The sequence below is a fragment of the Lissotriton helveticus genome, chromosome 1_2 (genome assembly GCF_964261635.1).
Source record: "Lissotriton helveticus chromosome 1_2, aLisHel1.1, whole genome shotgun sequence".
Taxonomy (NCBI): Eukaryota; Metazoa; Chordata; class Amphibia; order Caudata; family Salamandridae; genus Lissotriton; species Lissotriton helveticus.
In genome coordinates this window covers 444,528,295-444,672,473 of record NC_136058.1, presented here as the reverse complement: position 1 = coordinate 444,672,473, position 144,179 = coordinate 444,528,295, and the positions used below count along the sequence as shown (strand labels likewise).

At 46.7% G+C, this 144,179-nt stretch overlaps 1 long non-coding RNA gene across 3 annotated transcripts; it reads left to right on the top strand.

The window, feature by feature from the left end:
- Positions 1–35,210: 35,210 nt before the first annotated feature.
- On the top strand, positions 35,211–112,170 carry LOC144807688 (uncharacterized). 3 transcript variants are annotated; one of them, XR_013606380.1, is made up of 5 exons: positions 35,211–35,316; positions 52,649–52,767; positions 62,793–62,862; positions 111,495–111,663; positions 111,759–112,169. It is a non-coding gene; the product is annotated as an uncharacterized LOC144807688 (long non-coding RNA). The 3 variants fall into 3 exon arrangements; XR_013606381.1 differs by lacking the exon at positions 35,211–35,316 and adding an exon at positions 50,776–50,825 and having other exon boundaries at positions 111,759–112,170; XR_013606382.1 differs by lacking the exons at positions 35,211–35,316; positions 62,793–62,862 and adding an exon at positions 50,776–50,825.
- Positions 112,171–144,179: the final 32,009 nt, after the last annotated feature.

Genomic DNA, 144,179 nt, shown 5'->3' with positions numbered 1-144,179 from the left:
ATCTCAAGAACACCCAGCTGCACCCCTGAAAAAGAAATTTGGGGGCATATGGCATACATACATGCCCTAAGGACATGTATTGGCGTCATATGGCACCTTTTGTTTTTTGTAAAAAAATGCTTTTTGAAAAGAATTCGCAAATTACCACAAACTAGAAGTTGGTGGTAGTTTCCAAATCCTTAATGTCATTTTTTACATATTTTTTGTTTGATACATTGCTTTTAAGGAATCGCAAAATTTGCAAATCCTTCAGTGCAATCGCAAAATAAGGAATATCAAATTTTGATTTAAGGACATTTTAAGTCATTTCCACATGTGCAGTGTTTTCAAATTATGATTTGAAAATCGTTTTTGGGGAAAAGGAATGGTTTGCAAATTTATGACAAGGACATAATGGTGTATGCTTCTCTATAAGGCATTTCACTGTCTCTGATGTCATTTTTCCCATATTACATTATAAGACCTTTCCCCATGGAGCACATTCCTTGTAAATATGCTCCCACCTGTGCATGGTGAATTTAGATTTTGACTGTTTGAGTCACATAGCCATGTTAAAAGTGACCCAAAAAAATTGCAAACGCTTTAAAAAAACACATTCATGTGTCTTAAGGACATTTTAAGTCATTTCCCCGTGGACAGTGTTTTGTAAGTGGCGCAAAAGAGGCATACACCTATCATAAATGTGTCCCTAGCATTTTAAATGATTAATTCAGGATGACGATAAGGTGTGGCCTATCCAGAGGTTTGTTTAAGGTGAGGCCTACTCAGGATTGCAGATTAAAGTTACGCTTGATGAAGAATACAGAGGAGATAATACATGTAAAGCTCTACCAATGAAGTAAGTAATGTCCACTTCATTGCGCCAGTCATCATAAATGTATCCCTAAGCTTCTTATCTTGTTAGACATCAACCGCCATATGTACCATCAAACTATTTTGCATTTCCTAAATAGCGAATTTTAAGGAATAAATAGCGATTCTTTACCATTCCAAATTTTCAATGAGCAAATTGCTAATTGCAAATTACCCATTCATTTCCATGGGCCAGGATGCCCATATGAATGAAGGTGCAATTTGCGATTAGCAATTAGCTCATCGCAAATTAGGAATTTTTCCAAAGGTGCAGGGTTGTCTCAAGAACACCCTGCTGCACCCCTGAAAAAGAAATTTGGGGGCATATGGCGCACATAAATTTTAACAACATTCCTTTACCTCAAAAACGATTTTCAATTCATAATTTGAAAACACTGCCCACAGGGAAATTACTTAAAATGTCCTTAAGACACATGAAAGTGTTTTTTGATTGCCTTTACAGCATGGTTGGGTCACTTTTAACATGGCTATGTAACACAAACATTTAAAATCTAAATTTGCCATGCACAGGTGGGAGCATATTTACAAGCAATTTGCGCCACAGAGAAAGGTCTTACATTAAAATGGGAAAAATAACATCAGGGACAGTCAATTGCCTTATAAAGAAGCATACACCATTATGTCCTTGTCATAAATTTAAAAACAATTCCTTTTCCCCAAAAACGATTTTCAAATCATAATTTCAAAACACTGCACATGGGAAAATTACTTAAAATGTCCTTAAGACACATAAAAGCGTTTTTTGATTGCCTTTGCAGCATGTTTGTATCACTTTTAACATGGCTATGTAACACAAACATTCAAAATCTAAATTTTCCATGCACAGGTGGGAGCATATTTACAAGCAATTTGCGCCACATAATTCATAATTTTCTCCTTAAAGCACACTATTCTCTATCTAAATTAAAGAAATATTTTCTCACCTTAGCAAATACTTTGAGTTTGAAAACAGTCTCAGAAACACACCAATTTGTCTTCAGCAGAGCAAAAGGTATGCACTCCAGAGTCTGCAGCTATCAAAAGCACAGAAATGCTGTAATTCTTCACACATATCTCTCATGTCACCCAATCAAAACTCTTCCCTCACTTTTTTTCAAATGAAAACCCTTCCCCCCTCTGCCATTTCATGCCTTTTCTGCATGGCAACCACCTCTTGGAAGACTTCTGGTGTTTGCAAGTTCACACAACAATGTTGCAATTGAACTCTGAACTCTCAGTGCACCTGCATATCCAGTGCATTCTTTCATTTAATGATTTTTTATTGACCATTCAAAATACATCTTTCAAATAACTCATCCATGCACCCTAACTTTCTGTTTTCAGCAATCAAAATCCACCAATCACTGTTACTGCTTCATGAACACAGAAACTCCACAGTTTTTTTCATTTTAAACTCTCATTTTTTCAACTGCCATTTCATTGCCACACTTCATCTGACTGCAGGAGAACCTTCTCTCACCATGTTTTCTGTCTGGATTGTTGGACATAGTTATATCCACTGGGCTCACAGGTATGCTGAGAACAGAAAATTACCTAACCTCAATTTACAAGATGTGGAAATTAAGTGGTTTGGCCACAGAGGATTAAAATGTCACCAATTGATACCATTGGTGAAAACCTTTATGCATTTGCCCAAACCTGACCTGTTAATTGTGCACTGTGGAGGTAATGATTTGGGCACTTTGACTGGGGTAGGTCTGGAAATGCTTTTAAAGGACACCTTTGAGCAATTAATGGCACTTTTTCCTCAGACTGCCTTGGTATATTCAAATATATGCCAAAGACAGAAATGGAGGTGGTCAAACCAATTTTGTCCACAAATTGAGAAGTCGAGGAAGCATGTAAACAAATCTGTTTCAGCTTACATGAGAGACCATGGAATGGGCTCCATGTACAACAATAACTTGCGTTACTACATGCAAGATATCTACAGAGGAGATGGAGTTCACTTCTCAGATGAGGGCAACAGAATTTTCACTCTGAATTTAAGACTGTGCATTGGTACCTACTTATAAGTACCTAAATGTACCATAAACCCAAAAGCTCTTCTCAGAGCTACCCTACATCTGATCACTCACAATTATTATTTTACTGTAACATTTTTCACTAATTTTCAACAAAGTACGCTCCCTGGGGCGCTACCCGGTACGCGAACCGGGAGCTAACCTCGCGAAATTTTTTAAAAAAATGTTTTTTTTTTGCACATATAAGCCTCCTCAGCCACCCTCACAAAACCTAGGGGGTCAAGATAAGTCTACCGTGCCCCCTTCTACCCATTCTGAACATTATTTGCCCTCCATTTTGTATCTTAATTCGACCGAAACACAAAATGGTGGACTCCCGTAACGCTTAAGGTTCGCGAACCGGGGCGCTCAACGGTTCGCGTACCGGGTCGCTCCCTGGGAAGCGCACCATCAAAAAAGGTGGGAAAGTAGTTTACAGAAAAGCCACTGGAGACAATTTCACCAAATATAGATTAGCTCATACTACATACCAATCCCTACCATTTTCACAAATTTGATTGGAATTCCATTTAGCCATTTAGCCTGTAGACCTCTCTAAATACCCTGAGGTAAATTACTTCTCAAAACACATCTGAAGTGTTGGAATTGACAACCAATTAAAATGTTACTTTCATTTTCTATTTTTTTTACCTGACATTTGATTGGTTATGTACCTGAATATATATAAAAGAAGAGAATGAAACACAGCCATTTTGACTACTACTTCCTGGTGTACATTTCAATTGGATTTTCACTAATCACTTCAACTTCTTTCTAAAGGTAAGTTGTTATTTTAAAAACTGAACTATATTGTGCACTATAAGTTAATATGGTAAACTTTTTCTGATAGTTATATACTATCCCTCTGTAGTAGTTATAGATTTAGATAGACTTCTCTGTTATAGTTATGGATGGAGTTAGGCTTCTCTTTTATAATTATGAATTTACTTACGTTAAATCACATACACTTTTTTATATTCCTACTTCCACTCTGATACTATACACTGCCCAAAGATAAATTCTCTGTTAAAAAATGCCTATCTAAAATTAATCCCAACAGTGCCCTATCTCTACTAATATATATTTTTTTTATCCAAATTTCAGGCAACATGGAAGGCGAACAGAAAGTTTCATTTCAAATTGTCCTGCAACAGAGCAGCCAAGAATTAATTGATCCAAATTATATAGAATTTATGGATGAAACTTGGGACCAAGAACTACTGCAATGTGTGCAAGCAGTGGATGACCTCCTTCAAAATGAGGACATTTTACACCCTCATAGATTACTAGCTATGTTCAATGAAAATGACGACATTTCAGACAGTGAAATGTTAGAAATGTTATTAAATTTTGAAACACAATCACAATAATAAATAATTGCTTAAAAAATAAAAAAAAATAAAAAATAATCAACAAAACCAACAATCAATTAACATACAGTATTTGAAAAGTCTATCATTCATTTTTCATTGCAGTACGCTGCCCAGAACGCTTCCCGGTTCGCGGACCGGGCGCTACCCACGCAAAAAAAACAAAAAAAAATTTTGTTTTTTTTGCCCCGCGGGGCCCTTTTAAAACCTCCACATTAAACCTAGGGGGTCAGGGAGGATCTAGTATGCCCCCTTATGGTTATTTCCCCCTTTGTTTTGGCCTCCTCTTGTCTCTCAATCCTACCGAGAGACAAGATGGCGGCCGCTCCGGACTGTTTAGAATGTTGACAGACACCGGAGAGCCAATCAGCTTCGCTACGCGAAGTTCCGGTACGCTTAAGGTCCGCGGACCGGAGCGCTGCCCAGAGCGCGCTTACAGATATATATCTTTTTTTAAACGTTAATTTCTCAAAATCCACTGGAGCACATATATTGAGACCTACAAAAGGCACATCGGGCTACCAGTCCCTACAATTTTGCCAAGTTTCATGCAAATCCATTCAGCCGTTCGGGCTAAAAGTGAGGCCAAGCGCCCTATGGAAAACTCAATGTTAAAAACACGTTTTGGGACCCCCCTTTTTTCTCGACCCCCCCTGGACGAACCCCCCCCCCCCCAAATTTCCAGGGGCTGCTCAGAAACAAAATGTTCCATTTTCCAGAAAATTTCAGCCAATTCCGTCCACAAACGCCAAAGTTATTAGACATAGAATTTTCAAAAATCCCATAGGGAAAAAATCCTAACTATATATACCTACTGGCGACCGCCAGTAGGTAATATATATATATATATAAACAATTTACAGAAATCACTGATCCCACTAACTAATGATGTTCCCAGAATTCAAGGCAAACCTCTCCCAGTGCTTTTATACACAGATGATGCGGTTTTAATTGGTCGCACACCAAATGCACTACGCACTTTAGTTCGAGGTTTCACAGATTTTATGTCCGGCCTAGATTTAGGCACACATTTTAAGAAATCTTTTATACTGCCTTGTTGGCCAAGGAAATGTCCTTTAAATGTTATCTCTGTGGGCGACCAAAAATTAACTTGCACTGCTACTTTCCCTTATCTGGGAATGGTCTTCGCTGCGAACGGCAGCTGGTGTGAACACTTGGCATATTGTAAAAGTAAGTTCTCGAGGGCTTTTAACTCAATCCTCAGTCTCCTCTGCCCTACAAAATCGGGAACAATTCCAGCCTTTTTAAAGATTTTTAAGATCCTGTGTGTACCAATAGCTACCTATGGGGCAGAGGTATGGAGTGTTGCCAAATGCTCTTGTGTCCAATCAGAGGAAAATAGATTTTGTAGAAAACTCTTGGGCGCTCCAATCTCCACCCCTTTGTACATATGTCATGGCGAACTGAAATTAGGACACATTGAAGACATCATAAGGGCCCACCCTGCACTATTTTGGCTATCCATAATGAAGAATCCCGAGGCTTCTCTCACAAGGGACATAATAGATGATAGTCTTCGCTGTGAGAAAGGGATGGATATTCCATGGCTTCCTGGGGTAGTCAAGAGTCTGGAAAGTGTTAACCTTGGTAGACTGTTTGCCAATTCAAACACAGCTGTAACAATGGACCAAAAAGTTTTAAAGACAGCATTGTACGCACTTCATAGCGCGGATAAACTAGAAAGGGAATTGAATAAACAAACTGTTGCAAAATGTATATCCATTGCGTACCCTGAGCATTGTCTACCAAGTTATATTACACTACCGATGTCCCAATGGGAGAGAGGCCTCCTATTCCGTCTAAGAGCTGGGACAGTAAGATATTTGCTTTGTTTTCCCTATGGGTTTAACGCAAAACTTGACTCCCTGCCATGTCCATGTGATGTTCACAGCGGTCAAACACTTTTACACTTTTTAGTCTTTAGTAAATACTATATGAAATATGTACAATGGATGTTGATTCTGGATTTTAAAAAAATTGTCACCTATTAATTTAACAGACGCTATTGACTGCAAATTTAAATTGGACAATGTTGCATTGATCTTGCGCATTGGCACCTTTTTGAGAGTAGCTACGGGTGCACGGAAATCTATGAGCGATCTATGAAGTCATTTTTATAGTAAATAAATAGAGAACAGAACAGGCAGTGGGGGGAAACAATTACAGCTGCACTTACTCTTCTATCACTGAATGTAGGCTCATTAAGTAATCTAGCTTGTGCTTTCCTTTGTAGGTCCACTATCCGAGGGCCTAAATTAAACTATATGCTACACTCGCTCAAAGAGGCACAAAGTAAAAAGCATATAATATGCACACAGGTCATACAGATTGATAAGGAGACTTGTCTTCATGAAAAATTCTTCTTTTATTCTTGATCCACACAGCCAACGTGTTTCACCCTAAAGGGCTTCATCAGGGCTGTTAAAAAAATACCTATCTCACATAAGATCATGAACCCTTCACCATAAGTGCACTAGTGGAAATGTTCTTGAGCCAGAAAAGAAACAGTGCCTATGATGGTGCACAACACATGACACCATCGGCCATGAGAACACCCACACAAGAAACCAAAACGAAAAACCAAGACTCTTGTGAGGAGATGAACAAAAACAGAGAGTATTAGGACCCAAATGACCCATTCCAACCAAAAAGCACATCTAATCAGTCTTTGTGAGGTTAGGACAAAACCCCATAGAACAACAACCATTAAATGAGTATCTTTACCCATTTAGTTGCACAACACATTAGGTGATCACAACTAACTATCTGGGTCACAGCCAGGGAGAAAAGCCAGTTCGGCACAAAAACCAACTCCACAAGTCATATATTGGACCTGTATTTTTGTTGAAACTCAACACCAGTGACTTGGTGAACTTTAAAACACATCAACCATAAATTCCAATGATTTTTTATTTACCTGAAGTGGAAACCTTTATTCCGCGTGCCTTGCAAGACGATGGATAGTCCACCAAAACACAATTCAAACACAGAAATCTTGGAGCAGAAAAGAAGCAGTCTCTGTTACGACCACAACCATCATCTTTTTACTCAATCATTAGTAGCAAGGCTTAGATATTCGCCATCCTATGTCCAGTATATATGACCCAAAACACCAAATAGCAAGTTGCTATACCTTGCCAGGTTAGACCTTTCTGCGCAGTATCAACAATTCGGATCCTTGCTTGCTAGTTGGCCGTTTCAGGCTCCAGACAAGTTTAGTGGAAGTCACTATGTCTTCAGTTCGTTCTGTGAAGCAAAATGAATGAGCCATCATTGAGAAAACATCTTCTAGTATTAACTATGCCGTTTGCATCTCACAGTGCACGAAAAAAGAGATTCTCCTTACATATTATGTCAGGAAAACTAATATTTTAAAAACAGCACCTGATTTTAACTGTCCCGTTCAGATAGCACTGTGCACGTGACGTGATTCTCCTCACATGCATGTTCAGAGAACCAATATCTGAGAAACTCATTTACGTATAGCGCTGGTATCCCTCACCCTCACACCCTCACACCCTCACACCCTCAGAACCCACACCCCCTCACCCTCACCCTCACACACCCCCTCACCCTCACCCCCCCTCACCCTCACTCTCCCTCACACCCTCACCCTCACACACCCTCATTCACCCTCACACCCTCACACCCCTCTCAGCCTCTCTCACCCTCACCCTCTCACCCTCACCCCCCCACTCCCTCACACCCTCACACACCCTCACTCACCCTCACACACCATCTCACCCTCACACACCCTCTCACCCCCTCACACTCACACCCCCTCACATCATGCCTCACACTGCTGCACGCCACACTGCTGCATGCCTCACACTGCTGCACGCCACACACTACTGCATTACTCCTACTGCTGCCCACCTCACACTGCTGCCCGCCTCACACTGCTGCACACTGCTGCATTACTCACCCTGTTGCATGCTGCACACTGCTGCACGCCACACACTGCTGCACGCCTCACACTGCTGCACGCCTCACACTGCTGCACGCCTCACACTTCTGCATGCTGCACACTGCTGCACGCCGCACACTGCTGCACGCCGCACACTGCTGCAGGCTGCACACTACCGCACAACTCACACTGTTGCACGCCTAACACTGCTGCACGCCTCACACTGCTACACGCTGCACACTGTTGCATTACTCATACTGCTGCATGCCACACACTGCTGCATGCCACACACTGCTGCACGCCACACACTGCTGCATGCTCACACTGCTGCACGCCTCACACTGCTGCACACCACACACTGCTGCACGCCACACACTGCTGCATGCCGCACACTGCTGCACGCCGCACACTGCTGCACGCCGCACACTGCTGCAGGCTGCACACTACCGCACAACTCACACTGTTGCACGCCTAACACTGCTGCACGCCTCACACTGCTACACGCTGCACACTGTTGCATTACTCATACTGCTGCATGCCACACACTGCTGCATGCCGCACACTGCTGCACGCCACACACTGCTGCACGCCACACACTGCTGCACGCCACACACTGCTGCATGCCACACACTGCTGCACGCCACACACTGCTGCATGCCACACACTGCTGCATGCCACATACTGCTGCATTACTCACACTGCTGCCCGCCTCACACTGCTGCACGCCTCACACTGCTGCACGCCACACACTGCTGCATGCCACACACTGCTGCACGCCACACACTGCTGCATGCCACACACTGCTGCATGCCACATACTGCTGCATTACTCACACTGCTGCCCGCCTCACACTGCTGCATGCCACACACTGCTGCACGCCGCACACTGCTGCATGCCACATACTGCTGCATTACTCACACTGCTGCACGCCACACACTGCTGCATTACTCACACTGCTGCCCGCCTCACACTGCTGCATGCCACACACTGCTGCACGCCGCACACTGCTGCATGCCACACACTGCTGCATGCCACATACTGCTGCACGCCACACACTGCTGCACGCCACACACTGCTGCACGCCACACACTGCTGCAGGCTGCACACTACCGCACAACTCACACTGCTGCATGCCACACACTGCTGCACGCCACACACTGTTGCACGCCACACACTGCTGCACGCTGCACACTGCTGCATGCCACACACTGCTGCATGCCACACACTGCTGCACGCCACACACTGCTGCACGCCACACACTGCTGCATGCCTCACACTGCTGCATGCCTCACACTGCTGCACGCCTCACACTGCTGCATACCACACACTGCTGCACGCCTCACACTGCTGCACGCCACACACTGCTGCACGCTGCACACTGCTGCATGCCACACACTGCTGCACGCTGCACACTGCTGCATGCCACACACTGCTGCACGCCACACACTGCTGCATGCCACACACTGCTGCACGCCGCACACTGCTGCACGCCGCACACTGCTGCAGGCTGCACACTACCGCACAACTCACACTGTTGCACGCCTAACACTGCTGCACGCCTCACACTGCTACACGCTGCACACTGTTGCATTACTCATACTGCTGCATGCCACACACTGCTGCACGCCACACACTGCTGCACGCCACACACTGCTGCACGCCACACACTGCTGCTGGCTGCACACTACCGCACAACTCACACTGCTGCATGCCACACACTGCTGCACGCCACACACTGTTGCACGCCACACACTGCTGCACGCTGCACACTGCTGCATGCCACACACTGCTGCATGCCACACACTGCTGCACGCCACACACTGCTGCACGCCACACACTGCTGCATGCCTCACACTGCTGCACGCCTCACACTGCTGCATGCCACACACTGCTGCACGCCACACACTGCTGCACGCCACACACTGCTGCACGCCACACACTGCTGCATGCCACACACTGCTGCATGCCACACACTGCTGCACGCCACACACTGCTGCACGCCACACACTGCTGCATGCCACACACTGCTGCACGCCACACACTGCTGCACGCCACACACTGCTGCATTACTCACACTGCTGCACGCCACACACTGCTGCATGCAACACACTGCTGCACGCCACACACTGCTGCATGCCACACACTGCTGCACGCCACACACTGCTGCATGCCACACACTGCTGCACGCCACACACTGCTGCATGCCACACACTGCTGCACGCCACACACTGCTGCATGCCACACACTGCTGCATGCCACATACTGCTGCATTACTCACACTGCTGCCCGCCTCACACTGCTGCACGCCTCACACTGCTGCACGCCACACACTGCTGCATGCCACACACTGCTGCACGCCACACACTGCTGCATGCCACACACTGCTGCATGCCACATACTGCTGCATTACTCACACTGCTGCCCGCCTCACACTGCTGCATGCCACACACTGCTGCACGCCGCACACTGCTGCATGCCACATACTGCTGCATTATTCACACTGCTGCACGCCACACACTGCTGCATTACTCACACTGCTGCCCGCCTCACACTGCTGCATGCCACACACTGCTGCACGCCGCACACTGCTGCATGCCACACACTGCTGCATGCCACATACTGCTGCACGCCACACACTGCTGCACGCCACACACTGCTGCACGCCACACACTGCTGCAGGCTGCACACTACCGCACAACTCACACTGCTGCATGCCACACACTGCTGCACGCCACACACTGTTGGGGTCCCTACTTCTAGCTTAGGGACATTTGAAACAAGCATTGGTGTAACCAATAGGTCTCGCCTTTGGGACCTTATAAGTGTTTAGCCATGCATAAGTTGATGCTGTTGCACCAAGGATATTGTGCTGCATAACTAAATACTTATAATGTTCCAAAAGCGAGACCTATTGGCTATGCAAATGCTTGTTTAGTGTTGCACTGGTGTTTCCTTTGGTACAGTGCTATACACTGTATTTTAAAATAGGGTTAATACATTTAATCAAATAAACGTTGCCTGTGCAAGATCGTTTTCTACTGTTTTTGTAGTGTTGCTCTGGTGTTTCCTTTCTAATTATTAAAAAATGTTTTTGTGTCAAGGATCAGAGCGGCAGTGGAAAAATACAGTGAATCATGCCCTCTAATAGTGGATGTAAAAATGGCATCAATGCTGTGCACTGGCATGCTGAAGGCACCATCTATGCATATTTGTAATTCTGAGGAGATATGATTTTATTCTATTCTGACTCGTGTTCCAGGCGAACCCTAGAACGAGTCTACACTAACTGTTTATTGCTCATTTTAAACTAATAAAGAGATTGAACTGGAGGACTCTGAGACTCTGAAAATGCATCTCTGCCACGGACGAGACCTCTCTGGTTGTTTACTCGGAAGCAGGAGCAAATCTTGCAACAATACCTAAACTCCCGACAGTCATCTTCAAAAGTCTGAGTACAAAAAAAGCTTGCAAAAACTAGTTTCTTTACAGGTGCTTGTTGTTGTCCTAGATATTCATGTATGCATGCGTATCTGCGGTGGCTGTCCTTAAGTGGCATTTTGTTAAGTATTCAAAAGTGTACTCAAAGCGAGCTCTGGCTGATGCTTGCGCATCCACGGAGCCATCGTTGAATGAACAGGTTTTGATTAAGTAAAGCACATTCAAATATTCTCCCTGTAGATGTGCGTGCATCAGTGGTAGGAGCGATCTTTGATGAGATTTGTTAAAGCAAGTGCCATTTGAAGATGCAAGTAGTGCATGCGTGCACTTGGGGCACGTTAGAATGTCAGCGTGCGTGTGCACGCAATCAGCTCTTTTTTGAATCACATACTCGTGCTTGTGGCGCGCCCCTGCTTGCTCCCGCAAGGCGGATGCCGCCAGAAGCACGAGTATGTGCTTCCAAAAAGAGCAGAGCAATGGCTAAAGGTCCTCTTATGCAGCGTATGCTCACTGCGTATGCGAGACCTAAAAATGGCATCCAGTATGGTACCCTTTACATGGGTGCTAGTGTTTATCAGTTGTTTCAGTTGCATGGCCTCCATGTCATGAATTAATCTAACTGCTGTGGTATTATCAGGTTCATCCAGATGGAAGTTTAAGTCCCCCAATAATGTAATGGAGCTCTTGCTGGCCACCATGTCTGCTATTAAGCTGGGAAATTCCTCTAGGAACGGAGTGGGGGGTCCTGGGGGTCTATAGAGCAGTGTGCCTGAAAACGAGTTATTAGCCGATGTTTTAGGCTGAATTGTACAGTTTCACTGTTGGTGGTGGCAACGGACGATATCATGCATTCTTAGTCGTTTTTGTAAATGATTGCTACCCCGCCTCCCCTTTTTCCCATCCTGCCTTGCCTTTGGATAAGGAAATCGGGGGTTAGTCCTTGGATTATGTCAGGGGCGGACCAGTCATTCAACCACGTTTCAGTAACGAAGAGAATGTCAAGTTCTTCATTCTCTATTAGCATTATGATTTCTGTGGTGTGTGCTGGCAAGGATCTACTGTTAATAAGTCCCATTTCCTATTGCTCATTCCTTGTGGGCCTATCTAGTTGTAGCGGCCCTTCAATCTTGCCTGAGTTAAACTTAGTCCGGCAGAGAGGGCATGACATCTTCTTCCCTATCAAGCTTGTTGGCGCTAGAGTCATCTCACATTGGACTCTACCGGAGTATCTCAATGAGAGTAATAATGCTCTATCATATGTGATGAGCTTACCGTTTTCTGGGTTGAATCCGGCATGGTTCCTTGCCCATGACCGTGTCCGGACGCAGGCGGGCTTGCCTTAGGCGCGCCAGAAGCGTGACGCTGCCCGTCCGTGCTGCGGGCACCATAAGTAGGCTTTTGCTTAACTCAGTGGTTCCCAAAGTGTGCGCCGCGGCACCCCGGTGCGCCGTGATTAGAAGCCAGGGTTGCCGCGGCGCAGGATGTGGGTCGTGGAAATTGCAGCCGCAATTCCTCCCCCTCCTTTGTGCTGCCAGGTCACGTGATCCTCTTGAAGTGTTCGCTTGACCAGCTGACTGTCCTCGCATATGACACGCAGGGCTTCCACCACTCGGTTCCTGAGGGAACAGCACTCGGCTGCAACTCAACCAAGCATGGGCTTTCCGGCTGACTGAGCTCCGATCACAATCCTGTGAAACGGAACTGCATCAGTAAGAAAGGTATGTCTATTGTCCCCCATCCCGAGGGATCTATGTCTAAGAGACCCGTTGAAGTCTATTTCGCAGTGGTGGGGGTTATTACTAATTCGTCCCCTCGTATTCATTTTTAGATCTCTGGAGCCTTTGATTTTTGCCAGTCCAAGTTTATGAAAATAGGACAATGGCTGATTTATTAAATGTGGGATTGCTTTCTCGTATCATATAGCGCAACCTCGACCCGAAGGTATTGGAGCGCTTTACATCAGCACCAATTTCAGTACACAAGGGCACATTATTTTGTGTGTGTTTTTACAAGTGTCCTGAGTTTTGACTCGTTGTACAGGGGCACTGGCACAGGTGGAGGAGCGGGTGGGGAGCCTACTAGTGACGGTGTTTCAGAGAGTTATTGCTTTGCATTCTGAATGCTGTTGACGCTGTGGACGGTAGAGGGCACCTGTGAGTTGTGAGTCTCCGCGAGGATGCCAGTAAACGCCGCCGCCATCGGACGCGGCCGTTGCTGCTCTTGCTGCTGCTGTTCGTTTTTTGCTTTTTCGCTGTTGCCTTTGCTGCCGCTCCCGCTGCTCCTGCTGCCCTCCCCCCCCCCCCGGCGATAGATAAGAGGGGAGAAAACCGGCCCGCCATTGGGTGCGGCCGCTGCCGCTGCTGCTGCCTCTTCTGCTTCTTCTGCTGCTGTGTCCCCCCCCCCCCCCCGGCGAGAGAGAAAGCAGAGCGGGGGAAGGGCGGGAGAAGAGCAACAAACTGATTAAAGAGAGGGCAAAAAAGCGGCAAGAAGTGGGCACTAACTGCTGCCCCTACTACTGCCTGCTCCCTTCGCTGTCCTTCACTGTTCGAGGCTGCAGGAACCAATATAGTACGGGCAATCATGGACTACTACGGTCGCAGCGTGTATGAGGAGCCATAATTAAGGGGAGTCATAACCGAGGAGACAGCCACTGCAGGCTGCACTAGCGCCGATGCCATTGCGCTCCCCCTTCATTCCATCACTACCGCTACCACTACCGCTGGAGACAACGATGGAAGCCCCGAGCCCAATATCAGAGGTTAGTCGCGCTGCCAGCGAAAGCAATGCAAGGGTGGGGTGATAGAGCACGCAAGCCAAGAGCCGAAGAACCCCGATAGATTGGCGTCCCGCACCTCTTTGCTCACCTAAAAACTTAAACTTAAACTTGTACTGGCGAATTGCATTCGTGACTTGCGACTTGCTACAGCGGCAGCCAGCGGCAGCCAGCCACATTGACAGCCACATTGACAGCTTCACGCCAGTAAAAAAGTCTTCCTGGGGGCGCTGGTGAGAGATAGTGAGCTCAGCTGCCGTTAGAGACAGCTGTAAAGTAAGAGCCCGGGGGTATGAAGGCCAGGCGGTTCCGACTAGGTCTGATCTCGCCGGTGGCCTCACCCTGTGTGATCCGCTCACTCCCCATCAGCTTCAGCTGTCAAGTTCTAGGCTGTCACCAGCTCTCGCATTTGAAACCACCCAGTTGGACTGACTGATGCCTATACATAATCCAACCACGCACCGACTAAAATGCGCACTAGGAGCTGCCTTCTACTGCAACCAACACACCGCCCTCACAAGTCTGCCAGGCGCCAGAAATCAAAACTGCTATATCCTCAGGCGACAGGTTGCAGTCGCCAATCCCCCTCTCGATTGTGCCCAAAGCAAGCGGAACAAATGGAAGAGGCTTCAGAATTTTTTCCTAGCACCCCAATGGGAATCCCTGAGGATAAAAAGGTCAAAAACAGTCTCAGCAGAGGCTTTGTGCAAACGGCGTTAACGGACCGCCTTCCGCACATATCAAAAGGGAAAATGAGCGGAATAACTGACATTCGAGAGCATTTTTACAAGATTGGCCAAGGAAATAGCGTAACACCTCAATTAGCATGCAATAAGACCTTGAAAATACAGCAGCAACTTATAAATTCGTCTGACCCCTCTAACCTACCGTCTCTGTACCCAGAAATAACTGTTCATCGTCAAGCCACTGCCTTGGTTCCCGGCACCAAACTAGGGAATGTACAGGACAGCTTTCCTCTCTCTCCCCGGTTATTACCCATTCCCCCCCTTATCCCAGACGAACATTGGATGCAGTCAAGTACAACTAAATTACCACTTGCGCTATCATCTGCGCTATCACCTACGCCATCGTCTGTTGTCTTTGTTACATCGCATGCTAATAGCCTCGCCATTGCAAATGACCCCGAGAAAGAAACCACAATGAGCATTGACAAAAAACTTGAACAATTAAATTCACTGATTGGAAGGGTCCAAAACAACGTGGGTGAAAATCATGCGTCCACAGCACACCTAAACCAGGAACTGCTAGCAAACATCACCCCACATTCAAACAATACGCATACCAATTGCATCTGTGAGACTCTGATAAAAAAACTCGAGACTCTGCCTGAAATAATGTCCGAGCTAATTGAAGATCTAAAGACAAGGCCACAAATACAATCGCAGAAAGTATGTACTTCAATTCAGCAGAAAACTAGTTTTGTCTCCAATCCCCAAATCCATGTAACACCAGTGAAATCTAGAACAACTTTCAACATCTTAGCTAGCCCCAGTAATGTTAATAACAGTTCAAAGAGAAGTGTGGCTCACTGGTTAGAGGAGGCAGACCCGGATGCTGAGATCAGACCCGGGACCAGGGTTCAATTCCCGACGCGGCAGGGTCTTGAGCAAAAAAATGTCCACGGACTCGGTAATTCTCGCTTCGGTGCCTACTCGAACCACAGGTTCACACTCTGCAACTCCGGGCAATAGCTTGCTTAATCTCCACTACGGCCCCCCGCGGCGGGATGCCTGGCTTTCACCTTGGGGACACCCAGTAGGGGCTATCTCACAGGGAAGAACCAGGACGGGTTCCCAATGCAAAGCGCTTTGAGACCTGGCGGTGATATTGCGCTATATAAAAACCTATCCATCCATCCATCCATCCATCCATCCAAACAGGTCCAGCAACAATTAAATATCGCAACAAGCCTTCCTCCTGATCAAGCCTTTGTCGCAACAAACTTTCCTATGCCTTTAAGCGAGCCCAAGCAAGTCCTGAAGGAAGGTACAACGCTGTCGAGAAAAAATAAGAAAAAACTGAAGAAACTAAATAAAGCTAATAAAAAGAATACTGCACTAATACAATGGCTCGGAACAAATGGGAGGAATATTTCGTCAAACAAGGTGGAGGAGCTAGACGAATCAATGGTCCCCTACAAAGGCATTGTTGAAAAATCAAAACCAACTCAATACCCTACACAGAAAACAATACACCTAAAGGAGGAAAAAGCACCTAAACATAACAGCAATATGAAAATGCCTTGTAGCAACCATCCGTCTCAAAGTGAAAAGTCCATTAAACCTGCCACTAAAAACTCTTCAACCACTACAAACAGAATAAACATGCCCACTGCTGAAGGCATGGGGCAAATAAAAAGAATCTCTAACACAGAAACACCAACATTAAGAGAAAACGAAAGCCAAACCAACAAAGGGGCCGCACAAGAGGAGGTCGGACCTAACAATAAAATATTTTCCCCTCAAGAATTTGCTATAAGCGCTCAGTTAATAAGTACCCACCCCTTGACTTTAAAGCAAACTGTCTTAGAACACCTAGAACATCATGTCAGGGAAAAGCCCCAAACAGATCCGCCTATTGGTGCCCCCAATCGGCCACATATGCATAAAGCTAATACTAATATACAGGAACCTAGCCTTCTACAGCGACAGAGCAAAAAAGTACTACTCTATCCAGAATATGAATCCCAGGGTAATGGGACATCCTCAATAGGGGAAACGTTCTAAAACTCTGCCAGAATTTGCCAGGCTTAGAAAACATCAACACAGCAGACATTGAAACAGTGGCTTTTATTGACCCAGCCTGGGGCCAAAAAAATGAGTCAACTCTGGTAATTTTTACCAATCCGGAGCCAGCGGCAATATTAGCTAAAAACTCAAAACAACTGAGTGAATGAGGTATTCGAGTAAGTTCCTATACGTCCCTCAACTATCCGTCCTTCTTAAAAAAAAAAAACTGAAACCCCGCTGCCCAACAATACGGGCTCTGACTTAAATGTGGAAGGGAGAAGACAGCAACAACAGCCGATGCTACGGGGCCCAAGACAGGAATTAAAAGCAGCACCCTGGATGGACACTCCACTTCAAGTAATCACCACAGCTGCAGGCGGTCCACGCAAGTGCATATTTAAATTAAATAAATCTCATGATTGGTCCTGGCTTTCTAAGGCCTTAGGGTAGTACACCGGCAAGTCAGTCAGAAGGTAAATCAAAATATGACAAAGCTCGATGCTTAAACATTTGCTCGTGGAACATTAGGGGCCTAACCAAAGAGAAAATGTGTCGCACAATTAAGGACCTCCAGGAGCTAAACGACATCCTTGCGATCCAAGAGACTTGGGCCTTGGAGAATACCATCTGGGAAGATTTCACTACATGCGAATCCTTTGCTATTCCCTCTGCAGTAGGCAGCCATGCATCCGGGGGCGTGTTGATTGCCGTAAAGAACTCACTGGACGCAAAATTAGTGACACTCTATAATGGGAAGGGCGATTATATTTTTCTCAGTATCGAATTCAAGAGCCACGATAAGGGGAAAATAAGGAAAAAAATCATCCTCGGTTGCATCTATCTCCACCCTGTAAAAACTCGCCGGGAGGCAACTTTAAACACTTTGATTCCCATAATAGAGGATCTGGAAGCTCTATTCCCAAATGATTTGTGGTTGCTAATGGGAGATTTCAACTGTAACCTAATGGACCCGGACCCAAGTCAATCCTTCCAAATAGCACTAGGAAATGAAGAGTGGGCAATTCCGGAGATGAAGTCTCAACACCAACGGAAGGAAGTTGGCGGAATGAGACTTGCAACAAAACTAAATCAATCTGGTCTGTGTGCTCTTAATGGAAGATTTCCCACCGATAATCCTGCAGCCTATACCCATATATCCCCTTTCCGCATGGCTACTTTAGATTACATCTGGATATCTCTTTTCGCCTTTCATCTGGTGCACCAGTTCTCGGTAACGCCATCTGCAGACAGCGATCATGCCATCTTAGTATGTAACATCGCCCTTCGGCCTCAACATCGCCCAATAATTCCCCTGATTGGACGGGAATTAAACCTTCAGAAGGTAAAAAACTGAGATGGTCCAAGGAGAACTGTGAAGTACTTGAAACAGAGATTGATAATCTTCTTTCCGAACATTGCCAAGATGGGGCTGAGTATTTGGCAGGTCCCTCCTGGGAAACAAGACTGAGTAAATTCAGAGACCAGTTGGCATTAAAAATAACAAGTAGCCCTCCACAGGTGCTCCCGGTTTCGACTATCTTGCTGGAGCAAAAACAAGCTGTAACTCTCTCAAAGAGTAAACTAAATAAGTTGCAACGAGCCCATACGTACAGCGAAAGCCAACATAAATCTCTGAAGAGCGACATATCAGCGGCTAGAAAAGTCTATAGGAAGGCCCGATTCGCCTTACAAAGACAGGAAGAAGAGCGTCATTGGGCAGCAGCCTTCGAGATAATTAAAACCAAGGATCAAAGGAAGTTTTGGAATTGGGTGAACGAGGCATCCAAAGCTGCCAAACCTCCGACTGTTACTAATATCTCCCCCGCTGATTGGGAGAAGTATGTCAAAGAGCTGTATACAACATCGGGCGTACCAACTGGCAGTAGGGGCGTTCAACTAACTCTAGACCAGCAAGTCAAAGAGGAAGACACGCCAAGTCCTATCAAGATAGCAACCGAAGAAATAGCTGCGGTAATAAGGAAAATGCGCTCTGGGGGCGCTCCAGGCCCCAATGGAATTCCAACACAGGTTTTTAAAGCTGCTGCACACAAATGGGCTCTGCTGTTGACTCCGCTATTCGAAGATGCTATACTGGGACGTACCATCCCGCGTAAGTGGCATGGATCACTTTTAGTACCTTTCCATAAAAAAGGTTCCCGCTCTGATCCCGATAACTATCGGATGATAGCTCTCCTCGATGTGGACGGGAAAGCCTATGCAAGCATATTGTTGAAAGAACTTACAAATTGGGTGGAATCGAATAATCTAATCCCCTTTAGTCAAACTGGCTTCCGAAAAGGCTGCCACATCGAAGACAACCTGATTTCGATAGTCCATTTGATGGAGACTACCATAGCTGCAAAAGGCAAATCCCTGTACATGGGATTTATTGATTTCCGCAAAGCATTCGACAGCGTTAGCCGTCCCAAATTATGGGGAAAACTGTCAAAATGGGGAATTCCGCGGGAACTATTAAATGCGCTAATAGCCCTTCACACGGACACATGGGTCAAGGTCAGAGTAACATCAAAATGGACCACCTCTAACAAAATTTTTACAAATAGAGGCCTTAAACAAGGGTGCACCCTTGCTCCACTACTTTTTAATCTGTACCTCGCTGACCTTCCGGAATGGTTAACTGGATCAAGATCCTTCCCCCCAGGAATTGGCCAAAGCAAAATTCAAATTCTGCAGTATGCGGACGACACGATTCTGCTAGACCAAACTCAGGTGGGCCTCCAAAGGCTGTTCAATTCTCTCGCCCAGTATTGTAAAAACAATATGCTCGAGATAAACGTAGGTAAAACCAAGGCGATGGCAGTATCACCTACGAACACAAAAAAGCTCCTGTGGTTCATAGAGGGGAAGCAATTGGAAACTGTCCCTACATACAAATACTTAGGTGTCTGGATTGACCACAAAGGTAGATGCTCGGTGCATATAACTGAGATGCTGACAGTGGCTCGCCGTCTAGAGGGAGTCTTTTTGAGAACAAAGAACGCCCTACATTCTCAGGATTTTGTCCCATTAATAAAACTGATTAACGCAAAATTTCTGCCCACAATTACTTTTGGAGCAATCATCTTTAAGGACAAACTGAATAATTGACTTGATAGAGCGCAGCCATCATGTTACCGCCGGGTCTTTCGATTGCCAAACTCGACTTCCCATGCCCAAATACGGAAAGAATTTTCTCTATCCTCCATGCGTTGAATTATGGCTGCAAGATTCGCTATATATTGCCTAAAAGCGAAACAAGCAAATTCCCATACGTTAAAGAGCTGTATATGGCTGGTCCTCAAAAACCCCGCTTCATCATGGAATAAATATCTAACGTTCTGCCTCAAATCGCTCGAAGCGGGGGATATATGGTCTTCTTCTCTGCCCAATGAAACGAAAGGAAATCTCTTAATTAAGCAAGCAAAAATCCTTTCAAACCAATCGGACACACAACTGGTGCTTAAGCTCTCCCATGGCACTTGGGCCGCCAAATTATATGCTCCAAAAATTCTTCCATCTTATCTTGCATCAGCAATGAAACCGTATATTACGCACCAGCTAATGAGATTCCGATTTGGCCTAATTCCGCTGAAAGCATACAAGTTTGGGCAAGGATATAAGATAGGAGCCTCTTCCCAATGCCGGTTTTGCAAATGGGGAGAGGGAAACTTAATTCACATTTTGTGCATTTGCCACCAATTGCGGCCACAAAGAATATTCTGGCTGAGACCAATTTGGCGCCTTCTTGGTATCAGGACATGTCAAGAAGCACTTGAGGAATGTATGAGGGGGGAATCGCCTCAAATGGCGACCCGCTTTGTTAAATTCATGACCGAAATTAATTCCATGACTTTTCCCTTTGTGTAATGCCTGAATTTAATTCTTTGCAAGTAATCGATCTTTGACTTTCCTTGTCCTTTTACTTTTCCTTCCCACCCACTTATTGTTTTAGTTTTAGTTTTTAACAGTCTCGAATGTTTCTATTACTGTCTTTCGTATTTTTGCATATTGCAATGATTTTAAATAATCGTGCAATAAAAACAAACTTTGAACTTTGAAACATTGACATGAGTTTTGGCATATTGTACCGAGACACTGTCACACTGATGAATGGGTGGAGCGCTACAAGTGGCACGTGTTGTGGCACATGGTACCGGACACTGCACGTGTGGGTGGGGAGCCTACTAATGGCCTGGGTTTTGGCATATTGTACACTACAGGGGCACTAGCACTTGTGAATGAATGGTTGGAGTGCCAAGGCGTGACCTGGACTTTGGCACATTGTATGTGAGCACTGCTCCTGTGCAGGGATAGGTGAAAGGCTTTCAAGTGGCCTGAGTTTTGGCACTATGTTCATTGGCACTGGCCCGTGTGGAGGATGTTTCATATGAACGACTGCATAAGTAAGTGCTCCTTGTTACTGGAGACCATTGTTGATTAGTTCGTATTAACTCTCCATATTACTAGTGCTGCTTTTTGCCTAATTGTCTTTTCAGCCACTAAACCACGTCCCTTTCTGAGTTTGGAGCCTGAGGGTCAGGAACCATGGTGGAGAGCGTTGGGTGGGTACAGGGTCAGAGGCCTGGTGGAGAGCATTGCGAAGGAGGGGGCCGGGTCAGGGTCCTGGTGGAGAGCGTTGGGTGTGTGGGTGGAGGATCAGGGGCCAGGTGGAGAGTGTTGGGTGGGTGCAGGGTCAGGGGTCTGGTGGAGAGCGCTGGGTGGGTACAGGGTCAGAGGCCTGGTGGAGAGAGTTGGGTGGGTGCAGGGTCAGGGGTCAGGTGGAGAGTGCTGGGTGGGTACAGGGTCAGAGGCCTGGTGGAGAGCGTTGGGTGGGTGCGGGGTCAGGGGCCTGGTGGAGAGCGTTGGGTGGGTGGGTGGAGGGTCAGGGGCCTGGAGGAGAGCATTGGGTGGGTTCAGTGTCAGGGGCCTGGTGGAGAGCCTTGGGTGGGTACAGGGTGAGAGGCCTGGTGGAGAGCGTTGGGTGGGTGCAGGGTCAGAGGCCTGGTGGAGAGTGTTGAGTGGGCACCTTATGCCCTGTAGTGATGGCTACTCTCTGAATCCTTCATCACGCCTAGGCTTGATTCTTCATGTAGACCGGTGGTTCCGGTGCGCGGGTAAAAAAATGGTGGGGAGCCACAGCCAACTGCCAATTAGGTCAAGGGAGCTACGGGTCAAAAAAGTTTGGGAACCACTGGCTTAACTACTAGAGCGCTGACCTGTTCCTCGCTCCCCACGAGGGCGAGTCCTCTCAGCTGTGCTCACTGGTCCTGCCCCGCCCAGCTCCCGTTCCACTGTTCGACATAAGTCAGGCTTCCCCACAGTGAGTTAGCATTCAATTCAATTTCAGTTTAAAAAAGCTTTAAATTTAAAATGCGATGGTCTTAGAAGCAGAGTAATTTTAAAAGCGATACATTCAATCATTCAAAATACTCTGGCTTGAAAAGACTGTGCAAACAAGCAAGTTCTCAGTTAGTACTCTCTGGTACCGTGTGTCTGACCTGTGTCAGTTTCTCTGATTCTTCCTGTTTCTCTTGTTAAGCCATGGCAGCTTCTTGAGCTGTGCAGGGTGTGAGCATCTTGAAGGGCAGCCCCAGCTCTATCCCTCCCACTCCCCCCAATGGATGCGCTATGGCTTAGCAAGAGAATCAGGAAGAATCTGATCTGATCCTCTTGTCACCATACATTGGGAATAAACAGACTCGCTGAAGAAATGTTGCAAAAATGTAACAGACTCACTCAGTAACCAAGAGTGACTCAGCGAGCCTGTCTGCTCCAACACTTCTGGAAAGTTAGGGAAGGATTAGCAGAATGAGCAGCTTTTACTCCCATGGGACCACCGAGAGCAAAGGAGATACAGCGGCCCCGGCTCAACCCGACCCCTTTCGAAGGACATTAAAATACACATGTAGCTGGGGCGGTCGCCGGGAGGATCTAGATCAGTGATACTCAAAGTACGGCCCGGGGGCCGCATAAGGCCCTCCAGGTCTTTACATGCGGACCCCCGGGCAGCAGCAGCACTGGACTGCCGTTTACTCGACTCAGCACTAACATGAAAAAAAACGTACGTATACAGCAAACACTTATTTAAAGGTTAATTGCAGTTAGGAAAAGGAGGTAACTAGGCCTTTAACTTTAGGAACACCTTCATTCTTAAAGGCAGCGATTAGATATACATGCTTTGTTTCCCTACCCCGACTTTACACCCCGCTGGCATCAGTGCGGGCTTCGGTCACACGGCCAGAATGCTAAGGAAGCCCTAGAGAAACTAGAGAAAACCTTAAAAGAATTTGATTTATTCACACAAACTTCTAAATTGGACAAATTAGCCAATGATATAAAATTCTTTGACAAAAAGAAGGTATACCCCTACCTAGCCGAAGGATACTATAATCAGGAATCAAGAGGTACATACACAACCAGAGGCAGGGGTGGGTACCGTAGATACAATACTTTCTCCAACTCCTCAGTCAGCAGTGGCTCGGAGACAGACCAACCATCCACTAGTACCGCGAGACAAGAGGGGGACCAGACTTTTTTAGAACAGGATCCATGGGTGGACCAACGTGTGCGGGGACGCCCCTGGGGACGACCCAGGGGACGTGGCCAAGCATCTTGGAAACAGAACAGGGGACTACAGACCTGGAACCAAGGGAGAGACAAACCAGGGAAACAGGTACACTTCAGACAGGAATCCCATGGCGACATATGGACACGCTCGCAACACTACAGATGGTAGACACAGCCACAATACCCAAACAAAGCAGCCCCTTAGTCAACTTATCCAACTACAATTTGACATGTGAGGAACAACGTGTTTTGGAAAAAGGTTTATCCTTTGTTCCAACTAGCTTACCTAACAGTTTCAATTTGAAATTGGAACTTTTTAAATTTTTCCGTAAGGTTCGCTTAAAATATCATTTTAATAAGATACCTCACACCAATGTGAACAGTAATACTGGCCTGAGACCACCCTCCACCTTTACCCCTCCAACACACATGATGCCACCTAGGATTTTAGCCTATGAACAAACGGTGATGGGAGACATCACCAAACTGCTCACAGACAGAAAATATGTCAAATACAACATCTCTAAAACTGAACGACAGGCACTACATAATCTAAACACGAATCATGACATAGTGATAAAGCCTGCAGACATGGGGGGGGCAATAGTCATTCAGGGTAGAGAGGCATATAAGGCAGAAATTCTTTCACAGCTATCCAAAGAGGGCAACTATAGGAAATTACCAAAAGACCCCACAAATGACATAGCTACACAAATCAGAGGACTAACTGATACAGCACACCAGGAAGGTATCATCACCAAATCAGAATGTGAATATTTAAATAATGCCCACCCCAGAGTCCCAACGATATACACTGTACCCAAGATACATAAGGGCCTGGCCTCGCCACCTGGGAGGCCGATTATTTCAGGCTGTGGTTCGATTTTGGAACCGCTATGCAAGTTTATAGACATCTTTTTAAAGCCCATTGCGGAATCTACAACTTGCTATTTACGAGACACCATGCAGGTAATCCAACTCATGGATGGCAGCATTTTCGATTCAACACAGGAATTGCTGGTAACCATGGACATTTCGTCCTTATACACCAGCATTCCTCAACAAGCTGCGATGATTGCAATTGAAAAGACCCTAGACAATAGAACACGTCCACACAGGGCCCCGACCAATTTCATCCTATCACTCCTAGAAATAGCAATGAGAAGAAACTATTTCATCTTTGATGGACATTTCTACGAGCAAACTAGTGGAGTGGCTATGGGGGCAAGCTTTGCTCCAAACCTTGCCATTATCTTTATGGACGCCTTTGAGCATAAATGGATCCTACATGATACCAATCCTACAGTACAAAAATTGTAGAATGGCGTCGATACATCGATGACGTGCTCCTCATTTGGAGGGGCACGCTGGAGGAATTAATGATCTTCCATACTTGGTTAAATGAAAGGGATGATAACATACAATTCTCAATTGAAAGTAGTAACAACTCCATAAACTTTCTTGACCTGACTATTAAAGAAGAAAATGGTGTTTTATATACCACACTCTTCAGAAAACCAACTAAAAAGAACACACTTCTCAGATATTCCAGCCATCACCCTCGCAACCTCAGGGATAACCTACCTTATGGTCAATTCCTGAGGTTGAGACGCAACTGTACCAAGAAAATTGATTACTTCAAGGAATCCGATGTTCTAATTAAAAGACTCACCGAACGAGGATACCCTAGAAGTTTGGTTAGGAAAGCTCGCAAAAGAGCATGGTTCAGCAATAGAGAGTCCTTACTAGAACCCAAACAAAAATCAGACTCCGCGGAAAACAGACTTATATGTGTCACCACTTTTAATACACGTAGCACTGAGATTAAACAATCCATTAATGCACACTGGCATCTTGTAGCGGAAGAGATAGGTATAACTGAACCCCCGATGCACGCCTTCCGTAAAGGTAGGAGTGTGAAAGATTTTGTAGTACACTCCATGTTTAACCAAAAGAAGATTGAAAGTCAAACATCATTATGGAACATTCCCCCTGTACTGGGCCATTTTAAATGTGGCAGTTGTAAGGCCTGTACAATGGTATCAGAACTGAAAACATGTACCTACAACAACTATACCCACACAATGCAACAACATACCAATTGCAATACGATGGGCGCTATCTATGCTATAATGTGCCCATGTGGCTTCATGTACATTGGCCAAACCACCCAGAAAACCAAGACCCGTATTCTACAACATTGCAGCAAAATACGCTGCAAGGTACAAGGGGCCCCACTAGTGGATCACTTTCTGAAATTCAACCACCAACCTGAAAGTTTCACATGGTGGATAATAGAGAAGGTTACAAAAAAACCCCGAGGTGGCAATTATGCCAAACTTTTAAGCACCCGTGAATGTCGCTGGATGCATCTATTTGATACTGTCAATCGCGGCCTGAACGATCGTGAAGAGGTCCTGAGACAAATGGTATCAATTCGGAATGGCTGAAATTCCAACAAAAATGTATTTACTCTGCCCACAATACTCACAGATTACCCATTCTGTCTCCCTTAAGGTACCTGCGAAGTGTAAACCAGGTATTCCATTCTATAGAATACAATTTCTCTTGCAGTAATGCTGTATACCACATTGTCTAGTATATGTAATCTCTATATTATGCATTGTATTGATATGTTATTATTGTATGATCTTGCGTTAATGTATTGTGTACTGTATAACATGTAACTGTTACACGACTTAGTACAACTGCTACACGATTTTGTATAACTGTATTTGCGAACATTTACTGTTTATTATTTTTTTTAAAATGATGTTTCTTCTAAAATGAACCAAGGGATTCACTGAGATGCGTCACATACCATGTTAACTGATTCGTTTTCAATATATCGTAATCCTTCATCACGCATGATGCGTGTAATTTAATTGACTGTTTGCCGTAATGGTGAGTCCCTTTTTGGTCTCCATAATGGTGAGTCCCTTGTCGATCCCTATGACGGACTAAAACCAAAAGTCCTTTCCTAATGTCAATTTTCGGATCCAATCTACTCCTATTGGCTAATAGGAGAACATGTGCTTCTAGCTCCAACACGGAAGTAGCAGCCGAATTCGGACGCTGTTCACCATTCGGATTACATGACGGTAGCAATTGCCCGCGGTATCCAGCACATCAACTATTCCTGCCAAGGTGAGAGTAGGGAATTCTTAATCCCTTGTGGGTGAACGTTCGTTAATTTTGATTTTGAGCGTTCTAACAACCCCCACCCATACGGACAGATGACGTATTCTAACACACTTCTCTGTTGTTTATTCAATATTAGGTAACGTGGGTACCTGACATTGTTAAGGAAATCGAAGAGGAAACCTATTCTCTCTGCCAAACCTCCGAATAAAATTATAGAGGCAACGTTGGTATCATATAATTCCACCACCACCGGAGTGCCCGCGGGGGCGCCGATAGGACCCCCCAATCCATCCACAAACAGTGGTAAGTTCTTAATTGCACTTACCAATAGGTCCTTAAGTTCCTAATTACACTTACCAATAGGTCTGTAAGTCGATACATTTAGATGGGGTTGATTAATTTGTTCACCCCCCACAGGCCTTTTCCAAAACATCAGGCTGAACATCCAACTGACTTGACACCAGATCACCATCAAGATATTAGGTGAGTCTAGACCTGTGGTTGATTATGAGCAGACTGGTCAATTGGAGTTAGTTGCCCTTGGGAGAGGGGCACCGACCCAGTTCCTTTTTCTTGCCCAATAGGTGACCCACCCCCTGGAAGCTCGGACGGAGTTCCAACCTGACCAGCTTCATTGGTAATGTACCCAGTAGCCGACATTGAACCACAATTTTGTGAATACTAATTCTTATATAACATCTAACACCTACCTCATCCTTGTACTTCAGGTGTTCGATCCAGACCACGTGTTGGATCACGGCCAAGTTCCCCTTCCATCCCTTGCCCCTTGTCCTGAAGAAGACCCGCAGCCGAGGCCCTAAATTCCCCAAGAGCACTAGGGTCGAAACGTCGACGCTTTTCAACTTGTGTGCCTGTACCTATTTTGTCCCAATTCCCCTCCCCCCCTTGAATTTTGTGGACAGGCCTATATAATAGCGGAAGATTTGCCGCTTTGGTTTTTTGTAAATATCAGAATTGTACATTACAATTGCTTTCCTTCCTTCTTCTAATCACCTGAGCACCCTTTCCCTTTCACTCTCTGCGCCGTTTAAGATCAGAATTGTTTTATGAAATTGTAAATAAATATGTAACACTTTGGTAATACAAATACTTGGAGTGTGGTTACAATCTTTTTCGTTCTGTTTTTAGGCTACACTTATCATTTTTGGGGCCTGCTCTTTTCTTTGCATTCAATGTGTACACAATTAGTGCCAAATCGAATATATCTCTCCCACTTTGCTTGAGTCAAAAAAATGCAGATTTAATCGCATTACTGAATCAGAAATGATATCCATATAAGGTTTATTTGATTGAAACTCAAGGACCATTGTTTTCTTTATACTAATTCCGCTGAAAGCATACAAGTTTGGGCAAGGATATAAGATAGGAGCCTCTTCCCAATGCCGGTTTTGCAAATGGGGAGAGGAAAACTAAATTCACATTTTGTGCATTTGCCACCAATTGCGGCCACAAAGAATATTCTGGCTGAGACCAATTTGGCGCCTTCTTGGTATCAGGACATGTCAAGAAGCACTTGAGGAATGTATGAGGGGGCATTCGCCTCAAATGGCGACCCGCTTTGTTAAATTCATTACCGAAATTAATTCCATGACTTTTCCCTTTGTGTAATGCCTGAATTTAATTCTTTGCAAGTAATCGATCTTTGACTTTCCTTGTCCTTTTACTTTTCCTTCCCACCCACTTATTGCTTTAGTTTTAGTTTTTAACAGTCTCGAATGTTTCTATTACTGTCTTTCGTATTTTTGCATATTGCAATGATTTGAAATAATTGTGCAATAAAAACAAACTTTGAACTTTGAAACTTTGACATGAGTTTTGGCATATTGTACCGAGACACTGTCACACTGATGAATGGGTGGAGCGCTACAAGTGGCACGTGTTGTGGCACATGGTACCGGACACTGCACGTGTGGGTGGGGAGCCTACTAATGGCCTGGGTTTTGGCATATTGTACACTACAGGGGCACTAGCACTTGTGAATGAATGGTTGGAGTGCCAAGGCGTGACCTGGACTTTGGCACCTTGTATGTGAGCACTGCTCCTGTGCAGGGATAGGTGAAATGCTTTCAAGTGGCCTGAGTTTTGGCACTATGTTCATTGGCACTGGCCCGTGTGGAGGATGTTTCATATGAACGACTGCATAAGTAAGTGCTCCTTGTTACTGGAGACCATTGTTGATTAGTTCGTATTAACTCTCCATATTACTAGTGCTGCTTTTTGCCTAATTGTCTTTTCAGCCACTAAACCACGTCCCTTTCTGAGTTTGGAGCCTGAGGGTCAGGAACCATGGTGGAGAGCGTTGGGTGGGTACAGGGTCAGAGGCCTGGTGGAGAGCGTTGCGAAGGAGGGGGCCGGGTCAGGGTCCTGGTGGAGAGCGTTGGGTGTGTGGGTGGAGGATCAGGGGCCAGGTGGAGAGCGTTGGGTGGGTGGATGCGGGGTCAGGGGTCTGGTGGAGAGCGCTGGGTGGGTACAGGGTCAGAGGCCTGGTGGAGGGCGTTGGGCGGGTGGGTGCGGGGTCAGGGGTCTGGAGGAGAGCGCTGGGTGGGTACAGGGTCAGAGGCCTGGTGGAGGGCGTTGGGCGGGTGGGTGCGGGGTCAGGAGTCTGGTGGAGAGCGCTGGGTGGGTACAGGGTCAGAGGCCTGGTGGAGAGCGTTGGGTGGGTGCGGGGTCAGGGGCCTGGTGGAGAGCGTTGGGTGGGTGGGTGGAGGGTCAGGGGCCTGGTGGAGAGCGTTGGGTGGGTGCAGGGTCAGGGGCCTGGTGGAGAGGGTTGGGTGGGTACAGGGTCAGAGGCCTGGTGGAGAGCGTTGGGTGGGTGCAGGGTCAGAGGCCTGGTGGAGAGTGTTGAGTGGGCACCTTATGCCCTGTAGTGATGGCTACTCTCTGAATCCTTCATCACGCCTAGGCTTGATTCTTCATGTAGACCGGTGGTTCCCAAAGGGGTGCCACGGCACCCCGGTGCGCGGGTAAAAAAACGGTGGGGAGCCACAGCCAACTGCCAATTAGGTCAAGGGAGCTACGGGTCAAAAAAGTTTGGGAACCACTGGCTTAACTACTAGAGCGCTGACCTGTTCCTCGCTCCCCACGAGGGCGAGTCCCCTCAGCTGTGCTCACTGGTCCTGCCCCACCCAGCTCCCGTTCTACTGTTCGACGTAAGTCAGGCTTCCCCACAGTGAGAAGCATTCAATTCAATTTCAGTTTAAAAAAAAACATTTGTTTCAAAAAGCTTAAAATTTAAAATGCGATTGTCTTAGAAGCTTTCAGAGTAATTTTAAAAGCGATACATTGAATCAATCAAAATACTCTGGCTAAAAAAGACTGTGCGAAGAAGCAAGTTTTCAGTTAGTACTCTCTGGTACCTGTGTCTGTTTCTCTGATTCTTCCTGTTTCTCTTGTTAAGCCATGGCAGCTTCTTGAGCTGTGCAGGGTGTGAGCATCTTGAAGGGCAGCCCCAGCTCTACCCCGCCCACTCCCCCAATGAACGCGCTATGGCTTAGCAAGAGAAACAGGAAGAATCTGATCTGATCCTCTTGTCACCATACATTAAGAATAAACAGACTCGCTGAAGAAATGTTGCAAAAATTTAACAGACTCGCTCAGTAAACAAGAGTGACTCAGCGAGCCTGTCTGCTCTGAGACTTCTGGAAAGTTATGGAAGGATTAGCAGAATGAGCAGCTTTTACTCTCATGGGACCACCGAGAGCAAAAGAGATACAGCGGCCCCGGATCAACCCGACCCCTTTTCGAAGAACATTAAAATACACATGTAGCTGGGGTGGTCGCCGGGAGGATCTAGATCAGTGATACTCAAAGTACGGCCCGGGGGCCGCATAAGGCCCTCCTGGTCTTTACATGCGGACCCCGGGCAGCAGCAGCACTGGGCTCCCGTTTACTCGACTCAGCACTAACTTGAAAAAGAAACGTACATATACAGCAAACACTTATTTAAAGGTTAATTGCAGTTAGGAAAAGGAGGTAACCAGGCCTTTAACTTTAGGAACACCTTCATTCTTAAAGGCAGTCACTAGATATACAGGCTTTGTTTCCCCATCCCAGAGTTAACACCCCGCTGGCATCAGTGCGGCCCTCGGTCACACCACAGATCAAACTTTGCGGCCCCCGGGAAAATGTTCATGAGTACCTGTGACCTAGATCATCAAAAGGCGAGAGTAGTTAAGACTCGAGGACGAAACAGAAGCATGCATCTCTAAAAGGCACAAACAGGAACCAATGAAAACAAGCATTGGCTTAGCCAATAGGTCGCGCCTTGGGACCTTATACGTGTTTAGCCATGCAACAGTTGCATCAAGGCTATTGTGCTGGATAACTAAACATGTAAGGTCCCAGAGGCGAGATCTACTGGCAATGCCAATGCTTGTTGTTCATGTTTAGCTATACAGTCCTGTCAAGTATCACGCATCAAGTGTGACACTAACGCATTTCAGTGTGGTGCTCCGCATCACCGCACTGAAATGCATTGTCACACATTTGATGCCACTCTCTCTGCAGTCACACAAAGCGCTAAAAGTACTACTGGACACTAGAGCTGCTAGCTTGCGTGCGCGCCTGCTCCCGCAGATGTCACTTGCCGGCCGGGCGCGCATTTCCAGTAGCACTGTCACCGCAGTAAGGCAGCTACAGTGTATCTAAAAACCCTAGTCTAGTGCATTCCCGCCCGGCGCGGCGTCACAGTCACAGCCTGACGTCAGGGACGGGCAGGCAGCACATATTCTACGTGCTGCTGCCACCTATGGCGCAAGCGGGGGTCGTGGCGTCGTGGCTGCATAGGCAGACGAGTGGAACTGCAGCAAATGGCATGTCTGCTTGCACCGCAGCGCCGAAATGTTAAACTGGCATGATTGCCTCGTGCAAATGGGAGCCAACACACGGACTACGACGGATGCTGGAGCCGGTATAAGCAGTCACAGCACGGACCGTGTGCAGCTGTGTATCCAACTGGAAAAGTCGGTGCGGATGAAATGAGTCTTCCAGGTAGAACGTTTTAATTTTGCTAAATACGAAATGTGTGCGGGTTCCTAACTATCGCAACTGCTGCCAACCAGAGCGGGACACTCCTTAGGAGAGGAGACTGACCTGCCTGTGACCCTCCATCTCAAAGGCTCAAGAAACGTGGCAGCTCAAGATCTGATCGGAGCGCTTCGGCCGCTTTGAGGCCCCCAGGCACGTGTGGAATGGCAGCAGGAAGGTTAGTCACCAGCTGTGCCCTGTGTTAATTTGACATTTTTATCATTTCCTGAACATTGTGGGACAGTTTTATATATTTTTTTGTGGGCCACTCATTTCTCCATAGCCCCTCTCTCACATGGTCTAGTTGACTGGTTAGGTGCTGTTGATTTCTCAGATATTACGATAAACATCCCTTGCAGCAAGCGTAAAAGTGTGTACCCTCCCATACATTGCAAAATCACCAAGACCGTGTGTCTTTCTTTACAAGTCCATAACTGCCCCGATTTGCAAATGTCTGCCACTATTTTTTACTATTTGATTTGCTACTTGGTCACTTTTAGTTTGGAGTACGGGCCTATTTTCAGCCCCAGTCCAGCTCTGAAAAATAGCAAATTAGACATATTTGAAGAAACTGTGAAATGCACTAAAACATTAGGAAGAGGCAGTGAAGTAGCAGATCTGAAATGCTAGGAAAGGAGCGAGGAAGTCTTAGAGGCCTGTTTGGAGTTATTAACGCCTCGGTATTAATGCCCTCTATCTGACTTGTATCCACTCCCTTTAACTGTTGCCCAATTCAAGCCAAGTGCATTAACACCGTGCTCATCTTCCACAGCCGATGCCACTTGTTTAGAAGGCAACTAACGATTTGTGGCTGTAAGTCACCTATATTAGACTTAGCCATTGAACCCAGGGGCATATTATCAAGGGGGTTTATCTCCGCTTTTTTGGCTTTAAAGGCCAAGAAAGCAGAGATAAAATGATCTCCCTATTACCTAGCTGTCGCTAACACCAGTTAGCGACAGCTAGTAGGAGATAGCGACCATCTTGGGCCCCACTTTGCATGTCAGTGATATTTATCACTAATGACATGCAAAGTGGGCGTGCCAAGATGTTAGCGACTCATCGCTATCTCCTATTACCAACTTTTGGAGATATTCGCGCTAAGCGCGAATATCTCCAAAAGCTAACACCTGCCCTGAGCTGTTCTTAGCCATGTTATCCAATGGGAGGTGGATAACATGGCTAAGAGCATTAGCTCGGTAATGCATGAATATCGCTGACTTTTCAGCGATATTCATGCATTGCGGCCGTTTTTTATCGCATTTGCGATAAACCTTGGTAATACCAAGGTTTATTCGCGATAAAAATCGCCGCAGCTCAGCGGTAAATTTTTGTCTCTAACCAATCAATAGCGATAATTATCGCTATTGCTTGGTAATATGCCCCCTATGTGTTAATTTGATATCGGCAACATGTACTTAATCGTAGTAGGTTAAAACAAGTGAAATGGCATGAGTGTATAAGATGTGCTCAATGATAATTTCTTTACCTTTATGATTTTTGCACATTTTAATACTGTATCCATTGCAAATTGCATTCTATCTAAAACAGCTTAAAAGATAATGCCTGATTTTACTGATTTCCTCCTTATGTGGCTATGGGTCCATTCAAACATTTAATTTGGTTTTTGCAATGGAGCATATGAAACATTTTGAGAACTTGTATGTGCAGCCATGAATAATTTCTGCCTGTGTTTCTTGTTGGAGGGAATCTTGTGAGAGTTTTTGCAGATAACGTTCCACTCTTTCAGTGGCACAAAAGAACACCTCCTACATGGATGTTATCTCGTGAGCGACTGACTCTTTCATCCTGCTCGGCTTACATGTTTTGATGATTTTAATTTAAGTGTTGTAACTGACTGTAGAGCACTGCATATTCACTGGATAAAACACTTGTTCGTTGTCCATGGAGGTCACGTGCCTTGCTGCTATACCCATGCTAGGTTATAAGCAGCCACCTCGCTCACTGAGGGTTTCTGCTGCTTTTGGCCTCCTATTCAACTCAAGGAAGTGTTCATATGTGGATAATGAACACCCTACTCTCATCATGCTTACCCTTGGCTGTCTCCACAGTTGTATACTTCAGACATATTACATTTCTGATTGCTACAATGTGATACTGGTGCCCTGAACAGTTGTCTAATTGGTATCAGCACCTTTGCCTTTTATTGTAGGGTTTTTTAGCAGTTCCCAGATATTGTAGTGCTTCCCATTGAAAAAAGGCTGTAATTTCGAATATTTAGCTCTTCCCATGCACTTAATTTTGCTCGTGAGCAAGTGTCACTCATAATTACACTGAAATTATGAAAATGCCACACATAGCAATGGGAAACCTTGGCAGCTATGGCTATACAATAATTAGGTGTTCAATCTTTCTATCTCATTGCCTCACCTGGGGTTTAATACGAGTGCTGTGCTCCCTGCTGTGGGTCTGGCACCCTCGCTGGCCCTGCTGAGCTATCCGAGGCCTTTGTGTAAACACCAGGACTGAACTAAACGTGCCATAAATGAACCACTGCGCATGCGCGGAGGACAGACACGGCCTACCGCGGATTAAAAGGGGCCTGTGTATGAGAACTGCGCATGCGCTGAGGACAGACACGGTTTTCCGGCGGAGCGTGGATTAAAGAGGGTTTTACATGAAAAACTGCGCATGCGCTGGGGACAGACACGCCACAGGCACAGCCTACCACGGAATAAAGAGGGCCTGTGTGGATTACAACTGCGCATGCGCTGAGGACAGACAGCACTGACCACCGCTGGTTAAGGAAGGCCTTGAATTAATAACTGCGCATGCGCTGAGGACAGAGGGTCCTTTTAAGACAATCCAACTCCAGAAGTCGTTGACAGAAAGATGTTGAGCTCACCAACACAGGCTCCGTCAGGACGGAGCTCAGTAAACGGCGACACCTGTGACTCGTCAGCTGATAGCTCAGAGCCAGCACAGGTGGGACGGTGTCCTCGCAGGGACACAAAGACGCACAACAATTACAGTGACAATGAATAAGATACACGGAGCACGAGGCGCCTCGCGCCACAGCTCCTCGATGGGTGGAGGTATCTCTCCTCTGCGCAGGCGCAGTGAGACCGAGTGTCCTCGCTGGATTGGCCCTCGATGGGGGGGACGTATCTCTCCTCTGCGCAGGCGCAGTGAGACCGAGTGTCCTCGCTGGATTGGCCCTCGATGGGGGGACGTATCTCTCCTCTGCGCAGGCGCAGTGAGACTGAGTGTCCTCGCTGGATTGGCCTCTTTCCAGGTTGCGCCCCGCGCTCAAGGCCGCTCAGGAAGCAGTGTCTTCGCTGCGCGCGCGCGTCACGTGGGGGGAGGAATAACACACCGGACCTCACTCCTCACGGGCAGCCGGGCCCCCGGTGCCCCCTCTCCCCGGGCCCTGCAGCCCCCACGGACCGGTGCTCAAGCAGAGGTGAGGTGTCCTCAAAGCGCCCAACCCTGTGTGTGTGGTTTAAAAAAATAATTATATTTGTATTGGATTTTATGTTACTTTTTTAATTGTTATTTATGAAAGAACAAAAGAGAGGCAATGGACGTCATGGCCTCGCAGGGCGGTTATTGTATCTGGTCAAACAGGTCCAAGTCCAGCGAGAGGTGTGGCGCCGCGGCCAGGGCGACTGACGCTGGAATCTGGGGACCACGGTTCGATCCCCGGCTCCGGCGGCAGGGTAGCCCAGCACCATGTGACTCTGGGCAATAGCTCACTTAATATTCCCGACGGCCCCCCAGCGCCTAGAGACCCTTACGGGTGATTGTGCGCTTTACAAATGTGGATTATTATTATGTAACCCCGTTCCCCGTGGGTGAGTTTGTGATCCCAGGTGATGTCCCTGGTGTCTGTTTAGGTTTCCAGGAGTCCAGAGGTTACATAGCAAACCTTGTCTATGCATGCCGTGTATTTTTCATTCATTATTGTCGTGTTTATGTAATCCACTCATCGCGTGTCGGAAGGGAGATGTGTGTGGTTACAGTTGTGTCGGCGCCGACACTGTTGGGGGGCTAAGCTGGGGCCTAGGGCTTGCAATAACCACAGGAGGTATTAATGGGTGTTTAATTGGGCCACATGACCCTCACGTTACGTGCCTGTTTCGTCACAGGTACGACACAACATTCCTCCCCAACAAACATCAGACCAATATTAATAGCTGAACAGCGCCTAGCCATAAATGGCCGGTCACATCAGCTTCAGGCGCATAATAAACAAGTCTTACGTGAAGTAGTCCCGCAGGCGGCGAGAGGGTTCTGGATTCTCCCGTAGACGATGCTGGGACGGGCCCCGCCCCGGGACCTCACGGCCTCCGGCCTCAGGTGTTGCCTCACCTCGATCGGTCCCAGAGTGACCACAATCTTCCTCCAGCATTCCACTCACTGCTCCTTCTCCACAAGTCAGGACCTAGTTACCTGATCACCGCTGCTCTCCGCAGGTGGCGTTTCCGCCATCCGTCCTGGCTGGCATCAGCCGATGCCATCACGCTAGGGCATGCCTCGACCGGGCTGGCTCGGGCTCCGACACCGCAGGCTGGTACTTTTTGAAATGCGATACATTTCGAGTCAGTCTCTCTCTCCCTCGGGTTGCAATGATTCAAGTTCCTTTGACCTTGACCACAGTCGATGGGTCCTTCTCGTGCGGCAACCAAAACTTGCCACTGGTTAAGCGGTTTCTAATTAGCACCAGGTCACCTTTTTCAATTTGCGGGGACTTCACCCGCCGCCTGTGACTGACTTGAGCATGAGCCCTCTGACGTTTCACATCCACTCAACTGTCATCTGGTGCAACAGGGCGCCACTGGGGATGGTGTGGAATGGAGTCCGTAACCACTCTTCCTATGAGGAGATGGGCTGGGGCTACCACCATGGTGGTGTGGGGGTCTGGCGGTAGCTTTGTAGAAATGTGAAAATGGCAAACTCTACAGACTGACCCTTGTTATGAGCGATTTGTATTACCTTATTTAAAGTCCGCATAAACCTTTCCACCTCTCCATTTGCTTGCAGCCATCGTGGGGTGATCCTCCGGTGGTGAATGCCGAGGCCGCTAAGGTAGGTAGCTAGCTCCTGCCCTTGAAAGCGGGGCCCATTGTCAGTCCTTAGTTCCTGGATGAGACCGTGAGTCGGCATGATTTTTCCAATCTTTGGGATCACCTCCGCAGCACTAGGCGTTTCTGTGATTTCGACTTCCGGGTATTTTAGAGTGATCATGATGGCTACAACTCCGCCCTCCACCCTCCAACTCCACCCTCCAACTCCACCCTCCAACTCCACCCTCCAACTCCACCCTCCAACTCCACCCTCCAACTCCAACTCCACCCTTCAACTCCACCCTCCAACTCCACCTACTCCACCCTTCAACTCCAATTCCACCGCAACTCCAACTCCAACCTCCAACTCCACCCTCCAACTCCACCTCCACCATCACCCTCCAACTCCACCCTCCAACTCCACCTCCACCCTCCACCTCCCCCCTCCAACTCCACCTTCCAACTCCACCTTCCAACTCCACCCTCCAACTCCACCCTCCAACTCCACCCTCCAACTCCACCCTCCAACTCCACCCTCCAACTCCACTCTCCAACTCCACCCTCCAACTTCACCCTCCATCACTCCGGCACACCACCACATCACTCAGGGGCACCACCACATCACTCAGGGGCACCACCATATCACTCTGGGACACCACCACGTCACTCGGGACACCACCTTGTCATTCGGGGACACCACCACTTCACTCGGGTCACCACCACATCACTCGGGAACACCACCACATCACTCAGGGATACCACCACATCACTCAACGGCACCCTTCAACTCCAAACTCCACCCTCCAACTCCACCCTTCAACTCCACCCTCCAACTACAACTTCACCCTCCAACTCCACCCTCCAACTCCACTCTCCAACTCCACCCTCCAACCTCACCCTCCAACTCCACCCTCCAACCTCCAACTCCACCCTCCAACTCCACCCTCCACCCTTCAACTCCACCCTCCAACTCCACCCTCCAACTCCACCCTCCAACTCCACCCTTCAACTCCACCCTCCAACTCCACCCACTCCACCCTTCAACTCCAATTCCACCGCAACTCCAACTCCAACCTCCAACTCCACCCTCCAACTCCACCTCTACCATCACCTTCCAACTCCACCCTCCAACTCCACCCTCCAACTGCACCTCCACCCTCCAACTCCACCCTCCAACTCCACCCTCCAACTCCACTCTCCAACTCCACCCTCCAACGTCACCCTCCATCCCTCCGGCACACCACCACATCACTCAGGGGCACCACCATATCACTCGGGGACACCACCACGTCACTCGGGACACCACCTTGTCATTCGGGGACACCACCACTTCACTCGGGTCACCACCACATCACTCGGGAACACCACCACATCACTCAGGGATACCACCACATCACTCAACGGCACCCTCCAACTCCAAACTCCACCCTCCAACTCCACCCTTCAACTCCACCCTCCAACTACAACTCCACCCTCCAACTCCACCCTCCAACTCCACCCTCCAACTCCAACCTCACCCTCCAACTCCACCCTCCACCCTCCAACTCCACCCTCCAACTCCACCCTCCAACTCCACCCTCCAACTCCACCCTCCAACTCCACCCTCCAACTCCACTCTCCAACTCAACCCTCCAACTCCACCCTCCAAGTTCACTCTCTAAGTTCACTCTCCAAGTTCACCCTCCAAGTCCACCCTCCATCACTCAGGAACACCACCACATCACTCATTGACACCACCACATCACTCAGGTGCACCACCACATCACTCAGTGGCACCACTCAGGGGCACCACCACATTACTCAGGGGCACCACCACATCACTCTGGAACACCACCACATCACTCGGGGACACCAACACATTACTCGGGGACACCACCACATCACTCGGGGACACCACCTTATCACTCGGGGACACCACCACTTCATTCGGGGACACCACCACATCACTCGGGAACACCACCACATCACTCGGGGACACCACCACATCACTCGGGGACACCACCTTATCACTCGGGGACACCACCTTATCACTCGGGGACACCACCACATCATTCGGGGACACCACCACATCACTCGGGGACACCACCACATCACTCGGGGACATCACGTCATCATTCGGGAACACCACCACATCACTCGGGAACACCACCACATCACTCGGGAACACCACCACTTCACTCGGGAACACCACCACATCACTCAGGGGCATCACTCAGGGGCACCACCACATCACTCAGGGACACCACCACATAACTCAGGAGCACCACTCAGGGGCACCACCACATCATCCTCGGACACCACCACATCACTCGGGGACACCACCACATCACTCAGGAACACCACCACAGTACTCGGAGACACCACCACATCACTCGGGGAACCCACCACATCACTTAGGGACACCACCACAATACTCTGGGAACACCACCACATCACTCAGGGACACCACCACATCACTCAGGGATACCACCACATCGCTAGGGGACACCACCACATCACACGGGGACACCACCACATCACTCGGGGACACCACCACATCACTCAGCCCAACCACATCATCACTCAGCACCACAACAGCACTGTTCTGGCTTGCTACCAACAAGCATTGCCATAGCCAATAGGACTTGCATTAGGAAAGTGTAAACTATTGGCTTTGTGAATAACTATGCTATTAATTTATATATTTTCAAAGCCAACACATATTAAAAAAAGGTGTCATTTACAATACCAATAGCTCACACTTTCCTAATGCGAGACCTATTGCATTTCAAATGCTTGTTAATGAAGCTATGCCTCATCCTTTTTTCACCTCTTCCCTGCTTCCAGCTCGGTTCTATCCTTGACACTGCATCTGTATAAACATGAGTAAAGAATCTAGATTGGGGCATTGTAGGCTGTGTAAACATGCAGAGTCAGCGCAAAAGAACCGCTGGCGCCTGCTCAAGGGTTTTCAGACAGTGGTAAAGTCTTTAGTAAAGTTAACCCAGATAGCATAGCTTGTTTACTTCCGGACACAACAATTGCACAAGGCTCCAAGGTTGGCAATTCTTACTGTTACCTCCTTTGTGTGTTTTTCCCAAAGCTCTATTTACCTCTGGGCGTCCCTTGTTTGTGATCTTTTGCTATAAAAACCCATGTAACCATAGTTCAATGTGCTTTCTCCTTGAGTATCTCTATGGTGCTTGTCGGATGAGGCCCAATTCATGAATGCTAAATAAATGACTTATGGTTTGTACTTCGCTCCAGTGTCGATTCCTCCTTTCTTGTTAAGAACCCGTGGACGAAAGGTGACCCTGCACCAGTAGATTGTTATAATCTACTTCCACAAAATCCCTGTGGTATATTTAATATTCAGACGTTATTTCTTCTCTTGTTATTTCCAGCGACTCAATCTTATCTCTTAGCTCCTTCTCATTTGTTTTTGAGGTGTAAACTTCTCCCTGACATCTGTGACCTCTTTTCAAAGTTTCCCTACTGTTGCTTCTACCACAAGTACTCAGTCCATTAATGAGTTTACTTTTGTTTTAAGCGCCTCGCATGTTGCCTGAATCTGTTCTTGATTCCTTTCTGATTTGGCAAAGTTTGCTCTCATCTCTTGAATTAGAGATCCCAATAGGTTCCCCATCCCTGCTTGTGTGCATTGTTCTGGCATACCGCCTGACATACCACCTGGTGCGTCCTCACCGTTCTCATTTTTAGTCGTGATGTTCTAGAGTATTGTGTTATTTGTTTCTGCACCTTTCTCCGGTCTTCCCTGAGGGGGTGTTGAGGGAGTCACAATCACTTCCTTTGGCCCTTCCATAGTTAAAACTTGAAATCTGTTGTACGTGTCTATCCCACTGCTCCCGGATAATTGTGCTACACCTTGCATACCTTTGACACGGCAGACTCTGTTCCCACACTCCTCCTTAGATCCCCTAGCTGTCATAGTGGTGAAATTTGTTTATCCGGGATTTTAAAAAGGGAGCGAAGGGAGGGAGTAACCTTAATTTTCACTCCTTGTCTGTTTTGCACAGCTTTAGAAGATAATGATGTGGTGGTCCCCCCCTCTGGTTTTGTTTATCCCCTGCTTATCTCCCATTTTACTGATTATAGTGGTTATGGTGGTTAAGACTGGGTTCTTTTTTACTGAGCTAAACTCTGTGTTGTCACTGTTTTCAGTTACAAAATGTCTACTCCTTAAACAGTTACTAATTCCTTGGTCTCGCACCTTAGTTAAGTCTTGTGCTGGGAGGTGTTTTTGCCCTCTTCTGTTTTCACAGTGGTTGTTGGCACAGTCATCTAAGATAAGAGCTATGCGTGGGCTCTCGGGCGAGTTCGCTTCTCTTACCCCTCCCCCTGCTGCTTACCGGTGTCATACACGCGTTCTTCTTCTTCTCTCCCGCCTGTATTTCCTCACTGCTGTTTTTTCCCCCAATGTTCAAAATTTAATTTTAATTAATATCAAAGGAAGAGAGAGGAACAAGGTATAGACTACTTCACTTCCCCGTAGAATTTTAAGAAATCGCAAAGCGAATTTCTACATACATACCATTTTGCAATTCTCAAATAGCGATTCTCAAAAAATCGCTATTTGAGAATCGCAAAAGGGTATCTTGATACATCTGGCCCTGAGTCTTTTTGTTTTCCATGTTTCATTAGCACTAAAGTCACCAATTGACCACATTGCTATTTCCGAAGTGATAGCACGGTACCCCATAATTTCAAAACGGCAATTCAGTATCACATGCCGACACGTACCGCATTATTGCGCACGACGATACTAAGTCACGTTGAAATTTACAGTGCCATATCGTATTTCTTACTCTTAATGTATGTGTGTCTTTCTGTGTGTGTAAAATATTTAGGTCTCGTGTAAGGCAGCGCATGCGCTGTCTCAGCAAGACTAAAGTAATTTGTATGTTGGCTTAACCTCCATGTAATTTGTTTTTCCTCTTGCGATTGGTTTACCTGTGGCAATGCTTTTGTTATCTTGCTTTCTGTTGGCTGTTGATATTATGCTAACTTCTGTGTAGTCCAGAAGCAGCGGCGCCTAACTACAGTTCTCCTCCACTTTGCTGGCACTTGTTTGAATCGCCTGCAGTGTGCCGAGTTTGTTTATTTATTTTGAAGATAACCCCCTGCGTCTGCTAACTGGAGACTCTCCTTTGTGGGATTAGCCTCTGTAACTAGAGCGGCAGCTCTGCGCTTTATGGTTGCCATAAATCACCTCATCTCCCCGGGGCATCCATTCCCACACCACCTCTGGCAAGTCGCAGCTGCTCCGACAGAAGAATGCTTAACAAGATGATTTTAGAGGGACGGTGGAAGCATTTGTGTGCCATGACTCTAGCTATAAAACACTCGCAACATTCAAAACCTTTAGTCAAACATGGTTATCCTTTTAAAAATGCTTCCAGTACATTTTCTTTCCTGGGTGAAACTGCAGTTTCTAAACACAGCTATTAGATGCCCCCATTTGTTACACATAATAGCCTTACAGTGAGCCACTTTAAGTTCAATTATCCCATTGCACTTAAAAAACAGAAGCGATTTACAAAAAAGTAAAACAAATTACATCTATACTGTTCATGCTTTATTTGTGTTTGTTTTTTAAGTCGGGCTTGTGCGTCAAGCACGGCATGCACTTCAAAGCTCTAATGAAGAAGTATATTTTCAGACACTGACACGCACAATAGTGCGCTGATCGATGGAGACGCTGAAACACACTAGGAGGGGAGATCACTGCGACAGTGAGACACTGGCCCTTGCACTAGTGGCAGAGACACCAACACCCAAACTCGGAAAAGAGAGACGTCGATGGTCCCAGAAATAGGGAGACACTAACATGCACATTAGGACAGGGGGCACTGGGACAGATAACACTGACACACACACTGTCACAAGAGATGCTGGCACAACACATCGTGTCAGAGAGACAGACACAACCCTTGGACAGAAGACCCAAGCACTTGGCACTTTTAAAACACTAACAGGATTGATATTGGGTGAAAAACATGGCGGCCGCGAGTTAGAGCATATCGCACGGAGGTGATGGTCTCTCCTCCATCGGGCTTGAACTAGGAGAAATACCTGTGAATAACTTGCCTTAGGTCCCTGGGAGCGCCTGGAATTCCAATACTTTACGCTCTTCGTAGTTACCGGTCAGGCGCGGATGTGTTTGGCCGCGGTCTCTGCTCCGGCGTTGCCCGCCCCTCCCCTCACATTGCAGCAGTGGTTCCGAGCAGCCGTGGAGCTGCGACAAGGACGCCGGGTGGCGGCTCACGGGTGCCTTAAGTTCGGGGGACAGGGAGAAGGGCGTGAAAAGACCCACCCAATATTCGCATCCCCCCGGACCCAGTTGGACAAGGACAGTGGACTCGAGGCAGTCAAAGACGCTGCACGGAGGCTGAAATCAAAAGCAGAAGCAGTCGGAGAGGAGAGAAGGCAGAGACCCAGGGCTGTTGAACCCTCTGCTGGCGAGCTCGATATCGGTGGTGGCAGCAACAGCAACAGAGTCAGTAAGGAGAGGGGGTGGACGGATGACCTGCAGGGAGGTGGGAGTTTAAAGACATTCCCCGATTTAAAATCCCCAATAAATCCACGGCAGTCCCCCGTTAGTACTATCAACACCAGCGGAAAAAAAGAAAGCCCCCCCCGAAGAAGAGAGGTGGTAAAGGAAGGAGGAGGGGAGAAGGCGTAGGGGCAAAGGAGTGCTGTGAGGACATTAACCCTGAGCTGACTGACGGGCACAGCAAAGCTGCGGGGGGGAAAGTCAAAGGGATTACTGATTGCGCAGGTGGAATCTGGGAAACAAGGCAGAGGGCTAAAGTGAGTCCCGAGTCCTTTATTCAGGCGAGGAGTAAACGTAAGGGGGCCCTGGTATCACGAATAACACCCTCGTTGCGTGATTACTTCAAGGTACTACCACAGGTGTTGGAGGTGACCCATAGCCCAGTTATACAAAGACCAGAGCCCACGGGGTGTTTCACACAGAAGATGTCAGATTTGGGAGGTCCAGGTGGGGCTTCGCTAGAAATACCTACGTCAGCACCCACACCTGCACCTGTGGTGAGTACATTGTCAACAGAGGCTACCAAGGGGGTAGCTGTAGAATGTGCAGGAGGTGTAACAGAGAGGGACATAACGTATACTGAAAAGGAGCAGGGAGGGACCCCCCTGGAGGACCTGCTTATTGCCATGAGAGAGGAGATAAAGATGGGCTTCGCAGAATCTAAACAAAACCAGAGTGAGATCAGGATAGCATGTGACACCTTGGAGCGGAAAGTGGACGGGCTCTCGGAGAGAACTGAGAGTCTGGAAGGATCTGTTGGGGAGCTAAAAGTTAACCTGGAGGCAGCACAGTCCCGGATTCAATCCCTAAGGAAGGAGGGGGATGAGATGAGAGACAGGGTCGAGTCTCTGGAGAATTTTTCCAGAAGAAATAACTTACGTCTTTTAAAGATCCCAGAGGCGAAAGAAGGGGGAGACCTCAAGACTTTTGTGGTGTCTCTATTAAAAAGTGCCCTTAATTTGGAAGAGACAGAGGAAGAGCTAGCCAAAGACATTCAGAGAATCCACCGGGATCCGTTTCGCCTTAATGCGGGGAGAGTAAAGCCAAGGAAAATACTTTTGAACTTCTTGACATACTCCCTGAAAGAGAAGATTCTCAATCTGGCCCTAAGGGCAAAATCATTGAAAGCCCCGGATTTTTGCTTTGAGGTTAGGTCGGACCTGTCGAAAGTCACTCTCGAAAGACAGTGGGAGCTGGGGCAAAGAATGGAGATATTTAGGGCAGCGGGGGCTACTGTACAAATGAGGTTTCCCGCCTTCCTAAAAGTTATGTACAATAACGAAATGTACAACATACGTTCCCCTAGGGAAGCAGATGAGCTAATTATCTCCATTTCTGAGCACTCACAAGCTGGGAAATAAGCATGAGTAACCTTAAAATTTCCGCGCTAATGCTAGGGGGCGAAAAATTAACTCGTAAAAATAAATCTCAAGTTTGTCAGATCTGTCTGATTTGGTCTTAATCAGATAACGGAGGGAACAGAGGGAAGGCGAGGGAAAAAAAACGTAAGGAAAATGAAGAAAAAAAATATATAGATAAATACATAAATAAATATAGGGGGGAAAAAGGGAAATAACATTGGAAAAAAAATCATGAGGAATAAAACCCATGGGCCTTTATACCTAATGGGGAAAGAGAAGAATGGGAAACAGATAAAAAATGAATAAAAAATATAAGAGAACACAATAGAATTGAGTAAAAGTTATGACAGAAGTTAAAAACAAGGAGAGAATCCTAATTCAAATCAAAGCTGAAAGAGAGGGAGAAAGATGAGAGGAAGATGAAGATTGAAGGAAGGGAAGGGGAAGTGAAAATAGTAATGAGGGACTCTCTCTCTCTGGGTGTTTTTTTTTCTTTTCTTTTTTTCTCTTTTCTCTCTGTATGTAGTTAATAAGGGGACATAAGATTTCATAAAACTATAAAGTATGGCAAGTAAACTGAGTTACTATAGGGGGTTGATGGAGTAAGAGACCAACTCACCAACGTAAACCTGGCGAACCAACATGTCAGGAGAAGTGAGGGGGGGTTTCCAGGGGAGGGGGGAGGGAAGGGGGGGGCGCAAAGAAAAAAAAATCCTCATAAGCCTGTTTATACTTTTTTTTTATTATTCCAAACTATTTTCCAATCACCGCAATCACTCTCTGAGAGTGTTTTATCCAGTTAATGGTAGGGGGAATAAAAAGATAACATGACGGAAGTGCAATTTTTATCCTGGAACATTAATGGTCTGTGAGTGAAGGGGAGGAGGCATAGAATTTTGCAATATTTTAGGGACTCCCCAGCACAGGTCATAGTGTTACAGGAGACACACCTACTCAAACATGAGGTTGAAACAATCATGAAAACACAGGGGTGGGTCGACAAATTTATTTGCACAAACCAGACTGCTAACATCCGTGGAATACTCATTATGTTTAAAAAATCAGCAAAAGCACAGATCTTGACCTATGAGGAGGACCTTAGTGGGAGGTGGTTGGTGTGTAAAATGCAGCTAGACGGTCAACAATATATCTTGGTAGGTTATTATGGTCCAAACCAAGACGATCCGTCCTACCTTCAAAAAATACAAGGGGCCTTAGTCACTCTGAATGACCCTATTATATGGATGGGAGATTTTAATATCGTTTTGAACCCCAAGCTCGACAAGTCCTCTGGCTCCAGAGCGATGGGATCATCCAAATCAAGGCCCATTCTGATGTCGTCTGTGGGGTTGGCAGACGTCTGGAGAGAAAGGGCGGGGCTTGCTCCCGGGGTCTCATACAGGAACCTTAAGTATAGACACAGCTCAAGGATAGATTATGCTCTCTTTAGCTACAATATCAAAGAGGAGGTGAAGGGGTTACGGTATCTACCCCCTCATCTCTCAGATCATTCAGCGATTGCCTTCTCCCTGAATGTCACCCAACAGAAAAAACACTCGTCTTGGTCATTTGATCGGACGATTTTGTTAGATCAGGCGGAGACCACCTGCTATCAGAGGAGGTAGCTAAATTCCTAGAAACAAATTTGGATGCAGCAGGAATTAGCACTGTATGGGAAACCCTTAAAGCTTTTTTAAGAGGGTATATTACGAATCGAGCCTCATATAGAGGAAAGGTCTATAGAGAAAAAATCAGGAATTTAGAACGAGAACTAGAGAGCTTGGATAGGAGGTGTGGTACCTCAGGGGAATCCTCGGTTGAGCAACAAGAGAGGGCAAAGGTGAAATCAGAGCTGGACAAAGTATTACAGGAAAGAGTACAGAAGAGGTGGGCGGCAAGTAAGATCTCGAATTTTGAATATGGGGAGGCAGCTGGTAAGGTCTTAGCCTGGAAGATCAAAACAGACAAATCTAAAAAGTTTATAAGTGGAATTCGAAAAGAGGGGGACTCTACTGTTAGGTCTACTAACACGGAGATTGGTTGCGCTTTTCAGGAGTTCTTTCAAAAAATCTACACCAAGGATATCGAAGATGACCCCCCGGCAAGAAACTCATGGCTAAGCAGGATCCAACTGCCCACCCTAACGGGTGATCAGACAGAACGCCTAGATAGGGATATATCGGAGGCTGAAGTAAGTAAGGTGATAGGTAAACTGAAGCAAGGGAAGGCGGCAGGGCTAGATGGCCTTCCCGGGGAACTATACCGGGTTCTGTGTCCGGTCCTAGTAACAACATTGACAGCGCTATTTAACGACATTTTCACAAATGGGTTAGTGCCTCCGCACTCGTGGAGTGAAGCAACCATAGTTCTTATACCGAAACCGGGTAAGGATCCAACTGATTGTGGGTCCTATCGGCCGATCTCGCTATTAAATAACGATTATAAGATCTTCGCCGCAGTACTATCAGCACGGCTGGCAAGCGAGATCGGCTCGATAATTCATGAAGACCAAAAGGGATTCATAAGGGGGCGCCAGTTGGCAGATTTAACCCGTGACCTGGTCGCAGCTATAGATATCGCCACAACCTTTTCCTTACCCGTGGCTACATTAACCCTAGACGCCACTAAGGCCTTTGATAGGGTCAACCTGCCCTATCTGGATGCAGTATTAAGGAAGTTTCAGCTAGGTGAGAACTTCTGTCGAACCATCCAGCTTTTGTACAGAGTCCCCGCCGCCAAACTTTTAGTCAATGACATACTCACAGCGCCATTTAAAATCTCACGGGGAACCAGGCAGGGTTGTCCCCTTTCCCCACTCCTGTTTGACCTATACTTAGAGCCTTTTGCGCAGACACTGAGAGAGGAACATAATATTATCCCTTTTGAGTATAGCGGATGGGTGAAATGTCTGGGTCTGTATGCGGATGATATCCTTATCTATACGGCAGACCCTGTTCAGGCCTTCCCGACAGTAATTAGGAGAGCGGTAGAATTCGGGCAGATCTCGGGGTACGAAATAATGGCATGGAATCTTAACAACACACAATTGGACTTAACTTACTCAATGCGCTATTTAGGAATTAAGATCATCCAGGAGGCCGGGAATATACCCCAGGTCAATCTGGATCGGGTTTCCCGAGAATGTCGGGCGCTTTTAAAGGCATGGACCTTTCTCCCGCTGACTATCTATGGGAGAGTGAGTCTTATAAAAATGTCAATCTTACCTAAGCTCACATTTATTTTTAACTGTATTCCTCTAGCATTTGAGCCAAAGCAACTTATGAAATGCCAACAGGAGATTAACTCATTCATATGGAACTACAAGTCCACTAGGATAGCCTGGAAGAAACTGAGGAGGAGGAGGGAAAAGGGCGGGCTCTCTCTTCCAGACATACAATACTACGCCTGGGCCTTTCAGCTGTCATTTTCCAGAATGCAACTGAAAACCCCAACTGATTCATCAGCAGGGAGAATGTTTAAGGCCATGCTAACTGGAACGGGCCTGCCAATGGACGGATTTTTATTTAAATTTGGGGAACAGAAGTTCTTCAAAAAGGTGAGGTTGAAGGTCTTGCAATCGCTGGCCAGAGCCTGGACTAGGATTAGGAGGATTGCAGGGCTGGCCTATTAATCAAATCTCGCACCAATCTGGGGGTCTCCGGGGCTCCCTTTGTGCTTGGGAGATAACCTATCGATACCCCTAAGAGAGGGGGGGATACTGAGATGGGGCAACTTGCTGGCAGGCGGGACATTAATAAAGTGGGATAAATTGTACGAAGGGGTCGGCCAAAGACTATCAAGGTTTAAATACACACAACTTGTAAGCTGGTCTAGAGAGCTACTTCAGAAGAATACCCTAGTGGGGAGGTGTAGTGTGCTAGAACAACAGCTTGTGGAGAAACCTCCAGGGGGCAAGGAGGTAGCACACTGGTATTGGGCTATATTGGAGGAGGTAGATGGAGACTTTGAACTCCCGGATGAACTGTGGGCCATGGACATGGACCTTCGAGGGGAAGAATGGTGGATAAGATCATTCACTCTTCTTTATAAAACTGTCAAGCCTGCTTGGTTGAGGCGGAATCACTTGTTCTCGATGCATCGTGCTTATTGGTCACCACAACGGCTTGCGAAGTTTCAACCTGGAAAATGTTGTAACAAGTGTAATCTCCAGGGCGCATCAGATGTTCACATGTTTATGGATGTTTATGGATTGTCCCCCAATTAAGGTATTCTGGGCAGAAGTTCTGTTTACAATGGGCTCGATACTTAAAGTAACTTTACCCTGCACACTAACATTGGTAATCTCTGGGATGGATGACATTGTTTCTGGCCCAGCAACGCAATTGTTGTTCTATGCAATCTTACTCGCGCGGCGACAGATATGTACACATTGGATCGACTCCAAGGCACCAACACATTCCAGTTGGTTATCATCCCTTATCGAAACATCAAAGGTCGATCTGGCCAGATCTTGTGGCAGTAACAACCTCACCTTTTGGAATCTTTTGATTTCTTGGAGTTAGTGGTAATAAGCCTTATACCGGGGATTTTTGTTTTTTTCCCCCCGGGTCCTATGATTAGGCCTCCAACTCCAGGGTCCTTTGTGGTGGTTCCGTTAGACATGAGCTGGGCCTGGTGGTAACCTCTACCTTGACGGAGTTTGGGATGGGTTTGGCAGTCTGTCACTCGCCATCAATACCTCAGTAAACCCAGATTAAGTCTCCCGCCAGGATGGTACACAAGGTTATGGTGGTGGAACGTGCGCTTCAATCTGGGGCGCATGGATAGGTGGTTGGCTACATAATTTCTGGTTATCAGGTACAGGCAAATGAGGACAAAAAAAAAACCCACTAAAAAACACGCACACAGGATAGAGAAACAGAGGCAACCTCATTACACAACCGAATATAAATATTTAAATAGTTTAAAACAAACTTTCCGTGTAAAACAAATCTCCCTTCAGCGCGAGTTTGAAGTACATTACTTCTGCAGATGAAAGGGCGTCTATCTTTCATCTTCGCATTTGACATAAGCGCGCGTCTGTTTCATTCCCCTGCAGTCACAGAAGCCCCCCTCATCGCTGGGGGAGGCACCAACAAGCACAGGCGAGCAGCCCATAGAGAAGGGGAGTTGGGGGGGGGCTTCCTTGTTACTCAATGCTGTGTTGTTGACACAGCGAGGGCTCACTACAACTTAAAGGGGGGGTGGGGGGGCTTTACTGCGCCAGCAGGAGACATTGTGATAACGAGGAAATCCTGTGTAGTAAAATTTACAGAAACAGGCCGACGCGTTTCTGCATGCAAAGTCAATCAGGCCTGGACCTAGGAAGTAACAAGCATTGGCAAAGCCAACAGGTATCGCCTTAGGGACTTATTCGCGTTGCCGATGTTTAGCCATGCTGGCACAGCATCCCAGATGAGTATGCTTCTTTTCTTTGTAGTTACCGATTAATGTTGGATCGATAACTAAAACGTAAGGCTGAGGGCAGGAGCCAGGCAGAAGGCTGCCCCTCCCACCTCCCCTCCCCCCCCATATCTGTATCGTCAGGTTGGTTGTAAAGAGCTGCTGGCACCCCTCGGAGCACCCAGGACCCTCTATGAGACATATTGAGGGGTTGGGACTGGGTGCCCTTAGTGTTGCCCAGAGTGTGAGAAAGACAGCCACACGTGCACTCTTCATATCTTTGTGTTACGTGCGCGATAAAACAGGCCAACGCAAAAGAACACAAAGTTTGTTTCTTGTGACTAACCACACTTTAAATAAACCAGCAGTTCAGCGGGCCAGGCTGAGGTGGTCAAAAGAAACCAGGGGAGTGCGGGCCGACCGACACGTCCCCGCAGGCGACACTCATAAGAGGGCGGCCCCCTTAGTGCCACAAGATGGCACACGGGCAGCCCAGTGTCCCACTACCCTAAAGGGTCCTGCTCGTCACTTCCGGCCGGGCGTTATTGCTGCAGATGGAGTGAAGCCAAGAAGTAAGCACATTACTAAGGTACCAACAAAGTTTAATATTGTTCATTTGTATTAACAGTTTCTCTTTTGCAGCATTTGGAAATGCATTTTCTAGTTTTGTTGCTTTTTGTTTATTTTTTTATTGTAGGCTGTTATCTTCGGTTTAAAGGGAAAGATGTTGTAGTGTGTGACCTTAATGCTGCAGTTTGCATTTCATTACCATCATTTGCTTACCCTGGAGAATCTCCAGGGTGCAGGAGGTTTGCTGTTCCAGAGTTCTTTCTTCAGCTTCTGGGCAGTTGTCGCTCTGTGGCGATCTGTGGTCCTGTTTCTCTGCTCTTCTTGTAATAGCTCTTATCAGAGCTCCATCCTCCCGCCATCGATAATAAGATGCCAGGCATCACCCAGCACACACCACAGCCTATGATGGCCTGCGTCTATCTGCTCGGCGCAGTTAGAGCGAGGATATAGTTCTCAGGACCCATCAGGCTGTGAATGTAACCTAAGGGCTTAAGATGAAATGAAGAGCTTACCTCCTTCCTGAGTGGCTCCAGACTGCTGTGTGCAGACCCGATAGCTGGCAGCACCCTGGAGTATGTATGTATAAATCAGATTATGTTGGAAGTAACCTGCAATATAGTGGCAGGCAGCACCCTGCCATAGAGTAGGGTTTCTCATTGTGTTTTAATTCCTGACACATTAATGGAGGTTTGCTTTTAACAGGCAGAAGAACAACACTGACCGTACATTTTTCTGTGTTTGTCTTTAAAATGACGTACACATTAGGAATGGCATTTCGTTCTGTTGGAATAATAACACAAGTTATCTTGCACTCTATGTTGTTGCATTGATTTTTAGCTGGAATGCCTTCCATGTTTCATTCAAACGTGCTTTCTACAGGGCACATACATGATTTGCTGCTGTAGAGAAATAATGCTCCTGTGTACTGTGGCAGACTCCGAAATATTGAAAAACTTCATGATTTCTCTTTCAGCACTTCAAAGTAAAACATTTCAATTTTTGACTCAATCATTTGGCAGAAATATAACTTAGTACCATTAAAATAGTTGTGATGGGGAACATTCATGTGGGGTTAGGACTGGCTCGACCAGAGTGCTTGCTGACTTGGAGGAGTATGGAGTTGACCACCTTGCCTGGGCCGGTGGGGAATTAAGCCAGCGATGCTTTGCTGCAGACTCATTTGCCCTGATAGGAGGAGGAGGTGAAGAGCTGGCTAAGTGTGCCATGAGGCTGGCATTTCATTACATCCCTGAGAAGAGAGCTTTGAGTCGATGTAGTGTTCCTCTTATACCACGTGCAATTCATCCTCTTCAAAGCCTCAAGAATTTCTGGGTGTGAAGGGCGGCTGATTATGATTGGGTGCTTGATAGTTTTACAGAAACTCATGTTCTTGATTGTTCATGTTTGTCAGTAGGTAATTAAACATGTCCAGGGGTTTTATCTCTTCAGTTGACTCAAGCTGCAATAAAGGTTTCTTTGTCGTTGCAAACAAATATGAATGGCCGACGAGCCTCTGTCTGTCAAAGAATGGAAGGGCTGGGGAACTGTCAGTCATCTCGCTGCTAAGCAGAGGAGAGTCATGCTTCACCCTCACTCAAGCCTCTGATTTTAACTAACATCGCTTAGAACACTGGGACTTTAGAACCCATCCTTTTAATGAGAAAAACAAAACTACAAGTCCCATAAGCAATAGTGGTGGAAGGTGTCATGCATGACCTGGGACAACATCCGATTCAGCACATCCAGTTCCATTTTTTAAGTATTTTGCATAATATTGAATTTATAACCTTTGTTTTTATGGTCATGAGTCACCAGAATACTAAAAACGTCTTTTATTTTCAGGGTCAATTAAGTAATGGTCACCAGCTTGGAAGCTCTGTTAATTCTCCAGTATTTGTCATTGATCTCCACGTGTGGCTGGTTTGGGTCTGCCCCTGCATCGTTCCCGATAACTCGCACAGGTAAGGAGCTTGTAGCAGCAACATGATAACCCCATACTCGTCTGTAAGAAGTGCGCTCTGAGGCAGGTATCCGATCATTTTTGTGAAACAAGCAAGCGCCAATATCTGCTATGTACATTTGTTAAAATAAAAAACAATCAAATCACAGTACACTGTTCCGGAGGTTCAGTCCCAGCGACATTATCTGTAACTGAACCCAGACACCCTAGGAAGCATGTGCTTTTAAGTTGCGTTCACTCACCTGAAGGTGACATGCTTCATCATCGGGCTATACTCCTCACCAGGCCGGCACTACAATGCCTGGCGGACACCACCAGAGGGGACTTTGTTGCGGATCTTTTATTAAGTACGCCGAATGAGCATAGTAGGACAGAGGATGTTGTGTCATAAGATGTGAGATTGGTGAAGTCTGAATATAAGATCAACTATCGACCAGTTGCCACAATATAGTTCATGTGATCTTCCTGGTCCATGTTGAGATTAAAAACAGTGGCAAAGAAATTGAGGAACTAATGGCCCCTATCACTGTGAGAAAGTGTCGATCACCTATGGACCTGCTGGTAAGCTGGGGTCTATACTTCAGGTCAACGTTTTTCATGCCTTGTGTAGTCATGGAGCAATCTGTTGGCATTTCATCAGGACCAAATATGGGAAAATGGGTAAATGTGACCTAATCTTCTCCACAGCGTGAGGAGCTCTGTAACTCAAAGCCCTGCACCGTGCATAGGTGATAGGTGCCTATTACCATCTTACTGCCACAGGTGAGCCCTGCCTAACAGAGTGCACTACATACGGTAACCCTCCTAAAATTCAGGACATACTGACTTATCCAATAACGAGGACGGACGCCGCATCAGAGGGCAACTGGTTTGAAAAGCACATGCTTCCTAGGGTGTTCAGTCAGAGATAAGGTCTGTGGGACTGAACCTCCAGAACTGTATACTGTGAGTTTATTTATATGAAGAATGTGTATACTGGACTGTAATTTTTCCTCGTCATCTCTTGTGCTATGTAAAATAAAACACAACACACCTGGAGGCCAACAAATCTATCATACATTTAATGCAAAAATAGCAAAAGGCCAAGCAAACTACCAAGTGACAATTGTCTTTGCAATGGACGAGAGCATCCACCCTAAAGCAAGTTGGGGTATATAATGCTAATGCTACACAATGTATTTTATACACTTTTCTCCTAATACAAGTCATTGAAACATGAACACGTGATAGAAACAGTTACTGAAACAACACTAATGAGTAGGAGCCAGGATCTTCTCTCGAGAGGAATGTAAGGAGTCCGTGAGGTGCAGATCAAAGATACACAGACAAGCTGCAGAAGTCACTGTTTCTGGAAATAACACTTCCGTTTGTCAATATTCAATTTACTACAAGATGCAGGAAAGTGTGCAGATGGACATCACTAAATAAAAGGGTTCTGGGCCCTAATAGAATCATGTAACTTTACAGGCATATTAAGGTGAACAGTCACATCAAATTAATATAAGAATATTGTAATTTGGTAATGTAATATATCAATGCACGTTGTGGCATTCATGTGTAACCAATTATCGGTATTAAAGAAACCAGTATATCCAGTTATGCTTTCTCAATTCCTTCTTCCTAGAGGCCACCACTGCTGCTATCCAGCTGTATTCAGCAGTGCCTCCTGTGAGCTGGAATCCTGCATTTAATCAATACCAAATGTTGTCAATGCTTCTAGCCAACTCCGGTCACTGGTGCCACTCGCACCCCCACCACCCTTGGGCCTGTTATTCTTTTAGCCAGCTCCAGTCAGTAGTGGCCCCTTGGACCTGTATGTAAGCCTACTAGCCCGCTCCTGTTAGTACTGGCCCCTGGGACCTGTTATCATTCTAGCCAACTTGAGTCATTAGTAGCACCTTGGGACTAGTGATCATACTAACAATCTTCAGTCAAGATTGTCTCCCTGAGACCTATTATCCTGCTAAGTAACTCCAGTCAGTAGTGACCCCTGTACCTTAAATCCTGCAAATATTGAAAACCAGAGGTCAACTCTGCTGCCAACCAGTTCCAGTCAATATTGACATGTATTGTTACCCTGCCTGTAATGAATACCAGAGGCTAGCGTTGTTGCTAGCCAGCTCCAGTCACCAGTGCCCGTCACATATTATCCTCAATAGGATCAATGCCCAAGGTCTGTGCAGCGGCTAACCTGCTCTAGTCAGTAGTGACATCCCAGACCTGTTATTCTGCATATAATCAGCAAGGCTTTGTCCCTAATAACATTCACCCCACATCCTTATGGTATATTAGCAATGTAATTTATTTACGTACATCATACGGTAGGTATCGCACTATATCACACGATCCCAAAAACAAAGAAAATCAAAAATTGCCTAACCGTTCAGCACAACACCTTGTCAAAAATGACCAAATCACACCAAGCACTATAGCCTGCCACATCACATGGCACACTCAGCCACAACATGACCAGATACCACGGCAGAGGTTTGGGGCCATTAATCCTCTGTTCGAGGCATGTGTGCTGTAGATGCATATGCTTTGCATACTCTTGCCATCTTGTGTTGGGTCCGGATGTTTGCAAGTTGTTTTTTCTTTGAAGAAGTCTTTCCAGTCACAAGGTAAGGTGACTCCTCCTTTCGGTGATAGTGCACATGGGCATTGATTCCATTGTTAGATTGTTTTTTTACCCCCAACGGGTTCGGATGTGTATTGCTGCGCTCCGAAACTGTTCTTCGGGTTCCCCTCGGTGCGCAGTCCACTCTACCCTTGACAGTATTGTTTCAGAATGCACTTCTTCGTTCTCTGTGTTTCAGATCGAGCGACAAAAACTCAATTTTTGATAGGAAACCTTGTGGGCAACCGTCGGGCTACGTAGGGCCAGCCTTCTACAAATGGAACGGACTTCATTCCGTTTCTTTCCTTGGTACCACGCCAAGTACCCTCGCACCGACCTACATCAAGTTTGTAACTTATGCCTCTCTATGGAGCACAAGGAGGAAGACTCCGACTCTTGTAAGTCCTTTCCGTCCAAGAGGACTCTACCCGATCATCAGGCTCGATGACGAGAGAGGCAGCGCCAAAGCATTCAACACACTCTGGATATCTTTGCAGAAGAATCTGACCACGAACAGATAGAAGCGTCCTCCGTAGAAGAAGAGGCCCTCTCGATTCCAGAGTCAGATTCCGAGCTCGAAATCTATCTGGAGTCCCAAGATGTGCCGTGAGTACCGAAGACCCCTTGCCCCTAAATCCTCTTCTCAAACTCATAAGGCTACGGCACCACCTCTGCTTTCTGGCCAAAGTCGGCACCGAGACAATGTTTCCAACGCCACGTCCCTCGACTCGGCACCAAAACAAACCGTAAAGCCTTCCAGCTCCGGATCAAGTCAGAAGAAATTACCTTCGGATCCGAAATCATCAGGCTCCAAGGACAAATCTGGTTTGGAGCCGAAACCCTACGCTTCGAAACACAAACATGCTTCTGAGCCGAAACCCTCCGCTTCGAAACACAATCTCGCTTCTGAGCTGAAACATTCTAAAGACTAGCCGAAATCCGAGGACAATGTTCTCGAGCCTCCAGAACCAATTTTAGACGTTCTTAAGGCCAAATTGGATGCCAAACAAAAGAAAATTTTAATTAATCCTGATACTGGACATAAATCCAGCAAAACACAAGCATCCTGGAGAGGACACTTCTGATAAGATTCCCTTAAAGAAGAAGTAGCTGTTCAAGCCGCTAACCATTGATGCATCGCAAACACACAGGGCCTACTAGCTAGGTACGACAGGGCACACTGGGATGAGATGGAGCAACTGCTCTAATATCTCCCAGACTCACACAAAACTGAGGCACAGCAGTTAGTTCAAGAGGGGAAACTAATTTCTAAGTCCTCAATAAGATGTGCTTTAGACGCAGCAGACACCGCAGCTAGGTAGATCAATACCAGCATTCTCCTTAGAAGGCATGCATGGCTTAGGATCTCAGGGTTTCCAGAGGTTCAACAACCCGTTTTGAACACTCCCTTTGACAAAGAACACCTGTTTGGTCCTGTAGTTGACCGATCCTTAGAAAAGAAGAAAAAGGACACTGAAGTAGCAAAATCCATTGGAGCACTCCAGTCCCCATCCAATAGAGGCTCCTTTCACCGCTCGTTTTACATAGCAGGTCCAAAACAACATCCTCAGGCTCAAATGCTTCCTCTTACAAAGGTAACATCCAATCCTTTTCCTCTAGAGGTTTCTACAGAGGAGTATATAGAGGAAACAAATCCAAAGGCAGACCCCTGCTCAAGAAGCCCTCAGCGCCCCCACCGACCTCAAGAACTACCGACCCATCTCCCTCCTCCCCTTCATGACCAAAGTCACAGAGAAGATCGTCCATGCCCAGCTAACAAAATTCATTAAAAAAACCTCCCATCTCGACCCCTCCCAATCCAGATTCCGCAGCAACTACAGCACCGAGACCGCTCTCCTCGCTGCCATAGACAACATTCACACCCTGCTCGACTAAGGGCACAGTGCAGCTCTGATCCCACTCGATCTCTCTGCGGCATTCAACACCGTCTCCCACCGCACACTCACCGGCAGACTCCACGACACCGGCATACAGGGAACCGCCCTTGACTGGATCCACTCTTCCTCACCGGCAGAACCCGAAGAATCATACTGCCACCCTACCTCTCCAAACCCACAGAAATCAACTGCGGAGTACCACAAGGATCGTCGCTCTGCCACACGCTCTTCAACATCTACATGGCCCTCCTCATCACCATCGTCAAACAGCACGGACTCAGTATAGTATCCTACGCCCACAACACCCAGGTCATCCTCTCTCTCACCAAGGACACTACACAATCAGACAACAGTACATTTACTTCACCAGTTGGGTTTTACAATAGTTGCACAAAAATCTCACCTGTGTCCGGCACAAGTGCAATCTTATCTGGGAGCCTCCATCAACACTCTCAATGCTTTAGGCTCTCCCAATATAGCCAGGATTCACAATATCTTTTTTTTTATGTGTGTATTTTTATTTATATTGCACAGTTACTTAAAACCATTTACAATACATCTTAGAAAGAAAGGCAATCCTAAAAAATACATTTGTATACAAAACTTTCAAAAACAATATATAAAAAGAAATGTGTGTATTAATATTTGTATCTGTACATTCGTAAATAAAAACAGCAAGCATATACCAGTGTGTCCACATTAGTGAGTTGCTTGCGTAATTTAAAATGTTATAGTTATTAAAATGATGTCTTATCCATCTGGTTAGTGGGGCAAGTTGGCTTATTGGTCTGAAGTGACTTTCATCATGCCTGACCCTTCATTTTCCGTAAGCCTTTTTCGAAGCTTGGCCATGTATTTCCCAAACCTGGCCAGGTCTGATGGAAGAGTGCAGGAGAAAAGTACAGAAACAGCTTTTTTTACTCTTCGAACCCCGTGTCGTAGCCAGATTTGTTTTAAAAAGATCAGTCGGGGCAAGAGCATCTCAGGGCAGCAGCAAATCACGTGTAACAGAGATTCGTATTTGTAGTTGCAGAATCTGCATCTTATTTTGTATTCCAGGGACCTCCACCCAGGGTTTAGCTCTTTAATTTGGAGGGGCATTAGTCTGGCACATATGATGTTTTTGAGTGCTTTCCTTCCTAGTGCTTGGCTGAGGTAGGTCTGTGTTTTGTGCCCTATATATGATGTTGCCAACCCGGGTGGACCTCTTCCTGTTACGAATTCTGCTAGGTCATTTGTATATGACAAATGAAGACATTGTTTGTTTATTGCATTTTTAATCGCCAGGTAGTTTGTTGGTGCATCCTTCCAATTTTCAATTGCCAGCCCCAACGTTTCCACTGCTTTGTCCTTGTAACTATGCCACGGATTAACGGTCTCTCCGTAAATTGGCTTAAGCATACTTTTTAAACTTCCAGCTTGGGCTGTTATAACTTGGTAGAAGTATTTAGCATGTGTTCCCAAGCATTCCTTACTTTGTTGCTTTAGGCCAAACTCCAAACAAATTAAACTGTGACAAGTGTGTTTGGGGAGTTTAAAAATACGTTTGTAGGCCTGGCATTGTACTTTATCCAACATTCCCTCCATTTTGCCTGGGAATGCCTGTTGTGCATATCCTGCGGTTGCCCTGATCTTGGCTTGTGGTACCTTTCTGATGGGTGCTGACGTTGGGCTCTGCATGAGCTCATTTAATTTGCACATCGAAAAGATTGTTGCCTGGGCTCTGGCCTTCATTTTGTGTGTGTGTGATGTAGCTTTGCCGGTTTCACTTAGCCAGCACCCGAGATAGTTATATGAGCGCGTGGTTGTGATAATTTCCTTACCCACGTGCCATTTCAGTGAGGCTTTTTTTGGGAAGTGGCCAAAAACAACAACTTTTGTTTTTTGTGCGTTGATTATGAGCTCATTGATTTCATTGTACTTATTTAAGGCTTCTAGCCCTCTTTGCAGCCCAATTTTTGTGTGGTCCATTACCACTAAATCGTCAGCATATTGTAAAATTTCCAGTTTGTTTCTCACGATTTTTGGAGTTACAAGGCTGGCATTCAGAAGCTTCTTCCCCAGATCTGCAGTGTATCGATTAAACAGCGTAGGGGCGAGTACGCAGCCCTGTTTTAATGCACGATTTGTCCGACACTTCTTTGTTATAATATTGTCTGCTAGTTTTACTTTGATGGCGTTAAAGAGTCCTGCTGGGATGTGCCAGTTGCTCAGTTTTTTCCAGAGCTTATTTCGGGGTACCCCGTCAAAGGCGGCTGAATAGTCTACAAAACATGTGAAAATTGGTTTGTTGTTTTTACAGTTTGCTTGCTGGCTCAAGTATGACATGGCCACGATGTTATCAATTGTGGAACATCCCTTCTGGAAGCCAGTCTGGTAGTGGGGGAGGGTTTCGTTATCTTTAATCCATTTGTTTAGTTCCTTCAGTAGAGTATCCAGGCCATACTATTACAGTTTCAACTCAACCAATCATTACCAGCCAAAGTCTTCATGAATCTGCTGGGAATGATGGCATCCTGCGTTGCAATCGTACCTCATGCAAGGCTTCACATGTGTCCTCTGCAACAATGTCGAGAGTCAGTGGAATCAATCACAGGGGCCAGATGTATGCTGTGATTTTGCATGTGCAAACGGGTTTGCGAACCCGTTTGCACATGCAAAATCACCGTTGGCCATGTACAATTCCAAAATAGCGAGTCACAGTTTATTTGCGACTCGCTATTTAGGAATTGCGAGTCGCATTTAGAAAGGGGCATTCCCTCCCTAATTGCGTCCGCAATGCTATTTGTGAATGTGTTGTGACCACAATTGCGGTCGCAAAACACTTGCACATTACCACCCTCTTCAAGAGGGTGGTAATGCAGTCTCAATTTCGAAGGGGTCCCCAGGGTACCCCTTCCACTTTGTGACTGTGTCTAAACATATTTTTTAAGGGCCTTTAAGAAAAACGGGCTGCATTTAAAAAAAAAGAAAGGAAAAAAATAGCTGCTTTATTAAAAAGCAGTCCCAGACATGGTGGTCTGCTGAGCCCAGCAGGCCACCATCCCTGGTAGGGGTGGCATTCCCATTGGGCTCGCAAATTGCGGGAGGCTCATTAATACTAATGAGCCTCGCAATTTGCGACCCCGACCTAGTGTTGGTAGACAGTGGCAACCATCGCTCGCTGCAGTGATGGAACCCTCAAAACTTAGCAAACGGGCGGCCTTTCATAGACCCGATTCCACAGTAACCGGTTGGGGTGCCTATCTTCAACATTACAAAGTCCAGGGGCTGTGGTCGGACAAACACAAACGTCTCCACATCAACTACCTGGAACTTCTAGCAGTGTTCCTAGCACTCAAAGCTTTTCTCACCCAACTTGTAAGCAAGACTGTCTTAGTACGCACGGAGAACATCAGAGCAATGTAATACCTACAGAAACAGGGAGGGACTCCCTCTCTCCAGCTGTCACGCTGTGCACAAAGCATTTGGAATTGGGCGATTCACCAAAAAATCTATCTCCTAGCAGAACACCTCCCAGGGGTAGGCCATCAGATTGCAGCCCTGCTTAGCAGACACAGGCAGCAAGTACACAAGTGGGAACTTCATCCCCAAGTTCTTCTTCCCTACTTTCAAAAATGGGCTTTTCTACAAATAGATCTGTTTGCAACAGTACACAACGCAAAATTCCCAAACTTTACATCTAGGTTCCCACAACCAGCATCCAAAGGCAATGCCCTATGGATGATTTGGTCAGTTATATTTGCTTACGCTTTTCCGCCTCTCCTGCTAATTCCATTACTTGTTCGGAAACTCAGACAAACTTCCCTCACACAGATCTTAATAGCCCCCACATAGGCTCGCAACCTTGGTACACCACCCTGTTAGAACTCTCAGTGGTTCCACATCAAAAGCTACATCTCACACCTTGTCTCCTAACTCAGATCCATGGGGAAGTCGGACGTCCAATTCCCAGAGAACTCAACCTAACGATTTGGCTCCTGAAGTCATAGTTTGTTATTTACAACTACCACCAGACTGTATGAATATTCTCAAGGAAGCTAGAAAGCCTACTACCACAGCATGTTATGCAGCAAATGGAAATGTTTTGTTTCCTATTGTAACAACAACAATATCAATCATCTTGATGCGTTTGTGCAGAACATCATTTGTTATCTGTTGCATTTACAGCAATGTGGATTAGTTCACACATCCATTTGGTTACACCTGGGAGTCGTAGCTGCATACTTGCAAAATAGACAACACCTATCTCTCTTCAGAGTACCAGTGATTAAAGCCTTCATGGAAGGATTAAAAAAGGTTATACCGCCAAGTATTCCCCCTGCTCCAGAGTGGAACTTAAACATAGTCCTTCCAAGGCTAATGGGCCCGCCTTTTGAACCAATGCACAAATGTCCGTTACAATTCCTGTCATGGAAAGTTACTTTCCTCATAACGATAAACTGTCTAAGGAGAGTTGATGAACTTCAGGCATTAACTATACAAGAGCCTTTCTTTCAGCTTCACAAAGATTGAGTGGTTCTACGTACCAATCCTAAATTTCTCCTTAAAGTAGTTTCTGCTTAGGGGTAATTCATGTGCGAAATCAAATTAAAATAACATAACATTAGCATTTTCTTTATTTATTGAACCATCGTAATTCTTGTATAAAATTTATGTGCTGCAATGATAATAGATATTTACAACAAGGGGTGGTGATGGACAGAGTCTCTGAATTAAGCAGAATACTCTCACCCAGTCAAGAGATCAGGGCTAGATCCAACACCATTTTTTAGCTCATTGCACCATCCCAGTTTCAGAACCTGGCTGTATGCAAATTAGTCTGTCCCTGGCCCAGTGCATATTTTTGTCCACCCTAAGCGTGGAAGGGTATACTCAGACATGAGTCCCTTGCTCATTGCACCATCAGGATTCAAGCAAGCCGGGCCGAAGACGGCTGTAATGCCAGAAACCGGTCCCCGGAAGCTTGTTTCCTTCCCAGTGTAAGAATTGGCTTTTGTAGTTTTGTTTGCCCTGTTCCCATCATGCACTGGGACAGGAACAGACTAATTTGCATACAGCCAGGTTCTGAAACTGGGATGGTGCAGTGAGCTAAAAAACGGTGTTGGATCTAGCCATGATCTCTTGACAGGGTGAGAGTATTCTGCTTAATTCAGAGACTCTGTCCCTCACCACCCCTTGTTGTAAATATATGCAATGATAATAGAAGCAGACAAAAGTAATTAGCAGTATAAGCACATTGAACAAAATAAATAGTTCCACCATCTTTCTAAAACAATGTACATATGCAAGCATATAAAAACTATGTAGCGTTTTCCTATTATGCTTTCCCGTGTGTGTGTCTGTGTATCTGTCTCCCATTCCCTGTAGGGAAAGTATGTAGCTCCCCGTAGTAGAAGAGTCGGGCAAGAAGGAGCACTGCATTGAATAATTTCTTGGTATGCACTTTTTATTAGTATTACAGGAAATCACAATGATTGATTGTCTCTTTTATATTCTTCTTTCCCACAGGGTCTTCCACTTCAGTCCCTTAGGTGAGCCTCGGCTGCGGTCGTCTCTCGGACAGAAGGAAAAGACTCAGGTAAGTGTTTTTGCTTTAGGGTTTAATCAAGGGAGGATGTGAAGGATAAATAATAGCTATGCATAAATGTCAAGGGAGGGGGTAGAGGTTGGAGCAACCAAAGGAAATAGAGTAGCCGATGATTTCTGCTCTTGTCTTTCTTTTCCGTCTCACTTATTTCCTTTTCCCTGGGTCCCTTTCACCCCTTAGCCTCCCCTCCCGTCCCTCTCTAACTCAGCCCCTTTCCAAAAGCCCCGTAGACGCCCACGCACCTTGAAGAGTCACGTCACTCCGGGGCCGTGGCGTGGTGACTCCACGTCTTTCAGTGAGGTCTGGTCTTCTGTTTCGGCTTTCCCTCCTCCGCCAGGTTCGGGTTTTCCGCTCGCCGACAAACTGTGACCGCCCCTGGGCTCCGGTTCTCTCTCTCGGAAGGCTGTTAGGCCTTCTCTGTCTTTCCGGTCTTCCCCCGCTGGTTTCTCTGCCTCGCGTTCCTGTGCTGCGTGCAGCTTGATCAACTACTGACCAACCTGACGCGCTCTCCGCCCCGCCTTCTTTAAGCGTGTATCCTCTGATGTCCGACCTCAGCTCTGGCTCAAAGGGCCACCTGCCGATTCCCCTCTCTCCACTTCTTGATGACAGCAAAGCAGACAACTGGTAAAAGGGGACTGTGAATATAGGAGGGGAGAAATATATGAAGGGATGGCATGACACTCCTTATCCTCTATCCCATCGTCTACCACAGGGGCTACCTGACACACCCCACCCCCAGACGTTTCCTGTTCGGGGAAATGAGGAATGCGTGAAAGAAAGTCAGCAACTTGGTATGCAGAGTATAAGAGATGACAATGCTAAAACTAGTGCCCATCCTGGAATAAAAGAAGACACCTAAAAATAGCTTATCCTAAAAACCCAAACTTAGGAGCTTCAGGTGATGTCCCTAGTGTCTGATTACTGGTGTTTGTTTAGGTTTACAGGAGTCCAGAGGTTACATAGCAAACCTTGTCTATGCATGCCGTGTATTTTTCATTCATTGTTGTCATGTTTATGTAATCCACTCATCGCGTGCCAGAAGGTAGATGTATTTGGCTACAGTTGTTTATATAGCGCCAGACTAGATCTGGTCTGTGTCTCCTGCTCCACAGCTTGTACCCGTAAAAGTGCATCAATGTCTCCTTCCCTTGGAAGCAAATCCACCTGTATTCCAGTTTAAGCATATTTATTCTCATAGAATCACTTTCAAAATCCACTGTTCCTCAAGTAAATTCAAATTTAGTCTGCCCAATTCATTTTGGGGGTTCTCCCTTCATCAGGGGGCGCTCGTGAGGAATCTATGTTGTATGTTGTAGGCGGAAAATAGTGAAATAACAATTAACCTGCAATGCAATCTAATCCTACATATACATAAATTATTAGTTTACAACATGTCCTGGTAGAGCCTAGCCGCATGTCTGCATTTGTGTTATACCAGGGTCTCCACCTTTTCGATAGTGAGAGCTGCTTCTGATCGAAGAGAATCATCCTGATCTACTGCCTTTATCACGTGGCTTAGCTAAGGGTAGATAAATGCCAAGCAACTTAATTGCGCCCCTAGAGCGCTCAGTCCTGCTGCACTGAGCACATAGCATTTGTAGCACTGGGTATGGAAAGGTTTACCTGTAGGGCCCCTAAGCCTTTGTAGCACTGTTAGGTTTACCTGCGGGACCCCAAGCATTTATGGTACTGGTAGGAACGGTGTATCTGTGGGGTCCCCAGGGACGCGTTATGTTCATTGTATTCTTATTAACGAATCCCATCTGAGAGCTGAGTGTTTCACTGAGGGTTGTGGCCTCTTTCTCCTGCAATACATGGGATGGCATTGTTCTCTCTGAGTGAGTGTGAAGACAGAAGAGTTCTATTATCTGGTGAGTTGCCCTCCTGTTCATTGGCTCCTGTCCAGATCCTGGCCCTGCTTTAACAATTCAAGATTAATGTTCAGTAGTGGCAGTCACAGTAGAAGGACTGTGAGCAAGGCCTGCTGTAGAGTTTTCGCTGTCCTAGGAAAAATGTCTCAATGTAGGAAAGGGCCTGTTTTGGACATGGTTAGCCTTCACTTTTTACCTGGAAAATAATATAGTATTTACTGGAAGTGCACAGGGTCCCTGCCAACTAGGTGCCCTGAGCTGATCTCCTTCCCTAAAGTGTACTTATCGTTTCCACGATTGTCACCCCATTAGCTCACTTATAAGTCCCTTGTAAAAGATACCTCTGGTACCAAAGGCCTTGTTGTTAAAGAGGGTCTCTAAAGACTGCAGCACAAATTATGCCATCCTAAGGGACCCCTCACCAAGCACATACATACATACATACATATATACTGCCACTGCAGCTGTGTGTCTTGGTGCAGACAAAACTGAAGAGTCAACATGGCACACATCCCTGAATGTGATGCCCATAAGGACTGTCTGAGATATAGGTAAGACACCCCTCTAGCAGGCCTTATGGTGCCCGCTGCTTTAGGGATATCTCCTGTGAGGGCGTATCTTCATGAGCAGATATGCCCCTGCAATATCCTTGTCGATTCCTGGATATTGTAAGTGACCAGGGAAGCTCTATAGTAAGTACATTGGCTGGACACTTGCCATTACGAGTTCCACAGCTCCATGAAGGTTTCACTGAAATATGGGATATTTGGTACCAAACATCTCAGCATAATAAACCTGCGCTGATTGCAGTGTCCGATTTATTAAACATTGCACACAGAGGCCCCCTTAGTTGCGTCCCCTAAGATCCACCAATCCTTAATGTGATCACCGACTGACCTGAGCCAGCCTGCTACCACCAGAGTGTGTTCTGTCCTCACGGGGAGAGTGCCTGCACACTTTGAGGTAGATAACAATGCCTTTCCTGGGTGCTCACACCTCCCCCTGGTCAGGCAGAGCCATCTGTGGCAGGGATTTTCAAAGGCCTTGCCGCCTTCGTAATGCAACCCCAGCCTCTCCTGTTAGAGGGAGCAAGCGATCTTCCTGGCCTCACTCCCTTTTAGGTGCAAGGATAGGTGGGAAATCTTAGATAGAACAGGAGGTGTGCCCTCCGCCCCCTCTGTCAACTCTACCCCTCAGGTGCTGGAGGCGAGGTGAAGTACACTTTGTAGTGCCCACCATCTTGAAGATGATGGGACTTATCCAATCAGGGCTAGGACTGTGTCCCCATGCCCACAGGAGGTGGGCATGATAGAGAGTATGGACACCCCAGGAAAGGGGCCCATTAGCCTCTACCTGTCACTCCCTTGTAGCACCCTTAATTCAAGATTTTAGGTGGCATCCCCAGACCCTGAATGTCAGTTCTTGGCGACCTAAGAAGAGCCGGGCACTGCAGCCTTCTCTGCTGGTGAGGCTCTGTAGAGAACTATGGACTTGGTCCCAGTCCTACTGGCCTGTCTGCATCCCTGGATGATCCAGAACCAAAAGTCAAGTCGTCTTACAGCCCAGCGACCTCCAGAACCTTGGGAGGACTACCTGCCTTCGATAAAGGGCAATCTAGTATTATGTAGTGGGATTTGGCCAGGGAGTGTCAGGACAAGCCAAGCTATGTTACTCACTCTATATTTGCAGACTTTGTGTTTTTAGTCTAATCACTCTCACTAATGTGCACCGTATTTTCGGTGTCAACACTATCGATTGAGCATTCGTTCAATAAAAAGAGTTTTACAAAGTACCTGTGTCTTGGCACAATGTACAGGAGACCCTGGAGGGTCATCACTTTAAATAGGGCCACCCGGCCCAGTAAGGAGAGTGGGAGTGCCCGCAAGTGTGGGGCATCCCAGCGAAGACGGTCTAATTTCGGGAGTATGTTTCTGCCTGTGCTCTCTTGTAATGAACACAACCAAATATTTAAAGCCATGTAGTGCCACCCGAACTGTGCACCTAGAGTGCAGCCGCAGGGTCCCTGCCACCAGCAGGAATATTAAGGACTTCTTCCAGTTGATATTATATCCTGATCAACAGGAATACCCCATATGAGAGGTCTTGGTGAACCCAAACATGTGTGAAGAGCATAGAAGACAAGGAACATCCCTGTTGAACGGCAACGACTCGGTAGACTGTATTATTGAGGCCCATGCGCGCTAGAGGGGACACAAACAAGAGCTTAACAGCAGCGCCACTGGTTCAGCAAAGGAATCCCCTATTGCATGTGGTACTCCATTAAGGTGTCGGAGATTTAAGCGCATTCCCTGGTGTGGCATAATGCCCGATTGATCAGGATGAACCACTGTTGCAATTACTGTCCGCAGGCAGATCGCCAGGGCGTTCGCAAGGACCTTAGTCTCAATATTAAGCAGGGAGAAAGGTCTATAAGACCCACACTCAGTTGCTGGTTCGTCCTTTTTGGGATGACCACCACCTCAGACGTTCTTTGGTCCTCCGGGAGACACCCTTATTTTCAGGCAGTCTGAAACCTACTCTGGAGGCTCTCTCTGATATTATCCATCATGCTTTTATATAATTCTAACGGGAGCTCATCAGGCCCCGTCGCTTGCCCTGTTTGCAAGGCTCCTATTGTCTTATTTATTCAGTCTACTGTTAGGTCTTGGTCTGGTGCGTCTCGCTCCTCATTTGTTAGCATTGGCAGGGTCGGGTCTTTTAGGAAGTCTCTCCCAGTATTTCCGTCCCCTTGTTGTCAGTGTCCTCAAGGATCCAGTTCCGTCTTTTGTCTTGTCTCTCTAACCATGTAAGCAACTCATTGGCTTTATCACCAACAACATAGAGACAATGCTGGGTAGCCAGCGCATGAGTGCCTGCTATTTTCCATTAGTGCTCTTAATGTGTGCTGCTTCAGTTGATGGTGTAATGGGAGAGAAACTGATTCCCCACTTGCCAACCCAACCTCCAGGAAAGCACATTCCTTGTCCTGAGCCTCGCACTTCAATTTATGCTCCTTCGACATTCTCCCAATCAAGGCTTGTGTCTGGCCGCGAATCACTGCCTTAAATTCACCCTATAGCACGCAGGCTGATTCAACAGGCCGCCCGTTCTCCTTAAAATAGAATTCTGCTCTATCTCTCATACAAGCTTTGTACGTCTTGTCTTTTAAATATCACGGATCAACCCTAGGGGGTAGGATGAAGTCCACAACCGGACCACCGAGTTGCACCTCCACCAGGGATTGGTCTGAGATTCCCCCTGCTATGTGTGTATTGGCTCTAAAATCAACTTTATGGACAGTCTGGGTGGAAAGATAGTGCAGGCATGCCAGATTAGCATCTGCTGCAGACAGGTGCGTCTGGTTTTGATACCCTCTTCCCCTAAATGGGCATTTAGGAGTATCATGAATATAGTATAGGTGCAGTTCTGTCACTCCCGTCACCCCATTGCGTGTATGCTCTGTCGTAAGCGTCTTACCCTTTCACAGGATGAGTCAGTCTTATCTGGGTCTCTTTCCTGTTTCCCGACACTTGAATGGGACGCCCGAACACTCGAGAGAGCAGTGACCCACCAGCAGGCTTTTGTGGAGTGCTTTTGTCCTGGATGTAGGGCTGCATTCAGTAGGGCACCCACTCTGTCTTTTCTTTGCAGTTGCCTGAAGATCAGCAGTCCCAAGGTAGCAGTCACACCTGGCCTGTCGGTAAGTGCAGCTCCTCTGGAGGCCCGACCGTCAGCAATTGAGCCCACACTCTGGCCAGCTGGACCACAGGCGTGAGCTCAGACAGGGTGTTCGACACTGGAGTAAGTCAAACAGTATCCCAAGATATTTATAACATTGAACTTTTTCTAGCTCTCGCTTTTGGTGGTACCATTTGTATTGACTGCCCTTCCGATTCTTGGTACTGACTTCCATTACTTTTGTTTTTGTTTCGTTTATTGTCATTTTGTTCTCAATTGAATACATTGATGTTTTGTTTATTAATCGCTGCCGTACCATCCTTGTTTGGCTTAGCAGGACGACGTCATCATAGTATAATAAGTTTGATATTTGTTTCTCAGCCAGCTTTGGTGAGTCTGCTAACTCATTGTTCATTGCAAGAGTAAAGTCTGATAAAAATAGATTAAATAAATATGGAGCTAAAACACACCCTTGCTTTAGGCCGTGAGTTTTTAATATTTTCCTCTAAAGCTTTGAGCCATTCCCTAGCTGGACTTGTGGCCAGGTATCAGTATATAACAATTGTATTGCATTTAAAAGGCTGGAGCTAATGCCATAACGATCCAGTTTCCTCCATAAAATCTGCCTATTTACGCAGTCAAAGGCAGCTTTATAATCAACAAAACATAAATATAATGGCTATTTTTTTGTTTGATATTTTTCCATTAAAATTCCCAGTGTTAACACATTTGTTGTTGTACCTTGACCGTGTACAAACCCGATTGGTTCGGTGGAATTAAATGGTTTTCATTAGCCCAATCAATTAACTCCTTAAGTAGAACCGATGCAACTAATTTAGCTTCAGTATCTTGGAGCGTAATTAATCTGTAATTGGATGGGAGGGACCAATCCCCACTTTTATATATAGGAGAAATTATAGATCCCTTCCATGCCTCGGGGACTGTTCTTGATTGGAGAGCATAATTAAATACTGCTGTTCGATAGCTCGACTAATATGATGCTTTCTCCTTATACAACACAGCGGAAATCCCACTTGGGCCTGGGGCACCATTGGATCTCTGATTCTTTGTTAATATACATACTTGGTTTTGAGTTATCTTTCTTTTCTCCTCCAATTCATAGCCCAATCAGTAGAATTCACAGCCATCTTAGGAGTAGGATTCAAATGCATATCTATGAATGATACCCATTCAGATTCAGTTACTGTTGATGAAGTAGATTTCCAACTAGATCTACTCAGTTTGTTTACTAGAATCCAGAAGGCTCTTGGATTACTCCTTTTGCAAGCATATAGAGCTTTTGCCCACAACAATTGCTTTTCTTGCATTTTGTCCTTCCAGACCATTTTCCTTACTACTGTATTTATCTTTTTAAGTTTTACTCTGTAAATTAAATTAACTGGGAACTTTTTTACCAATCTCAGGATTCTGTTACGTATTATTTTTAATTGATGGCTTTCAAACTAAATTTTCACCAATGAACATGCTGTTTTTTTCCTCCACTAACCTTTATTAGCATATTATTGAGATTGACTGGTAATTAATTGCTGTGTGAAAAAAGACCATTTTTCGACAGCATTCGAATAATCTCCTTCAAAGTGAAAATCAACAATTGCCTGCGCAGTGTTTGTAATAGAATCTTTGGTGTTATCTGACCAATAAAGTTTCTTATAATTTACTGTCGTTATTTCTCCCGGAAGTGTAATATAGTTTTCAAATCTTAGGCCATTTAGGTTTAACTCCATTATTTGTTGATCGTGGTCGCTTATATCTATTCCCACTATCTGATAAGACAGAAATGTATGAAATAGATGCAACAATGCTATGGTATAATCTATTCTAGACCTATGATACCCTTCTTGAAAAGTCCATGCTGATGGCGAATCTTGGGGAAATTGCTCATTTAGCACCCTTAGACCTATGATGTATAATTCGTTTACAAGAGTCTTGCCGATTTTTTCATTCTTTTGTTCCCTCATACCCATTGTTGATGATAATCTTGGAATTGACCATAAGTAATTTTGCCATTGTATTTCAACATCTCTATCGTAAGACCATAGCATGTTCATGTTATATTTCCCGGTAATAATAATCTCAGTTTGGGTGTCATTGTCCATTTGCTGCGTTCTCATAATTATCAAATTGGTCGCCATTGTTCTTCGTGATTATATACGTTGATTACTACACGAGATTTAATTATATTTTGCTCCTTGTATCGTATTTTGACAATTAGATCATCCTTTTGACTTGGGACGTCCATTTCACTTACCATTTTTAGCTCAGTTGATATAGAAAATAGCCAAACCCCCACAAGGTCTGCCATAGTTACTTGTTCTCTTAGCTAATGAGTAATAAACCTATACCCTTCCAATCTAAAAGGAACTAAAGCCCAAGTGTCTTGTAAACAAATGATTTGAAAACAGCACAAAGTAGCTAATTGGTTATTCTGAATCTTTGCTTGAACGCCATTTATATTCCACGAACATAATCGGACCCTTTCATTCATAATTGTTGGCCCCCTTAAAGAAACTTCAGATTGTAGATGTCAATCCTGCCTGACATTATGGAGGGCTGCTGTTAGCCAACCTAATTTGACAGTGTCAAATAATAATTCTCCTATTTTTTCCCTCTAATTATTTCAAAAGATGCCTGTTGGTCATACCTATGGGGTTTTTTAATATGGAGTATTTCTTATTATTCTCGGTTCTCATTTGGTTATGATTTTGTAATTTTGTTGAAATAAAAGGGCTAGGATAGGAAGATTGCAGGGGAGTTATTTTTAATCCCCAGTTCTGAAAGAGATTATGTTCTTGCATAATACGGCTGGCGGCAGTAGAAGATGTCCAAATTACTAATGTTGATTCGCGATTATTATTCTTGATGTGTCTAATTCAATTGATTCTATGCAGGTACATTTAATTTTCTTTAATGAGGGTACTGCATTACACAATTTTAATATGTTCCCACGAGTCAAGATATCATTATTACCCCTAGATTGATATTCTGGCGTAAAAATTACCTGCTCCACTCCTTTTTTATCTGGGTTATTTAATTTAATTTGTTGCAGACTATTTTCACCTTGAGCATGTTCAATTAACCTTCCATTATGATTACTAACAGTTTGAGACCATGATTGTCGATGTTTATGTAACTGCTTCGTTTTGGTTCCCAGATCTTGTGGTAATTTAATATCCTTCCAGGTTTTTAACAAATCTCTATTCGTTTCATCCCCTCTGATACTCTCACTCTTTGCTCTATTTGTTTCCAATTGTGATGGCTTATTTTCCACCTGTTTATTACTTTCCTCCACTTGCAGCATTTCTAAGGACTGAATTTTCCCATTCTCTATCATTTCCATACTATCAGCTTGCTTGTTTAAGCATTTATTTTTCATAACTGCTTTTACCTCCGATATATCCTTATTAAATAGAGGGTAAAAGGGTTTTATTGGTAACATTTGTTTACCCTCACCTTCACAATATGATATTTGGTCATGGTTGTTTCCAGTGTTCAATCTCACTATATCTGATGAATTTGTATTTTTTATAATTTTAGAAGCTTTATTTCTTGCTTTCTGTTGTTTTTTCCTCTGTCTTTTTGATAGATGAACTTCTGGAGCTGCGTTTGTCAATGTTGATTGTGTCCAGCATAGGTGTATCACTTCTTGATCTTTTGTTTTATCATCTATTTTTTCTTTAACAACAACAGTATTGTCTTTACATTTTATTGTATCTTTAGAGGGGCAGTCGGTCTTGATGGGTTGAATTCCCACATTAGGAAAATTCCCTTTTACATTGTCAATTATCGTTTTTAAAATATCCGGAATGGTAGCAAGTTTGTTAATTAGCGGGGCACAACTACACTCTGCATACGTAGATATTGGCTGAGATTGTGCCCTTACTATTAGATTATTTTGCGTTGTTATCTTCTGCTCAATTCCGGCAACAGAGGATGCCATAGCCCTCAAGAGATCTATTTGGACCTCCATTTTGTTGGACTGATATGTTAAAGCTTCCAGATTTAATTGCGAGGTTTTGAAGAATAAATCCCAAATTGCTCCCGCGTTCCCACTTCCAGGTACCTGAGTACCTGGGCTATGGTGTTGCCCATTTATGAATGATAGGTCCTTATACTCCTCTTTTTGTGGTCCTTGAAAATCATGTCCCTCGTCACAGCCGCCGCACCAGCAGCACCGCAGGCCAAGGCTCCTTTGACCCCTGCAGCGTCCGCCGCACAAGCAGCACCAGCAGTGCCTTAGCACTGCGGTGCCGGCAGTTGCCGTTCCTGCCCCCAAAACAGATCTGTCGAACTTAAAGCGCCCGTATAACAGGACGCGGGTGAAGCGGGAGAAACCTTCGGGAGCGGGAACTGGTCACAAAACAAACCCGGGCAGTCGTCCCAGGCTCCGCTCCTCTTGCTCGTTAACTCCTCCTTGGCTCGGCCCCTCGGCTCTACTCGATACGCTCTGCACTCAATGCCGAATCATAGGCCGACAACGACTGTGAACACCAACAGAGGGAAGAATTGTGGTTTTCCCCCAGTTAGTAAAGAAAACAGCATAAGTCTTGGGTGCTTCTGCTGCACCCCCAGAGTCTCATGCGTCTTTTCAGTCTAATTTTTCTGTCTGGAAAATAATTGTGTCCTGATTTTCTGCACCCAGTAATTCCAGGTGCAGAAAACCTAACAACTGATAATCAGGTGGAATAAAATGAACACATGAAAGTACGCCTTCATTTTATTGCCCTTGATTCATACTCTGGACCATAGTCGAGGGATAGGTCTAGGCATAGTCCTCGCAGCACATAATAGATTTGCTTGAGGCAGAGGCCAAAACTCAAAAGTCAGGATACCAGATACAAGTAGGCGGTAACTCAGGGCAGGGGAGAATGCCTGTTGTCCGTGGCGGAGTCCTTCCCGGCCCAGAAATTTGCATTACAAATTAATTAATAGTGTATATTATTTTAATATCAGTTTGGTGCCAGTCCATATGACTTTAATATCTGCCTTTGGGATTCTATGTTACAACTCCATAGGGTATCCTTTGTGAGCATAATAAAATGCTGAAAATTCTACAAATCCTCACTCCTACATCCAAGTACTCTCATTCTACCATTCTACACTCTGCTCTGTCTGAAAAACAGCTCAACGTTTTAAAAATCCTGCATTGATTTGGCTTGTGAATTATTATTTTGGGAAATGTACATGTATTAACTATTTAATTTTAATACTATAGGTGATTGAAATTACGGACGAAGAAAGCAAGATTTAGCACTAAGCCACTAAATGTCAGTGCCATAAGAAGGATTATTTTGAAAAAACATTACCAATGCTGTGAATACCAGAAATTCCTATTTGATAAGTACAGCCTCACTAACCATAAGCGATTCTCCATACTGATGAAAAACCTTATGAGTGTTCTGAATGCCAGAAAAGCTGCAGAGAAAAACGCTATCTCACCATGAGAAACTCCACACTGGAGATAATCTTTAGGCCAAAAAAGCTTGTATCTGAAAGACAGAATCTGAAAGAAACACGTTAGTGTTAGATTCCTTACCTTAGAATTACCTCCAGGTGTCAGACTGGATCCGGAAAGTTTTTCGTCAGCAGTACCCCTGCACGTCGGTAGGCCTCGTCTGCAGTTCCGTGTCCGTCGTCGGCGTCGTGATCGCCGGAATGATGTCGCTGGAGTACTTAGACGCCACCCTCGCGTATTGACGTCAGTTCTTCTTTTTTCCGCGCCAGCTAGCGCAGATCCGGGAAGAGCACGTACCTTTAGTCATTTTTTTACTAACATTTTGGACATTTTTGTCTATCTTTTTCGAGTCGAGTTGACTCCTGGTGCCAGTAGGCAGCCCTTCTGTCCCTAAAATTAATAATTATACAGTCTCCCTCGATAGACTTTTTCCGTGGCCCAATCCAATCCACGCGCCTTGCAAACAAAATTTCAGTAGATACCTTAGGGGGAAAAGTCCTGTTGTAATTAAGGCAATGGATACATTTGTTCTTAAGCTCCATATACTCCTCCCTTCTACCCTGGCTCAATGGTGGGACCCCCCCGCAAGAACCACACATACGGTGTGGATACCAGGGGAAGATCTATAGGCGGTAACCCATTTGTTGATGGAACATGAGAAATATTATTGTTCGCTTGGCGTTGTTCAATTATAGCCCTGCTCCCATCTTCTATCAATGCCCTTCCACTCAACACAATGTGGTTAGTCACTGCAATATCATTAGATGAGATGAAGTAGGATTAGAACAGGGGCACTGATATCAGCTGCATTACTCGTAGGTAGAGGGGTAGAGGGAATTTCAGATTCATTAGTTTGCTCAGATAATCTCTTTTGTTTTTCTGTTATCCCTTTATCCCGGTTCCCACACCGTGCCTGAGCCGAAGCAAGCGATAATTAGAGACTTGCAAGCCTGTTTTCTATCAAGTTAAGTCTGTCGTAAATGGGGAGACATGTCTTTTTAAAAATGTGTTCAAGTTTGGTCCAAAAGTCCAATCCCAACTCAGCGGGAAACACAACACCAGGACTCAATATCGATGTGGGCTCTTCCGTGATGGGCTGGCATGTAGCAGGACTAGGCGGAGTTGGTGGTAGGCAGTATATGATGGTCTCAACATCGTGGCCACGAATTCCAACACTGGCCCTAACACCCTCGCAATCCCAACCCAGCCCCTGATCACGGACACTAGGGAAGGACCCTCACTCACCCTCCCTGCCTACTCCAGCTTTCCCGCCCTAAAGGAGCCGCAGGTCGCTGATCTTCTCCTACAGATGAAGTCAGGATCTCCTCTATATCCATGTCCCCCGCACATATTACACTCAATCCCAAAAGCGATAACTGGAGTTCTGACCTCCTTATTAAATAAGGCTATCAGCCTGGGCAAATTTCCTTCAACTTGGAAAAAAGCCTGCATCCGCCCGATTCTCAAGAAAGAAACGCTTAATCCCACAGAATCCAAACACTATCGGCCCATATCCTGCCTACCTCTACCAGCTAAAATCCTCGAGAAAGCTATGAATCTAGAATTAATGACTTTTTTAACGCATAACAACCTTCTAGATTCTACACAACATGGCTTTCGAGCGTGCCATTCAACTGAGTCAGCACTCATTATGGCAACGGAGGACATTAGGAAGACGATGGATGACGGTGGAAGAACGGCCCTTATACTACTCGACTTAACCACGGCGTTCGACACCGTCAACCATTCGGTCTTATTGAGTCGATTGGAAAAACTGGGCATTTCAGATGCCGCTTTGGCCCTACTAGCATCATTTCTAACTGGCAGAATCCAACAAGTACATTGGGATGGATTCATCTGAGGAATTTACTCTCCCTGGAGGTGTCCCGCAAGGGTCGGCATTATCACCAACTCTATTTAATCTGTATGTAATACCTTTGGCCGACCTAATAAAATCCCATGGTTTAAAATTAGTGTCTTACGCCGACGACACGCAAATTATTGTGTCTGTCTCTGAATCTATTGAAGCTACTGCAGGGCGTTTCAGAGACTGCCTTCTCGACGTGAAAAATTGGATGAGTCAAAATTTTCTCAAACTAAATACAGAGAAGACCGAAGTTATAGAATTCGGTCAGAAGCCTTTGATATGGAGTCACTTATGGTGGCCCCCGGAAGCTGGCTCTTGCCCGACTCCAGCTGAGAAGGTCAGAAACCTCGGGTTTCTGCTGGACAAAAACCTCTCCTGCACGTCACAAGTTAATCAAGTCACCTCAGCATGCTTCCACACTATGAAGGTACTCAAGAAAATCTTACCTTACATTCCCTCCACCTTAAAGAAGACCATCGTAGCTGCCCTAGTAATGTTTCAGGTCGACTATTGTAATTCTCTCTACCTGGGTACGGGAGAAAAACAAATGACCAAACTGCAGGCTATCCAGAATGCGGCTGCTAGAGCTCTGCTGAACCTGCCAAGGCGCCACCCCACCTCTAAAGCCATACGAGAGTTACACTGGCTCCCAATCAGACGCAGAGTACAGTTCAAAGCCCTCTGCCTGGTCCACAAGTCCATTCATGGCAAAGGTTCAGATGACCTGGCCAAACTCCTCCCACGCTATGTGCCTAACCGAACCCTAAGATCTGCCAATCAAGACCTGATCTGTGTGCCTAGAATTTGGAGAGCGCGCTGGGGCGGAAAATCCTTTTCCAATCAGGCCTCCAAACTTTGGACTACACTACCCTCTGTGCTCCGGTCACAACCTTCTAATTTAAGATTCAGAAAATCATTGAAAACGTGGCTGTTCTCTCTGCCCTGATCTGTCTCATTCTTGTCTTCTATTCTACAGCGCCAAGACGCCGCGGCATTCGAGCGCTTAAAAAAACTTGCAGTCAGTTCAGTCAGTCAGTGGTATTGTACTTCCCCCTACTTTATCAGATTTCTGAATTTTAGCTTTTCTTTTGACACTTAATGTTGGAGGTCCAGGATGCACAGTGTGAAGGTTAGGGGCATTTCTAGTATTTAGCATGGCGGCTTCACATACTGGTTTGCAAGGCAAGCCTCCAGCAATTTGCAATTGTTGGTTGCCCTTTCGCACGTCATTGCCTTCTGGCCTTGTAAGATCAATATTTTGTAGGGGGTTTGGCGAAGATGCCTGGGCCAAACTTCCCATTGATGCCCGTTTGTTGAAAGCAGGGTCAAGTGACAATCTTCTTTCTGTCAGCTCTATTTCGTGGGCCAGAACGGAAGATGCCCTCGCGAGAAACTGGTCCAGGGTACCCACTATTGACCCACCATTAGTTGATTTCCTGCCTCTCCCAGCCTTAGGAGTGGTAATTTCCGATGAGGTTTAGAACAACTACATCTTTGAGTGTGTAAATGGTAGCTAGTAATTAGATCATCTACAACAAATGGCAGGGTATAAATCATGCACCGACCTTGTAGTGGAGATATTATTATTATTATTAGCGGGTTTGTAACGCGCTTGAATAAACTCCCGAAGGAGTATCTCCGCTCTCCAGAGACGACAGTAGCCAACCAAAGGGCGATAGTCCAGCACAAAGAATCATATATGACTAAATCATGACCAAGCTAATTCAAACCTGAAATAAAAAAGTTTTACATTTTTTCCTAAAAACCAAGTGATCCGAACAATGCCTAAGTTGGAGTGGAAGACTATTCCACAGAATTGGGCCCACCACTGACAGAGCCTTGCCACCCTGTCTGGCCCTTTTAATCTTAGGCACCCTCAGAAGCAGCTGATCACTTGACCTAAGGGCACGTGTGGGAATGTAAGGAACAAACTTCTTTGCCAGATAAGAGGGTCCTAGGTCATGCAGTCCCTTGTGTACTATACAGCATGTCTTAAATTTCACTCTTTGGCGAATAGATAGCCAATGAAGTTTTTCTAGCAGAGGTTTTGATGGAGATCTAGGGGGAGCGTTGAGGACCAACCTGGCCGCGGTATTCTGTATCACTTGAAGTCGGTCCAATACCTCTTCATTAGCAGATGCCAGGAGGCCATTACAGTAATCAAGTCGGCTGATCACTAAAGCCTGAACCAAAGTCTTTCTGATGGAGTCCGGAAGGAGCGGAATCACCTTACGGAGGAGTCCTATCATATGAAAACAGGACCCCACTGTATTTCCATGCTGTTTCAAAGTTAACTCCTGTTCTAAGCGGACCCTAAGGTTCTTTTTTTTTTTATTATATTTTTTTTTATTTAACAGTAAGACAAGAGTAGGCAATACAAACATCAGGTGTTTCGCAATAAAATACAGAATAAGGACCAGGCGGGGGAATATACGAACAATAATCACTGTAGGAAATAAAAGGCCCATCACAGGTACACCTAGCGGAAACAGGAAATAAGCAATCCATGAATCAAGCAAAGCAATCCCACCCGCACGACCTCGTCCACAATAGTACAGGATAATGGAGTCAGCGAAAACACCCGGACAAGGAAGGATTCGCGAAAGATAAACAGCCCATCTCTCGTGGAAGGAAAAAGGGAAAGCAAAAGGGGCCATAGAACATAAAAAAGGCAAAATAAAAAACCCCACCCCTAACCCCCCACCCTGCACCCCTGCAATGGCTACGACCTAACCCCACTAGCAGCGTGCCTGTCGCCCAAGAGCTACCCTAAAGGAAGGGAAAAGAGAGAGCGGAGGAGGAGAAAGCAGACACACTCCCGGACTCCCATGCCCACCGCCAACAGCAACCACCCGGAGACACAGTAAAATCAATATTCAGCAATCATACAAACCAGTCACGGGAGGATAAACAGCAGCCACCCAATCCCCATCACAATGTAGGCACAACCCCGGCATTACGAAAAGCTATGATATCGGAACCCAGCGAGAAAGTTCAGCCCTGGCCAGTACGGTCCATCAGAAGAGTCTTTGCCACTCGAGCCGCCATTTTGATGGAAAAGGCAAAGCGTCCACAAACGTTCTTTTTCGCAGAAGAGGATCGAAAACAGGATAAAAGTTCACGGCTCGAACTAGGAAAGATGTCCAAGAACAGCGAGCATCCGAAACCATCAACAAGTAACTCGTGGCCACATGGAAGATCGTCCATAGATGTGATAGCTGGCAGCAGGGTCAGGCAAAAGACACTAGCGAGAAGCACGGGCTGGCTTGCCGGCAATAGTGGACCGTCGAAATTCATAAATTCCGGGCGATGCACAGGGACCTCGACCTCTGAGATGCAATGCACCGCTGGTACCATCTCCAGCTGGAGACCAAACGAGGTGTCGTCCTCAGGTTCCAGGATACCGTCCACTTTCACCATCAGTGTCCGGAACACAGCGACTGTGTGCGAATGGAGCGCCCCAATGGTGGCCACAACGGCCCGTAGCGATGGCGTGCCCTCCGTCCGCTCCATCCCCTCTCAGTAGGAGACAGAGCCGGGTTCGGACCCCGGAGGCCGGCTACTCCGGAGTCACAGGCCACGCAAATCTGATCACAAATAACTGGCGCTCCTCGTCTTATAGAACACACCTTCGCCGTCAGGGAGGACCCAGCCCGTCGACCCCCACGGGGCAGCAAGGTCTCCGGGCGCTGGGCGCCGGGCCCCCACCACAGCAGCCGGCGTGGCACGCTGGCGTGTCACGGGTGTGGATCGTTCAAAGGATCGTCAGAAAAAATCAACAGTTCAGGCTCTCTTCGGGAGACCGGGCTCAGTCCAGGTCTCACGGCCGATGTTGTTCAACTCTGACTCAGGTAGTCTAGAAATCGAGGCCCCGGCTTCAACACGATGTTAGGCCGAGAATAGAAACACAGCGTATCTTCGTCAGCCGATAAGGTAGAAATCTCGGGATTGCACCTCTGGAAGCAGTAGACCTTCAGAGACAAGGAAATCAGGTGTAAGGACAGGAGGAAAGACAGGATAATCGAGCTGTTGGCGGAGGTTGGCGGAGCCGGGAGCTTACGCGGCCATCTTGATTCCCCCCGATCCCAAGGTTCTTAATTACTTGCTTTGGTTCGGGAACTGGCCCCAGATCTAATGGCCACCAATCAGGGGCCCATTATATCTTGGCCTCACCGAAAAGCATAACCTCAGTCTTACCAACGTTACACTGAAGAAAGTTGTAAGACATCCACTGGGATACTGCTTTCATCCCCTCGGAGAAAGACTGTTTAACCTCCGGGGTTAAAGATTTAAATGGAAAAAGCAGCTGGGTATCGTCAGCATAGGACACTGGACAAAAACCAAAGGCTCTCATAATGTTTGCCAGGGGGGCCACGTAGATGTTGAAAAGAGTAGGGCTCAAACAAGAGCCCTGTGCACCCCCTTGGTGATCTTAACCTCATCCGACCGAAACTCACCCTTGGTGACACATTGAGTCTGGTCGGAGAGAAAGCTCTTTAGCCAGGCCAGTGCCATGCCCTCCAGTCCACTCTCAGCCAGTCGTTCGATCAGGATCTTATGGGAAATAGTATCGAACGCTGCCGATAAACCCAGCAGTACCAGGACAGCTGAAATACCTTTGTCCTGGTACATGCGGAAGTCATCAGTTATCGACAGCAAGGCCGTTTCAGTACTATATTTCGGCCTAACACCGGACTGAGAGGGATCTAGGCTGGCTGATTGTTCCAGGAAGTTAGACAAATGCTTATTAACATGCTTTTCGATGATTTTGCCCATGAATGGCAGCAGGGAGATATGTCTAAGTTTGGACATACCGGTCCATGGAACAGAGGTATTCTTCCAAATAGGTCTTACAAGAGCCTTTTTCCACTCTTGTGGAACACAACCCGTATTAAGCGAGAGGTTCACAAGGTTCTGGATTTCGGGAGCAAGTACCCTGCCCACGACTCCCGTTGTTCTTGCAGGTAACTGATCTGAAGGACTCCCACTTTTTATGTTGTCGATCAGCCCCTCTACTTCTAACAGGGTGATATTAGAAAATTTGAGTAATGGGTCAGGATTGACATCCACTCTCGCCTGTATAAAAGTTATGTGATTACTTGTGGATAAGATAGATGCCCTGATTTTTCGGTAGATAATGTCAATCTTATCAGTGAAAAAAACAGAAATGTTGTTGCATAATTGCTGAGACGACATTTCCGTACTTTCACACGCCACTGGTTTTAGGAAGGTGTTTAAAATTTGATATAGCACTTTAGGAGCATTGCCTGCCGCCTCCAGTTGTGAGGTAACATGACTCTTACGTGCAACTCGGATGGCTTTATGGTAGGTGCTTAGTGCCATATAATAGCTGGATTTATCCACCTCCAAGTGCGACTTTCTTCAAGCTTTTTCTAGTTTCCTAGCGGTTCGTTTAAGGACCCGCAGTTCTTCAGAAAACCAGACTTCCTGTTTTTTGGCAGGACGGTTTTTGAAAGTTTTAAGTGGGGCAATCTGTTCCACTGCTGTGTGTATCGCAAGTTCATATTTAAGTAAAGCGGAATCAATATTTTCCGTGGGCGGAAATTTTGGCGCAATATATATCTCCTTAAAAGTTTCGTGAGATATTTTATGCCATTGTCTTCGCTGTACCGGAATCTGTAAAGAGCGGCTGAGAGGTACATCAATTTTAGGCATTGAAAACTCCAAAATAAAATGATGTATCCAGTTAGTCTGTTTTGGTGCAAAACACTCAATGTCAGGAAAATTGGAAAAGATCAAGTCTAAAGTATGCCCCGCCCGATGGGTAGGCCCACTATTGCACTGCTTTAGCCCTAACAGAGAAACATCATTCAGGAATGACTGGGCATCCATATTATCTTTTAGCTCACTGTGGATATTAAAGTCTCCAAGCAGTAAGAAGTCTTTATCCGTGTTAACATAGGGAGCCAGTGCTTCCACCAAAGAGCTGGAGACTTTTTTCATAGGGCCCGGAGGGCGATAGACTAAAGCTCCCTTCCTGTAATATTTAGCAGACGTACCAATTTTAAAAATCATCATTTCAAAAGCAGAGGTACAACATTGATCTAGAATAGAGACAGGTATGCTGAATTTATGAACAATCGCTATGCCCCCTCCTGCTTTAATAGGCCGATCCAATCTAATAATCTTATACCCTTCTGGGATCCCAGAGGTGATAACAGGGACCGAATGGGGTTTGAGCCATGTCTCAGTAAGGAAACACAGATCAGGTTTGTGCGTAGAAATAAGATCCCACACCTCAGTGTAATGTTTGGGCATAGACCTTATGTTACATAACAGGTTTCTCCCTCCCTGAGTTGTTTCGATGACTGTACATGTGGTGTAATTTTGGGAGTAATCCATATTCCTGTAAGAGGGATCGCTTACTGACTGGAAATGACAGAGCCTACATGAGAACGGCCCCTCGGGATGGGGTCGCTCTTCTGTCCCACAAGAGAAGTGTGGCTCACTGGTTAGAGGAGGCAGACCTGGAAGCAGAGGTCAGCCCGGGACCAGGGTTCAATTCCCGGCTCGGCGGGGTCTTGAGTCCTAAAATGTCCATGGACTCGACAATTCTCGCTCCGGTGCCTACTCGATTCACGGGTTCACACTCTGCGACTCTGGGCAATAGCTTGCTTAATCTCCACAACGGCCCCTCGCGGCGGGATGCCTGGCTTTCACCTTGCGGATACCCTGCCGGGGTTATCTCACAGGGGAATACCAGGACGGGTTCCCTAAGCAAGCGCTTAGAAACCGCTTGGTGATTTGCGCTATATAAATTCCTTTACATTTACACATTTACACAAGTAATCTGTGGTATTACCCTTAAATGCATCAATGCCTGGGAAGAATAACTCACCCTAACCTTAGAGGGCATACTTCCTCCTGGGGATATTGGCACCATGGCCCCTGGCCTCGTCCGGTCGCGGACGGGCGCAGATGGGCTACTCTCTGGCTTGTCTCAGGCGCGTCCTCAGGCGCTCCCCTGCGCGCTCCGAGCGACGAGAGGGCTAAATAGCCCCTCCTTGTGTAACACTAGACCGCCACCCGCTTCCTGTTAGCGGAAGTGGAGTCAATGCCTGTCTCTTTCCTGTCAAGCTACACCATCGAGAACAGACTTCCTAGTGTGTGAGTGTAATTTAATACCCCAATAGTCACAGCAACGTGAGGAATAGCTTATTAAAACGGCGATACTAACTGTGTTTAAAAATATTCAGTGCGCAATATAAAAACCATCTATATACGAATGGACAATATTAAAATATCAATATGCAGGAATTTTCACCGTTTAAATGCTCGGTCCGTTTTTAGAGGTGCTGTGCGAGCTAGCTGGCGTCAAGCGGCTCGGGGAGACACTGCCACTGCCTTCCCTAACTACTGCCTTCCTTATTAGGGGGTAACCCCGTCCCGTCCTCGGTCGTTCTTGTACGGGCTCAAACAGGCCCTCCCTTGGCCCGGGCTTCGCCCGGCGCGCACCTGCACGCGTCCCGCGAAGCGGGGGCCTCGAGCCGTAAAGTAGTGCGGTGGGTGGGATTGCGCTTCAGCCCAGGTGAGTGCAGTTAAGGCGATTCTGGTGTCTGTAGTTCCCCAAGCTTCCTTGTAGCAGAGAACACCCAGCAGCAACAAAGTCCGGCTGCAAGCGGCTCCCGCGAAGCGGGGGCCGCGAGCCGTAAAGTAGTGCGGTGAGTGGGATTGCGCTTCAGTCCAGGTGAGTGCAGTTAAGGGGATTCTGGTGTCTGTAGTTCCCCAAGCTTCCTTGTAGCTTAGAACACCCAGCAGCAACAAAGTCCGGCTGCGAGCAAGCATTTGTTGTACACACTCAGTCAGCAAAAGGTTTCATACACTCAAGGACTGAACTCGAGGCCAATTGTTTTATATCCACAGTTATAGCTGTTTTATTTTTAGAACTCTCATGTAATTACTTTGCAAAGGAGCAATAAAGGTTGTGCACACAATGGATACAGTATTGGAAGTAAGCAACACAAACCTAAAACACACTATAGCATTGACTTCAATGGGTTTTCCACATATAAGTACAGTTGATTACTTTATAGATTACTTTGGTAGTTCCAGGACTAGATCCTAGATTCAGTTCTGGGGTCTAAGCTGAAACCAGATTAGCAAAAACGTTTAAGTTACTGTAGTGAATTTTCATGAATATAAAGCTGTTTTAAAAGTTAACACTTAGAAACTTTTCAATGAAAATCTGACTATGTTATTCAATGGGAGAAAATTCAGGTTGCAAGTAAATTACGATTGCGTTACTTTTATAATCCAGCACTGGTCTCCTAGGGCCAGCACTGGGGTCTTGACTTAAAACAGGTAGGTAATTGCGTTTCAGTATTTTTAAAGAATATTTCAAGTTTTCAAAAGTAGACACTTATAAGAAATTTCATAGAAAAGCAGACAATGGGTTCCTATGGAGATAATACTGATTAATAGTAAACCCGGAAAGGATTAATTTTACGGTTCACTACTGGGCTGAAAGGTACAGTACTGACTTCTCCCCTGGTCACAGTTGAGTACTTTGGAATTCGGACTTTGGCTGATTTTATGTGAATATTTTCAGTTTTCAAAACTTCAAAATTGGTCAATGTTATCCAATAGCAGGTAAGTGAGCTACCGGTTCCCAGGTGATTACGTGGTTGGTGAAGTTAAGGTTCTGGGCATAGACTCAGGGGTCCCCCAGGGTCAAGTAAGTACTGTTAGTTCAATCCCAGCATCACAGGGGCGGCCGGGGCAGAGGTAGGTAGGCCCAATGATATCCAATGAGGGAAAGGGAGCCTTCGGTTGGTGGCTGCTGGCTAGCAGGCCACGCGGCTGTGGGAGCTGGGCTCCTGGTCACTTGCTCAGGGCAAGGGGGAAGTAGGCTAGGACAAAGGTGGCACAGCCAGCGGCCCTCAGGCGGCTGGGTACAGGGTGCTTTTGAGCCGTCGGTGCTCAATGTTATTCAATGGGAAAGGTCAAAAAGGAAAAAAGGCTGCAGGCTCGGGGACAGAGACTCTCCAGGGGCGACCAGCACTTTGAGAGGTAAGTTGGGGTCTTGGAGCCCAGGTAGGTACCCCAAAGGGGGGCACAGGGAGCCGCAGGGTGCCGGGTGCAGGGGTGTCTTTGGGTGTCGGAAAAGCTTACCCTCGTGGTGGCCCCCGGTTCTGAGTCTGCAGGTGTCGTCTGGGTCGTCGAGGAGGGTCTTTTGGCACTGGACTTCGGGTCCCAGTCGTGGGGGGGGCGTTCTCGTGGTCTTGGTTCGGTTGGGCACGGCCTGGGCTCGGCGGGTGCAGAGTGGGCTGGTCCGGAGCTTCCTGGTTGGCACCAGGGTGGTTGTTGCAGCAGAGCCTCTGCTGAAGGGAGTCCCAATCTTCAAGAGGGTCAAGGCAGGCAGGTCCTCTGGATGTCCCAAGGTTGCTGTCCACAGGAGTCGCCAGGGTTAGGCAGGATCAGGTTCCAGGATCAACAGGCCGGTAGGACTGGGGCCAAGTCAGTTGTTGTTGTCCTGTTGTTAGCAGCTGCACGGCGGGTCTTCTTCTTCTTGATCTTCTTTCTTCTTTGGTTATCGAAATCTGTTCAGGGTGCCCCTACTAAATTTAGGGGCGTTACAGGTAGGACAAAGACAGGGACCAATGCGTCCCTGTCCTGGGGTGAGTACACCCCGTAGCCTGCTCCTCTCCTGGGGGAGGGGGGCAGGAGCCTAGCTGGGATTGTGCAGGGCCCTCCATCTACAAGATGGCCGGAGCCCGGGGTTGTGCTTCACCTCGCCTCCTCCACCTGAGGGGTGGAGTTGGCAAGGCTGGCACCCCCCCCTTCCTGACGTAGTTTTTCCCGCCAGTCTTGTTATGTTATGTTATGTTAATCTTTATTTGAGAGCGTACGTACACCAGGTTGGTTTCTTGGCGCTGATCTAGAGGTGATAAACTGGGGTGTTAATAGTATGCCTGCTTGAATAACCACATTTCTGATAGATACATCTGCCAGTGGATTCTCAACTTGTGAATATCCCCTTGCGTCAGCAACATCCGGAAATTCTTTTTGTAGCTTTGCGCCGACTACGTCATCGAGGCAAGGCATCGCGCGAGACTCCGCTGACGTCACCGACACCATAATAGGCCCACGCCGGCATGATGACATCAGTTCCCTTTTTTCTGCGTCGTCGACGCTAGCGGTTTCTGGGAATCTCTGTAGGTGTAGTAACTTTGTTACTGTTTTCTCTGTTTTCTTGCTTCTTTGTCTCGCTGAAAGATGTCGACTAAGAAGACCAGGTTCAAGCCATGTGGGGAGTGCGCAAAAAGATGTCGATCACGGACCCGCACGATGACTGTATCTGGTGTCTGAGTTCGGACCACGATGTCGAAAGCTGTTCTTCGTGCAAGAAGATGAACCCGAAGGCACTCCGAGAGAGAGAAGCTAAACTTCTGGTGGCGAAGTTGAAAGGTAGAAAGGAAAAGAAGACTTCAAGATCGCATTCGAGAAAGTCGAGGTCGAAGTCAAAGGCGCTGTCGAAGTCCAGGTCGAGATCCCGTACGGCGTCGCCTGCGAGGTCTTCTTCCGATCATGCTTCGAAGTCAAGAAAGAAGCATAAGAAGCGGAGGCATGGATCTCACCATCATTCCGGTAAGGAGTCGGACTCGAGGCCGAAGTCGCCTAAGAGGAGACATGGAGAGGATGTAGTGTCTCTGTTGCCCGAGGTCTTGGATCCAGAAGGTGAGGCTCCGGTTTCGAATCCATCTCAGGCGCCGTCTCCGGCTCGAGAGGATGAGGAGGTTCCATTGGCAGAGGGCTTGATGACTCCGACCCAGCCACCTGTGGAAGAAGAGGCGAATCCGGTACCTCCCGAGGTTCAGCCAGCGGGTTCTTACCCAGCCTTCCCAGCTCCTGGACAAGACCCTACTGCCTTTTTAAACGCTATGTATGGAGTCTATTCGAGAGCTTGGTACCCCTCTGGTGCGCCTTCGGGTCCCATGGGTCCTATGGCATATAATTTAGGAGTTCCCCATTCCTATGCTCCAGCTCCTTTCATGCCATTTATGCCGGCGTCGAATCCGCCTTGGCCTTTTTCTGCGCCGCCGAGGTCGTCGACGCTGATGCCGTCGTCGCCGGCTCCGATTCAACCTCGAGAGCAGCGCATTGTTCCTCCGGATTCGATCTCAACACCGATACCGGCTCCGTCGGAGTCGTTCACGGATCCGACGGCGAGGCTTGTTCAGGAGAGATCCAGAAGGGATGCTCAGAGCCTTGTTGAGGAGCAAATATATAGGGAAGCTGAGGCTGATATGGAAGAAGGTGAGCTTCAGGAGGACTATTTTGATGATTTAAGAGAAGCAAGTGGGCTAGAGCTTTCTCCGGAATGGGAACTGCCATCTGTGTCTGACGCCTCTTCAAAAGACAATGTGCCATACCATGTGGTTATTAAGAAGGCTGCGGAACTTTTAAATTTAACCTTGCCTACAGTGGAATATAAATCCAATCTCTTGACTGAGGTCCTTCATTCTCCGAGTTCTGTTGTCGAACCGTTGCTCCATTTTAATGATGCGTTAAATCAGCCTATATTGGAGGTTTGAGGCAAGCCTCTTACAGCTCCTGCAGTGCCAAAGGTGTTGCAAGGAGGTATAGAGTTGCACCTGGGGATCCTGAATTTTTATCCTCGCATCCTTTGCCTAAAAGTCTGGTTATTCAGACAGCCTGTTCAAAAAAGACTGTGGGTGCATTTCCTCAGGTGCCTGGGGATAAGGAATCCAAGAAACAGGATCAGACTGCTAAGAAGGTTTTCTCTTCAGCAAGCATGGCATTGAAATCGACCAATGCCACTTGTCTTTTGGGGAGGTATATATATGCCCTGATGGACTCAGTACGCCAGTTGGCTCCTAGAATTCCTGAGGACAGCAGGAAGGATTTTAATGAGGTATTGGCCGATACGCAAGCGGCTGCACGCCAAGTGATTCAGAGTGGGCTTGACACTGCTGATTCAGTTGCTTGTATTATGGGTACTTCTGTTGCCTCTAGAAGGGCTGCCTGGCTGAAGTCATCTGACTTTTCTGCGGATGTTCAGGCTGCGTTGTTGGATTTGCCCTTTGATGGTGTTGGGTTATTTAGTAAAAAGGCTGATGCGGCTTTGGAAAGATTTAAGGACTGTAGGGCTACTACCAGATCTTTAGGGCTGCAGACCAGAGGTTCAACGACTAAAAGGGATATAGGTTTTGGATGTGCTTCCTTTCGTCCCTACCGTCAAGTTCAACAGCAGCAGCAGCAACAGCAAAATACGCTGTATAAGTCATACAAAGGCTGTCAAAGAGCTCGTCCTCGAGGGCGTCAAGCCTCCTCCTCTTCCTCTTCTAACCCCCCTCCAACCACAGCAAAGCAGCCCTAGATCTGCCATTCCGGATCATGCGGGTCCTGTGGGGGGTTGGCTTACCAATTTTCTACAAGATTGGGAATCAGTTACATCAGATCTTTGGGTTCTCAATCTTGTAGAAAATTGGTATGCTCTTCCTTTTCAGGAGTTTCCACCGAATTACCCTCCTTGCCAAGGTTTTTGCACGGAGGAACACCTGTTGCTCCTGCCGTAAGAAGTCCTGGCACTGTTAAGAAAGGGTGCGATGGAGGTGGTTCGGAGCAGGAAAGGGGTCAGGGATGCTACTCCCAGTATTTCCTGATTCCCAAGAAGTATGGCAGACTTCGTCCAATCCTGGATCTCAGGATCTTGAACCTTTACGTGAAGCAGGAAAAGTTCAAGATGCTCACCCTTGTGCAGGTTCTACAGGCGCTGATGGAAGGAGACTGGATGGTGTCAATAGATTTGCAGGATGCATATTTTCACATCCCTATCCTGCAGTCTCACAGGAAGTATCTCCGTTTTACGGTGGGATCTCAGCATTACCAGTTTATGGTCCATCCGTTTGGTCTTACTACTGCGCCTCGAGTCTTCACCAAGGTGATGGCTGTGGTGGCAGCACATCTCAGAAGGTCGGGGATTCCGGCATTCCCTTATCTGGATGACTGGCTGATCAAAGCAGAGTCGCCAGAGATAGTGCTCCATCATCTGCAAGAGACAACTCAATTGTTGCACAGATTGGGTTTTTCGATAAATGTACCCAAATCTCACCTGGTGCCCTCCCAGCGCAACCTGTTCATAGGTGCGGTACCGGACACAACTGTTTGTCATGCATTCCTTCCACCTCAAAGGATTCAGGAAATGATTCCTTTATTTTACAATGGAGCGGTTGTTCCAGTCCTGAAGGTCCTTCGTCTGCTCGGTCTGATGGCTTCTTGCATTCTGTTGGTCAGTCATGCACGCTGGCACATGAGGGCGCTCCAGTGGTGCCTCTGCAGGCAGTGGTATCAACATCAAGGGGATCTCAGGGAGTCTGTGAGGATCTCCAGAGAAGCTGCAGCGGATCTGTCTTGGTGAGGCGTGGAAGGCAATCTGTCACAAGGAAAGCCTTTTCAACTGCCTCCATCGGTGGCCACAGTAATAGCGGATGCATCCACTCTAGGGTGGGGTGCTCATCTGGGGGATCTGGAGGTCAAAGGTCTTTGGTCTCCGGAGGAAAGGTTGCTTCACATTAACCTTCTAGAGTTGCGGGCAATACGTCTAGCTCTCAAGGCCTTCCTCCCTTCCCTTCGCGGTCGGTTCAGGTCCTGACGGACAACACGACCGCGATGTGGTACATCAATAAGCAGGGAGGAGTGGGGTCGCAGTGTCTCTGCAGAGAGGCTCTGCGTCTCTGGTCCTGGGTTAAGAACCATTAGATTTGTCTGATGGCAAATCACCTGGCCGGAGTACTGAACGTGCGTGCAGACAGTCTCAGTCGGCAGTTCTCGGCCGACCACGAGTGGAGGCTTCATCCAGAGGTAGTTTGTTACATTTTTCAGATGTGGGGGACTCCTCAGGTGGACCTGTTCGCTACTCTCGAGAATGCTCACGGCCCATCATTCTGCAGTCTCCAGTTTCTGATACAGGGAGCCTTGGGGGACGCGTTTCAGTTGAGTTGGGACTCAAAACTACTTAAAGCGTTTCCTCCCATACCCTTGATTCCTCGGGTTCTGAGGAAGATTCGCCAAGACCGGGCCCAAGTCATATTGGTCGCCCCGGATTGGCCAAGAAGGGTGTGGTACACAAATCTTCTCCGCCTCTCCTCTTGCTCGCCGCTCTGTCTCCCTCTCAGGGCAGATCTCCTCTCTCAGATGGAGGGGCAGGTTCTACACCCCCCCCTCCAGACCTTACACCTTCATGCCTGGAGATTGAATGGGGCAACCTAAATTCCTTTTCTCTCCCACCTAATGTAGTGGATGTCATCTTATCAGCCAGGCGTGACTCCACCAAGTCTATCTACTCTTATAGGTGGTCCAAATTTGTTTCCTGGTGTGGAGAGAGATCTATTGACCCCTTGAGGGCTCGTTTTGTCCAACATACTTCAGTTTGCTCTTTATTTGGCCCAGCAGGGCTTTGCTGTTTCAACTGTAAAAGTTTATTTATCGGCCTTGTCGGCATTCCTTTGTTTGCCGGACCAGCCGTCTTTATTTAAATCACCTATTGTGTTACGTTTTATAAAAGTTCTGACTAACAAATTCCCTCCTACTCCATTTATTGTGCCTCAATGGGAATTGAATCTTGTTTTGACCTATTTGATGGGTTCACCTTTTGAACCATTACACAGGTGTCCCATGAGGCTTCTGTCTTTTAAGACTGTTTTTCTTGTAGCAATCACCTCGGCAAGGAGGGTAAGTGAGCTTCAAGCTCCTAGTTCAAAGCCCCCATTCTTGACTATTCACGCTGAACGAATGGTACTCAGGACCAGGGCTGCTTTTCTGCCTAAGGTGGTAACTCCCTTCCATCTAGGACAGTCCATTACCCTTCCTACCTTCTATCCTCCCCCTCACCCTTCCAAGGAGGAGGAGAGACTACACCGTCTGGACCCTAAGAGGGCGGTGAGCTTTTATCTCGATAGGACTAAAGACTATCGTGTGGATGACCAGCTCTTTGTTGGTTTTGCTGGCTGCAAGAAAGGAAGGGCACACTATCAAGATGGATTATCCTGTGCATTAAGATATGCTACGCTCTTGCTGGTAAGGAACCTCCAGAAGGCATAAGAGCTCACTCTACTAGAGCAAAGTCATCAACATCTGCTTTGTCTAGAGGTGTACCTGTTGAGGACATTAGTAGGGCGGCAACTTGGACCTCCCTCCACACTTTTACGAAGCATTACTGCTTGGATGCTGAGGTGAGGAGGGACGCCCACTTTCCTCGCTCTGTCCTGCAGGATTTTCTGGTATAAGAGAGTGGACACCCTCCTTCAGGAGTGGGGACTGGTGTGGGACTCTATTCACAAGGTGAGGAATCCACTGGCAGATGTATCTATCAGAAGAACAAGTTACTTACCTTCGGTAACGCTTTTTCTGGTAGATACAGTTTCTGCCTGTGGATTCCTCACTGACCCACCCACCTCCCCATTGTCCACTCTTCTATACCTGAGTTACTGTAATGTAAATATTTTTTATTGTCCAAGGAAATGTTTTATTTCAATTGCTTTCCTGCATTGGCTTCACACTGTTTGTGTTATCTTGACATTTGTGTACTGTGTATTCTGTGTATATATCTACTGTCATCGATCCGTCCGTGTGCCTCGAAAGCACGGAAAAAGGGCGGAACTGATGTCATCACGCCGGCGTGGGCCTATTATGGTGTCGGTGACGTCAGCGGAGTCACGCGCGATGCCGTGCCTGTGACGTCGTCCACGTCGGCGCGAAGCTACAAAAAGAATTTCCGGATGTTGCTGACGCAAGGGGATATTCACAAGGTGAGGAATCCACAGGCAGATACTGTATCTACCAGAAAAAGTGTTACCGAAGGTAAGTAACTTGTTCTTTGAGTAGTTTCCGGAATCTCATGAGGTCTGTGCACGCTCTAGCTTCCAGAGTTAAGGAGTTCCACAATTTTGGGCCTAGGGTGGCGAATCTTGACCCTCCAGCGCGTTTTAGCCTGAAGGGGGGTATGGCCAGAAGGTGCAGATGGGCAGATCGCAGGTTGCGAGTGGGAATGTATCTGTTGATCAAATTATCGATGAATTTAGGATTTTTATTATTCAAGGATTTGAAAATGATACATCCCACTTTGAAGGCGCATCTCTGGGTTATAGGGAGCCAGTGTAGCTTCTTTAGCAGTGGGGTGGTGTGTTGGCTCCTATTTGCTTGAAGGACCAGCCCGGCCGCCTGATTTTGAACCATTTGAAGGCGGTTGATGAGGTAGGTCGGGATGCCGAAATAAAGGGAGTTGGCGTAGTCGATGTGGGATATTACCATCGCAAGGACTGCCTGAATCTATGCTTCCTGGCTAAGGAATCTACTATTTTTTCTTATTTTTCTTAGCTGGAAACAGCAAGTAGAGACCACAGCTCCAATTTGTTTGTTCATGGTAAGATCGCTGTTGATTATTACCCCCAGGGTTTTAGCAGAGGTAGAGGGGGTGGGGGATTGTCCCTGATCTTTAGGCCAAAAAAGGGGGCTCTAGGGGTTCGTTAGGCCACCTGTGAGGATGACTTCCGTTTTGTCCGGATTCAAGCTTAAGGTGATTGCTGTTCATCCAGTCACGGATGAACAGCATTGTTGTCTGGAATTCGTGGACAGTAGTGGGGGAGTTATTGATTGGGAAGATTAACTGAAAATCATCCGCGTAGTTAAAGGTTTGAATTTTTCCTTCCTTAAGTGCATGGATGAGTGGGAGAAGGTATAGATTGAATAAGTGGGGTGATAGGGAGGAGCCCTGGGGGACATTGCATGTATTTTTAATCTTGGAGGTTGTGAAGTTTCCCAGACGGACCGCTTGGTAGCGGTTGTATAGGAAGGAGCTTATCCATTTGAGGGCTAGTCCTTGGATTCCAGCCCATGACCCGATCGACCAAGGTGTTGTGGTCGACCGTGTCAAACGCGGCGGAGAGATCCAGAAGCACAAGTGCTTGGGGAGATCCTCCATCCGCTTTTGCTCGTAATTGGTCCAAGACTGATAATATAACTGCTTCTGTAGAGTGTGCAGGGCGGAACCCTGCTTGGTGAGTGTCCAGGTAGTCTGACTGCTCCAAAAAGGCCGACAAGTTTTTGGCTACATGGGCTTCAAGTAGTTTGGCCATGTAAGGGGTCAAAGAGATGGGACGGTAATTTGTGAGAGACCCGGGGTCTGCTCCTGTTTTTTTCAGGAGAGGGATGACTGACGCCTCTTCTAAAATGTTGGGAACATAGCCTTGAGATAGTGAGAGGTTTAATAAGGCCATGGGTGGATCTGGGCAAGCCGTAAAGGCTTCCTTTAGGATCCTCGGGGGCAGCAATCTTCAGGGGAGCCAGATTTGACCTTCATCATAAGGTCCCTGAAAGCTTCTTGGTCAAAATCAAAGATTTCCATCGGTAAAGAAAACAGAGGCTCCATCAGTGGAAACATGACGATTAGCCCAACTTTAGGCATTGCACTCAACTCCAAAGGGGTGGATTTCCCTGCCTGCAAAGTACGTAATTTCTGAATATTCATTGCGAGCAAGCCCATGAACACCCCTATATGACAGGTGGCTTTATTTAAAATAATAACTGGTTCTTTAATATAGCACTTGATATCAAAGTTTTCCTTTTTTAAGATGGTGATGCTAATGTTAACCAACGTAAAAGTATTCAGTATATCAACCTCGTAAGGATGAAAATCTAAATTGACCTATTCAGCATTTAAACACATAACCTGCAGGTGACACAGATTCATTTTCATGGCTTTAAAGTCCACTTTCCCTCATGTGCTAATTAAACCTACTCCCAGACTGGCCTGTTAAACGTGAAGTGTAACACAAATAGAGGGGCGGACCTGTTCACACTTTACTCTTCTAATAAACAGGCAGAATCAAAGCTTGTGCCTCGCCTATGCTGTCTATATACGTTACTAGGCGTCTGCTCAGGAACTGAAGTGGGGAGTGAATGTTACGACAAATTGTCACTTTGCTCAGGGCAGCAAAATCTTACTGTCACTCCCAGTTCTTGTCAAAACGATTTTGCACAAAGTATCGGAGAGAAGCTGACTGGGAAAATAAATGTGCACAGTTCACCAGGATTCCGGTCCATTTTGCTGCCAAAAAGGCCTGGATGGCCAGTAAGGAACGTCCGGCGAGTTAGCGGTAAAGAAAGGTCGTCTGGGGTTTACAAATGTGATTCAGCACCACCATCTGCTGGTCGTTTGTTTTTCCTCCGGTTCCTACTTCAAAATGCATCAGAGAGCTTTTTAACAGTCTGTCTATTGAGAAATGTGTTGATTCTTATGGGCACAAAGGCTAGGCTACGGAGCTATTCTCATACTAATCCTGTCCAATTAAAAGGTCTCGTCAGATAAGTGTTACTCAAAATAACGCGGATAGAGTGAGGACTCCATGAGACTCCCACAGATAGCGTAACTGCTTGACATTAAACCATCCTCCTCTGACTAAAAAAGAATCGAGCATTGGTAAAAATAATAAATCGTCCTTGGAAAGCTGGTGCGATATTTATTTATTTTATATTTTGAAAGCATATTCCACTGAATAAAAAAGAAGAAAAGAAAACGCAGTGTCAGCCTTATGTTTGCAATAATAAAAAAATTTAAAACAAGCTCTTGGCATTGCTGAGGGGGGAGGAGAAATGTGAGACGCGGCCTGGCGGCCGTGAAAGTGAAAATACCGCTGGCCGGCCGTGGGCAGTGAATAATTAGGGGAGGAGAAATGCCTGAGGCCGAGCGCACGCTGGGGGAAGCTTCAGATGCCTTTGATGTGGACGCGCTTTCTGCTTGACTGCTCCACAGGCACTGTACGAAATCCACGATGGTTTAGCCCTGGTTTAGCCCCTATATCTCTCGCCAGCAATGCGCAAGCGCATTGGCAGGCGAGACCTAAAAAGGAGTTGTTATATACTAAACCTCCGGAAACGTTTTATTAACCAGTTATAAAGTCTTCTTTTTTTTTAATAGAAATTATTTCACATTGTTACTGGATCTGCATTGCTAAACACTTATAAGGTCCCAAAGGCAAAACCTATTGGCTATGCCAATGCTTGTTATTGATTGAGTACAATGAGCAGCAGCACTTTTGATTAGGTCCTGAAGAAAGCCGCAAACACTTCTTTGAAGGGTTAATAGGCTGAAACATGTTGACCTCCTATTAACACTAACAGTGCATATATTTTTCTACCACAGTGCCCTGTTTTTAATCGTGGCCCAATGGAGTACAAATAATGGAAACCATATACCCTTTACCAAGTTTTAACTTTCATTCTGTTGCCTCCACTACCCTGAGCTCATTATTGTGGTATTTAGTATACCTTTCTCTATAACAAAACATGCCTGAACTCCTCCCTCTCAGTGAGGGGGTTGTACCCCGTACCGTGACTAGGTATAACTGAGCGAGGAGCTTCCGAATGAGGAAGCATGCCAACTATGGTGGGTGAGGGAAATCTTCCTTTTAAAGGGATATTTCATTTTAGCTAGGTCTTAATTTGCAACAGTAATCCTCATAGACCCAAGGGTTTCTTGATTGTGGTAGAAATACATTTTTACCCCTTCATTGTACGTTTAAGCACATACCATTGCTTGAAATGTTGTGATCAATGTAGGAAAAATACTCTGTGCACTGAGAAAATTTGTTAAAATAACGGAAAGTTGATAATCGCAGTTAATACCTTCTCATACCTGGTTTTATCTAGAAGAGAAGTCTGTTAATTCTAGCAGATTTTTGATACCACAAGGTATAAGAAATTACGGGATCTTTATCTGATATCTTTATCAGTAAATTATCTGAAATTATTTAACAAATGTTTGCAAGTATTATTTCTAAAGATAAAGGAAGGCCTATATTTGTCTTTTTAAAATGAACCCCAGTGCGTATGACTACAATAACCACCGCTCTCAAATCAATATTGTGCTTGGTTTAGTGAGAAAGCTAAGTGATCCAGGAGAAACTAGGACTGCGCGTCAGTATTTTTCATAGGAAGCTTTAAGTTAGAGTGAAAACATTTTTTAGAATGCCCCAAAAATTGTGATAAAGATATTTCAATATGTTTGACAAAAAAATAGGTACATTTCATGACAATATTGAAATGGGAAATAAAATAACACAAACAAATATTTACACCACATGACAAAAATATTAGAGACTAAATTTCAGCAATATAGGAAATACTGAGGTTCACGTATTAATAATCCATTTGGTAAAAGTGGTTGTTTGTGGAGTCAGCACACTACTGTGTCTGTGATTGCTTTTTAATAAAGGCATTTTTAATGCACCCCATTTTACTTTCAGATTCACAAATGTCCCCTTGGGTTACTACCTCCTGTTACTGTTTTTCAGCCCACGTATGGTTTCAAAGCTTCATACATACCTTAAGGATGTATAACATATTCAGAAAGGACACTATTAACATTCCCCTTCCAAATTCTGAATTGTTAAATGGTCTTAGTACATTTCCAAAAGCGGTTTAGCATTTGCAAACTTTGTGAATTACTGAACCAGTGGATTTTTGAACAATAAAACCCTTGGTACATGAGGCAATTCTTCTCAATTCCCTCCAAATTAAGTTTGCTAATAATGTTAGTTGAATGATTACCTGTGCACATACCTATTTAGTGATAGTGTTGCTTCAGATCAAATAATAATCATCACACATAACTCTTACACAATACTTAAAGACAGAATTTCTGACATCCAGCTTTAATGTTTTGTTAAGTATATTTGCAAATGTTGTTACTTAAACAGGAAAGCATGTAAAGCGGTCTCTGGAAATAAATTAGATGTAATCATAATCTTTAGATACATTTTCTGAGTTTTAGGACCAAAGTGTGTCTTCTGGGTTTACTCTAAACCACTATAATAAACATATTCAATGCTTTTAGATTTGATCTGTTTGTACTGGTTTCTATTGGCGACAATAATCTAGATTTAGACCAAGGATCAATTCTATCCATGGCTTTTAAAATCTATTTATCATTGATCTCTTTTAGTGTTATCGCAAATAAAACTGTAATAGAACTGATCTGAGAGATGGACTTTCAAGTATTATGCCCAGTCAATTTATTGAACAAACTATGGAGTTAAAATCTGAATAGATTAGATCCACAAGCATTGCCTGACCACTGCATTTTACATCAATAGATTACTAATCAGCACATTTTCTCTAAGTACAATTCACTCATCTTCAGTTTTTCGTGGAGCTCGTGCTGGGTCTATTTGAGTTCTTTTAAAATGACATTTAAATGTCCAAAAGTTAATGAACTCTAGTTTCAAGCCTGGTCAAACCTTAATGAATGATATACCTAAAGACGCCCTTCTGTGCCTAAATTTTATTGTGCACCATGATTCAGAAATGGCATGTTTTTGCTTTCGGAGGTAACATTATAAACATATTTATTGTTGTTGCCATCTGAAACATTATCACTAATTGGGAAGATAACAACAAGTGGTCTTGTGATGCTTGCTGGAATGGGAACTGTTTAATCAAAAGGTGGATTGAATTCAAGTTTAGGTGACAATTTTACAAAAGTGTATGGATTTTGTATATATTTAAAATTGCTGATCTCCAAAAAGGCCTAAATCAATAAATTGAATGGAAATTCAAGTTTATCATTTGAATCCTATTGTTGGAAAAGATGTGATTTTGAACCCCATGAGGCGGTTCCTTTCCAGGAAGCATTCAGGTTGTAATCATGAGTCAAATAATGCTGAGGAGGTTAAAATATTCAAATTGAATTCAAATTACACATGAAATGTTCATTGTTCAATATATCTCTCTTAGTATTTTAATGTGAGGACTTTATTGCTTAAGGAAAATAATTAGTATTTGTTTTTCTATATGTAGGAAGCATTACATTAATGACATCAATGTATCCCAACTTCTTTCCTTTCCTGTTCTTTATGAACGTTTCCATTGTTGAACTTTAAAGATTGCCCGAAATTAAGAATTGTGCTCTACATAACTTTGCTGTGTTACAGTATGTTGATTATTATGTACTACTTTTGTCTCTTATGTGTATGGCAACTGATGTTTTGTTTTGCTTTAATAATCAGCTTATGTTTATTAGGTTTTATTATTCAATAAAATGTTTCAAACACAACAAATGGTAGTTCATATGTATTTACAACTGCAGCATTTTTATTGTATAGGCAGTTTTAAAGGGGCCAAAAATATGGTCTGTGGGTTGACGGAGGACCACATTGGCATCAGCTGGGAGAGGTTTGGGCAGGTGATTGGGGGTACATGTAAAGTTGGAAGTAGGGGGAACAACGCATGTACATTGTGTGGACTGTGACTCCTGGAGTTATTGTGAGGGATACCATGCTACCCTCTAAATGAATCCCCTAGTGATTATTATCAACAAACTTTATTCAGTTTTATAAAAGAAAACCATAAAAGTCATACATAAAATGATAAAACATCTTCCAAGTTACAGATTGCCAAATATAATATGTCCAAGTTAATCAGAACACAAGGTAAAAATTCATGAATTACAGTACAGAAGTTAATCGCAGCTTGACCTGAATCTAACAGCGAACCGTAAAAAGTAAAGCGTATGCAAAACAGTGTCATTAGAGAGCAGTTGTAAAAAGATAAAAGCTGGTCTCACCCGCCTAAAACGCGCTTTTTTGAGAATGGGAATAATAAATAACTTTCTAGGGACAGCATAAAAAATACAAAACATTAACAAAGGGTATCATGTCCTGAGGAGACTCACCGTTGCAGCTGCAGGGCATGAGACACAGGCCTCTGTGGAGGACGCGAGGGTGTGCCATGAGGTAATAGAAGAGGTTGAGCCAAAACCGGGTCAATAGAAAACGATCATGGATGCTTTTAAGCCCTAGAAGTTAAGGTTCTGTGGTTGGTACAGTTTTTAACAAAATGTACTTACGCAGACTAGGCTTACACAGCTCATTTCCCTCTCTATCACAGCAGCTCATTCTTTAAAAAACACTCTTTGACCAGAGAAAGATCCCTCTTACATATGCTCTCAGAGTTAGCAAATAGTTCCTACCTACCCTGGAGAGGCCAACTCTTATGTAGTGGAGCCATCGGATGCTTGAGACATCGTCAAGTGAAAGGCCTTCCCGTAGGACGTCTTTGCTAAGTGTATTTTCTTAATTAGCCCAAATATTAAGCCACAATGCCAAGGGACGGAAAACCAGTACATCTGAGAGGAAAGACATCCGCAACTCTTTGTGCACGACATAAAATGGGGTGCTTTGTGGGACAGAAAGGGCCCATCGCAGGAAAGAGTTTTGTGCACTTTGCACTGCCCCTGCACTAATGTGGCCCCATATCTCACTTCCATAACTAACCTTTGAGATATATTTGTCTTCATATGTCTTCAAAAGAGCCCCTATTGGCTTCTCTCCCACTCTGCTGGCAAAGTTAAAAACAGCTGCAAAAGCTTTCACTAGATCCCATTTCTTCCAAGTATGCAAAGGGCACCAACTCAAGGAATCGTCAAACACAACTCCCAAATAGGAGAAATCATTGGTCTTCGGTATTGACGAAAGTCCAAATTTAAACGTGAACTGCTTAGCTTTTACGAAGTCCCACCTGCATAATGAACGACTTGGAATGATTAAACGAAAGGTCCAAGTCCTTCATAAAAAGGGCAAAAGAATTCAGAACAAGTTGTAGGCACCAAGCTGTCCTCACCCAAGGACTGCGTCGTCTGCGTATAGGAGGACTGGCAGGCTACGCTTGCCTACCTGGGGACAATCAGCATTTGTGGCCAGAAGGGTCTTCTCTAAGGAATTAATATATAGGTTAAAAAGAAAGGATGCTAAAATGCACCCCTCTCTTGATGTCAAGCTGACTGAAAGTTTATATTTCCAAGAGTAAAGGTTTGATTTTTAAGGGAAATATGTTTCGTAAACATTGCAGCTGTGATTGGTATCCTGGTAAAGAGAAGCTGGAAGTCATGAAGCCTTACCCTTACTTGGACAAAATATCTTCTGATACCCGGAATGAAAGTGAGCACATATTAATTAAACAACTCCTCGTTGCGTAGGTGGGTTAGAGGCTTATTACAATGTCCATAGGTACTTTCTACATTTATCACCTGTATATCGAGCAAAGTCTCTTATTCTCTGTTGTACGCTGTAGAATGCATAGATATTTCAAAATGCTACTTTTTAAATAAAATAGAATGACAATTTTAAGGAAAATATGTAATTTGAATACACTTCTGGCAGTACCAGCACTTAGACTAGAATTCAGGATAATGAATGGTTTTGTGTAAGGCCTGGCAGCGGTAGTGCGATGGGGGCACCGGCTGCAGATGAACAAAGAAAACATAATTAGATATCTTTCACATACAGAAAGTTTTGATATGAAAAAAGAAAAGTGTGCATTCTATAGAAATTTTAAATATGCAACAGATATGTTTGAGTCAAATTAGGAAACTCTTATCTCATGGTCAGTTTATCAGCCAAAACTATTTTTAAAGACATCCTTGGGTGCCCTTAGTTTAACTTTGGATTCTTAATTTTGTACAAATAAGGGAACATTTGATGTAATAATTTCATCCTTTTCTGTGACAAAGCCTCAAAAATATCTCTGGACTACAAAAGACAAAAAAGCACAAAGCAGCAGACAAAGGTCAAGCACATTAAATACCACCACTTTCATATATTTTACACAAGTGCAACTGCTCCCGGCATCCGCTGCTGGGGGGTGTCAGTTATAGAGAAAGTCCACAAGAAAGGAAGGTGCCCTCTGATTGAAGTCAGCCAGGAGACATACGTTATCCAAAATTCTTCTCTTTATTAACGTATATGTGCCTTTTCTGTACGGTTGGTTTGGAGTAATAACCCTGGGTGGCTCTGGGATAACTACTTCTATTATTGGTGTTTGGTCACTGGAGAGGTCAGTTATAGAAGCCCCTGAGATTTGTAAGATACTCGGGTCAGTCGGTGCAATTTCTAGATTTGGGGTCAGGGACAGTCGTCTCTCGGTCCGCTCTATTTTAGTTGCCACCGCTCCTAGAGACTTTTCTAGCATCCTGTCAATAGAGGTAGGTTTACTATTTGGTTTGGACAAGACCGGGCCTGTTTCTTCTCAAAGCATGCTCATCTCCCCATTCTGAAATATTTTTAAGATTAGACTCTCTTGTTAGTTATTAGGTTTAAATTTTAGGTGGACGCAAGAGGTTCCTCTTGAAAGCACCACTATGGTGCTCTATATGCACTATCTAAGACAAGCAGGGTAGGCACATACAACATTCTTCAGTGTTCTCAGTCGGGAGTCAATTGTGATACACACTGTGCCAATAAAAGAAAGGACAATTTCAAAAGTTTAGCAAGCTGGAGGACATAGCCACAGTACCTTAAATATGGGTCCCAGGGATTAGGGGTTGGAGAGCAGGCCCAGCCCAGCCTGCTCTGGCCTCGGACGGCCCCGCCCTTGGTCCAAGTTTCGCCCAGCGCGCTCCCGCGCGCGTCCCTTTGGTGCGAGAGCCCTACTCTGAATTTCAAGCGCCTCCTGACACTTGCTGATTGCATCACAGACTGGCGCCACAGGGGAAATGCTGGGGATTGTGGTCCCCCCAGACTTCGCTGAGTGTTGGCGTGCAGCAGGAAAGACAGCTGGGACAGGGGAACAAAGGTAAACGTTGCGGTCTGTCTAGACCGTTTAGTGGACGTGTTGCCGTGTCCTCAGAATAGCGTTGGCGGAGCCAATGCAGGGCTTTCAAGGCAGGGGAGATGTGGTCTAGCGGTTTGATATACAAGAGTAGTCTGGCAGCCGAGTTCTGAATCTGTTGTAGTCTTTTCATGGTCGTTAAAGGTGATCCGTGGTAGAGGCTATTGGCGTATTCGAGTTTGGACAAAACAAGGGAGATGGTAGCTTGGACCTTGTGTGGAAATCTCAAATGGGGAAGATTTGTAGCAGAGTTGTTATAGTAACAAAGCTTGATCTTGCTAGTTTGTCCACTTGGGCATTCATCGATAGCTTGGAGTCCATGGTCAAACCAAGGTTTCTTACTTCCTTCGATACTTTAACTCCTTCCGTGCTCGTCATGAGGCACGGTTGAGCTGTGCTCATGACGAGCTGAGCTCGCCATGACCATTGGAACGTTCCCACACGGGGATAATTTCCCCGCTGTGCTGATCGTTCCAAAACGGGTGTGGTCATGACGAGCTCCACTCGTCATGAGCACAGCGACGCCGTGCAACGTGACGAGCTGAGCTCATCACAAGCACGGCAGCACCGCGTGCTGCCCTCCTCCCCCCGCACAGCAGGTGAAAACACCCCGCAGCGAAGGGGTTAAGCAATTCAATTCAATTCAAATAGTGCTTTATTCGAGTGATTACTCATAAAAGCAGAATATACACAGAATTTTTAAAACAGAATTAAATTTACAGTCAAGAACAATGACACTGCACTAGTGAATTCATAAAGACACATAATTTTAAAATTTCTCACAATGCTCATTGAATAGTTAAAAAGAGATAATTGCAGTTTAAAAAGATTTAAAAAAAGCAATGATGGCAATAATCGTAAAGACAATTAATACAGACAAAGAATAGTTAAATAACTAGCAATCTCTATCTAAATGCAAAACATACAATAATAACAAAGTCATAAAAACAAGTTTTGCAGGCAGAGAATAGTTAACCAACTAGCAGTCTCCATTACAGACAGAGAATAGTTAAACAACTAGCAGTCTCCATTACAGACAGAGAAAAGTTAAACAACTAGCAGTCTCCATTACAGAGAATAGTTAAACAACTAGCAGTCTCTATTATAGACAGAGAATAGTTAAACAACTAGCAGTCTCCATTGCAGACAGAGAATAGTTAAACAACTAGCAGTCTCCATTACAGACAGAGAATAGTTAAACAACTAGCAGTCTCCATTACAGACAGAGAATAGTTAAACAACTAGCAGTCTCCATTACAGACAGAGAATAGTTAACCAACTAGCAGTGTCCATTACAGACAGAGAATAGTTAAACAACTAGCAGTCTCCATTACAGACAGAGAATAGTTAACCAACTAGCAGTCTCCATTACAGACAGAGAATAGTTAAACAACTAGCAGTCTCTATCTACATACAAAACATTAATAATTTTGAGAAGCAATATAAACAAGATCTTTAAAAACACGTTTTGCTAGCAGAGAATAGTTAATTAACTAACAGTGTTTGCCTTATCGCCCATGCCCAACCTGTAAATTTAGCTATAGCTAATACTATCCATGTAGATGAACTTGAACATATAATACGAAGCGCAACAGAACTGCATGTAGTCCCAAGGTTCCTGCACATGGGTGCTAACCATACACGCCTTGGAGTACAATAGGCTTTACAAGAAAACAGGAAATGACCAAGTGTTTCCTTACCCATGCCACAGGCTGGGCACACGGCACTCTACTAAAGAAACCAACGGCGGACCCCACCGAACTCAAGAACTACCGCCCCATCTCGCTCCTCCCGTTTCCAGCCAAAGTCATCGAGAAGACCGTCAACAAGCAACTGGCAGCCTTCCTCGAGACGACTGGATCCCTCGACCCATCTCAGTCAGGCTTCCGGGCCAACCACAGCACCGAGACCGCCCTCATCGCTGCCACCGACGACATCCGAACCCTGCTGGACAACGGAGAAACAGCGGGCCTCATCCTACTGGACCTCTCCGCGGCATTCGACACTGTCTGCCACCGCACCCTAGTGCAGCGCCTCAGCAACGTCGGAATCGAGGAGAAAGCACTGGAATGGATCACCTCCTTCCTCGCCGGAAGGACACAGAGAGTCCGCCTGCCCCCATTCAGATCAGAAGCCACGGAAGTCATCTGCGGCGTTCCCCAAGGCTCCTCGCTCAGCCCCACCCTCTTCAACGTCTACATGAGCCCCCTTGCAGCCATCGCACGCCAACACAACCTGAACATCATCTCCTACGCCGATGACACCCAGCTGATCCTCTCCCTGACCAATGACCCCGCCACCGCCAGAGCCAACCTACACGAAGGGATGAAAGACGTGGCTGAGTGGATGACGACCAGCCGCCTGAAACTGAACACAGACAAGACGGAAGTCCTCATCCTGGGCTCCTCACCCTCCGCCTGGGACGACTCCTGGTGGCCCCCCGCCCTGGGCAACGCACCCAAACCGACAGACCACGCACGCAACCTGGGCTTCATCCTGGACTCCTCCCTCTCCATGACCAGACAAGTCAACGCCACCTCCTCGTCCTGTTTCAACATCCTGCGCATGCTACGTAAGATCTTCCGGTGGATCCCCACCGAGACCAGGAAGACGGTCACCCAGGCCCTCGTCACCAGCCGACTGGACTACGGCAATGCCCTCTACGCCGGAACCACCGCCAAGCTCCAGAAAAGACTCCAGCGGATCCAGAACGCCTCGGCGAGACTCATCCTCGACGTCCCCAGACGAAGCCACATCTCCAGACACCTGAGAGACCTGCACTGGCTCCCGATCAACAAAAGAATCACCTTCCGGCTCCTCACCCACGCACACAAAGCCCTACACAACCAAGGCCCGACCTACCTCAACAGCCGCCTCAACTTCTACGCTCCCAAACGCCATCTCCGCTCGACCAATCATGCCCTCGCAGCCGTCCCCCGCATCCGCAGAGCGACAACAGGAGGAAGGTCCTTCTCCCACCTGGCCGCCAAGACTTGGAACTCCCTCCCGACCGACCTACGCCTGACCCAAGACCACCTCTCCTTCAGGAAGAAGCTCAAGACCTGGCTGTTCGAGCAGTAGCGGACCCCCCCCCCCCCCATAGCGCCTTGAGACCCTCCGGGTGAGTAGTGCGCGGTATAAATGCCTATGATTGATATGATTGATTGAACCGTTTTTAGTCACCTAATTCATACTTTTGTTGTAGGATCGTGAAGGACACAAGTGCCTGTCGCCTCACACATCGCCCGGCCGCTCTAAGCTAATCAATCCCCATTTTTGAAGCCCTGCAATCCTCCCGCTGCACTTACGAGATCACCATCATACAGTGGAGTAATTTCAGTCAGCTTACCTTCTCCGCCTAAACACCTGGTAGCCTCTTTCCACACCTTTACCAATGTTTAGGTATGAGTAGTTAGGGTGCACTCATACTTTTTTCGATACAGCACCGGGGTGGGGTAACCTTTCTTGCCCATGGCCAATCTATCTACCCGGTAAGAACGATCCTCACAGTCCGCAACAACCCAGTTGTTGACTGCCACCAGCTGCGTGACCCAGTAATACTTGTGAATGCTCCGGACCGCCAGTCCACCTTAATAAACTCCCCTCTGCAACTTACTCAGTGTGACGTGCCACCATCCCACAACAGGAGGCGAAGTTCTCAGACTATCTTTTGAAAAAAAATGTCTGGTGGGATCTTAAAGGACATTTTTTGCACAATGTACAGGAGACCCTGGAGGGTCATCACTTTAAATAGGGCCACCCAGCCCAGTAAGGAGAGCGGGAGCGCCCGCAAGTGTGGGGCATCCCAGCGAAGATCTAATTACGGGAGTATGTTCCTGCCTGTGCTCTCTTGTAATGAACACAACCAAATATTTAAAGCTATGTAGTGCCACCCTAACTGTGCACCTAGAGTGCAGCCGCAGGGTCCCTGCCACCAGCAGGAATATTAAGGACTTCTTCCAGTTAATATTATATCCTGAATAATCTCCAAGTATGTGAAAAATGTGTAGGATTCGTTCACTCGAGAAGGCTGGCTACGTGTCATATAACAAAACGTCCTGAGTAGACGGAGATTCTCACATCCCACTCCTGATCAACTGGAATACCCCATATGAGAGGTCCTGGTGAACCCAAACATGTGTGAAGATCATAGGAGACAAGGAACATCCCTGTCGGATGGCAAAGACTCGGTAGACTGTATTATTGACACGCATGCACGCTAGAGGGGCCACATACAAAAGCTTAACAGCAGCGCCATTGTTTCAGCAAAGGAATCCCCTATTGCATATGGTACTCCATTAAGGTGTCGGAGATTTAAGCGCGTTCCCTGGTGTGGCATAAAGCTCGATTGATCAGGATGAACCACTGTTGCAATACTGTCCGCAGGCAGATCGCCAGGGCGTTCGCAAGGACCTTAGTCTCAATATTAAGCAGGGAGATAGGCCTATAAGACCCACACTCAGTTGCTGGTTCGTCCTTTTTAGGGCTCGGGCCTACCGTCCCACTGGCCTAAGAGTCCTTTTCTCAGGGCTTCCGAAAACGTACCTAACGAATTCCAGGCTGCTCGTGGTTTTTTGTGTTTTTTTATGCTACGTGCATTGCTATTGGCCTTTGTGTGCGTGTGCTTTAGAAACACAACACGCAATAGGCCATAGGCGGTCGAGTAGCTCCGCCTATGGCCTATTGGTGTCTGTTACGCGCATCAGAAGGCCATATATCTTCAATTATCTCAGCCTTCACGGCGGAGATAATTCAAGACATATGGTGGCAGTGGCGCGCGCGCATGCACCACTCGCCGGCGGTTTACGATTATGTTTCTTTCTTTTTTTTTTTGCGGCTTCTGTTTTTTGTTGCGAGTTGCTCTCGTATCGGGCATACTAATATCTGTTATGAGATCAAGTAGGCAGGGGTGCTGAGAGATAGACTTGTATATTATATTTAAATTATATTTAAAACTTTTAATTGAGAGACTGGATACATTTCATGCCCATGATTTATGTCAGCAAATTGGGCCGCTTAGCTGTCTATGAACTGAATAACAAGAGCACTTGGAGCCGGCGCTTGCTTTCCAGCTGGAGTTGGCAAACTGCAAAAATTCCAAATATGTATTTAGAGCACGGAGCTCTCCGTGTCAGCCTCTTCTCTGTGTCTACGCTGGGCTTAGGCAGGGTCAGTCTGCTCCCAGGGCATGGTTCTTGCGACACAGAGGGGCGCTGGGCTGGGGCAGGGTCAGTCAGCTTCTAGGGCATGGTTCTTGCAGACACAGAGGGGCGCTGGGCTGGGGCAGGGTCAGAAAGTGTTGAGGGCAGAGAGTGTTGAGTGCAGAGAGTGTTGAGGGCAGAGTCTTGAGGGCAGAGTCTTGAGGGCAGAGTGTTGAGGGCAGCGTGTTGAGGGCAGCATGTTGAGGGCAGCGTGTTGAGGGCGCTCAGAGTGTGTGTGAGGGCAGAGTATTTAGGGCAGAGTGTTAAGGGCATAGTGTTGAGGGCAGAGTGTTGAGGGCGTGCAGAGGGCAGCGTGTTAAGGGCGTGCAGAGTGCAGCGTGTTGAGGGCATGCAGAGGGCAGCATGTTGAGGGCGTGCAGAGGGCAGCGTGTTGATGGCATGCAGAGGGCAGAGTGTTGAGGGCGTGCAGAGGGCAGAGTGTTGAGGGCGTGCAGAGGGCAGAGTGTTGAGGGCAGAGTGTTGAGGGCAGAGTGTTGAGGGCAGAGTGTTGAGGGCAGAGTGTTGAGGGCAGAGTGTTGAGGGCAGCGTATTGAGGGCATCATGTTGAGGGCTGCATGTTGAGGGCAGCGTGTTGAGGGCCGCATGTTAAGGGCGTGCAGAGTGTGTGTGAGTGCAGCGTGTTGAGGGCAGCGTGTTGAGGGCGTGCAGAGTGTGTGTGAGGGCAGAGTGTTGAGGGCGTGCAGAGGGCAGCGTGTTGAGGGCATGCAGAGGGCAGCATGTTGAGGGCGCGCAGAGGGCAGCGTGTTGAGGGCGTGCAGAGGGCAGAGTGTTGAGGGCGTGCAGAGGGCAGGGTGTTGAGGGCATGCAGAGGGCAGAGTATTGAGGGCAGCATGTTGACGGCAGCGTGTTGAGGGCAGCGTGTTGAGGGCAGCGTGTTAAGGGTGTGCAGAGTGTGTGTGAGTGCAGAGTGTTGAGGGCAGCGTGTTGAGGGCAGCTTGTTGAGGGCAGCGTGTTGAGGGCAGCGTGTTGAGGGCAGCGTGTTGAGGGCAGCATGTTGAGGGCGTGAAGAGTGTGTGTGAGTGCAGAGTGTTGAGGGCGTGCAGAGGGCAGAGTGTTGAGGGCTTGCAGAAGGGAGCGTGTTGAGGGCAGCGTGTTGAGGACAGCGTGTTGAGGGCAGCGTGTTGAGGGCAGCATGTTGAGGGCAGCGTGTTGAGGGCAGCGTGTTGAGGGCAGCGTGTTGAGGGCAGTGTGTGAGTGAGTGCGGCAGAGTGGGAGTGAGTGCGGCAGAGTGTGAGTGAGTGCAACATGCCACCATTTTTTTTTTTAAGTTTCAAAAACCTTTATTTCACATCACATAGAATACACAGCTGTGAATCCACAACCCGGAGGCCGGCAGCGCTACATAGCAACATATCAGTAGCACGATATTAATCCATACCTGCGTGAAACATATCCAATCATTTTAGAAAACACTTTCTTTATGTCCTTGGAAACCAAATCAACAGTACCCTAACTCAACTTCCTGCCATGGCCCCAAACTGTATAATAACGATGTACGACATCTCACAGTGCCCAACCCATGGAACTCGTTTTTTGTCAGTCATGAGGATCGGGAGGTCCCAACCTCCACTTGTATGGACACTGTGAAGTTGCCCATCGCTTGTCGCAAAAACTTTCTTGAACGCAATTAAACTCCCATGACACCCCACCCATCCCCCTCCCCTATTCACAACTTCCTCTTACCCTCCCCCCCCCCCCTGCCTAGATTAGAACCCTTCCCAATGTGGTCAGTGTGCTCTACAGTTTGATTCTCTAGAAACAAGCAAAAACAGTGATATCGGGTCTGTGCAATCAGCTCCTCAAATCGGGTGACCAGGTTACATGCATACACTCCATAACACATGGCTAAAAGACATTGCCATTTACAATGCCATTAGCTCTAACTCAAATAAATCCGAGACCTATTGCATTTTTACTGCTTGTTGGGATGACCGCCACCTCAGACCTTCTTTGGTGCTCTGGGCGACACCCTTATTTACAGGCAGTCTGAAACCTACTCTGGAGGTATTCCCTGATTTTATCCATCATGCTTTTATATAATTCTAACGGGAGCTCATCAGGCCCCGTCGCTTGCCCTGTTTTCAAGGTTCTTATTGTCTTATTTATTTAGTCTACTGTCAGGTCTTGGTCTAGTGCGTCTCGATCCTCATTCGTTAGCATTGACAGGGTCAGGTCTTTCAGGAAGTCTCTCCCAGTATTTCTGTCCGCTTGTTGTCAGTGTCCTCAAGGATCCAGTTCCGTCCTTTGTCTTGTCTCTCTAACCATGCAAGCAACTCATTGGCTTTATCACCGACATCATATAGACAATGCTGGGTAGTCAGCACATGAGTGCCAGCTATTTTCCATTACTGCTCTTAATGTGTGCTGCTTCAGTTGATGGTGTAATGGGAGAGAAATTGATTCCCTACTTGCCAACCGAACCTCCAGGAAAGCACATTCCTTGTCCTGAGCCTCGCACTTCAATTTACGTTCCTTCGACATTCTCCCAATCAAGGCTTGTGTCTGGCCTCGAATCACTGCCTTAAATTCACCCTATAGCATGCAAGCTGATTCAACAGGCTGCCCGTTCTCCTTAAAATAGAATTCTGCTCTATCTCTCATACAAGCTTTGAACGTCTTGTCTTTTAAATATCACGGATCAACCCTTGGGGGTAGGATGAAGTCCATAACCGGACCATCCAGTTGCACCTCCACCAGCGAATGGTCTGAGATTCCCCCTGCTATGTGCTTAGCAGCTCTAAAATCAACTTTATGGACAGTCTGGGTGAAAGGATGGTGCAGGCATGCCAGACTACCATGTGCTGTAGACAGGTGTGTCCGGTTCTGATACCCTCTTCCCCTCTAGGGGAATTTAGGAGTATCATGAATATAGTATAGGTGCAGTTCTGTCACTCCAGTCACCCCAATGCGTATATGCTCTGTCGTAAGTGCCTTATCCTTCCACAGGATGAGTCAGTCTTGTATGGGTCTCTTTCCTGTTTCCCGGCACTTGAATGGCACGCCCGAACACTCGAGAGAGCAGTGACCCACCAGCAGGCTTTTGTGGAGAGCTTTTGTCCTGGATGTAAGGCTGCATACAGTAGGGCACCCACTCTGTCTTTTCTTTGCCTTTGCCTGAAAATCAGCAGTCCCAAGGTAGCAGTCACACCTGGCCTGTCGGTAAGTGCAAGCCCTCTGGAGGCCTGACTGTCAGCAATTGAGCCCACACTGTGGCCGGCTGGACCACAGGCGTAAGCTCAGACCGGGTGTTTGACACTGGCGTAGTTGTAGTCCCTCATGGGCCTCTGACACAGAGTAGTCAGAAATTCAGCAGCTAAAGGCCCAACACATGCTCTCCAGGAAGCCAGTAGATTTAGACCCTGTTGTGTTAGGAATTTGGCAAATGCAACCTTGAATGGGCCTGTTGGCAGCACACAATCGTCCAACTGGGCCTCAACAATCACTTTGTCGTAGAGTTTTATTTTTTGGCTTGAACTGTTGGGAGAGTCTTGGCGGGGCTGGGGGGGGGAGGAGTCCCTCAGACTAGCTGGTCCTGCTGGATGGCTTTCCGGCCTGCCCTACAGATAACGAGGATATGTCGAACCTTGCCTCTTCCAGGACAGCCTTGTCCTCCCTTCCCTTTCTTACCAGACAGCCAGGCTTCTAGGCAGACTGACTTCTAGGCTCTTCAGGACAGGTACACAGCTTCTCCATTAAGTAATTCAGCCTGCAGGTGATGTCCCTTCAACTTAGATAAACTGTCAGGCTGACACCATCCCTGGTGTCACAGCAGGCACCTGAATACTTTGTAGAGCATTTTATTCCTTGGTAACAGAGGACTTTGAACTAGGGTATAAAAAGGATAGATGGTCCCACTTGTATACACAACTGGCAGGCAGGAGATGCGGTTTACTCTGTCGCACTCTCACATTGCATTTATGCTACGCACACCAACACCCTAAACATGCACTTGATGTTATCGCAAAATCTGGGCACAGGTATAGAAATGGAACATTACATGGGTGTGTCAGTAGGAAGCCACTACACTGACCATGATGCAAAGATCTCATCAGGCTATTGATCCTTACAACAGGGTGCATTGCCACCACCGCTCTATCTGGTAAACCCATGACAGTCCTCTAGCTTAAATAAGGGCACACTTGGTGTGACCCTCAAGGTCACAGGACCGGTCCAAGACCTCTCATAGTCCCTTGTTAGAAGTTGCACAATACTGGGGTGGCAGAAAAATTCAGTCTAATTTTCCTGTCTGGAAAAAAATGGTGTCCTGTTTTTCTGCACCCGGTACATCCAGGTGCCGAAAAACCTAACAAAGGATAATCAGATGGAATAAAATGAACACATGAAAGTACGCCTGAATTTCATTGCCCTTGATTCATACTCTGGACTATAGTTGAGGGATATGTCTAGGCATAGTCCTCGCAATACACAATAGATTTGCGTGCGGCAGAGGCCAAACTCAAAAGTCAGGATACCAGATACAAGTAGGTGGTAACTCAGGGCAGGGGAAAATGCCTGTTGTCCGTGGAGGAGTCATTCCCTTCCCAGAAATATGCATTACAAATTAATTAATAGTGTATATGTTTTTAATATCTGTTTGGTGCCAGTCCATATGACTTTCATATCTGCCTTTGGGATTCTATGTTGCAACTCCATAGGGTACATGTATCCTTTGTGAGCTTAATAAAATGTTGAAAATTCTATAAATCCTCACTCCTACATCCAAGTACTCTCAGGCTACCATTCTACACTCTGCTCTGTCTGAAAAACAGCTCAACATTTTCAAAATTCTGCAACTCTGCATTGATATGGCTTGTAAATTATATTTTTGGAAATTTTCATGTATTAACTATTTAATTTTAATACTATAGGTGATTGAAATTACTGACGAAGAAAGCAAGATTTAGCACCAGGCAACTGAAGTCAGTGCCATAAGAAGGATTATTTTGAAAAACTGAAGGTCATCCTGCCTTCTACGTTTAAACAATTTCCAAAATCTAGGTGTGGCGAGGAAGTGGGAGCTGAGTAAAGTACTATACTGTAAGTGATATCTCTAATTTAGTATTTCATTAACCCAGAACAAAGCCATATCTGTGCACAGAATAACGTTCATCTAAAACATCATGTAATTCCAGAGAGGAAGCACACACTGCATAAAAGAAAGTTATAACAAAAGGTTTCTTCTGAAGACCATCAAAGAAAAGACGCTGAAAGAAGACTCCGAAGCTGACACGTTAACAACCGAAATATTGGAAAATCACCTTTGTTCAACACCGTTTTTAACCAGTTACGCAAGTTTGAGACTATCTGCCTCTGGGTAGAAAACCACGACCCACTCTGCTCACTCTTGCGAAAACCTTAAAAAGTCACCACTTTATTGTGTTCATAACAATCTAAGATTGTTTCCTTTTTATTGTGTACTGTTCTGTAATTCTATGTAAATCGCCTCAACATTATCTGCTGTGCGTGAGTGATATGTAAAACTGTTAAAGATAAAAATGGATTAAATGAGCACAGTTGCGCTATAGCTAATGTAAATAAATCTTCGTCTTCAGAACTACAAACCTTAACCTTACACCAAACATAGAAAGGGTAAAAGGAACTGATGTTCTGAGACTCGTGATCCACAATAGTACTGTGCACGTTCTAACGCCCTCAGTTACTGCCATTACATCAGTGCAAAAAGGTACTTATCAGCTTAATTATTAAATATCAGACTAACACCTTATCACTGCATTATTAAGAACCTATACAAATAAATTTGAGAAAGTCTTCAGTCACAAAATAAGTTGCTGCCGGAGAGGCCATAACCTAAAGACTATTATCTGCTAGAAACATTTCGACAGGTGTTACAGGGCTGCTTCCAGACATAGTTTGCTCAATTGAAGTGTTAAGAAGAATACACACAATTTCTTTTAGAGATAAATGCTGAACATTATCTAAACAAGCCTGACTCTAAAATCGGGTTCCCTCTTACCGTGGCATATAAGCGAGAGAAAACTAAATGTAGAGATATTAACTCTAGGAATACACCTTATAAAAACACTGGCTGTGAGAACAAATTCAGTGTTCAAAACCGCCTCAATCAAAGCAAAATAACCTAATTTGGGGGGAAAAGTTACATGTGCCAAAATAGACACAGCCATAAATCTTATCTCACAGAATTTGACATAATGCACACTGGGGGAATCCACTCTCAGTGCAAAGTATGCCAAAAAAGTTTCAAGCGTAAATCTTATCTCACTGAGCATATGAGAATCCACACTGGGGAAAACCACTCTCCGTGCAAAGTATGCCAAAAAAGTTTCAGGCGTAAATCTTATCTCACTGAGCATATGAGAATCCACACTGGGGAAAAACCTTATCAGTGCTCTGAATGCCAGAAAAGGTTTAGTGTCAAAGCGACTCTATATGAACATGCTTTAACCCACTCTGCGAAAAAACCTTACCAGTGCGATGAATGCCAAAAAGTTTCTGCCGTAAATCTAAACTCACTGAACATATGAGAATCCACTCTGAGGAAAACCTACATGGCAGCAAAGTACATGACTTTACAGGATTGTATAATTTGATTATGAGGGAGCAGACCCTAAGTAATTGTCAGAACCAGCTCTTACACCAGCACCTGGTGGACTCTGATCTGACCTCTCCCCAAGAATTGGGAAAGAAGGCAGACAAGTGGGTCAGAACCAGGATTAGACCTAAGAATCAGGACAGTAACCAGAAGAATGAGTCTACCAAGCCTCAAGATAAGGGGGGGGATAAAAATAAAGCAAAGACTTCCCCAGGGCCCCAAAACTCCCAGAATGGGGCTGGGTCCCAAGACACTTCTTCAACAGAGAAAAAGCCTTATTGTCATGTCTGTAAACAGGTTGGGCATTACAAAACAGACAACTGTTGTCCCAAGAATGGCAATAAAGAAAATATACCTCCAAAGCCAGCTCCAACACCTCCTGTTACTGTCAGCAGTAATCCCCCAGGAAGTGGGAGCACACCCAGGAATCTGGGTGGGTTTACTTTTGGAGCTCAGGTGGACCCTGGCCTATCCAGGTCCCCATCACCCAATGATCTTGTTTATGAGACTGGCATGGGGTTTGCCAACTTCTCTGATTGCCCAAATACCTTGAGCAAGTATAGACAAGAGCCCATCATCAATGGTTTGAAAGTTGAAGCTTTTAGAGACACAGGGGCAAGCATCACCATGGTGGCTGATGGTATAGTCCCCTCTAAGCAACTTTTACCTGGTGCCACATACCAGGTGACAAACATTGATGGCATCAAAACAAATCATCCCATGGCAGTAGTAAGTCTCAGCTGGGGAGGTGTCATTGGCCCAAAGAGAGTGGCAGTGTCATCAAACTTGCCTGTGGACTGTCTACTTGGTAATGATTTGGAAATCTCAGCCTGGGCTGAGGTTGAACAGGAAACCCATTCTAGAATGGTAAATTCCAATGGAAAGGTTAGTGGGGCTGTACTAGCTACAGCCCCAATTCAAGATGTCCTTCCTGAAAAGGTTGGTAGGGCTGAGAAACTCTCTGCCCCATCTTTAGCAAAAGCTCTTCCTGAACAGAATAGCAAAGCTGTTATGATAACAGCAGAAACCCAAACTGAGTCTCCTCCTGAAAAGGTTGGTGGGGCTGTGATGGCCACAGCCCAAACTCAAACTGATATGTGTGTTGTGAAACCTGAAATGATGGATAACTCCACACAAACTGAGAGCATGGAGGAGGAAGAGAAATCTCCCCCTCACCAGACTTTAGGACAGGATCAGCCTCCTCAGGGAACTGATCTTACCCCTGATGAAGGAACTGCCCCAGAGGTGGTTGGGCCTAGCCTGACAGAGCCTCTGATGTCAGTGGACCCTTCTCAGGTGGGACCCAGTCTGGAGCAGGTAACCTGCCCCTCTCTACCTTGCCTTAGCCAGCCCAGGGCTGCAGAGGACAAGAAGGACAGTGAGACCCAGAGGGCCCCCTGTCAAATAAAGCACCCCCATCAAAAGATTAGTTGCAACAAAACTAGTAGCCCTAGTAAGGTGAAAACTTTAAAAACTCCTAAGGGAGCCCCCTTAAAAACAGTTAGGGACCTCCCACAGATGGATTCTGTTGGGCACAGCCAAACCTGGGACCCAAAGGGCCCAAACCTGAACTGTCCCTCCAGCAAGCCAAACAGAGGGACCCAGCCTCCAGCTTTAGGTAGCCAGAGGCTGACCCTGAGAGCACAGTGCAACTCAGTTAAAGAAAGAAAGGCACCCATGGTGGAAGATAATTGGAGGAAGCTAAGCCCTAAATTAGTAGAGCCTCACTTCAATACTCCATATCCAAACCAGCCTTTAACTTTGCATAAACACACCCAAGGTAGTGATTCCCTATGGTGGAGACCCTCTAATACCCAAAGGGTGAGGGACTGCTTAGTGGACCATGAGACAGGGGGTACCCATGCTAGTGCAGGCACTTCCTTATATGGCCACTCAGGCAATATAGGCTTACCTGGCCAAGGATAGCCTTATCTCCTTTCGTTTGGGGGGGTTATGTAGGAAGGTGGCTACCTGACTATGGTTACCCCAGATTTTTTGCCTGTGTTTAGCTGGTTTTTTGACTTAGTTGACCTGGTTCCCTGCTAATCAGGGCCCCAGGCCATCTGCTCTCTGTAAAATGGATTCCATGTACCCTAGGTACATACCACAATTGGAAATGGACTACTTGTCAGCCCCTGTATAATGCACTATAGGTGCCCAGGGCATAGGGGCCACCAAGGCCTACCAGGGGCTGCAGCATATCTTTTGCCACCCCTGGCTGGTTCTTAAATTGACACAACTGGCTGATCACTCAGCTGGGGTAAGGTGGTGTAAGCACCCCTTACTTAGATATAGTATACCTATATCTAAACCTATATCTGGACACATATAAATCTGTGAGCCACTCCTATGGAAGGCCTCATCAATCCTGGAGGCAGAGTGCGTGGTTTAATGTGAGATGGAGCTCTAGCATGAGCTGAGCCTGTCTGCAGCTGTCGGGAACCACTCCCTAAGCTGTTTCAGGATAATGCCATACCATATACTCTTAAGTGCCTTATAATCCTCGCGGTTAGATAGCAACTTTGGTTTGGCTTTATCAAAACATGTCGTGTAAGGTGTCATACGATTTGGAATACTATCCCCTCGCCAGTTCTGGCGACGGGGATAGCATTCCACCCCTCTAGAGGGGTAGGACATGTTACTTTACTTAAATGCGGTTAATTTCTAAAAGGACCTTAGATCCACAAAATGGATGCCTCTGCCACAGACAGAAGTCTGACCCCCTGAAGCTGACCGAAACTCAGCCAAATGGGGCCTGGACAAAGGGTTTCCTGTCGCAGGGGGGTGTTACCACCCTCCAGACAGGAGATAGTGGATTGTAGCAGGGAGGTTTGAAAGAAACCAGACACTGCTTGGGGCGCACAAGGCTGCCTCTTGCATAATCCGGCCAAACCGGTTCTGGGGCACTCCAGCCCTCGTGCCAGGGCGGCCTGGATCAAAGGAAGGGGGTGTATCCACCCACTTCCTGGGTCCCACCCATAGGAGGGGACCTAGCAGGTAATCCAGCCCCCAAAATTAGTATAAGACTGGGAGCAGTGCCAATGCACTTCAAATTTCCTGATGAAACATAAGAAACGAAACTCTGGACCCTTCGACATCCTACTCAACGTAGAAGACTGAAGAATCTCCCTTGTGGTCAAGGAGTGACCACCCTGTGCAAACAGGCACCATCCAGCCATCGACGTCTGCTTTGTCGCAGTTCCCGCCGGAACTCGAGCGACAGAGATCGACGAGATCAAGCTTGCCTGCCTTCCTACAGCCCGATCCACAGTCCCTGCAGAGCTGAGACCCGTGGAGGCGACCGGAAGCGTGGGGCACGCCATCTTGAATTGACCACGAGACGCTGACCGTGCAGCCCACGAGTGACCCTCAAAGCTGTACACCGGGGTTTGAGAAGCCCCAACCCTGAGCCACTCTTGCACCGAAGTTCAGCCCTCCACACTCGATGAGTGCTTCGTGGGGCCCTTCTGCTCCATTTGGCTCAACGCGTTGGCCCGGTCACTTGCCAGCCGGCTAGTGGCCCCTGTGCCGACGAACTTTGAAATTAGACCTGCGAATCTGGTTGCTCCAGATCTGCACCAGCTCCCCTGAAAAGGAGCCCCCACTCTGACCCTCCTGGTTCGAGTGAGTAGCAATCTTCCGGTTCCGCGCGGATTGCTCTTGCCAAGTGTTGTTTGCTCCAAACTTGAAGCCGACTGCACCGACGGTGAGAACCCTCGTGGGACAGATCGTGACCCGCTCCTGGACGTCGCAGATGCCCCAGAGCCCACGTGACAGCGGAGAGAAGCTCCTCGACGACCACCTGATTGCGCCCGACATTGCCTGGTTCCGTCCTGGTTCCACCCTGGTCACTGCTGAGTGACCCAGACTCTGTCCCCTCTGCTTTCAGGTACTTTTCGACTTGAGTCCACCCTTGCACTCCACCGGACACTTCTCCTTCACCCCGCCTGCAGCCCTTTCAGCTTCAAGCACCAAGAGCCTGCGTGACGAAACCCGACTCAACTTCGACCCTGTGCACCCGCTTCCTGTGGGTGAGGTAACTTTGCTCCGCCGGTGTTCCCACACTGGTACACATCTCTAGGGTCTGTGTCTTAAGTTTTGTTCCTCTAGGTTCAGTGGAAGTGTCCTTAAACTTTAACTTTACAACTTTTACGCACCATTGGTTAACATTGGTGCATGCGTGCGCTTTCCGCACTGCTCCCGAATCCCGTGGGCCTCTCCCGACTTCAGCATTGCTTGTCCCGACTGCTCCCAGCGATTCCCTAGGCCCTAGGCCTAACCACTGTTCAATTGGTATCTCTTATACCACTTGTTTAGTATATGGTTTGAGTGGCCACCCGCCCTCATCCATAATTGTGCAACTTTGTATGTTTAAACTGTGCTTTTGATTTAACGCTTGTGCCCCTTTATTCATAAAGAATACTGGGGATTGTTTTTAGTAATAAACACATATATTTTTATAATATATACTTGTGTGGTGTCCTTTCATTTGATATTACAGGATTGTATGTGGTAAAACAGCTCGCTTAACACGACCTCTTAAGTTAAGCCTTTAGGCTGCTTAGTCCATGCTACCCCTAGGATAGCTTGTCTAATAAGGTTGACTTACAACCAGACACCATAAGGGATTGTTTGGTCTGATAATCGGTGGTTCCAGAATTGGAAACATCACCTATCAGGCCAACTTCTCACAGTGTGCGTGGACCCGGGGGTCTGTAGATGAGAGTGCTTCTGAGGGTGGTCTTAGGGTCGGTGTGTATCTGGAAGTGAAGGTGCTCGGCTGCGGTGAGGGTGTCGTCGGAGTTGGTCGTGATGCGGATGGTGTTTCTTTGGACGATGGTGATGCCTCCTCCGGTTTGGTTGATGAGGTCCCTCCGGGTGATCTTGTAGCCGTCCGGGATGGCTATGGCAATGTCGGGGGCTGAGGAGGCGTTCATCCAGGTTTCTGTGAGGAAGGCAACGTCTGGTGATGTTGTGTCGAGGAGGTTCCAGAGTTCGACGGCGTGTCTGTGGACGGAGCGGGTGTTGAGCAGGATGCTCTTGAGGTGATTGTTGCTGGTGCCTGGCCGTGCGGGTGCGGTGCAGGTCCGGAGGCAGGTGAATTTGCAGGCTTGGCAGGTGAATAGTCCGTGGGTGCGTTTCGGGGTGGCTCTGTGGCAGGAGGGGTTCCGGCCGGTGTTGAGTGTGTGGAGGGTGTCGGCATCGTAGTGCAGACGGGTGGGCTGGTGTCAATGAGGTCCAGGGGTCCTGGTGCTGGGCGCAGATGGGCACAGACGGGCTTGCCTTTGGTGCGCCCGATGCGCGTACGCGTGGACTCCGCCATAAATGGCGAAGTGGGAGGGAGGAGCAGCTGGGAGGCGGGAGCGGGGAGGTGAATGGGAGGGGAGGGAGGGGTTACAGAAGAGAAGTGGGCGGGGCCGTAGGGGAGCAGCGGCGGGGAGCAGGGGGGTAAAGAGCGGGAAAAAACAGAGGTGAGGGCGCGAAGAAACCAAGACAATAAAGGGCAGCAATACAGGCACAGAGAAAACACACAATACTCAGCTGCAGGGGCAGCGACGAGACACGGGCAGAAAACAGGCACAGGAACAAAACCAGAAGCTCAGCTGCAGGGCAGCGGCGAACTCGTGGCAGCAACGGTGAAGCCTGGCACACTCACAGGGAGTCGCGCAGTGCATAGAGCGACCGGCCCTGAAGCAGGGCCAAAGGTCACAGCTCAGACTGCGTGGACTCCGCTATAAATGGCCAAGTGAGAGGGAGGAGCAGCTGGGAGGCGGGGAGGCGAATGGGAGGGGAGGGAGGGGGTACAGAAGAGAAGTGGGCAGGGCTGCATGGGAGCAGCGGCGGGGAGCGTGGGGGTAAAGAGCGGGAAAAAACGGAGGCGAGGGGTTGAAGAAACCAAGAGAATAATGGGCAGCGATACAGGCACAGAGAAAACACACAATACTCAGCTGCAGGGGCAGCGACGAGACACGTGGCAGCAGCGGTGAAGCCTGGCACACTCATGGGGAATCGGGCAGTGCGTAGAGCGACCGGCCCTGAAGTCAGGCTCAGTCGAAGTCCAGCAAAGTCCAGAGTGTCCAGACGGTCGAAGTTCAGTGGTTTATGGTTCAGAATCTTGTCCATTTCGAATCTAGGGTCCTACAGCCAGGTAAGCCCTTTGTTACCCACGTGAGAGGGTTGGACAGATTCAGAGGACCCTCCCAGGAGAGGGTCTGGACAGCGGGGAGGATACTCCCATGTCCTTGTCCAGTTTCGTGCCAGAGCCTGAGCCAACGACTCACTGAACTGGTTTGAACTGGACTAGGCACATAGACAGTAAATGTGCTTCTCGTGCAGACTTTCTGGCACTGAGGCAGTGCACCCACCCAGCCCCAATACAGTATCTATTGCAAATCAGGGTTGCCCAGGAGATACACAAAAAACTGGGCCCAGAAATCTTTAGGGCGTGAAGACTCGGGCAGTTCCTCTGCATATATTTCAAGTTGTATATTACAGTAGAGTAAGTCCCGCATCCACTTTTTCAGAGTAGCAGTAGTTTTAGATCCCCCAGCATTGTGCCACCGCCCGTTTAGCAAGCAAGGTCGAGACAGCGACTGAACGATGGTTGCAGGGTATGAGGTTCTTTACCCAGCCCAGCAGGCAGACATCAGGAGTGAACATCACGGATTCAGAGACATCATTAGTAAGCAGAGTTGTGACCTTGGTCCAGAATTGATAGATTCATGTACAATGCCATGCAAGATGCAGAAACTCTGCATCCCCCTGCCCCCACCGAACAAAGCAGGCATTCTCCCGCAGACCAAAGCGCTTCAATTGCAGTGGTGTATAGTATAACTGGTGCAAGTATTTAAAATGGATGATGCGGAGGTTGCAATTTGCAGTTAAGCGGCCTGGTTGGGCACAGCAGAACCTCCACATATCTGGTGAGAATGAAGTTCCTAGTATCGCCACCCATTTATTATTTATAGGGGTCCTGCTCATGCAGGGGCGCCCTCTAACGTAAAACCCAGCACCCTGCCTCCAGGATTGATAAGGCCTGCAATAGGGGTGACTGATAGGTTTTAAGTGTAGTGACTTATAGATATAGTAAACCTATATCTTTCATAAGTGGTGAAGCACCAGCTTACACAGGCTGCAATGTCAGACCTGTAGTTGCATTTTGCATGGACTCTCATGGGTGGCATAATACATGCTGCAGCCCGTGGGAGGCCTCTGTGGTACCTATGCACTGCGTACATGTGTACCATATACTAGGGACTGATAAGGGTACCCAAGTATCCAATCTGGAGTGTACCTAGTACGTGTTTTACAGTTTAGGAGGAAAAAGCAGATAGCCTGGGGTCCTGATTGGCAGGATCCCAGCCAGACTAGTCAAAAACAGTGGATGCAATCAGCAAAAAGTGGGGGTAACCATAAGAAGCAGTTCCTACTTTCCTACAGCTAGTGATGGGTGGATTGGTTAGTTGTGGAGGATATAGTTATGTATTGTTCACAGGTGATGGTAGAAATGTGTGGTAGCTGGGATAGAAGGGTATAAAGGTGTGCTTTAGTAGTGTGTGCTAAGAAATTGGATTGTGCATAGGGTTAGTTTGTCGTCCATGAGTGGAGTACATTTGGTGTGTGTGTGTTACTCTGGTCATGGATGGGGTTGGGTGTGTGCTGATGAATGGGGAAATGGGCAGCATTTCTGACCCTAGTCCCGACCAGCTTCAAACAGGCACTCACCCTTGTCATCTCCACCCTCAGCCGCGATGCACAGGTGAGACACCCTAAGTTTTTTTTTTGGGAGTTTTTATATAGCCCGAACTAGACCCAAAGATATCAGGTATTAGAGCGCTTTACATGATCACCAGTTTTGTTACACAAGGACACATTCATTTTGTTAGGCACGGGGAGATTAAGTGATTTGCCCAGAATCACAGGATGTTGTGCGTTGTTGCCGAGACTCAAACCTGGTTCTCCAGCTTCGGGGTCAACCGCTCTAGCCGTAAGGCTACATCCTCTCCCGTAGCCTTGGCCTTGGCCTTTTATATCCCTAGTAGTCAGTTGACCCCTTCAGCCAATTGGAACCCTAGCCCTATCCAATCGCAACACTAATCCTGAACCTTAGGGTCAATGGGAGGCCAAGACCTTAAACCAATCATAGCCCTAGTCCAAGCACTCAATTAGGCACAAAACTCTAAACCCTACGTCCAATAGAAAGCCTAACCCCCACCCCAGTCCCAACCCTGTTCCCTGTCAATCATACAGGAAACCTTGAACCCTATCTCCAATAGAAATCCTAACCCAAGGCCTAGTCCCTACCCTATATTAAGCAACCAATCACACAGAAAACCCTGAGTCCTATTTCCAATAGAAAGCCTAACATTAGCCCTAGTCCTAACCCTAGACTACACAACCAATCGCACAGGAAACTCTAAGCCCTACGTCCAATAAAAAGCCTAGCCCCAGGAACAAATCCAAAACCCTAAACCTACCCACCAATCAGATCACTAACCCGAAGCTCTACATCAATAGAATCACTGATCCAGGAACCAATCAGAACCCTCAAATAACCAACCAATGAGAACACTAACCCTAAACGAATAGAAACACCAGATGCAACCACCAATCAATGCACTCAATAGTAGTCTATATAGGAATTCACCAAACCCCCCAGCAAAAGCACGGGCATCACCTCCTCTCACGACCTCTGCGACAAGCTTGAATCCTACTTCCATCTGAAAATCAAGAACTTCTATGGCCACTTCAATGACCAGACACCTGATGCCGGAACCACCCCATCCCCAGCAATGCCAGGCAGCCTACCGTCTCCTCATGGACCCCAGTGACCACCGAAGACACAACTTCGACCATGAAAGGCATCCATTCAGGAGCCCCCACGGACCCCTGCCTGCCACACATCTACCACAGAGACGCCATCGCCCCAGAACTATGACGCACCATCAACACCGCATTTACGACCGGCACCGTCCCCAACAACTGGAAACGTGCAGAAGTCAGACCCCTGCTCAAGAAGCCCTCTGCGAACCCCACTGACCTCAAGAACTACAGACCCATCTCCCTCCTCCCCTTTGCGGCCAAAGTCACTTAGAAGATCGTCAATGCCCAGCTAACAAAATCCATTGAAGGAAACTCCATCCTCGCCCCCTCCCAATCCGTATTCTGCAGCAACTACAGCACCGAGACCATTCTACTCACCGTCACAGACAACATCAGCATCCTCCTCGACCAAGGGCACACCGCGGCTCTGATCCTACTTGATCTCTCTGCTGCATTTGACACCGTCTCCCACCGCACAATAACCACCAGACTCCACAAAACCGGCATACAGGGAACCGCCCTCGACTGGATCCACTCCTTCCTCACTGCAGAACCGAAAGAATCAGACTGACACCCTTCCTCTCCAAACCTACTGAAATTAACTGCGGAATACCTCAAGGATTGTTGCTCAGCCCCACGCTCTTCAACATCTTCATGGCCCCCCTCACCGCTATCGTCAAACAGCATGGACTCAGCATAGTATCCTATGCAGACGACACCCAGCTCATCCTCTCCCTCACCGAGGACCCCGTCACCACCAGACTCCATTTCCGGGAAGGAATGATGGACGTTGCATCCTCGATGAGCAGCAGCTGGCTGAAGCTCAACTGGGAGAAGACAGAGGTCCTCGTCCTTGGACCCTCCGCATGGGACAGTACCTGGTGGCCCACCGCCTTCGGCAGCCCTTCAACCCCCATGGACCACGCCCGAAACCTTACCATCGTCCTCGACTCCTCCCTCTCAATGACCTGACAGGTCAACGCCGTCACCTCTAGCTGCTTCAACACCCCCTGCATCCTCCAAAAGACCTTCAAATGGATCCCTCCCGAAAAAAGGAAGATGGTCACCCACACACTCATACCCAGCAGACTGGACAACGGAAACACCCTGTACGCCGGGATCAACAGGTCTCTGCTCCACAAACTCCAGACCATACAGAACACCGCAGCCAGACTCTTCCTCTGCATCCCTCGACACGAACACATCACCCAACACCTGCGTAACCGCCACCAGCTTACCGTGGAGACGATAGTTACTTTCAAGAAACTCACCCATGCCTACAAAGGCCTCCACAACACTGGCCCCCAATACCTCAACGAAAGGATCTCCTTCTATGTACCCAAGAGAAACCTCCGATCTGCCGACCTCGCCGAAACCCCACGCAGCAGAAAAGCCAGAACAGGTGGAAGAGCCTTCTCATCGCGGCCAAGACCTGGAACAAGCTTCCAAACGACATCAGACGTTCCCCCTCCGTGAACATCTTCAGGAAGACACTCAAGACCTGGCTCTTTGACTGAAAAGAGCTGCTCTCCCCCCCCCCCCCCTCCCCCAACGCCTTGACACCCTCATGGGTGAGTAGCGCGCTTACAAGTCCCCTGATTGATTGATTAGATCTAAAAGACGCCTACTTTCATATTCCAATTCATCCCGCTCATCGCAAATATCTCATGTTTATGATAGCAGGCGAACATTACCATTACAAGGTACTTTCATTCGGCGTCACCACGGCCTCCAGAGTGTTCACCAAATGTCTCGCAGTAGCAGCTGCTCATCTCAGAACACAATGTCTTCCCTTACCTGGACGACTGGCTTATCGAAGCGAGCACTTACCAAAACTGTATACTACACACTCAGACAACAGTACACCTACTTCACCAGTTGGGTTTTACAATAAATGCACAAAAATCTCACCTGTATCCGGCACAAGTGCAATCTTATCTGGGAGCTTCCATCAACACTCTCAAAGCTCTAGCCACTCCAAAGATAGCCAGGATTCACAATATCCAGGTCACACTATTACAATTTCAACCCCACCAATCATTACCAGCCAGAGTCTTCATGCTGCTGCTGGGAATGATGGCATCCTGCGTTGCAATCGTACCTCATGCAAGGCTTCACATGTGTCCTCTGCAGCAATGTCCAGCGAGTAAGTGCAGTCAATCACAGGGTCTATTAACCGATCTAGTGTTGGTAGACAGTCGCACCCATCGCTCTCTGCAGTGGTTGAACCCTCAAAACTTAGCAAAAGGGCGGCCTTCCGTAGACCTGATTCCACAGACTATACTCACAACAGACGCATCATTAACAGGTTGGGGTGCCCATTTCAATATTACACAGTACAGGGCTGTGGTCGAACGAATACAAACATCTTCACATCAACTACCTGGAACTTCTAGCAGTGTTCCTAGCACTCAAAGCTTTTCTCACCCAACTTGTAGGCAAGACAGTCTTAGTACGCACGGAGAACATCACAGCAATGTACTACCTACAGAAACAGGGAGGGACTCCCTCTCTCCAGCTGTCACGCTGTGCACAAAGCATTTGGAATTGGGCGATTCACCCAAATAATCCATCTCCTAGCAGAACACCTTCCAGGGGTAGGCCATCAGATTGCAGCCCTGCTGAGCAGACACAGGCAGCAAGTCCACAAGTGGGAACTTCATCCCCAAGTTCTTCTTCCCTACTTTCAAAAATGGGCTTTTCTACAAATAGATCTGTTTGCAACAATACACAATGCAAAATTCCCAAACTTTGCATCTAGGTTCCCACAACCAGCATCCAAAGGCAATACCCTATGGATGATTTGATCAGTTATATTTGCTTATGCTTTTCCGCCTCTCCTCCTAATTCCATTACTTGTTCGGAAACTAAGACAAACTTCCCTCACACAGATCTTAATAGCCCCCACATGGGCTCGCAACCTTGGTACACCACCCTGTTAGAACTCTCAGTGGTTCCACATCAAAAGCTACATCTCACACCTTGTCTCCTAACTCAGATCCATGGGGAAGTCGGACATCCAATTCCCAGAGAACTCAACCTAGCGATTTGGCTCCTGAAGTCATAGAGTTTGGTTATTTACAACTACAACGAGACTGTATGAATATTCTCAAGGAAGCTTGAAAGCCGACTACTAGAGCATGTTATGCAGCAAATGGAAGCGTTTTGTTTCCTATTGTAACAACAACAATATCAATCATCTTGATGCGTTTGTGCAGAATAATTTGTTAACTGTTGCATTTACAGCAATGTAGATTAACTTAGACATCCATTTGTTTACACCTGGGAGTCGTAGCTGCATACTTGCAAAATAGACAACACCTATCTCTCTTCAGAGTACCAGTGATTAAAGTCTTCATGGAAGGATTAAAAAGGGTTATACCGCCAAGTATTCCCCCTGCTCCAGAGTGGAACTTAAACATAGTCCTTCCAAGGCTAATGGGCCCGCCTTTTGAACCAATGCACAAATGTCAGTTACAATTCCTATCATGGAAAGTTGCTTTCCTCATAACGATAACCTCACTAAGGACAGTTGATGAACTTCAGGCATTACCTATACAAGAGCCTTTCTTTCAACTTCACAAAGATTGAATGGTTCTACAACTAATCCAAAATTTCTCCTTAAAGTAGTTTCTGCTTAGGGGTAATTCATGTGCGAAATCAAATTAAAATAATATAACATTAGCATTTTCATTATTAATTGAACCATCGTAATTCTTGTATAGAATTTATGTGCTGCAATGATAATAGAAGCAGATAAAAGTAATTAGCAGTATAAGCACATTGAACAACATAAATAGTTCCACCATCTTTCTAAAACAATGTACATATGCAAGCATAGAACAACTGTATGTAGCTTTTTCCTACAATGCTTTCCCGTGTGTGTGTCTGTGTGTCTGTCTCCCATTCCCTGTAGGGAGAGTATGTAGCTCCCCATTCTAGAAGAGCCGGTCAAGAAGGAGCACACTGCATTGAATAATTTCTTGGTATGCACTTTTTATTAGTATTACAGGAAATCACAATGATTGATTGTCCTGTTATATTCTTCTTTCCCACAGGGTCTTCCACTTCAGTCCCTTAGGTGAGCTTCGGCCGCCGTCGTCCCTCGGACAGAAGAAAAAGACTCAGGTAAGCGTTTTTGCTTTGTGGTTTAGTCAAGGGAGGATGTGAGGGATAAATAATAGCTATGCATAAATGTGAAGGGAGGGGCTAGAGGTTGGAGCAACCAAAAGAAAAGGAGTAGCCGATGATTTCTGCTCTTGTCTTTCTCATCATCATCATTATACTTTTATTCGATACATATATCATAAAAAGTACAAACATAAAATACAAACATATATGTTTACAAATATTACACTTTTTTTTTTTTTTTAAAGAGAAACCACTTCGTCATTACACGAAAAATTATTAAAACAGAGTAGGAATAATACATTTAAGAGTCAAATGGTGATATTGACTGTAGACGTATGTTGCAACAACCTTAACCTGATGATCCATGCACATGCTAAAAACTTTGCAACCCCACAAACGGTAACCATACAAGTGGTATTGGAGACAATAATTCGTAGGGCTGTTTTGTGATCCCTAACTCCAAGATTTTTAAAAACTGGCTTTAACCATTTGTTCCTAGCCTGAATATAAGCTTTACAGGCAAAGAGAAAGTGACCTAAAGATTCTTCCGGGCAGGAACAACCCGGACACTTCCTATCCTCTTCCCTCCTCCTACCCCACCCTGTCGTAAAGTTTTTAAGAGGGAGAGTGCCATGTCTAAATTTCAGATAGAGAGTCCTATCACGGGGAATCTGAATAAAATCCAAAAGCGGTTCTAACTTGGTAATAGGCTTATGGGATAAAAAATTCTTGGTTAATTGGCCCCAATTTGGGTTGTGCAGAGCCTTAGCCTCTATCCAGTCCCAATAGAGTTTTTTTACCGTTTGTTTCGGTGGGGGAGATTGGGAAGCCCAAGCGTCGCTTAAACCCACGCTAATTGTAAGCATCTTTAAATCGTTTAACCACTTGATCCTGCCCGAAATGTTTAGATTTAATAATTCGTCAAACACTAAAGCATAATTAGCTAATTCCGGGGTCATCCTGAGGCGCACCCAAAATAATAGAGGACGTAGCTGGACAATGTCACAAATGGACCTCCTACCCAGATCGGCAAATAATGGTTTTAGTGGGGTTGAGACTGGAAGCGAGACCAAGTCTCTCATAAACTTATTCTCGGCCATCACAAGAGCTTTAGTATTCTCAGTACCCCATATTTCTGAACCATAGACTGCAGATGCTAACGCCTTTCCCTCGTAGACTGACAGGGCAGGGGCTATTGGTCTACTCACTGAAAGGCGCTGGTTCTTTAAAATAGCGCCGGATACTCTTTTAAGGTTTAAAGTCATTTTACTCAAATGGGATTCCCAGTTCATTTTATTACTAATTCTAACCCCGAGGTAGTCGAACTCATCTACTACCTCTAGAGGTGACCCATTCAAGGAAAGATGAATCTTCCTATGGTTCCTTTTTAAAGTCATAACCATTAATTTCGTTTTTGTGGTATTTATCGTTAGTCCCCGAACTTGACAAAATGCACTAAAACGATCAAGGAGGATTTGCAGGCCTTTGGGGGTTTTGGATAACAGAAGGGTGTCATCGGCAAAGAGGAGTGATGGTGTTTTCTCCCCGGCGATAATAGGAGCGTCTGCCGGTATTTCTCTCAGATGATCCACCACTCCATTTATGAACAGAGAAAACAAGGTCGGGGCCATCACACACCCCTGCCGCACCCCTCTGTTAACAGGGATACTCTTAGTGAGTTGCCCCTGAATCCCCCACCGAATCCTAGCAATGTAATTGGATTATGAATTGCAACAGGTAGGACGGGAATCCCATGTCCATTAAAACCTCCCAAAGTTTAGCACGGGGAATTACATCAAAAGCGGTTTTTAAATCTATAAAGGCCAGGTAAAGACTCCCTCTGGCTATTTGCACCGATTTCTAAAAGACCGCACAGAATCTAAAAACCTGGTCCATAGCACCTACGTTGCTTCTAAAACCTGCCTGGAAGTGGGACAAGATGTTGTTTTCCATTAACCAACACTCTGTCCGGTTTATAATGACCCTGCCAACTACTTTTTGAATGGTATCAATTGAACTAATTGGTCTGTAGTTGGCAGGGTCCTCTCTTGCTCCCTTTTTAAAAATAGTAATGACCTCAGCACCCTTCCAGGAATCGGGTACTTGGTGGCCGGACTGGATGAGATTCATAATTTTAGCAATAAAGTCTGCCCAAACTATGGGGTCATACAACAGGAGGTCCCCCGGGATTCCGTCAGGGCCAGGAGCCTTACCCGGAATTATTTTGTGGATTGCATCCTGGACTTCGCGGGGCGTGAACAACTCATCTACACTGTCACAATTCGATTTGTGCAAACGGCCAGTGCCCGGAGCAGGAGGTGTTGGCACATCTTCCATACTACCTTCACCGTATAACTTGGAAAAGTGAGAGTGCCATTGGCGCTCTGTGATGTGGTTGGGAATGGGCTCAGCCCCTCGCCTGTCAAGGGTATTTATTAGTTTCCAGAACACAGTGGAGTTTTTACCATATGCTGCATCTTTCAACGCCTGCCAGTGGTCCTCTTCCCATTTCTTTTTAGCTGTCGCAATGCTTTTGCGATAGTCAAGTCTTGCAACTCTTGCAGCTGTTGGATCCTTACTTTTTATTGCCAAGGAAATTGCTTTCCTCTTTTCCCTACAATTAGTTGTGTACCAGGGATTACCCTTACTTTGAGTATGCTTAGTCTGATTCTGCGCCTTAGATTTTTTAATGAAAAACATACCAATCTCTCCTATTAGGTTCGTATACTTGGCTGCTGTGATGGACCCCTGTGAATGGGGGACTGTTGGAGTGACTGGTGACAGGTCACTCGATGCAGCCAGGACTAGAGCCTTGATGTTGTCTAGTTTCCTTTCATCACACCTGACTGTATTCCATTTAAGCTTACGATTACAGTTAGAGGGAACTACTTCTTTGGTAATCATCTCTTTAGGACCACTATTGTTAACCTTATCTCCCCAATAAATTTCCATACATAGAGGATTATGGTCGCTGTCTGTCCTTTGACTGACCTTCATATCCACTAGGTTGACCCATGACTGAACATCCAAGAGGATGTAGTCAATCCGCGATGGGCTGCCTAATCGATTAAAAGTCATTGCTCCCTCGCGATCTGATAATGTACGACCATTTAGGGCCCGTAGGTCATGATCTAAAACCAGGGCATTTATCTGAATTACTCGTGCAGACCACTTCTTAATTGGAGCCAGAGCTAAAGATGGTATAAGCTTGTTCCCAACTTCATTGTGTCAACCCAAAAAATCTTCCTCATCCAGGGGCTCAAAGGTGCAGTTAAAATCACCCCCCACCAATATTTTGGATTTAGTGGGGAGCGTAGATAACCTATTATCTAACAACTCCAATATAGGTGAGGTTTGACCACCCGGTGAGCCTCTGGCGTAAACACAAAAAAGTTCTAAGACATTATTACCAGACAGACTTTTAAGAGTAATGTGCAGAATATCATTTGAGGGAATATTATTGACAATAGTGACACAGTTCAAATCTATCCTAACCCAGATGAGTAAACCTCCCGATGGGCGTCCTTTCCCCATTGAAACGGCAGGAATAAAGAATGTAGAATATCCATTTTTATATTCTGGCCGGACACACCAGGTTTCTTGGAACATACAAATATGATAGTCATTTAAAAAATTATTCCACGCAGGGTTAACAAGATTTTTTTTAGACCTGCTATGTTCCAAGACAGGATCTTAATTGGGGAAAGGGATGATGATAGATCTTTAGATGGTGTCACAGTATCGATTTCCCTTACTATTATATCTGAACTAGTACTAGCCTGATTGAGTGGTGCCTCCCTGCCGTGGTTGTTAAGTCCGGGGCCCGGGGAAGTGAGTACCCCTCTCTCATTGGGAAGTTCAGGGGGCTGAGGTGGTGGTCAGTCCACCCCTTCTAACCCACTATATCGATTATAGCACGGGAATAGAGGGTGGTTGAGCTGCGGACCCAACCCTTCTCCATTTAGCTGGGGAACACCCATCCATTGTCTCCCCGCCCTCCCTGGAACTAGATTCCAGCCTTCCTCTTCAACCCCCCCCCCCACTTTTGGGGGATCTGGTAGGTAAGATTCTCCCTCCTATTTCTCCCTCTCCCCAGCCCTCTATTAGACGGCCTCAGCCAGCTCCACCTGGCGTCTTGATGGCCCTCTTCGGTGTAGAAGAATGACAATGGTTTGGCCAATACCGCGGACTTGTTATCACAAGGAGGAAAGGAGCAGATAAATTCCACCAATCGTGGGTCCTCAAACGTGATAACGACGCAGTCACCCTTTATACTTTTCTTATTCCCACCTACCCAAGGAGCCCTCTCTACCATGAGAATGTTCTTATTTATTCCAGGAGGTGGCGGATAATTTTTGTCAAGCCAATGGCAGATTTTATTTTTAATTGCCCAAAAGGGCTCTGAAACAGAAGGGGCCTGTTCAGGAATGCCGGTCAAAACAACCACAAATGGACAGGCATCAGGTGGTAAATTGATACTTCGGCGTATGTTGGAATTTCTTGGCTGTGGTGGTGGAATAATGAGAGCTGGGGTACTAGGAGCCTTACCCTTCACAACACGGGGACACACAGAGGTAGGGGGTTTATTGATACTAGTTGTATTGTTCGCCGATAATGGAATATTAGGCAAACAAGTTGTAGATACAGTGGTGGCCCCTGAAGGAGGGTTTTTGATGGTAGGGACTTTATTAGGAACAGAAGATGTTACAACAGAGGTGGAAGGAATGGGGTTGTCCATCTTAGATTCTTGTATTGAGAGAATAGACTCAAGTTGATGTTCGATGTTCACAAGTCTAGTCTCTAAAGGCAAGTGTAATGATTTAATAAGGATGGACATAGAGTTCATAAGAGAATCATTCCCACCCTCTGGGTCAATTGAAGAATCATTGCTACCACTTGCGTCCAGAATACTGGCCAAACTGCTATCAGGGGTTGTGTCATCTGGGACACCCAATGATAATAAATGAGGGGTGGAATCCAGCATGTCGATCTCCAAATGGTCATTTGAAGCCAGAGGGATCCTTTCCTCTACCACCCGGACACCCGTGTTAACCTCCCCGTCAATTTGTCCCATGGCCTCTTGTGCATTAATGATAGGGGTGTCGGTTATAGAGTTCAGAGTATTTAGAGCTGTCATGATAGAGCCCGAGCTACCCACTTGTAGGGGTTCATTCTCTCGATGGATTTCCACTGCTGTAGATACTATATTATTCGACATGGGGGTAACAATAGGGGTAACAATAGATGGTATACTCATAGGGGGAAGATCAGTGGGTAGTGGTGGTAAACACAAAGCGGGAAGTGGGCCGGCAGCAAGCTGGCTGGAGAGAGGAGCAGAATTATTTAATCCTTGGATCGGGGAACAGGCTAAGGCAATATTGCCTAATGATGATCTTTTGGCTTGGACAAGATCCATCGAAACCCTCCTTTCCATAAGTGAAATTCCCTGGTCAATCAGAGTATTAGTGCGGGAGATGAAGTTATCTAGGGTACCAATAACTTTTTTGGTTTTAGCATTGCCCGCTCTCTGACTTCGTGTTTTGCAGGTAGACATAATAATTGTTAGAAAATCGCTCCTACACTAAAAGAGGAAGCAGGGTGAAAAGGGGAATAAAAATACTAGACAAATACCAAACTGCGGATTGATTAAAATATGTATGACACAGTAGGTCAGCTATAAATAATCGGTAAAATAACAATTGAAAAGGTGGTTACTTGTCTTGGAACCCAAAGGAGACGACCCTCGCTAGTAAAAGGTGAAGAGGCCTGCCCAGGCCAGGCTCTACAGGCCTCGGAGGGCCACAGAGGGCCCGCCCTTTGCCCGGGCTCAGCCCCGGGCGCTCCCGCGCGCTTCCGCCCAGCGGTGACCTCTATCACTTATGTAGACCTAGGGCGGGGGCGTTGCCGGCAGGGAGAGCAGCCTCAGGTGTGGCGAGCAGGGACTCCTGGGAAGTTGAGTCCCTGCTGTACTGCTCGCAGCCCTGCCGGTACCTAAAGTCGATGTCAATCTCGCTATCCCCGCAGCCCCAAAGTTCCTGACGGCGCAGCGGGACCCGCGGAGCGGGTCCTGCAAGTCGTGGGCGAAGGTCCTAGTAAAAATCCTGCTCCCAGCGGTAACAGTCCAAACGCAGCTTTGCAATCCTCGTTAAATGATTCCCGCAGTCAGGTTCCACCAGCGGGGTTTTAAAGGGGCGGGGGCATTGCCGGCAGGGAGAGCAGCCTCAGGTGTGGCGAGCAGGGACTCCTGGGAAGTTGAGTCCCTGCTGTACTGCTCGCAGCCCTGCCGGTACCTAAAGTCGATGTCAATCTCGCTATCCCCGCAGCCCCAAAGTTCCTGACGGCGCAGCGGGACCCGCGGAGCGGGTCCTGCAAGTCGTGGGCGAAGGTCCTAGTAAAAATCCTGCTCCCAGCAGTAACAGTCCAAACGCAGCTTTGCAATCCTCGGTAAATGATTCTTGTCTTTCTTTTCCGTCTCACTTATTTCCTTTCCCCTGGGTCCATTTGACCCCTCAGCCTCCCCTCCCGTCCCTCTCTTACTCTGCCCCTTTCCAAAACCCCGTAGACGTCCAAGCACCTGGAAGAGCCACGTCCCTCCGGGGCCATGGCGTGGTGACTCCACGTCCTTCAGTGAGGTCTGGTAGTAGATCATGTCTCCAGGTATTCTGAGGCTATTACCCTCAGGACTACCACTGCCCCTGCAGTGGCTAGGGCCCTCATTAGCATCTTTACCAGGGTGGGCTTCCCTAAGGAGGTGGTGTCATACAGAGGTACCAACTTCATGTCTGGCTTCTTGAAACACATGTCGAAGGAGTGTGGTGTGAATTACTGGTTCACTACCCTCTACCACCCACAATGTAATGGCTTTGTTTTGTTTTGTTTTTTTAGAACTTTATTTTAATTTGTCAACATACAACCTGGCAGTCAGTATACATAGACATATCATACCAATATGTTCTTCGTAAGTAGGTTAATCAAGAAGCAGTCAATAATTACACATGCACTTATCTGCTTTCCCGTTCTCCGGATGATCAATAAGTATCCCATTTCCCTAATTGGAAATGTACCTTATAATTATCATGTGGAGACACCTCCCTGCTCGTCCCCAGTGTCTTAGTGTTCTGCCTCATCAGTTTTAGAGCCAGAGTCTGTCTGTCGTCACTCGGGAAGCAGGAGCTTGGAGTTATCTGTATGAGCACGGCAAGTGTTTAGTGTATCCTCAAATTTGTCATCCTTTCTGCTAAGGCGCATATGTTTCTCCTCAGCTAGGGCTCAGTCGAGCGCATCTCTATGCCAGAGCGCAATCGTTGGGGCATGCTGGGACAGCCATGTGATTGCAATTCTACGTCATGCCAGTACCATAGGCGACTGACCAAATGTATAGGTTATCTTGCGCCCTTTTGGCATCTAAACAGGCCTAATAAACAACATTTGGTTGTCAGCTCAATATTTAGTTGTGTGGCATGCTCCATTTCTTCGACAGCTAGTTGCCAGAAGGAGTGTATTGCATCGCAGGGCCATGGTTAATGTAAGAAATCAGCCCCCACAGTGTTGCAGCGCAGGCGTATATCTGGGCAAGACAAGACCATTCGATAAAGGTCTTGTGGCGTTAAGTAGGTTCTTCGCAGAAAATTATAATGTATCATTCGAAAATGGGCATTACTAGAAACCATGCATGTTAGTTCACAGGACCGCTGCCAGTCTTGATCTTCCTTTGGAATGTCAAAGTCTAAATTCCAGGCCTCTCGGGTCCGTGTGTAGTGTGAAGTGTCTACTGTACTGTTTAAAATGCAGCCCTTTAGGGGTGCAAGGGGTCGTGGCTCCTCCTCTTCCTTTCGGGGATGTTACAACCAATATCAGCAGTACCATCCCTATCCGGGCCAACCGCGTTACTCCTCCTCCCTGCAACAGCAGTCGTTTCGACAGCCGCAGGCTGCCTCTTACAAGCAGTACAGAGGGAAATCCTCCTGCTGAGGTGGAGATTCCTCAAAAAAGCACTGCCAACTGTCAACGGCTCTTCCCATCAATCCGACCAAAGTTGGAGGGCGGATCTCCCATTTCTTCTCCAATTGGTTCGCAATAACTACAGATCGATGGGTTTTGGACATGGTGTCCAGAGGCTACATTCTGGAATTTGTGAAATTCCCTCCAAATTCTCCCCAAGAGGCCCCCCTCCTGCCCGTCTGAAGGAACTTTTATGCCAAATCAATCTCATGTTAAGGAAAGGAGCGATCAAAGTGTACCGAATCTTCAAGGGGATGCAGGCTTCTAGTCAAGATTCTTCCAAATCAAGGAAAAATCGGGGGAGTGGCGCCCCATTCTGGACCTTCGTTCCCTCAAAAAGATTCTCTAGAAGCAAACTTTCCAGATGTTGTCTCTCCAAGAAGTGCTTCAAATACTGTCTCAAGGGGATTACAAGCCAACACTGGACCTTCAAGATGCCTATTTTCATGTCCCTAGCCTACCCAGACACAGAATATTCCTGCGCTTCAGAGTGGCTGGCAGAGATTTCCAATTCCAAGTCCTTCCATCTGGCCTTCGCTCTGCACCCGAATGTTCACTAAGGTCTTGGCACCGGTGGCAGCATATCTTGGTCAAGCTTGTGTCCAAATATTTCGCTACCTCGACGACTGCCTTCTAAAGGCCTAGTCGTTCGCAGTCGCAAGCAGACACACTCAATCATGCCTGTCTCTGTGTCTTTCCATCACTTTGGAGAAGTCTCAGTTCATCCCCTCTCAAGTGATGACCTTCTTGGGGGCCATCATAGACACACAACAAACAAGAGCTTTTGTCTCCAATGAAAGACAACGGCAGATTTCCAAACTGGCAACTCTCCTGTGCACATAAAAGTATGTTTCTGTTCGACAGTTGAAATTGCTTCTGGGGATGCTGTCTTCCTGTATTCCCCTAATTCCCAACTGCCGCCTCAAAATGGGACCCCGACTGGAGGAACTTGACAACCAATTGCAACAAGCTCAGGGTCCTGCGACGATGTCATCAACATCACGTCTCACATACGAAGAGCATTGCTATGGTGGACTCGCATACCAAACATCTCAGCAGTTCATTTGTAGTGGACACTCCAAGTTTCATCCTCACGACAGATGCCTCCCTCGAATGGTGGGTAGCGCATCTTCTAGCCCTCACAGTCAAGGGGAAATGGGACACCCACCTATGAACTTGGCATATACATCTTTTGGAATTACTGGCGATATTCCCGGCTCTGAAGTCCTTTTGCACCCTCATTCAAGGAGCTTCAGTGTTGATCCGAATGGACAACACAACAAGCATGCATTATGTGACCAAACAAGGGGGCACGAGATTCACTTTGCTATCCCTACAAGTTCAGCAAATTTGGGATTGGGTGATTCAACATCAGATCACTTTAACAGCAGTCCATGTTCCGGGGGTGTCCAACCTTCTAGTGGATTCCCTGAGCAGGTCGGTCTCGTCAAACCACTAGTGGAAACTTCATCAGCCAACGCTGGACCGCATTTTTCAGCTTTGAGGACATCCCAATTTGGATTTATTCGCAACCAACCTGAACTGCAAATGCCCATTCTATGCAAGTTGGCTTCCTCACTCATAATCGTGCGTGAATGCGTTTTTGATGAACTGGTCAAAAATATATGCTTACGCTTTTCCACCGATTCCTCTAGTCCCAAGGGTACTTTGGAAAATGCGGAAATAACCCTGCTGCATTCTTCTCATAGCCTCCAGATGGCCTCGCCAGTTCTGGTTTACGGAGCTCCTCCTTCTGTCGGAGTGCAATCCAATTTGGCTGTGCCCAATTTCGAATCTTCTTACTATGAACCACGGCCTGATCTGCCATCCGAATCCTACTGGTGCCTGAGCACTATGAGTTTGCTCATTTGATTATTCCTCTGGACTGCAGGGAGGTCCTCACTAACGCTAGAGCACCCTCCACTATCAAAACTTACAACCTCAAGTGGAAATGGTTCTATCTTTGGTGTGAAGCTTCAAATCCAAATTCTTCAGTTTAACTCTGAGGAGACAGAGATTCTACACTGTGCAGTAGGTAGAATCCTTCCTAAACTTCCGCTTGAGTTTTGGCCAACATCCCCTGCTACTCCGTTGGCTCCCAGTAGCATGGTACATAATCTGGGAGTCATGGTTGACAACAAATTGACATTAGAAAACTGTCAACAAAACAGCTGGAAGTGGTTTTACTCTGATCAGAGCATTTCGGAAAATCCTTCCGATGTTCTTTTAACAGAACGGAGCGCTGATAGTCCGGAGCACCATCCTCAGTAAGCTGGACTATTGTGATGCCCTGTTACTAGAATCCCCGCAATATCTGATTGAGAGATTGAAGAGAGTACAGAACATGGCGGCCAAACTGGTACTAGTGCAACCACGCCGCTCCTCCGCCTCCCGGGCACTCTCAGATTTACACTGTCTGCCAGTCTCGCAGAGGATACGATTTAAGGCACTAGGTATAGTACTTAAGGCTCCACATGGTCACAGGCCCAAATCTCTGCAGGAGAAACTGACATGGTATGTCCCTCCACGAGCACTGCGCTCCTCATCGGCTAATCTGGTGAGGGTGACTAGAGTTAGGAAAGTCAAATCAGGAAGTAGGGCCTTCAGTGCGGCAGCGTCCCGCCTTTGGAATACGCTTCCATTTGATACGAGACAAATAGACAACATCCTGCAGTTTAGAAAAAGGTTAAAAACCTGGCTCTACCCTCGAGTATGCTCCTTGGCATCCTGCTAACTTCTTCCAGGCAGGGGACACAGTTTCTCGGCCCTAAGCTAGTCGCCTGCATCACAGCGCCAAGTTACCCATAGGGTGTCAGTTGCGCTTTACAAATAATGATAAATAAATAAATAAATAAATGTTCACCCTGTTCACTCTATGCCAGAGCAGTTTCTGCCTTTTTTCTTACAATTAACAAAATCCAGACTCTCTCACTCTACTCTGAATGTTTTACTGGCTGCAATTTCCAAATTCCGTCAGGATGGCTCCAATTCTCTTTATTCTTCAAGAATTATTCAACAATTTTTCAAAGGCTTATTTCAGATGTTCCCTAAAATTCGACGCCCGCCTCCTCCTTGGCATCTGAACATTGTGTTGGCACAACTCATGAAGTCCCCATTTGAGCCCATTCGTAGGGCTGATCTTAAATTCATCTCCTGGCAGACATCCCTGCTTTTAGCTCTTACTTCGAGTCAGCGAGATACAAGCTTTTACTATCAAACCACCTTTTCTTCAATTCACCAAAGACACTGTGGTGCTCCGCACTAATCCGACCTTAATTCCTAAAGTTCCATCTGATTGCCACCTGAATGAGCCCGTCATCTTAAAGTCTTTTTTCCCTAATCCACAGTTGCCAGCAGAAAAGACTTTACATTCTCTAGATGTTAAGAGATGTTTGAAATTTTATTTGCAAAGAACAACCAGTATCCGTAAAACTGATCAGCTCTTCATAGCCTACGGCAGGATGCGTAAAGAACCTCCAGTTGCTAAACAGACTATTGCACATTGGATATCTAGAGCAATTTACTTTTGCCATCAGCAAGCAGGCAAGACCCTTCATGCAACGATTAAAGCACACTCTACTAGCGCAGTCTCCTCTTCTACTTCTCTCTTTGCTGGTGTGCCTCTTCATCAGATTTGCAGAGCTGCGACCAAGCACTACTGTCTGGAAGCTGAAAACAGTGCTGACACAGCTGTGGGGCAAGCGATGCTACGTAATCTTTTTAAGTAAGGTGAGCCTCTGTTTCTTACCTCCTCCTGCAAACATTGTATATATGTATATATTTCTGCTTTTGCAGATGTGCCCATGTTTACTGCTATACTGTAATATACGTATATGTATTCTCTCGTACTCTGTTTACGATTTACTTATGGTTTACTATGCACAGTTCTCGAATTACTGCTATCTACTCTGATTCAAGCATGTGAATCTATGAAAGATACCCCAATACCGGAGAAGAACATAAGTTACTTACCGGAAAACTGTGGTGCTCCAGTATTGGTATCTTTCATAGATTCACATGCGATCCACCCTCCTCCACTCAGAGGCTCCCATCTTCTCCTTGGCTCTTATGCCACACTTGTGCTAAAAAATCTGAGAGCCTGCGCCTCTGAGGAGAAGGTTCCAGAGAGTGCTGTTGCCTGATTGGCTGGAATTTGGACCATATCTAATGACTTGAACAAGTTATTAAAGTGACAAGTTTGTTCCTATTTCTTCTATGTTACAATATGTCCTATTGCTCTTTTAGCTATGCTTTCGCTATGCTATTGCTATATTGATATTCTATGTACCATGGGACTCCCACTTCGACCACGGGGATTGATTCAAGCATGTGAATCTATCAAAGATACCAATACTGGAGAACCACAGTTTACAGGTAAGTAACTTATGTTCATCATCCTGATCTTCCAGAGCTGAAAAAAGCAGGTAGAGACCACCGTCCCAATCTGGGATTTCATAGACAGATCCCAGTCAATTGTGATGCCAAGGCTTTTAGTTGATCAAGATCACGGGTACTCATAGTACGGCCCGGCAAACCTTCCTTAGTGGCCCACGGACCTTGCAGACATCAGACCCGTGATTTAAAAAAAATGTTTTAAAGAGTTTCTGCAAACACTGGGCGCGACTCTGTGAGACTCTGCTGCTCCTTGGGGGCCCGGCATTCCAGTGATAGTCAGAGTGGAGCTGCAAGGGCACTAGGAGGTGAAATGCAAAAGCCTCATTAACATGAAAATGTTCTTTTAAAGTCCTGTGAAGTGCTCGGGTGCAGCTGTGTGTGTGCCCGGGAAGCTGTCTCAGCTCGGGCACACACAGGCAGGGTGAGATGACAGAGGGAGACAGAGGGAGGTAGAGGGAGATAGACAGAGGGAGAGTGAGGGAGAGTGGGAAAGGGAGGTAGAGGGAGTGAGAGCGGGAAAGGGAGGGAGAGCGGGAAAAGGCAGCAGAGGGAGGGAGAGCGATGGAGAGCGGAAGGGAAAGGGAGGCAGAGGGAGGAAGAGCGAGGGAGAGGGAGGGAGAAAGGGAAAGGGAGGCAGATGGAGGGAGAGTGAGGGAGAGAGAGGGAGGAAGGGAAAGGGAGGAAGAGCGAGGGAAAGGGAGGGAGGAAGAGAAAGGGAGGCAGAGGGAGGGAGAGAGAGGGAGAGAGGAAGGGAAAGGGAGGCAGGAAGGGAGAGCGAGGGAGAGGGAGGGAGAGGGAGGGAGGAAGGAAAAGGGAGGCAGAGGGAAGGAGAGAGAGGGAGAGAGGAAGGGAAAGGGAGGCAGGAAGGGAGAGCGAGGGAGAGCGAGGGAGAGGGAGGGAGGAAGGGAAAGGGAGGCGGAGTGAGAGAGAGGGAGGAAGAGAGGAAGGGAAAGGGAGGCAGGAAGGGAGAGCGAGGGAGAGGGAGGGAGAGCGAGGGAGAGGGAGGGAGGAAGGATAGGGAGGCAGAGGGAGGGAGAGCGAGGGAGAGGGAGGGAGGAAGGGAAAGGGAGGCGGAGGGATCGAGGGAGAGGGAGGGAGGAAGGGAAAGGGAGGCAGAGGGAGGGAGAGCGAGGGAGAAGGAGGGAGGAAGGGGAAGGGAGGCAGAGCGAGGGAGAGGGTGGGAGGCAGAGCAAGGAAGAGCAAGGGAGTGGGAGGGAGGCAAAGCGAGGCAGAGGGAGAGAGGCAGAGCGAGAGAGGGGAAGGGAGAGGGAGGGAGGCAAAGCGTGAGGGAGGGAGGCCGAGCGAGGGAGGGGGAGGGAGGAAGGGGCAGGGAGAGGGAGGGAGGAAGGGAAAGGGAGGCAGAGCGAGGGAGGACGGGAGAGCGAGGGAGAGGGAGGGAGGAAGGGAGAGCAAGGCAGAGCGAGGGAGAGCGAGGGAGAGGATAGGAGAGCGAGGGAGAGTGAGGGAGGAAGGAAGAGAGAGCGAGGCAGAGCAAGGGAGGAAGGGAAAGGGAGGCAGAGGGAGGGAGAGCGAGGAAGGGAAAGGGAGACAGAGCGAGGGAGGCAGAGCGAGGAAGGGAAAGGGAGACAGAGGGAGACAGAGCAAGGGAGACAGAGCGAGGGAGACAGAACAAGGGAGACTGAGCAAGGGAGACTGAGCAAGGGAGACAGTGGGAGAGGAAAGGAGAGAGAGGAAGACAGTGAGGGAGAGGGGAGGAGAGAGAGAGAGGGAGACAGAGAGAGAGCAAGGGAGTGAGACAGCCTGAGCGAGACAGAGGGAGACGGAGGGAGAGAGGGAGGGAGAGAAATAGAGAGTGGGAGGGAAACAGAGAGAGCGGGAGAGGGAGGGAGACGGAGAGGGAGAAAAAGGGAGGGAGGACAGAGAGGGAGGGAGACAGGGAGGGAGACAGAGGGAGGGAGGGAGACAGAGTGAGGGAGACAGAGAGAGGGAGACAGAGAGAGGGAGACAGACCGAGGCTGACAGACGGAGGGAGACAGACGGAGGGAGAGAGACGGAGGGAGACAGACGGAGAGACGGAGGGAGAGAGAGAACTAGAGAGAGGGAGGGAGAGGGAGAGACAGAGAGAGAAAGAGAGAGAGAGAGATGTGTGTATGCCGGTTCTGGAGGCTCAGTGGATGAAGACGTCCACTGTAGGGATCTGTGTTCAACCTCATGGCCACAGTTTTTTTGTTGCTCTAGCCCCAACCCCTCCCCCACTGACCCCGCCCCCACCGGTGCGGCCCTCCGACACAAACCACACTGTAAATTTGGCCCCCGAGAGAAAGTTTGTGAGTACCCATGTTCTAGATGGTAGGGGTCGGTTTCCCAACTAAGTCGGTCAAAAATTTGAGTTCCAGGACCCACCAATTAGGATCATTTCAGCTTTGTCTGGGTTTAGATGCAGGTGGTTACTGTTCATCCAGCTACCAATATGTCACATGATAGTTTGAAAGTTACTAACGGAGGCTGCAGACATGTCGATTTCCAAGATCAGTTGATGATCGTCAACTTAATTGAAAGTGCATACCTTCCTTTCGCCTAAGGATTGAATTAGAGGATACAGATACAGATTAAAAAGGTACGGTGACAGGGTGGAGCCCTGCGGCACCCCACAAGTCAATTTGACTTTAGAGGTAGAGAATTGGGCACCATACAGCTTGAGTGCGATCCTCTTGGAAAGACGTAAGCCACTTAAGGGCCAGCCCTGTATCCCTGCATTACTCACATTGTCCACCAAGAGGACGATAAAGACTCTATAGAGGAAGGTTAGTTTCATCCTCTTTCATTTGGGGATGAGAGCGTCACAAATACACATGTCTCTTTTGGACATAGTCAACCCGCACTTGTTGCCTGGAAAATATTGTGCTTTAGACTGTAAGTGCACAGCGTCCCTGCCAACCAGGCCCCCTGTGCCAGAGCTCCTTCCCTAAACTGTACATGTCATTTCCACAATTGGCACCCCTTTAGCTCACATATAAGTTCCTAGTAAAAGGTACCCCTTGTACCAAGTGCTTTGTGGTTAAAGAGGGTCCCCAAGGGCTGCAGCACAAATTATGCCACCCTAAGGGGCCCCTCACCTAGCACATGCACACTGCCACAGCGGCCTGAGTGTCTTGTTGCAGACAAAACTGAAGAGCTAACCTGTGTGCCATACCCATGAACACTGCTAGAGGGGTGTCTTACCCATATCTCAGGCAGTGAGTTACAATGTGCAGATTTATATAGTGCGGCTCATCACCCGTGATGGTTTCCAGACGCTGTCTATGGTCACGAGGTGATAAAGTGATTTGCCCAGAATCACAGGATGTTGCGCTGAAGCAGAGACTCAAACCCGGATCCCCAGTTCCTGAGTCGGCAGCTCTGGCTGCTGCACTACATCCTCACCTCATCCTGTGAGGGCATATCTGCATGAAATGCCCCTGATGCCCCTGCAATATACTACTTAATTCCTGGATATTGTAAATGACCAGGGAAGTCATAGTAAGTACATAGGCTGGACACTCGTCATTATGAGTTCGCCAGCTCCATGATGGCTTCACTGAAATATGTGATGTTTGGCACCAAGCATCTCAACATAATAAACTTGCACTGATTCCAGTGTCGATTTTACTATAACTCGCACACAGAGGGCCCCTTAGGGGGGTCCCCTGAAACCTACCAATCCTTAGTGTGGTCATTGACTGGCCTGAGCCAGCCTGCTACCACCAGATTGTGTTCTGACCTCAGGAACGCACTCTGAGGCTGAGAACTATGCCTTTCCTGGGTGGAGGTGTTCACGTCTCCCCCTGCACAGGAAGAACCATCCGTGGTGGGGTGCTTCAAAGGTCTTGCCTCCTTTGTAATGTGACCCCAGCCTCTCCTGTTCGAAGGAGCTGGCCTCCATCCTGTCCTCACCCCCTTTTTAGTGTCAGGACAGGCCGAAAACCTTTGATAGAATAGGCCCCCCTCTGCCAACTCCACCCCTCGGTGCTGGAGGCTAGGTCAAGTACACTTTTCAGTGCCCACCATCGTGAAGATGATGGGACTTATCCAGTTAGCTCTAGGACTGTGTCCTCCTCTCACAGAAGGTGGGCATGTTAGAGGGCCTAGACACCCCAGGCAAAGAGCCCATTGGACACCACCTGTCACTCCCTTGTAACACCCTTAAATCTAGTTTTTAGGTGGCATCCCAGTCCATGAACTTCAGTTCCTGACCACCTAAGAAGAGCCGGGCACTACTGATCTGCACCAGCAGAGATGATTGCAGAGAACTACTGTATACAGGTATTCCGTGACCTTTTGTCTAAATTAAAATTTGGATCCCCTACGGACTGCTGCCCACCACACGCCCTAAAAGAAGCCTTCACCGGCCTCCCGGGTCCAGCCCTCTCTCTTCTGAATGAGTCCCTATTCAGTCCCTATTCTAGGGTTGTGTCCCTAAGGCCTTTAAAGAGGCAATTGTGGTTCCCCTTCTGAAGAAATCAGGGGCAGACCCCAGACCCTGTTGAATTACAGCCCAGTCTCCTTGCTCTCGTACCTGGCAAAGGTACTGGAGGCTCATGTGGTGAAGTGCCTGTCCAATTTTATTGAACAATAAAACTATCTCGACTCACACCAAGCTGGGCTTTGGCCTGCCCACTCAACGGAGACCGCAATATTGGTGGTATTGGACTCCCTGCGAGAGAGGCCCTGGTGCTGTTGGATCTCTCAGTTGCCTTTGACACTGTCGACCATGGCATCTTGGTGGACCATGTCAAGGAGGCTGGCATTCAGGGCTCAGCCCTTAGTTAGATTAGCTCCTTTCTAGAGGATCGCTCCCAGTCAGTCTAGAGCGAGAGTCCACCATGAGCGGACCTCTTCTGGACTCCTCAACGTTACCTGCAGCCTCTGCAAGGGGACCCCCTCCACATTGACGTGCTCTGGTATGCCTTTTCTGACACCAAAATGCACCCTTGCAACCATCCGTCCTGGGCTTTGGTGAAGAGGACAAAGGGTGTTGCTACGTTCCCGAGAATCGAAACTTACCATGACAGCTTTTGGTTTCCTTCGACCAGCCTCCTGGCCTGAGCCTGCAGACCTTTTCCAACTTGGCCTGTCTTTGATGCTGTGTTGGCATCTTGCACCCTGTGTCCCTGTGCCGCTGGTGGTGTGGTGTAGTCATGGTGCTGCCGTGGGCCATGTCCAGTGTTGGCCTCAACCCCCAGAGACTAGTTCCCCCAAGCCGCTGTTACTTATCTGTATTTTTTTTCAAACAAAGGTTCAGAATGTACAACAAACATTAACATAGCATAAGGAAAATAAAATTATACAAGGAAAGAAAAATGAAAGGAGAATAAAAGTTTTTGGCCCATGAGAAAAGTAATTCTGAAAGAAATAAAAATAAAATTATACAAGGAAAGAAAAATGAAAGGAGAATAAAAGTTTTTGGCCCATGAGAAAAGTAATTCTGAAAGAAATATGCGTGTAATTATAGAAAAGTACAAAATGTATTCAAATTTAAAAGGTTACATAAAGCTCAGATGTGTTGTCGGTATAACAAAACCATTAAAAAACATATACAAGAAACCAGACAAGTGGCAAACACATAGAGGTTACATGGACTTAAGAGTTCGAAAACCATACAGGAACTCCTATACACAAAATACTGTGTCCT